General features: G+C 36.3%; 9 protein-coding genes across 12 annotated transcripts; 6 read left to right on the top strand and 3 right to left on the bottom strand.

The window, feature by feature from the left end:
- Window positions 1-2,891: 2,891 nt before the first annotated feature.
- On the top strand, window positions 2,892-4,504 carry LOC113491649 (ubiquitin-related modifier 1). Its single transcript, XM_026868723.1, has 3 exons — window positions 2,892-3,026; window positions 3,645-3,852; window positions 4,360-4,504. Exons 2-3 carry the CDS (start codon window positions 3,652-3,654, stop codon window positions 4,486-4,488), a joined length of 330 nt encoding a protein of 109 aa, XP_026724524.1. The 5' UTR covers window positions 2,892-3,026; window positions 3,645-3,651; the 3' UTR covers window positions 4,489-4,504.
- Window positions 4,505-11,222: 6,718 nt separating this feature from the next.
- Window positions 11,223-120,192, top strand: LOC113491651 (igLON family member 5). Of its 4 annotated transcripts, none has more exons than XM_026868727.1 (13): window positions 11,223-11,569; window positions 59,506-59,530; window positions 85,836-85,881; window positions 105,197-105,303; window positions 110,471-110,560; window positions 111,246-111,373; window positions 114,164-114,358; window positions 114,827-114,986; window positions 115,289-115,386; window positions 116,305-116,426; window positions 116,906-117,086; window positions 117,751-117,918; window positions 118,255-120,192. In XM_026868727.1, exons 4-13 carry the CDS (start codon window positions 105,240-105,242, stop codon window positions 118,405-118,407), a joined length of 1,359 nt encoding a protein of 452 aa, XP_026724528.1. In that variant the 5' UTR covers window positions 11,223-11,569; window positions 59,506-59,530; window positions 85,836-85,881; window positions 105,197-105,239; the 3' UTR covers window positions 118,408-120,192. The 4 variants fall into 4 exon arrangements, with proteins under 4 accessions (XP_026724528.1, XP_026724531.1, XP_026724530.1 ...); XM_026868730.1 differs by having other exon boundaries at window positions 114,845-114,986; XM_026868729.1 differs by lacking the exon at window positions 59,506-59,530.
- Window positions 61,390-62,558, top strand: LOC113508684 (uncharacterized PE-PGRS family protein PE_PGRS24-like; the record flags this gene model as incomplete). The annotated part of the gene is made up of 1 exon (XM_026891766.1): window positions 61,390-62,558. A coding segment is annotated over one exon (1,005 nt), but the record flags the coding sequence as incomplete, so codon positions are not given.
- LOC113508685 (leucine-rich repeat extensin-like protein 3) lies at window positions 64,090-65,890 on the bottom strand (the record flags this gene model as incomplete). The annotated part of the gene is made up of 3 exons (XM_026891767.1): window positions 64,090-64,383; window positions 64,907-65,187; window positions 65,692-65,890. Coding segments are annotated over 3 exons (774 nt in total), but the record flags the coding sequence as incomplete, so codon positions are not given.
- On the bottom strand, window positions 72,579-75,804 carry LOC113508686 (leucine-rich repeat extensin-like protein 3). The gene is made up of 3 exons (XM_026891768.1): window positions 75,776-75,804; window positions 73,632-73,769; window positions 72,579-73,335 (listed from the first exon to the last, which is right to left on the bottom strand). The coding sequence occupies exons 1-3, from the start codon at window positions 75,802-75,804 to the stop codon at window positions 72,579-72,581; spliced, it is 924 nt and encodes a 307-aa protein (XP_026747569.1).
- Window positions 77,544-79,903, top strand: LOC113508687 (late cornified envelope-like proline-rich protein 1). The gene is made up of 3 exons (XM_026891769.1): window positions 77,544-77,571; window positions 78,202-78,516; window positions 79,884-79,903. The coding sequence occupies exons 1-3, from the start codon at window positions 77,544-77,546 to the stop codon at window positions 79,901-79,903; spliced, it is 363 nt and encodes a 120-aa protein (XP_026747570.1).
- Window positions 91,593-95,720, bottom strand: LOC113491650. Its single transcript, XM_026868726.1, has 2 exons — window positions 95,059-95,720; window positions 91,593-94,591 (listed from the first exon to the last, which is right to left on the bottom strand). The coding sequence occupies exon 2, from the start codon at window positions 94,584-94,586 to the stop codon at window positions 92,073-92,075; it is 2,514 nt and encodes an 837-aa protein (XP_026724527.1). The 5' UTR covers window positions 94,587-94,591; window positions 95,059-95,720; the 3' UTR covers window positions 91,593-92,072.
- A 2,474-nt stretch (window positions 120,193-122,666) lies between the features above and the next one.
- On the top strand, window positions 122,667-131,019 carry LOC113491653 (zinc finger protein 181-like). The gene is made up of 8 exons (XM_026868733.1): window positions 122,667-123,262; window positions 124,351-124,485; window positions 126,277-126,681; window positions 127,452-127,579; window positions 128,829-128,903; window positions 129,484-129,613; window positions 130,203-130,396; window positions 130,891-131,019. Exons 1-7 carry the CDS (start codon window positions 123,113-123,115, stop codon window positions 130,341-130,343), a joined length of 1,164 nt encoding a protein of 387 aa, XP_026724534.1. The 5' UTR covers window positions 122,667-123,112; the 3' UTR covers window positions 130,344-130,396; window positions 130,891-131,019.
- Window positions 130,419-137,751, top strand: LOC113508688 (zinc finger protein 585B-like). The gene is made up of 6 exons (XM_026891771.1): window positions 130,419-130,439; window positions 130,891-131,019; window positions 131,450-131,551; window positions 133,256-133,291; window positions 137,280-137,517; window positions 137,624-137,751. Exons 1-6 carry the CDS (start codon window positions 130,419-130,421, stop codon window positions 137,749-137,751), a joined length of 654 nt encoding a protein of 217 aa, XP_026747572.1.
- Window positions 137,752-138,005: the final 254 nt, after the last annotated feature.

Raw genomic sequence — 138,005 nt, forward strand, 5'->3', positions numbered from 1 at the left:
AACTTGTTTTTTGAAATAGACAGAAAAAAGGGCTTATAAATATTATTTAATAGAATGAAATATGGGTACAACGGATGGGTATTTTGATTTTATATTTTACCCCGGCATTCCCTTGGAAACGGAAACCACCACGTTCTGCAACCTAAAGTCCACGCGGGCGGAGTCGCGGGCAATAGCTAGTAGTTTTAAATAAATCATGTTGTAAACGATAATTACTGGTCTATAAACATAAATAAGATGGAATTGAAGGAATTAGTATCGCCTCCTATCGTACAGTTGATGTACCCCCTGGTGTCAGAGTGTACCCCGCCCGTAGTCCTCTGTCGTGACTTATTTTTAAATCTTCACGAACAACCCACTGGAACGAGTATTAAATAATATACACACAATATATTAACTTATCGACTAATTGTAAGGTTAAACACATCCACATACACATCCTGTCATCCACTCGTTCCAAACATACTTCTTCGCGGTATACAATGAGTTGTACGCAAGAATGACGTAGCAGTTCTGTTGGGCCCCAATTCTGTTATTTACAATGGCCGATGAATGAATAGAAATTGGATTAAATTGACACTATTCGTATTATTCTAAGCAATTTTCCAACACCATGGAAATTCAGTAAGGATTGTTGGTTAAATGTACTACTAGCTGTTGCCCGCGACTTCGTCCCCGTGGGTAGAAGATATAAGTTATGATTTAGGTATACCTGCCCGGTTTTTTTTTACATTTTCCATTATATCTTAGCTCCCATTAGTCGCAGCGTGATGGTTTATAGCCTAAAGCCTTCCTCGATGAATGGTCTATTCATCACAAAAGAATTTTTCAATTTGGACCAGTAGTTCCTGAGATTAGCGCGTTCAAACAAACAAACAAACTCTTCAGCTTTATATATTAGTATAGATAGATAGATATAGATTATATATAAGGCTATTTGTTACAGCTTCCTCCCTCCTAAGATATTTGCTGTGCCCGACAGGGTCCATAATGGTTCTGTATTATTAGATTTTAAGACCTTGGTGTAAATTATGGAACGCAATAAATAATTGAGTATTGAGTATTGGAATAGTTTCAAATTTAGTTCAAATGCCATTCATTTATCAGCCATTGCAATTGTTAATAGCAGAGTCGGGGCCCAGCTTGTGGCAAGAGTGAAAATACAGAGAGTTTGTTTAAAGGCCCATTTTGAAAAGTACAAGTATTTATAATTATGGAGTTTAAAGTGTAAAAAAAATACTTTTTTTATAATTTACGGCTTTTTTTCAGGTGTAGAAAACGTCACCCCGATGATTTATTACAAAAACATAAATGATTTTTTGGTTACACAATGTCAATTATTGGTTTTGATATCTGATTATATTCATGTATAATTATACATAATATATACTGTTTTCAAATTCAATTCCTTAGTGCTGGAGGGGAGCCCCTTCTTTCTAAAAAAATGTGTTTATTTATCAATACAACAAACTACATGTATTTATTGTGATTATAACGAGAATGTCATTAATAATTCAGTGCGATTATTGTAAATATCATTCGGTATATTTATATACAAAATTAATTGTGTTTGTAATATGTGCTGTGCACATTTCTCTCATCAATAAATATTACGATTCGGTAAATTGTTGTTTTATTTTAATTTTAACAGTATATCCCTTAGGTGTTCCGCTCATGGAGTAACTAATGCTGAAACTAGCAAGTATACTTCATTTAATAGGGATGACGACAATTTTTTTTTGCAGTGTCCGTCTTGTAGTTTTTTGTATAATAATGGATACGTATTTTTTCATTTGTCCCGCATCCATAAATTGACCAAATTACAGTGAATGAAACTAACGCGTGACGTCACGATTGAGTATAAATTTTACTCTATCGTTACGTCACAAGCCCACTCCTAAACTTTAAAGCAGTTAATCTTTGTCAATTCTAGTTTTTCTGAAAAGGAAAAAATACGTGTCTCATACTTTTCAATTATCTAACTGAGGGACTAATGAGATTTTTTCTTTTTATACCCAGTCATCATCCCTATTAGGTACTAAAAAGATTAGATGTGATTTTTTATACTAAACATGAAATAAATAAACATTATTTGATTTATTTTTGTATTACCTATACGTTATATTTTAATTTTATTCGTTTTTTTTTCAAATACACACTAAAAGTTATGTTTTTTTAAAGTATAATAAGTTGCCCTCAACTTAGGGTTCTACAAGTACAAAGCTTGAAAGTACAAGAACAAGCATTACTTTGACTGGCCTGTTGGTTTAGTGGTTAGTGACCCTGACTGCTATACCGGAGGTTCGATTCCCACCCAGGACAAATGTTTGTGTGATGAGCACGATCGTTTGTTCCGTGTCTGGGTGTAATTTATGTATGTGTTTGGAAATATATAAGTATGTTTATCAGTTGTCTAGTACTCATAATACAAGCTATGCTTAGTTTGAGAATAGATGGTATCATGTGAAAGTTGGAAAACACAAATAGTGGATCTCCAAAATGTTAGTCCTATAGGGAGATCTTTAGAAACACATCCCTCGCTAGGCAGTCTTAAGCTTAATATCGATTGGAACCACTGAAGATACTAGCAGTACGGGCCTCTAGTGTATGACTGCCCTCACTGGTCTCCAGATGATTGGTAGAAACAGGTTTTTGTCCACTGTGATGTCTGATGTCCGATGTCTTCTAGAAAAGTCTGCACACATTAGATTGAGACCCCTGTGGGCTACTTTACCACGGGGAATACTTTGTGAGGAAATTGTTTATTAAGAAAGCATAACATTGCTTTATTTAAAGATTATAATGTCTACCATGTTTTTCTACAAGACGGATCAACATTGCGCTTGTGTAGCTGATGAAGCTATCTTCGTAAACTGTGGACATGATAGTTTTGATTTGACAGTGACATTACCAAAATATAACCTCTACGCTGATTAATTTTTGTGTATTATTGTGAATAAGTAATTTAAAAACTAGATTTTATAGCATTGTAATCTTTTTGAATAAGCATCTTAATAGTATATAAGGTAATTCAATTCAGTTATTTTAAATTAATTTACTTTTTCTGTAATTTTTAGAACTCGAAGAGTCTTTAACTTCTGGACATTGTTTTGAAATCTCTTGACCATGTATTTGTTTTTATTTATCTATTTCCTTTCACTTTTAATATCAGATTATGCTTTAGCTACTATCAAAGCATATGATACTTTTGTTTTCAATCGATTTCCCTATCATACAATGAAATTTAGAATTTATCAAAACTCGGTGCAAATGAACTCAAATATTAATTATTCATTGTTATTAAATACGATTTCACGTCAAGTATACCCCTAAAATAGGAGGAGATGGAAGAAGATTGGAAAATGTTTTACTCCACAGTAATTCACACAAGAATTGCAAAAAAAGTGTATAGTTTATTTTTATAAATTTATTTATGGGTCTCCATTATTTATTTAACACACATAGCAGACTAAAAATTATACACATACATAGAGTATTTATCCTGCATACGCATTTAAGTACAGAAGATCTGCATACAAACATTATGTTCGCAATAAAACACAATACTATTTTGTTAATATTCTAAGCCAATATGAATAATATGTTACTATGCCTAACTTACAAGTATTTTGATATAATTACAGCTCAAAAATGGCTGAACCATTAAATCTAAGCATACATTTTGGAGGCGGCGCAGAATTACTTTTTGACAAAATCAAGAAAAGGGAAGTAGAGTTGCCAGCTCTGAAAAAATATATGCCAGATTGCCAACACGAAAAATGGACTATCAGAGAATTATTACAGTGGATTAAAGATAATTTATTAAAGGAAAGATTGGAATTATTTATGCAGGTAATATACATATTTTTAGTTAATTTTTATTGTTGTCATCACAAAGGTGTAGTTATGGGTATCTGTCAAACCTGACCATGTAATTACTGACCCATGCCACAATTTTTGTGTTTTCTGCCCCAGTAACATTCTCATGTTCCAGGTTTTCTATTTTTCCCACATTTTTATACACTTACTTTCTTGTTTGTACATTTTCTAACTCAATATGATTTTTGTAACTCTATTTTGAGGCACTTCACGATAAGCTAGCAGGCTGAAATTTTCAGGGTAGCTTCAAACCCGATGACAATGCAATTTACAGCTATAAAAATGGGTGGGCAGATTTTGATAAAATTTGAAGACATTTCCACATTTAAAAATGTGGGATTTTAGATTTTACAATTCTGTTTTTATAAATAAACTTAAAGTTAACATACTCTATTGTAGAACCTGTTTTCTGGCCAAAAATAATGTTTTTATTTTATTCCTATTTTAAAGATATATGACAAAACTTTTTCTTTATTCCAGGGTGATTCAGTTAGACCAGGGATCTTGGTTCTAATCAATGATGCAGATTGGGAATTATACGGCGAATTAGATTATGAAATACAGAATAATGATACAATACTATTTATATCTACTTTACATGGCGGATAAAATGATGTGAAATTAAGTTGTTGTTTTATTTCTCTTATTATAAAATTATACCAAGCTGAGTCTGACAGCCAGTCTAAGTAAGGGGTATCGTGTTGCCTAGGTAACTGGGTTGAGGAGGTCAGATAGGCAGTCGCTCCTTGTAAACACTGGTACTTAGATGAAACCAGTTAGACTGGAAGCCGACTCCAACATAGTTGGGAAAAGGCTAGGATGAAAAAAGAATATGTAAGCGTGTTTAGACACGCACACATTTTTGTACACACGAAAGTAGAGAAACTTCTTTTAGGCCTTATTTTTCGACATTTTTTTACATATGGCAAGTAAATATTTTTTTCTTAATTCGCAAATCTACAGATATTGGTAAAATAGGTAAAGTATTCAATTATTCATTGACATGATAAGAATCAAGAAAAAGATGGCGCCTAACAGAAAAATGGCGGTAATTTTTTTCCAACGTCAATAGAGAAGTTTCACTCCAAGAAATTACGAAAAATAAAACAAAAAATCACTTTGATCGATAAATATTACAGTGCACTATCCTTCGAAGCTTATAATATATTAAGCGCTAGTACTGAACGTCTATGATAACATAATTGTACACATAATTGGCTTACCGAATCACTTTGTTGGGAATCATGTCAAAAAACTAAGGGGACAGGGACGGACTTGCTATAAAATATCGTGAGTAATTTGATTCTGAAAGGGAAAGAAATGATGGGGAAAAAATGTCGTGATGGTATTGTTTTTTGTGCTATGTATGGATTTCTTTGCAAGATAAATAAATAAATAAATGCGGACAACATCACATACATTGTTCTGAACCCAAAGTAAGTTGCTAAAGCACTTGTGTTATGGAATTCAGACACAACGAAGGTACCACAAACACCCAGACCCGAGACAATGTAGAAATGTGAATTTTTACATTGACCCGACCGGGGATGGAACCCGGGAACCTCAGAGGAAACCGGTGCGTACGCCACTCGACCACGGAGGTCGTCAAATAAGTGCAACGCAAGAAGTGTTGCAGTGGGTTTGATACTAACTCAGGTAAGGACGAATGTGACTTTTTCAAAGAAAATCAGCTGCAGTGAGCTAGCGTAGTGCTCGATGCTTAAGCTTTTAGTCAATAGTTACTTGTATGTGAAAAGGCCTATGCCCTAGCTATGGGATAAATAAAAAAATATTAGACTATAGTTTGCTTGAACTATGGAACTTATTAAAATTGTTTACATAATCGTCTTTTATATTTTTATTATGAGAGAAAATAACATATAATTAATTAAGGAACGATGGTCATTTTAATTTTTATCAGTAGAAATATAATTATCGCACGAAATAACAGAAATTGAAACTAATTGATACAAACACTTTTTCTCATCAATGAATACAACATCAAAGTATTTACAGAAATATTAATATTGTCTGTCATTATAGTAAGTCAAATCCACACCTGTAGTGTGTCACTCAATTAAAAATAAAGGGGCAACCCCAACTCTTCGCGCCCTTGTTTATAGGGGCGTGAGTACAGTCGTCTACAGAAGTGTTACACCATAAATTAAAAAAAATGTTTGACAAAGCTACGAGACGATTTTTTATTATTATTGTTGTACTGTTTTAATAACGCAACTGCGTACAACGAATCGTACGACCAACGGAAGTCAAATGCCTTAGAAAAAATCTTCTCGCAGATTTGTTCAAAGTTAAACTGCAATTCAAAGTTACCCAAAATGAGCGTATTTAATACAGTTTTCCCGACCACGAAATGTATTTACATGTCTCATGAACGTAATATTATAAACTTCGGCTAGAAATTCGATGAGATATAGCTGAAATGTCAAAAGATTATTTTTTTAACGGACAGAGTATAATTCTTTATCGTTTTTTTTATTAGCGTTCGATTTTAAAATAGAGCTTTTAGACATAAATACGCGACAAGATTGTTTACTTTTCCAATTATATTACATTTTGAAGACGTTCTAGTTTTAATGAGAGTTATTAAATCTTCCAAACAAGATGAATTTAAATTAAAAATGTTTTCGATCCACCTTTTTTTTACTTTTAGAAATACACAAATCGTTTCTTTTAACAAATGATTTACTTCTGAACTTTATACGTCAAAAACTATCCAAAAAACCTTTCAAAATTATTATTTTTCTGCAGTGGAACGCCCAATGCATCAGGCCAAAGCCAGTAATTCAAAAATATTGTACAAACCATCAAGGTGACATTTTCTAAACAGAAAAAACCCCGTAAATAATTAAAGATATAAAAATCTTTCCCAAACACTTTTCCCTTCACCATCACATTAAATACGCGTACCCTACAAATGAGTCCCACCAGAGATTGCATTTTAATCTGAATAATATCATTACGGAATATTAAAGGGCGGGAAACCGGGACAACAAGACAACACGACGGGACATTGGAAAACGTGACTCATACATCAAGTGTATTAAATGTTGAGATTACATCAGAAAAGGGACGGAATTTTAATTGTTTTTTTTTGGGGTTTAATTTTTTTTTTTACACGAAAAAAAATGTTTCTTATTTTGCCGTTGCTTTAATGTCACAATGGTTAAAAAAAAATAACAAAAATGCATTTTAGAAGTCTTAATATTAAATTAATTAAATTCATATTAAAATTCTTTCATTGTAAAACACATACACACTTACAACACGTTAGTTTGAAACATGCAATTTACAATATTATGACAACAAATATTATAATAAAAAAAACAGTGGAATTGACAACTCCCACTTTTTTTATAACGTCCGAAAATCTTGGTACTTTGTTAGACTGATTTTTTATGTACATTAATATTCCGAAATTACATCATATAAATGTTTTTTACGTATAGATTTTATGAAAAATAATTCAAACAATTTTGCTCGAAATCTCGAGTACCTAGTAATCCTAAAACTAATTTTAACGGGAACCAAAGTCTGACCAAGTTAGTAAAATTAATTATTCAGGTTATATTTCAGACTATTTTAATATAATCTATGTGGAATCTGAAGTTCCATGATATATATGCAAGTTAGCATGAAATATGGCGCCATGCGTGACCTACGCCAATGTGGGGAGAGTAGTGTGGAACGGTAACCGACATGACTTGATACTTGACACAATAAAAAATTTATGAACAAATTAAGAAATATTTATTTAAGTAACTGCAAAGTAGCACTTTTTGAACGTCAAACATGGTTCATATGATATAGATGACACCCCGTATCGACCACAACATGCCGCTTGCTAAGAGCTAGCTGTGAAGGAAAAACGGCGAAACAAACTCCACAGATGCTGTCACTTTTTACAAAGATAATTCCAAATGGAGAAAGAAAAGCTTTCTTTATTTATGAGTGAGCACCATAAAAAATTAAAAACAAAGTGCTATAGATAATCCTGGAAATCTAGGTATGTAATTCAAACAAACACACAAACAGAACGTCTTTTTTTTTAACACGACTCCCTCAGCAAGGTTTTAAATCCTTGGATCCTCCTAAGGGGGTTTCACCCAGACTCAGGACAAGCATTCGTGGATCACACAAATGCTTGTCCTACGCGGGGATCGAACTCACAACAAGTCACGCACAGTGGTTAACCTATATAAATAATCTTACGAATACACCATAGAAACGTAAAAACCCTATTTTATTATTGTCACGTAAAAATAAAACAAAACAAAAAAAAATCATTACAAGTATCAAAATTCTAAATCGCCTACAAATCGATCTTCACACGAATTGAGCCGAAGTTGTCCGAACTTTCCCGAGCAGATACGAAAGGTTTCCTTCTGACATTTTTCTGTCTAATCAAATACCTATAGTATCTATTTATAATAACTGTTGTCAATGACAATAATCTTGCTGTGTCATTGCTAATTATGTAATAGGGATAATGTCAATGCAGTTAAAATAATAATATATGAGTAAGTTCTCAACAAGGCCTCTACATGTTTCACGCCTTTGAAAAGGACCGGGTCTCTTCACATGAAATTAACCCGTGAATGAAAAGAAATAGATAAGTGTGTTTTATTTTTTTGCAATTTCTCTTTGTAACGCATTTTATTAGCTTCATCCTCAGGTATGCTTGTTTGTTTGTTTGTAACCGACTCTTTTGGACTTGGATTTTACCCACTTTAAACGGCCTGACTTATTGAAGCCCAATGATAATAAAACAATTTCAACTAAATATGGAATATAAATAATAGTTTAAAGAACTTAAAATAACATGCAATAATACGAACTAAACGGTAGAAAATTATTTATCTAACATTTTGGAATAAAGAAATCCAAATTATGGATAACAGTGATTAAAAAAAAATGATGTCACAAAAATTACGACATCCTATCGTCTACGCAGAATGACGTAGCATATTGCTACGTGTTCTACGGTGTAGCACTGTTGCCTCTTGAAGCTATAAACTCCTTGCTGTTTCATTAAGGGCCGATTTTTTAATCGCCAGATTACTGTTATCTGAGGAATATGTTTGACAGGTTTTGTACAGAAAACATGACAAGCGGCCATATTTATTCCTCGGCCGTTAAAGTAACCATCACTTATCAATTAAAAGTGACTGCTAAAAATACAATTGGGTCGATTTCTTATTTAATTTTCTTACCATGGCTAATTTCTGAATACAGCCAAATAACGTAAAGGAAAATTAAGAGTGCCTAACAGCTAAATCGTAGTTATTAAAAAATATGTATTTTGTTGCCTCTACAATAACGAATACTAAATTTAAAGTTTGAAGTTAAGCAACAGTTGGTACGGTCATAAACCTGATGGGTGACCAACATTTTATATAGCTGTTATGACTCGCTGTCGCTTTAACATAAAATAAGTGGAGGTTAAGCACAGGAAGATACGGTCACAAAAAAAAGTGACAATTGATATTTTTTTAAATCATTTTTCTTCTGCCTAATTGTAGTTTGTACGGAACCCTCACCATCGAAACAATGACTCACGCTTGCCCAGGCACTCGTGTTCGTATTACACATCTTAATACAACTTAAATTAATCTTCCGCATAACCTTATACCAACCAAAAATGTCAGAAACCTGTCTCACCTGTCAACTAATAATATAAAATAATGTTTGTCCATCTGAACGTCACAACCAACTTTATAGATAACACAGTATCTTACAGAAATATAATAATATGTTATAATAATAATAATAAAACAAAAACAATTGGGATCTCGCGCCGATTTTGTCTCGCTCGCACGTCTCCTGTCTCTTTCCACCGGGGTAGTTTACAAGGACGGTTGAGATTCGGATGCGGTATTTGATATTGTAGGACGTTTAATTTGGAACAATCATGTTTTGATTTTTTCTATGTTTTTTTGATGTAGTTCTTAATATTGTATTTGTAAAGTGAATTAAGAAAGGAGGTGGTTTTTAATTTTTATGTATCTTGATTTTTTTTAAAAGTTTTTTAACTCAGAACTTCGGACTGGATGGACCGATTTTGAATATATTTTCATTTAATGTGAAATAGCTGTCTTTTGGTCTCAGAAAAAGCAACAACTTTGGCTAAGTAGTTTTTTATTTGAACTTGGTTGTATTTGTTGCTGTTAAAACAATATTATTGTCAATCAAGTTTTAATTAAGTTCTTAATAATGACAAAATATACGACAGGATCAATAATAGCCTAATAGTATGGTCGTTGAACTGAAAACTCAAAGGTCCATAGGTTCATTTCCACGCACCAAAGTCTTTCAGATTAATGTGCGTATTATAAAAGTAATAATCACTTGCTTTGATACCACGGATAGCTGATAGTTGAGGTCACCACGCCAAACCCACTGTGCGCGAAGTGTCACACGTTCGTTCACCGCGTGGGACAAGCTTTTGTGTGATCTATGCATGCATGATCCGAGTAGGGTGTGTTTTTGCAACTGATTTGATTGTTTGTGAGAGCCCCGAGGCATAAGGATTAAATTCCTTAGAGCGGAAGGGGTTTTTGTATAAAAAATAACACGTTGAAGGAGAGTATTGTGAGGAAGAATAATATATATTTATATGCTTGGAATATGGTTCCAATATAGTTGAAAATCTTTGTACAGGTAAAGACACAGCTGAGAATGTTTCAAGTGTGTATTGCGTCACGTCAGAGGACTACGGGCGGGGTACACTCTGACACCAGGGGGTACATCAACTGTATGATAAGAAGAAGAATTGGAAACGGAATCATAAATAGGTTTTAATAGGATTTTAAATATCCTCTGTTTGTCCAGTATTAGTAGATCGGTTTTGTTTTTATAAAGGACTTCTTTTCAATGGTTTGACAACAATAGGTCAGACCAAAAACAAAAGTGAAATATAATTGAATGAACTATAGAAGATTAGATAATTCGAAAAAACAATAGCCGTTCATAAAAAATATATACCATCAATACTTAAAAAAAAATTAAAACGATCGCCATTTGCCTTTCAAATGAAATATTGTTTTGTTATAGAACGTTCCTTATGACGGATAGACAGAAATCATATATAAATAAGAAATAAGTGTAATTTATAATAACCTTAATTAACTCACACAAATAAAAACAACAAAATCGAAGAAAAAACTTAAAAGATATTTTTTTGACCATCAGCTTATAATTAAAAAAATCCAGTTACCTCCAAAACGAATCTTGCAATCTTAATTACAACACAAACTAAACCGTTACTAAATAAATAATTACGAAACCGCCTCCCGAAACTTACACTACGACTTAAATCACACACCTTAAAAATGCCTCATCCAAAAATACGTCAAGCTATCATCCGTGTCTCAAAATATTGAACCCGGTTAGTTCGCGCTGGTCTGTGGAGGGAGATTGCCGCGCGCGTTTACTTCCAAAATTCCCTGAAAAAATACACCTTGAATGTACTAAAATACTTTAAAAATATACTAAAACGTTCAATTTATTTATAACTGTGTGTGTTACAGTTAATTTAATAGTGGTTTTTCGTATATGTTTAAGTGAAAGTTAAAATGCCTATGAAAACCAAGATGGCTGAATTACGGTGAAGGTTTTCGTTTCGTTGGATTTTCAGTAGTTTTCAGAAGATTTTAGCTGGTTTTTTGATCTGGTGAGTGTTCTAGAAATGTTTTATAATTGATTTTTTATGTTTTTGAGTGTAATTTTCAAGTTGTTGAACGTTTTTTGATGATTGGAAAATGTAGGATAGGTTTCTGAAATTCATTGCTTTTTATCTTACATAATTACGTTTTGATACTAATTTATATTAAATAGGATATGAAATTGCATATTATGAATATTGTTTAATATATAAATAGTAATATGTCGTGTTAAATGATATTTTTATCTGTTTCCTATAGAAACACACCTTTTAAAATCACGTCTTTTCTCAAGTATTCTTCTATATTATGGATACCACAATGCTTGTATATTATAAATTAGCATTTGGCTCAAAAAGATAAAACGCCGTTCATATTCTTGCCAACACCTATACGCGCAAGCTATTCGATCTATATATTATACTAAATATGCATATATACACAAACTCATATATTATTAAATACTTTTTTAAGTAATATGTTAATATATACAACTTTTAAATCCTAGTTTGGAAGCTAAAAGATATTCTGATCATGCTTCCATGCCCCACGTTGGGCGCCAATAGCCAAATTTCACACCTAAGACTATTTGGATAGTTCAATCTTTACATATATGATTCTACTGTTGGTGTGTATGTTAATGAATTCCTCGCAAACGGCTGAAACATTCATGATTTTTTATTTGTGTGCGTTTTGATTCTGATCTAGATGGTTTATATTCACAACTATGTTAGGCAAAACGAAATTCTGTATATCAGCCAGTATTAGTATTGTAACACAAACAACTGATGGTCATTGAGGCACATTAGAAGGCTAACGAACATGAAAAAACAGCGTAAAATAGCATGCTAGTATCAAATAGCAAAGTGGTAAAATTTAAAATAAAATCAGACATCCAATCATCGAAAAGAAAAACGTTACAATGGAGTAAATTTTACTGAGGTTTACACTGCTAATACATGTACAAAGCATATTCCAATTAAAAAAAAACAATAATAATTCAATGAAAATTTACATACACTTAATATAATTCTAGTCCTAATTAAACTGATGACTGTACTTAGCAGCCACTGCTTTTGAAGAATCGAAGCTTAGCTACATTCATCTATAGCCAAGTTACACGTCTCCTCGCTAACGCTGACGAATCCCTCAAATGTATTGAACTGACAAGTCAAAGTCACGTCACTTGTCGAAGAGGAATGTCATTCATATACATTTAATTGAAGTTTTCTGTTCTAATGCTATGTAATATTGTGTAGGCGTGTGGTATTTAATCACTTATATGACATGGTATTATGAGTAAAGGTCAAAGGTTTAACCCTACTTCTTAAATATTATAACATTGCCCGCGAATTTCTTCCGTGTTTCGGAACGCACGTTAAATCGTGGGTCCCGGCTGTTATTCCTACATCTTTGACAGTCGTTACAGGTAGTCTGAAGCTTGGAAGTCTGACAACCAGTCTAACTAAGGGGTATCGTGTTGTCTGTAACTGGGTTGCGGAGGTCAGATAGGCAGTCGCTCCTTGTAAAATACTGGTACTTAGCTGAATCCGGTTAGACTGGAAGCCGACCCCAACATAGTTGGGAAATGCAGTATTAAAGTGGTGTGCCATAAAGAATAGTCTATCTATCTAACTATGTGCACCAACCAATTTTTAAGCTTATTTGTACGCAACTCGGAGTCACTATACGACTCGCCGTGTTCATATTTTTTGAGTAGCTATGCAAAAAAATGTCTGTATGCAATCTATACCTTCGCTTAAACAATTCACTTTTATAAAAGAGTCACCGTATTATAGATTTATTTTATTATACTTGTGTCACCCTCCTTTTGCTTTGATAGGACTATAATAATATTAGTTTTGAATCGCTGTGTTTTCACCTTACGTGTATGCATAAGCGGATAGTTCTAAAGTTTTTTTCTTATATTTTAAGAATCAACGAAATCTGTATCTATCCTAGTACTATTATAAAGGCGAAAGTTTGTAAGTATGGATGTATGGATGTTTGTTACTCTTTCACGTAAAAACTACTGAATGGATTTGAATGAAACTTTACCACAATATAGCTTATACATCAGAATAACACATAGGCTACAATTTTTGAGGTTTCTAATGTGAGGTCGTAAAAAAACTCATTTTTTGCGCTTACATTGCAAACGCTGACTGAATCCTACAAGATAGATAGAAGGCAGATAGATAGATAGAAGGCGGGTATAAATTATAACTTATATCTTCTAACCACGCGGACGAAGTCGCGGGCAACAGCTAGTACTAATATATAAAGCTGAAGAGTTTGTTTGTTTGTTTGAACGCGCTAATCTCAGAAACTACTGGTCCGAATTGAAAAATTCTTTTTGTATTGAATAGACCATTCATCAAGGAAGGCTTTAGGCTATAAACCATCACGCTGCGACTAATAGGAGCGAAGATACAATGGGAAATGTGAAAAAAACAGGGCCGGTATAAATCATAACTTATATCTTCTACCCACGGGGACGAAGTCGCGGGCAACAGCTAGTGTGGAATACAAGTCTCCTCACGATGTTTTCCTTCACCGTTTGTCAGTGGTGTCTTAGAATTAAATAAGTACTGTATATGACTTTGATAAACACACATTAGTTCTATGCCAGGTCACAAAATCCCTCGGCTGAGGAAATGGGTAGTGTCAGACTCTTACTGACTAAACCTGAACCGGCGTGCTACGTCATCCGCGTTTTTGTGTCGGTGTATGGCAATGCGTTGCAATCCTTCATACACCGATCGCGGGACATTATTTCTATGCCTGCGTTTGAAAAAAAGTGAAAAAAAGTATTTGATACTTACCTCTGTTAGGATCGAACCTGCACCAAGTGCATAGAAATCCATAGACTGAACCGCAAGACCACAATGACGTCGGTTAATTAAATTCGTAAAACGTCTTATATTAAAAATATTAATAGATAAAAAAAATCTAAATACCCTCGTTTTTAAATGTCAAATTTTATCAAATTGTGTCAGTTTTTATAGATGTAAATTGCATTGAAAATACCCTGAAACTTTCAGCCTGCTAGCTTATCGGGAAGTGCCTAAAAATTGAGTTGCAAAAATCCAACCGGAACGACAAACAAGAAAGTGAGTTTATAAAAACGTAGGGATATATTCAATTTTGAGGCTGGGTGGGAATCGAACCCACGACCTCCGATATAGCAGTCAGGGCCTCTAACCACTAGACCAACAGGCCAGTCTATAAGTATAGATTCATATAGATATCCTCCGCCCGTTCATCACGCTTTAATATCATATTATGACGAAAAACGCCTATTTAATAAATTCAAACCTTTCAGAATTCTCATAAACATTTTGGTTATCATTAAAAAGCAATTAAATAATAATTATTGATCGCTTAATCCTGAAGACATGCTAATGGGATGGGGATTAACGGGTTCATAACTCTAAATATCTAAATTAATATTATAAACGCGACAGCTTGTATGTATGTACGTTTATTCGACTTTCACTCAAAAACTGCTGAACGGATTTAGACGAAACTTGGTATACATATCTATATCTATACTAATATAAAAAGCTGAAGAGTTTGTTTGTCTGAACGCGCTAATCTCAGGAATCAGGAATATTTTTGTGTTGAACAGACCATTCCTCGAGAAAGGTTTTAGGCTATGTACCATCATGCTGTGACTAATAGGAGCGAAGATACAATGGAAAATGTGAAAAAAACAGGGCAGCTATAAATCCTAACTTATATCTTCTACCCACGGGGACGAAGTCGCGGGCAACAGCTAGTAGTTTATAACCAGGATTAAATTTAAATATATTATTTCAAATAGAATATAATTAATACAATTTATAATTAGAAATTTAGTGTACTTAGGCCTAAACCTAAGAAAATATTTGCATGCCTATGTTATGGCGGAATGTGCTGAACCATTTATTAATATTACCACCAATATTGTAAACCATGTTTCACGCAAATAAAGATTCTTATTCTTATTCTTAAAAACACATAGGATAGTTTTCAAGAACAATGTATTTCTGTTGTTTCTATTATGATGACAAAATATAATACAATATTTAAGGCAAGCAACGATTGGTACGGTCATAAAGATGGGTGACCAAGATTTGTTTCAAATCTGTTTTCCTGTGGCTTATTTATACGGAATCCTTAACAGCATGACTATAACTCACACTTAGACACTTGTTTCCTTTCATTAATACAAGAAAAAACTATTGTTTTTTTTTTTTTGAAATTTTCTGCATTTTTCTTACAACAACTTGTAGAGCTTTTGCCAAATTTCATGTTAAATGGATTCTATTCCTCCTTTATACGCACGGACCCCTAATATTGCAATCTCAAGAGTGCATAAACTAATCGTTTTAAAACTAAAAGCCACCTTGTGACAGACAGACACACCCTATAATGACATTTGATGTTACCCCATACATTTTAAAAGCAAATCATAGCAAAAATCTTTTATTAAATCACTATACTCAATTTGTGACAACCCTAAATTGCATCACAATTGAATTTAAACTTTAAAGTTATGTGAGTAAGGAAGAAATTCGCTTGAATTAAATTTGGTATTGAGGGATTAAATTTGTAAGTGATTTTGAAGCTTATGTGTGACGGAATAAGAGTCATAGTTGTTTGTTTATTTCTTTTGAAGGGATATAGTTTTTTTGGAGTTGATTTTTGATGTACTGAATTATTGTTTCACGTGGAGATGGTAGAAAGGAAATTTCAAATGTAATATTAAAAACCGGTCAATTGCAAATGAGTAGAATTCCGTATAAATTTTAAAGAAGAAGTATAATATAACATCGGACATCGGAGGAGCTCGTGGCTAAGTTAGAACCGCAGAAGTGATTCGATCACAGGTTAAGCTGTGCTTGACGCGGTTGGTCCATAGATGGGTGACCATCCTTGTCATAAGGAGTTCCTCCGTGTTTCGGATGGCACGTTGTATTGTGGGTCCCGGCTGTTATTCTTACATCTTTGACACTTTTGACAGTCGTTACAGGTAGTCAGAAACTTGAAAAGTCTGACAACCAGTCTAACCAAGGGGTGTCGTGTTGCCCAGGTAACTGGGTTGTGGAGGTCAGATAGGCAGTCGCTCCTTATAAAACACTGGTACTTAGCTATATTCGGTTAGACTGGTAGCCGACCCCAACATAGTTGGGAAAAGGCTGGGATGATGATGAAGTATAATATAACAAACTTGCAGAAATATGCAAAGCAGTGGACCACGATAGGCTGAATTGATTGTGATAACACTGATTGGCTGACTGATAGCAGTGATAGCTAAAGATCAAATTTTCGTAACGACCTCTGTGGTCGAGTGGCGTACGCACCGGTTTCAAGGTGTCGCTAGCTCTGAGGTCCCGGATTCGATCCCCGGTCGGGTCAATGTAAAAAATCACATTTCTACATTGTCTCGGGTCTGGGTGTTTGTGATACCTTCGTTGTATCTGAATTCCATAACACAAGTGCTTTAGCAACTTACTTTGGGTTCAGAACAATGTATGTGATGTTGTCCGCATTTATTTATTATTTATTTGTAACATAGCATTGTTAAAAAATTTTGAAAGTTTGACAGACGCACAGACTGAAAGTGACCCTTTAATAATGTTACTTAAGCTCCTTTTATATCCTTTACGTACAAAAACCCCTGAAAAGTAATAATTTCAGAAAACAAATTTGAATTCATAAAAATGTGATAGATCACAAGTCATTCCATACACAATCGAAAAATTTCTTACTCCATGTTTTTCGCTGTCCTATATTTTTTACCTCAACCACATTTCCCATTTGACAGGGGTCGCTCCCGGGGGGCTTGCACTACCCAATTAGTGTGTATTTGCCTGCATAAGGATTTCCCTGTTTCCCTAGGGCCCTCTGATTGATGCCGACAGGGTTTTTTTTTAACTAATTCTAGATAGTTTTGGCTTGATAAAAAGTTGGTTAGTCAGCTATTAATAGAGTCGCCAAATGCAAGTTAAATATTAGAGTTATTTGTATGCAATTGTTTGATGTTGCTATGTCTTGAATATAATAATTCTTGTACCTATATTTTTTCCCACGTTTTTATACACTCACTTTTTTGATTGTTTGTCGTTCCGGTTGGATTTTTGCAACTGAATTTTGAGGCACTTCCCGATACGCTAGCAGGCTGAAATTTTCAGGGTAGCTTTAAAAAAGATGACAATACAATTACTAACTATAAATACGGCTGGACCGATTTTGATAAATTTTGAGTAAATTGACATAGTTATTAAAATTTTTTAAATCTATTAATTTTTATTTATTCACGAGATAAAATTAAAAATACTTGGTCTATTATTTTTGGTAACTTGTGTGACGGACTAATCAGTATTTTTGTTAAATACTTTATTGGACACCTACTTTATCATTTTGAAATTTAATTTTCTACCTTCTTTCACAAAATACTCATACAATTTACTGAATAAGCGATATTTCTTTGGCATTTCAAATTTCATTATTTTGACATTTGCCAGTGGCGCCTCTGGCGAGTATATTTCGCATTATTACTTCATTGACATTTTGTCAAGCAATTTTAAAGGTTGGGCGGTTTAAAATAATGCTTAAGAATGTTATTATTATGTTTATATATTAAAAAGGGAGACCATTCAATGTAGTATAGATCTTTTTAGGATAACGTTTAAGATTCAATATATTTTTACTTCTTACGCCCGTTTTTGTAACATATGTCATTACTGCTTTGCTTCTAATGATTATAATTTGTCCTATAACCTTCCTCAGAAAATAGACAACCTAATACGAAAAGATTTTTTCAAAAATATAAAGTTATACAATGTGTCTAAGTGTAAGTGTACATTCAAACAGTCCATTTGTCTACACTCATGACAAAACTAAGATAGCCACAGCATGACAGTTAAAGACATTTTAACTGTCGTTTTAAAATAGGGATGATGACTGGGTATAAAAAGAAAAAATCTCATTAGTCCCTCAGTTAGATAATTGAAAAGTACGAGACACGTATTTTTTCCTTTTTCAGAAAAACTAGAATTGACAAAGATTAACTGCTTTAAAATTTAGGAGAGGGGGCTTGTGACGTAACGATAGAGTAAAATTTATACTCAATTGTGACGTCACGCGTAAGTTTCATTCACTGTAATTTGATCAATTTTTTATTTGCTCGACAAATAAAAAAATACGTATTAAATATTATACAAAAACCTACAAAACGGACACTGGAAAAAAAAATTGTCATCATCCCTATTCTTCTGCTAAAATAACAGCGAGCAGCCGTAGATAGATCTTGATGGGGTGCAATTGAAGAGGCCTATGTCCAGCAGTGGGCGAATATGGGCTGATGATGATGACGATGTTAAAATAACTAAAAAACACCACATAGTAACATTGTTTTTAGTGAGTACTAAATTGAATCTAAGTTTTTAGTAACACCAGTATGAGCGAAGCTTTTTACAATTAACTTAATTGTGGAGCGTAATGAACGTGGTTTGTGTAGGGTTGGCACTAACGGAAAAATAAATGTGATATTAAATGGAGTATGATTATCGATTTATTTTAAAAGGAATAATTAATTTTTGACATAGGAAGCGGTGGAAGACGACCTTAACGCTTACCAACCAGGCTGGTTCCATGCGGCCCAGAATAGAGAGTCGTGGTAGGATTTGGGGGAGGCCTTTGCCCAGCTGTGGGATACAGTGGGCTAGAGAAAAAAAAATCGATTTTGAAAGTGTTTTTATATTGAATGGTTTTTTGTATAGTCTTAATCGAAATTATTTTGGTTTTTGATAATTATAATAAATTAAATGTTTTTTACGTTTCTTGTCTGCTGGTTTGTTTCTGTGACTGATGTGGGTTTTACAGCGTTTTTCGTTAAAACTGGAAGAGGAGTTTTTTTTGTTTTAAATTACCCCTTTTCTAAGCAATTTGATTCTTATATAGCGGAGTATTCCCAAACATACAAGTCACATGCACAAAGACACCCAGACCCAGAAAAAGAATTCGTGGATCACACAAATGCTTGAACTCAGCGGGGATCGAACATACGTCACTCCAGGTTTATCGTTGTGACCTAAACCGAGGCTTTTCGTACAATCATGCCATATTGTAATCGAAGAGAAAACTAAATAGAAAACTTCAAATGTATATGAATGACATTCCTCTTCGACAAGTGACGTGACTTTGACTTGTCAGTTCAATACATTTGAGGGATTCGTCAGCGTTAGCGAGGAGATGTGTAACTTGACTACATGCCTGTCGTCAACAAATACTATTAAACAATAAAAAAAATAAAACTCCTCAACATTACAAACTTTTAAATGGTTCAAATGAATTTTATTCATCATATTATCTAAGAACACTCACACATAATTCAACTTTGATACAAAACAAACAACAATTCGTTTTTGTACTATGATACTACAGACAGACAGACACCTAAACTTACACAACTTACCCCTCTTTTTACATAGGTAAAACAAAAAAAAAACAAAAATAATTTACGACGCTTAAACTTACCATATATTCAAATCCAATATAATTACCCCGTAACTGGCAACCCTACGCATTATCCAGAGGCTCGCGTGACCAATTATAATACATAATGTGGCAATACAGAGCTTTGACAGAGTCGGAATGAAAACCAGGAGTATTTATAACACGGACGAACGGACAGACATGTTTATGTGGTAGATTGGACGTCTGATTAGACAGATATATGTGGTAAATAGTCGATTGTGGTCACTGTAATGTGTTAACGTCCATTGGAATAAATTAACTGATAGAGTTAACTAAATTGAACTAAATTCGTAAAGGTAGAATAGAATCGATTTTTAACCAACTTGACAGTAACTGTAGGACCGATAACCCATGGAGTAAACGAGTTCTTTAGTGGAGACCGCGACTCGGCAAACGTAGTGTAGGACGCTCATTGGCCAGGTGGGATGACGACTTGCGAAAGACTGCAGGCGGATGCTGGATGCGGCAAGCCGAAGACAGGGCGCTATGGCGCACATCGGGGGAGGCCTATGTCCAGCAGTGGACCACTAAAGGCTGATGATGATGACGACAGTAACTAAATAGGATATCTTGATATTTCAGTTTAGATTTCGAAAAAAATATTGGATACGTATTTTTTCTTTTCTCTCGTTAGCAAAAAATGAAGAGACAGTGATTTAAAATGTCGTGTGACGTCACTTACCAGTACGCTTTTTACTAGCAAGTGATGTTTTTAGACAACTTTTTATTTTCTTTACTTTTTAACGATGTGATAAAATGAATAATATGTATTAAATATTTTTGGAAAATCTATCTGATATATATTTATTTTGATATAAATATATTATTAGGGTTAGTCAAATACTCTAATAAACAAAATTCGTTTAGGTTAAATGGACTCGATTTTCTAACATCATAATAGAGGAGGTTTTCAATTAGTAGTTTTTAAGGTTCTGAAACTAAAGGCTGAAAGTCTGATCTTATAACTTAGGCTTGCTGTATGTCCGTGTGTCACTACGCTACTATCATCATCATCCCAGCCTTTTCCCAACTATGTTGTGGTCGGCTTCCAGTCTAACCGTTCAGCTAAGTAGCAGTGTTTTACAAGGAGCGACTGCCTATCTGACCTCCTCAACCCAGTTACCTGGGCAACACGATACCCCTTGGTTAACTCCGTTCGTATATAATTACCTTGTTGACAAGTCAAGTTTTTATCATATTGCATGTTAATAATAATAGCTTAGGCTTGGTTTTTCCGCGCACAAAGTTTCTGAAAGCAATTTTAAAATTGAAATTAGTTAAATCACTTGTCAAACAGTTTAAAACCGTTTTTGCTGTTGTTTACTTGACTATGTTTGTAATACTAGTATTATAATTGTGAAAGTACGTGAGTGTGTGTGTTTGCATGTTGTTATGGCAAATGGAAAACGACTGGCCAGCGACCCCGGTCGAAGTCGTAGTAACGTACCTAGTTTATTGGTAAAACGCCTGGCCTGTTGGTCTAGTGGTTAGTAACCCTGACTGCTATACCAGAGGTCGTGGGTTCGATTCCCACCCAGGACAAATGTTTGTGTGATGAGCACGATCATTTGTTCTGTGTATGGGTGATTGCTGTAATTTATCTATAATATGTATGTATTTAGAACTATATAAGTATGTTTATCAGTGGTCTAGTACTCATAACACAAGTTCTGCTTAGTTTGAGACTAGATGGCTTTGTGTGAATGTTGTCCAATATTATTATTATATATTTAGCTATGTGTTTTGAACTCAACGGAGAAGTGTGAACGACTTCGGTTGGATCCGAAACTAGTCGGGCAATCCCGATAAATACGCTTGAGTAAACCGTTGTAAGTCAAAGTGTGAATTATGCCCACGACAGTTTGCCGGCGGCTTCGTTCGCTTCAAATAAACAATGGTCTTTTTTATCCATTTTGTAAACTATCAGTGTACCAAATTCTGTCCTAATCCGTTCAGTGGTTTTTGCGTGAAAGGCTAACAAACATCCATACTCACAAACTTTCGCGTTTATAATATAAGAAGGATTGTCTCGTGCCTAACAGAACATTTGCTACCCCCAGCCAAAGCTAAAGGGTTCAACTTTTCACTCATTCATAAGTAAAATTAGAAAATTCTTGCGGCCAACCCTTTTTGAACGAGACGCTTCGTCCCTTCGACCCTGAGTGGGGTCAGATTAAATGGAGTTGTGTGCGAGTGAATTACTGTTAAATAATGATTTGGTCAGTAAAAACGAATTATTTTATCCATTGTAAAATAGAAGTTGAAAATTAGGAATTTAAGAAATCATTTAGATGACAAAAACATCTTTCTAGTAAGTCTTGTAGTAGATGGTAAGTACTTGGTGTCAGATGGTAAGCACTTAGTGTCAGATAGTAAGTACTTGGTGTCAGATGGCAAGTACGTGTGGTCAGATGGTAAGTACTTGGTGTCAGATAGTAAGTACTTGGTGTCAGATGGCAAGTACGTGTGGTCAGATGGTAAGTACTTGGTGTCAGATGTTAAGTACTTGGAGTCAGATGGTAAGTACTTGGTGTCAGATGGTAAGTACTTGGTGTCAGATAGTAAGTACTTGTTGTCAGATGGCAAGTACGTGTGGTCAGATGGTAAGTACTTGGTGTCAGATGTTAAGTACTTGGAGTCAGATGGTAAGTACTTGGTGTCAGATGGTAAGTACTTGGTGTCAGATGGTAAGTACTTGGTGTCAGATGGTAAGTACTTGGTGTCAGATGGTAAGTACTTGGTGTCAGATGGTAAGTACTTGGTGTCAGATGGTAAGTACTTGGTGTCAGATGGTAAGTACTTGGTGTCAGATGGTAAGTACTTGGTGTCAGATGGTAAGTACTTGGTGTCAGATGGTAAGTACTTGGTGTCAGATGGTAAGTACTTGGTGTCAGATGGTAAGTACTTGGTGTCAGATGGTAAGTACTTGGAGTCAGATGGTAAGTACTTGGTGTCAGATGGTAAGTACTTACTTTTATTTAGTACTTACACAAGTACTTGGTGTCAGACTTCACACAAGTGTTACAACTTTGACGCACATAGTAGGTTTGGTTTCAGTCGTACCAACCTCACCACACCCCCCCACCCCTTTTTAGGTCTTGTCTGTGCCTTGTGGGTACCTTAATCGGCGTGTAAGTTAAGCTTGATACAGTCGGGGAATAGGGGATTATGGGTCACAGCTGTTATTCATACATCGTTGACAGTTGTTGCGAGTAGACAAAAGCTAGAAAGTACAACAACAAGTCTGACTTGGGGGTGATGCCCAGGTGACTGGGTTGAGGAGGTCAGATAGGCAGTCGCTCCTTGTGAAACACTGGTAGCCGGACTGGAAGCCGACCCCAACATAGTTGGGAAAAGGCTAGGCTAGATAAATGTAGGTAATTATAAATATGTATTCTCAATTTAAATAAAACAAAAAAACACATTTATCATTTATTGTTTATCATTCAGTCTTTATCCACATTTTACAACTTAAAATTATACTTATTAATTCTAGATACATTTTAAAATTATTTCTAAAACTTCTCAAATATTTTTATGTGCAAGAAACAAAAGACAAAATTACGAAAGTGACAAATCTATAATCCATTTTTATAAATACTTGAATAGGTAAACAATCTCGCTGTATCTTTCTATACAAACACATATTAAATAAATAAACGACTGATATATTTGATTCGGTAATTTTTATTTTCGTTTTAAATTTGGTTTTTGTCGCTTTTCATTTAAAACTGTTTTTTTACTGGCTAAAAGACTCACCAAGATTGTTTATCTTGATTTATATCAACAAATATTCCAAACATGAATTCAAGATGGTCGTAAAACAAAATGGCGTTGTTTGCTGTCAAACTGTGATCTCTGATTGTCGAAATTAATGTAAAGGACAATTGATAATTTAGACATTTATTTAGTTAAATATGTTTCTTGCATACAGCGTAGGTTTTGTTTCCTATCAAAAATAATATCTTCTTCACACATTCCAGCCAATCGAGCAAGATAAAAATGTCATAATTATTCATTTTTTATACTCAACAATTTTATTTCTAGTATTCCACAGTGCGTTGTGCTGTGGAACTTATTGCGCTGTTTCTTTTTCACAATTAAAAACATACTCAGGAAGCGGTAGACCTCAAAAATATGGTCATGACATTGCGTTTCTATAAGTCGCGTGACCTTGACCTGTCATTTCCATACATTTGACATTTCCGTTAACGGTGGTTACAAGTTCACTCGGGTAAGGGACGTGGGCCTAAAGTCTGCTATTTACAATGGCCGATGAATGAATGAAAATTGGCCTCAAATGACACTTTTTGTATTCTCTTAATCATTTTTCTTACACAATAATTGGAAATGCAGTACGGAGCGGTACACTCAAGGTCAATACTTCCTTTTATTATGTTGGCAAAATGCCTAAGGGAACAAGAATAATTTCAAATTTAATCCAATTGCCATTCATTCATCGGCCATTGTAAATAGCAGAATTGGGGCCCTGTAGTCAAGTTACACACCTCCGCGCTGACGCTGACGAGTCCCTCAAATGTATTGAACTGACAAGTCATTATTGGATTAAGGCCCGATTTTTTAATCGTCAGATAACTTTTATCTGAGGAATAAATATGGCGGTTTGACATATTTTCTATACAAAAGCAGTCAAAACGTCGAATATATTCATCGAATAAAAGTAATCTGGCGATTGAAAAATCGGCCCTTAGTGAAATACCCTGCCAATAAATTGATAAAATTTAATTCGAAACTCATTTAACTAGCTTCTGTCAAGCATTAACACTTTTAGCGGGCCAGAGTAAATTATATTTACCATATCTAAGATCTTTATCTATTTCCTTTATAACTTTATATTCATTATTATGATAGTAAGGTTCATTCACATCATGATGTTCCCCATATTTCTCATTAATATAATCTTTGACAATATTCCTAATTTCTTCAACATCATTATCATTAAAATTATTAACTATTGGCATGAAATTTGTCACTGAGAGATCTTTGAATTTTAATCGGATTTCTGCCTCAACTACTTTTACATTCGACCGCCATACTTTGATACCGAGCGATCTATTTTTGTTTTTAATTGTGTGTTGTGTGCAAGGCAATGGGTTTACTATAGCAAACTGTCTAATAGGTATAGTTATTTCTTTACTATTAGCTATTTTGTCATTCGGTTGTTTTAAGTATTTAATAAGACTTGATTTGATTTCATTGTCAATAGATACAGGTCTATCTTCAATCAAATTTGTATTCTCTTGCCAATTATTAACGTCTAAATTGACTTGGGTTGGTACATTTTGATTTTGTATTTTATATTCTGCGATATTACTAATAGGTGCAGCTGTGTATTCAATTGGATTTTGGCAGTCTACAATATTACTTGGTACACTTCTAAAATCATTTATAATGGGAACTTCTTCATAAGGTTTTGAATTGAAACCCGGTAACTGATATGTTTTATAACCGGAATACTTTAAGTTACCAAACTGTGTCGGTTTAGTAACAACGGATGGTGAAACTTCAATATAATCTTTTATATTAATGGCATCTGGTCTTAACGTTGATAATTGACCATTTATAACTGTAAATGGTTTTAATACTTGTGAATAAGTATTTTTAAGATTGCTAGGAGAAAATTGTGAATAATATTGAACTTGATTTGGCGGAGATTCAATAAATTCATTGCTTATTTCTGTAGGTTTTGCATTACGATATAATTCTATTGGAATAGGTTTAAAAGTATTCCTTAAATGATTAATTGCGTGTGGTTCATAATTAATATTGCTTTCATGATAATTGGCTAGATTAAGTGCATCTAGATTTGTAGGTTTTTGTTTTCCATTGTTATTATTAATATAATTTACAGCATTTATTGGATAGGCAGAACTATAGATCGCTTCTTCGTATGGTATTTTATGTAATTCATTATATTGACTATTTGTATAACCAGGTGCAGTATTACTTTTTTTAGTCTTAACGGGATTTATCGTTAGATAATTAAGAACGTTTTGATAATTATCAAACTTTCTATTAAGGATATGTGTAGGAAGTTTCACGTGTTCCATTGTACCATTTTCAGAACTATATTCTTCTGCATCTAAGTTGTCTATATTAAGAGCTGATATATAATCTTCAGGCACGTTATTGCCGAATGGTGCTGAAATTTGTTGTTGTTTAAATGTATATTTAATCTCTGCGTTTGGACCTTGAATGTTATTTAAGTTTTCAATCGGATAGAAATCAATTTCTGTAGTTATCTCATGGATATCATTTGAAGTATCATTAATATTCTCAAATTCAGCGTCACCATATTTAAAACTGACGCTAGGATTAGATTTATCATTTTCCATATTTTTATAACTATTATCAGCTTCAATAAGATTATATGGGATTTCTGTATAATTAGCATTAATTTCATTTTTCTTTTCTTTCATTATTTCTGTAATTGTTGGTTCGTATTTTTCAAATATAACTTGGGATCCAGGTACGTTATTGTAGATCTGAGTTAAAGAGTTTGCTGTGCAGGGGCTTATAACATTCGGTGTAACACAAGGCAGTCTATTAGGTCCAATTGGATTCCACCAATTCGTATAAGGGATTGTTGGCATAGATTTTGGTATACATGGCCTTAAAGTAGAATTCTGGGTTTGGGGTAAGTATGAACTTAAGCAGGGAGTTAATTGTAGTTTCTCAAGAGGTATAAATGATAGTGATTGAGGAAGGTCTGATAATATAGGTATTTGATATTTTGCTGTACTTGGAGATTCAATATAAGTACTTGGTATAGTATTTGCAGGAATGTTCTGTTGTTGAAGATTTGACTGAACGGGAGAATATGGTATAATGGTATATTGTGTCTGTTTGTTTTGTAAAGAGTTCGGTAGAATTTTTAGATTGGATTCGTAGGGTAAGTTATTCGTTTCTGATGAGGAAATGTCGGAAACTGGTAAAGGTTTGGTTATACTTTGTACAGGTTGTATGTATTCACTTTCTATATATTTAATATCATCACAAGGTAGCTGTGTATATTTTGGTGCTTGTGTTATTTTACATTTATTAAGAGATGAAAGTATTGGAATGAAATTATTAATTTCTGTATATTGTGAACTGATAGATGGATTTAAAGTAGCAAAATTTGATAATGGTGATACATAATTAGATTCAGAGATAGAAATAGGAGTTTCAGTGTAAAATACTGGGCTTTTATAGTTTGTAGGAGAAGTCCATCTTGATTTTTGACTGTCTGATATGAACGTAGGTGATAAATATGACGAAGGTTGTAGTGGACTTTGAGAAGCATCAAGACATACATGTGCTTGTGTATTAGAAGGTGATAAAAGCTTGGCTTGTGATGTACTTAGACATGGTTGGATTGGAGTAATTGGCCTATATGAATATGGAGAAATAAATGTCAATGGTAAACCAAATTGTGGGGAAATCGGCCTTAATTTTAAAGGAACAATTTTAGTTTGAGAAGTAGGTTTGATGATGGATGATAGTGGTGAAAGTTCTTCAGCTAATGTTACAGATTCAGGTAGAATTGATGCATAAGAAGATATTGGATTGGAGGTTAATGATAAATCAGGAATATATGATTTCTTTTCTAAATATTTTTCTTCTGGAATATTTGGAGATATATATTCTTCATAGGGTGATACTGGTAACGATGATAGATAGTTTGGTTCTGATACGCTTGATTTAGCTTTAACATATTTTGTATCAGCTTGAGCAGGTAAAGCAGGAGAAATATATTCAATATTATTACTAGCTAATATATCACTATTATTATCTAGCTCCGCATTTATAACATTAGCTCCTTCTAATAATGTAGTTGTTTCTTTGACAGGATTAATTTTATTTTTATTATTTATGGGACGGCATGGCAGAGTAAACCATTTTGGGACGAATGATGGTTTGGTAGCAAATTGTATTGGCAATCTTTGAGTGTTAATTAAAGTAGGTATGTTGGTAGGTGGGAGACCAGTATATTGTGTGTATGGAGAATATTGTGACAATGAATTTGGTATTGGTTTGGATGAGGAAGAAGTACATGGAGTTAAAGGTGTTGATTCTGAAAGTGAGTGAGATTCAGATATTTCTGAAAATTCTGAAGCAGGAACTGCAAAGTCAGTGGTACTTGCTTCCGACACTAAATTGTAACTTGGTTTAGATACACTGGACGGTTTAGATGGTACTTTGAGTGCATGTGCGAAAGATGTCGGAGTACCATAAGGTAAGCTGTAAATGGTATGAGGTAGAATTGGTTTCTTAATTGCATTTTGTATGTAATTTAAATCTGCTGAAGGCAATAATTGTAGACACGGTTGGTTATTAGAAATTACTGATGATAAAGGTACAGGTAAAGATTCAGACAGAACTGTATTTGATACTAGTGTTTCCGAAATTGGTTCTAGTGAAGTCTTGTCAATCAAATTAGAGGAATATTGGATATTAGACAGTTTTGGTTTTGACATTTTCTCAAGTAATTCTTTTAATCCTTTAGGAAGATCAACTTGACGATATTTAGGTAAACATGGCTTAGATGCCGTTGAGAATATATCTTTATCTACCATTATAGGTGAAAGTGATAAAGTGCTTGGTGGACTTGGTAGAGAATCTAAATAATCTTGAGATACCAAACTTTCTGACTCTAAAGGTATAAATGATGATTCAGTTTCTTGGGAACTATCTGAAGCTGTTAACGCACATGGTGTAGGCAACATATTAAACGTTGTTTCACAAGGAATAGCTTCAATAGGTCTTGGCTGATTGGTATTAGCTGTTATAAGATTATTGTAAGAGAGTGGTGTCAAATATTGTGAGTTATAAGGCGACAAATATTGTGCTGTTTTGAAATTACTTTCTGATACTGGTGTTGCTAATGGTATTGCAAATGATGAAGAGGTATATGGACTTAATTTAGATGAGAATGCATTCATTGCTTTCAGAACGTCGGGCGGTAATGATGGACCTATCAATTGTGGAGAAAGTGGCAATTGTTTTTGACAAGGATAGAATGAGAATGGAATTTTGTCAGATGTTATTGGAGTGATGAATTTTTGATAATCGGGAGTTGATGGTCTCGGGATTTGACTTTGGCTTGGTATAGCTTCAAGATATTTTGCCGCAGAAGGTGTATAGCTCGGTGATGGTTGAACGTCTGGTTGGAAAGTTTCAAATGGTAAAGTTGTGTATTCAGAATGTATTGGTGTATTTGATGCTATAGACACGGAAGATGAGACAGCTTGCGATGGTAAATATGATGGTATTGATGGAGAAGAATAAGTCATTGGATTCAATTCTTGTGCTTGAGATGGGGCAGGTGAATAAGACGAAGAATATGTCGGTAATAAATTTGATGATAGTAAACTAGAAGGCAAAAATTCAGGGGCAAGTTCACAAGGTCTGATTTCTGTTACTAAATTTCCTTTATTTATCTGATTTTCTACATTATTTGTTTGGTGATAAGATGCAGCAGTAGTTTTTAATCTATCTTTCTGTCTAATATCTATTGGAGTCATATTATACGGATACTCCAAAAACGTAGGTATTAATTCAACATTAGATATAGGAGGACAAATATATGGAGACGATTTTGAGCTAGATGGAGTAAATAAAGGAATATTCTTAGGTACTTGTAGGTTTTGATAAGAATATGGTGAATTAACTAAAGAAGATTGAAGTTTTGGTGGTGGACATGGTTTTAACGGTTGATTGGCAAAAGGCCCTGCGTTAATAGGTGTAAAACTATTAGGTATATTCCCATTTATAATTGATTCTATATCGTCCATTATTTCAAAAGGACTTTCGCTCAATGGGGTTTTAAAGTCTTTAGCCAAACCTTTTCCAGTTTCAAGATTTCCTTGAGCAAAACTTTGAGTGACAAAATTTGATTCATGGGGTGAAACGATTTCAGGGTTGACATAATTTACTGCTGGAGCTGAAGTCATGGATTGGAGAGAGTATTTTATGAATTCGGGTTTCTGTAAAACGTTAGGTTGTAGGATTTGCGTTAAAGCTTGAATATTTGAAGTTAATGGTATATATTCAATGGACTTTTCACATGGTCTTGATATATCGCTTGGTATATATGGATGAAGTTTGTAATTCGGGCTTTGCATAAACGGATTCTTTTGTGTTGGTTTGTGTTCAGTATATACTGAGTTAATATAATCTGATGGTAAGGGCGAGTATTTTTGTGGTACTGCACTGTTTAGATAGCTTATCGGTGATAGTGGTGTTGCATAATTTGATGGAGGTCTTTTTATGCTGGTTGATGCTGGAATATAAGGAGAAAAGGTACTAGAGATCATAGGTGAGTGTTTAATAGTAGAACCACTTGGTAATGAATATGAATAAGGTTTTGATGATGAATGTATGTGAGTTGGTATTGGATTTACATATGTAATTGGATTTTTATATGCAGATGGATTCTTAATTGTGGGACATGGTATCCTATTACCATCAGGCGTCATGTGTATGTTTGGTTTAGTCACTGGTAAAGGTGTCATGTAACATGGCAGAATCGGACTAGGTTTAACTGTTAATGGTAGATTGAGAGAAGTTGATGCAAATGGAATAGCAGCATGGGGTACTAATGAACTTGCATAAGCTGGCATTATAGGACTAGATTTACCTGGAAATTGAGGTTTCGCGAAAGGAGGTGTAAATGGCAATAATGAATATTGCGATTTTTGAGCTTTTTCTGGTAAAAGTGTGGTATAACTGGGGGATATTGGACTAGTACCAATTGAAAATGGTACAGTACTGAATGTACGTAACGGTTTTAGATAGCCATGAGATATTGGCAGTTGACCTTTAGTATGACATGGTTGTATTGGAGAAGAATATGGCAATGATGGTAAATACTGTGGAATTGAAGAGGAAGTAATTGGGCGTGAATTTAATGTCGTACATGGAGCTGATATTATTGGTACTAAGCTCGGTGATAAGGATTTTGATATTGGACTCATTTGAAGAGCTTTAGAAGGTAATGCTGGTCTTATATTTGGCATTGGAGATGCATATGTTGGTCGTTGAGATATTGGTTGTAAGTTTATTGGTATAGAGGGCGCAATGGGTGAGTAACTTGGTGAAATGGGTTGGCCAATTGCATTAATGAAAAGTGGCTTAGTATAAGATGCTGGGCTTACATTAATTGGTCTAAAATCTGGTCCATTACAAGGCATGGATTGTAAATTATCTAACAATGGTATAGCATTTATCATTGGTGTGACTGGTTTGATATATTCTGGTGCTACTGACATTGGGGATGGAACAAATCTTGATGATGAATAACTTGCACTTATAGGTGCTGAATGAATATCAGTCGCTAGCTTTTGGAAATCAGGTAATGTGAGTATTGAATCTTTGATGAAATCAATAGGTGATAAAGATTGAGTCGTCGTTGAAGATGCCTGTGCATCCACATATTTGTAATTATCTAATGGATTAATTAAATGTGGTGGAGGATAGGCCAGCGTCTCAAATTTCGGAACTGATTTCGAAGGTATTGGTGATAAATATTCGGAGGAATATAAACTTTCTTGTGGTCTTATTTCTTTATATGGCGATAACGGAATAAAATTGCTTGTTGATAGAGTCGACTTTTCAATATCACAAGGTGATAAATTCGCTGGCAAGTATGTTAATGGTATTTCCTCGGCAAACATTGGACTAAGTTTTTTCACGTAAGGTGAAGATTCTGAGATTTTTTCTGGACTATTTTTGTAAACTGGTCGGATTGGTTTTAAATTAGCAAATGTATCTTGGGGATTATAATAATAAGGTTGGTCTGCCTTAGAACCTGCTTGAATATCAAGTCCACATGGCTGCATATACAGAGGTTTATATTGAGAGAAACTATTCGCAATTACATTGGAATCTGAGTATGGTAGAGAGGCAACATTTTCAGGGAGATAGCCTTTATGAGATGAATACGGTATTTTACCTAAATTGTTATCTGATAACAGAATATTTTCTGTTTCAAGAGTGTAAGGATTAAATGCATCAAATGGTCTTAACGGAACACGCATTGGTTGACTACATGGCGAGTAATTGTCAAAAGATTGTGGTACAAGACAAGATTCTAATAATTCCATATTCTGTAATAGATGTCTATCTATAGGCAAGCATGGGCTGGTTGAAAATCCCTGATGATGAAGAGGGCCTGGGAAATGATCTGTTAAATCTGATTGCAGATGAAAATCTTCAAATGACGAAGGTATATATTGATACGGTTGCCTACTGTCTTTGTGGTATTCGTGAGCCGATTTATAGGATTGTGATGAAGTTACGTATGCCATATTTCGATCTATAGATGATGTTGTATACTTAGATGCACTGGAAAGACTAGGAAGACTTTTACCATGAAGAGATGAATCTAAGATAGCTGTCTCATAGTCTTCTTGTGGTATATATTCCTTAGAAATAGATTCAAAAGCTGATGAAGAATCTTTAAGATTCGGTAAAGAAGGTTCTATAAGGGTACTTGAAAGTATTGTGCCTGTATCAAGTGGCACTTTATGGGATCTATCAAGAGTTCCATATATTGGTAGTTTTTTAGCTGATGATTGACCATAAGAAGCCTCTAATTGTGAATCTAATGGTAATCGTTCCATATATGGACCACCTATTAAGGAATTAGGGAGTACATCAAAATGTTTGTGTTTCTGAGGACTTTGGTGTGTCAATGGTTCAGTAGGAACTTCTTCATAATTAGCAGCGTCAAAATTATGACTTAGTGGCCGTAGTTTTGTTTTATATGATTCATTTGGTGAATATCTATCTGCACCCATGCCATATGTATTGTCTGTGTGTATATCATCAAATGGAAGATCAGAAAGCGATTCTCCTACTAATTCGAAATTTCTAAACGTTTCATCGTGATCCATTGATTTGTCAATATGCTGAGCTGTACTTAGCGCTTTAGAGCAACTCAGTTCAGCAGCTGATTTCCCAATCATGTCTATTAAGTTATATGGTAAATGTCCGTGACATGGACCCAAATCAGACGATTCTTTATGAGCCAGGTCATGTTTAATTGGATATCCTTTTAGATTATGTAGGTGTTTACTTTCTAAACTAGATTCAGACTCTTCTGGCGTTAATTCTTCATGTACCTGTTCATGATTGTCTGTCAATGGTACTAATTTTAGATTTTTATTACGATCGTTTTTATTAGCAAGCGTATTCTTATGTGTGTTTGATTCTGAGACTGACCATGAGTCAGATTTTGTAGCACTAGAGCTTGCAACAGCTTTTGTATCTAATGCATAATCTAGACCTGGTTTAGATAAGTGTGATGGATAAGATTCACTAGAACTGAATACGTCAATATTGCTCTGTGGTAGTAAATATTCTTTATTATTTATTTGAGAATTGTATGCTGTAGATTTTAAACCGTGTTGTGGTAAAGACGCTAACATTTTATTAGTTAATGGACCTGTTAGTGATGATTCAGATGTATCTATATAACATGGTTCTTGATAAGGTGATGGGACTAAAAAGCTTTCGGAAGAAGCGAATGATGATAGTGGTATAATATTGGAGGGTGATAAGAACTGCTGTGATGGAGTATCATATGGTGAAAGTTTATACGTAGGTGATAAACCAGGAATAAATTGTGATGAGGTTGCAGAAGCTTGTGAAAAATATGGTGATATTTCTTGACATGGTAGAGGGGATAACGCACCGAGATTAGATGAAGTAGGAATCAATGGCTTGTTGAACAATAATTTAGGAGATAGTGGTATTCCTTGTGAGTTCATTAAAGATTCAGGCCTATAAGTTATGTAATCGCTTGGGACAATTGACAAATCATCTGTTGGTGAAGTAAATGGTGATAGATCTGAGTAACCTTGTATATTGTTTGGTAATATTCCTTCTTGCCAAGAAGCAGCTGGCGTTATAAAATTGGAAGGTCTTAAGCTTGGTGGTAAATTACCACATGGATATGAAGATGGTAAGCATGGCAATGGTCTCAATGACGGACCAACTAAAGATGATGGTAATTGAAAATTCGGTTGAGAAGGTAGAGGATAAGAGTGAGGTGAAAACGATTCTGAGCTTAATGCAAATTCTGGACAAATAGAAGGAGAGAACGATGGTAATATTTGATGATCGACTAGTGAATAATCTGGTCTAGCCAAGTTCATTCCTGAAGTGAGATATGGGGAAGTATTTACATTTAAATCTGAAGAGAGACTTGACATGACTGAATGTAGTTCATTCGTTTGTAATTTATTCGGTGTAAAAGAATTAGGGGATGATGAAAATAAAGATGGTGTATTATAATGTGCTAATTCAGGTCTTAGTGAAAATTCGTCACAGATATTTAAAGGAGATATTTGCTGGGGACATGGTGATGGTCCTTTATTAATTTCTTGATTTTCCAAAAATGTGAATGAGTGTTTATTTGTCTCTTCTATAGGTGTGTTATTTACTTCTTCATTTACTACCTCTGTAGCTTCTATAATTTCTTGTGTGTCTTGGTTATTTTTTTGTGTATTATGCCTTGGTCTAATGGGTCTTGATTCCTGGTTTATATATTCCGCCAATCCAATATCGAGATCTGTTAGGTATTGGAGTGCATTTTGCATTGGATTTATCGGTTGAAATTCCGAATTAAGACACGGATTTAACATAGTATGTGGTAAAACAGAATTATCGAAATAATTTTGTAAGTTTCCTTCATTGTATTTTGGTATTTGTTGTTTCTTGAAAGAATCAACTAGTTGAGCAATTTCACTTTCGCTAGCATATTGAAGTGCGTTTTGCATATTTGATAAAGATTTATCAGGACTGAAACATGGCGGTGAAAAAGCTGATGGTATTAGATTATTGTCTAAATAATTTTGATGTGAAAGTTCTTGATAATTTCCTATATTAATACCGTTTTGATATAAACTTTGTTTATTTGGTATTGTCTTAAAATCAGACGGTAAGTATGGAGATTGACTAATAGGTATTAATGAGCTGTCGAGATGCATTTGAGGTGGGATTGGTCCTTCCATATATTGTAAAGGTCGAGTATATGGACCTGGTTTTGGATATAACGGTGGCTTTTTAAAATCAGGTAAATCAGATATTTCAGAGTTAATGCAAGGTGTAAATAAGCTTGGAGGCAATAATGAACTGTCCAAATATTCTGAATTAGTGCCATAGTTTGAGGATTTAACTGAAGAAGATGATATTGGTCTTAGGTTTATTGGTGATTGTTGTTTAAGATAATTAATGGGTTCAGATTGACCGTAGCTGACATATGGTGGAAGATTTTGATCTGAATGTATTTGGAATTCGGGGCTATGACATGGAGAAAGGCTGTTTGTAGAGAATGGGGAGTTAGGAGTAAAGCTTGATGTTGCAAACGAACTCTCTGAATAACTTTGAGGAATAACTTGTTTAAAGTGTGCCATATTAGATGGAGCTAATCCCATTGGTTTTAGATTTAAAGGTTGACCGCTAATATGATCATTAAATTCAATTAATTCACTGGGAATTGTAAACTGCGGTTTATTATTTACAGCTGGTTGGCATGGTGATAGAGTATGGGGCAATGGAGAGATGTCCAAATTTTGAAGAGATGCTATTTTGGATGGATTAAAGAACATTTGATTAGGTAGTAACGGCGATAATTGCTTGGCAAAGTTAGGTAAGCCAGCTTGGGAGTAAGGAGATATGCTATGAATGTGTGGTATAGTTTTAGCTGAACTCGCGCATGGGGTAGGAGACACTAACGATTCTAAATGATCAAGAGAAGCTTTATAGTTTGCTAATGCAGGAAAATGTGTCATCGATCCTAAACCTAAGGTTGAAAGTTGTTTGTTCAAGTAGTCGCTACCAAATTGAGGTATATTTTGCAGTGACGGGAGTGCATTATTAAAACATGGCAGACTTGGAGATAGTAAAGAGTGGTCTAAAATGTTATCAATAGGTTGCAATTTTTGGACTTGTTTAGGTGAGTGTAAAGTTGTTGGTAAGGATTGTAGATGAATTTTTTCAAACGCATTAGGTGATAGTATGTGATTATCATACGGAGATATGCCTTGATAAGGTCGAGACAATTCTGAGTTGAAACATGGGAATGAATTGCTTGACAACAAAGAGTCATCTAAATAATCTTGTGATTGCAAATAAGGCATTGTTGGTCTGAGATTTTGTGTTTGCTTGATATTACCACTATTTGCTGTGGCATAGCTTTCACTGGCATATTGCATGGGTGGTATAGATTTAATAACATTGTCAAGACTTGGTGGTAATAGTGAAGCATCTAGGTAATTCGGATGAGGTATATAGTCCTTAGGATTAGAAGCCATGGCATTTGCCGTTGCATAAGCAATATGGGAATCATCTTTTATTTTCGCTTTACCAGAAGATTGAGAAATCGAATGCGTTTTATCTTGTTCATGTGATATTTCATTGGCATGTGAATGTGTATTAGTTTGGGCATTTACTGCAATCAATTCATTCGGTACTTTGTTAAGATGAGTTAATTTTTGATGTACGTTTTCTCCTTCAATTGGTAAGATGTAACTGGGAGAATAATTAGATTCAGTAAATTGGGGTCTTGGTTTCCAAAATTCGCCTGTGAATGGTGAAATTTGAGATGGACTTATAAAACATGGTTTTGGACCCATTCCGTCGAATATTGAACCAGAATTTAAGGATGCTTCGAGAAAATCTTGTGGGATTAGAGATTCTGTTAAAAGGTTAGGTGATGAGATGAATTGATTTTGTAACTGATGGGGGGAAAAACCTTGTGGATGTAATAATGGATTTTTAGATGGTAATGGATTGTCTGGGCATATGTATTGGTGGGGATTATTCCATAACGAATTCGGTGGCTGTTGAAAAATGGGCTGTATTTCTTGCGCAGAAAAACTTAAATTAGGATTCACTTCTTCATATCCTAACGGATAGGAAGATGTTGGAAATTGTTGAGTATTCGGTAAAAGATTTCCCGAGTACGGATGAACGAATTTTGGATTTAAAACGTATGGATTATTCTGTATATCATCTAACGCATTTTGAATATAAACGTCTTTAGGTATACCATTAATAGGTATCTTCATAAAATCTAATGGTCCTTGTTCACAAGGCATATTTATAGAAGTACCTTTGCCTAAATATTGTCTATCAAAAGTATGTGTGTCGGGCAAAATATATTGCTGTGAATTTAAAAAGTCCGGACTTAAATTATGAGGCACCAGTTTTTGATTATTTATAAAAGGATATTCGTTTATACCAAAAAGTGAGTCCAATTTATTTGATATTAATTCTAATTGAGACGTTTTATAACAGGGAGATCTCTGGTCATTATCAACAATTATCTTATTTGATGCACTAGGTAATAAATCGGAGTGCTCTAAATAGTCAGTATTTATACCTAATTTAGGCTTTAATTTAAAACTAGGTTTATTATGAGAATATGAAGGGGCACTGTCGTAGTCATATTGGTCTGGTATTTCTGAACTTGGTTCTAAGTGCTTTAGTTTTTCAATTGGATAATCTTTTGAACGTAATAGGTGTGACGGAATATTAGACGATGATAATTGGTCATCAGAATCTAAATCTGCCGGAGATCTTTCATTAAAAAAATCTTTAAGATATTTTGGACTGAGTTTTTCAGAACCATCTCTATCTAAATTAATAGTTCTTGAGAATTCACTCGAATCTAGATATCTATTTGGTTGCATTAATAAATTCCTTTCTGGATGTACAAGAGCCGTGTCATGGTCGTGTTGACCGTCTAAATCCAACTTATTATCAATGTTCAAAGGAAGGTGATGACCTGAAAATACTTTCGGAAGTTTAAAAACATAAGGAGCAGAATCATGATACCCATCTCTCCTTGACGTAGGTATTTTGAAAACTGGTTCATTATAATGGACATGCTCTTCTTTGTCATGAAGTGCGATCTCATGGGAATCGTCGAAATCATGTGGATTATAAATGTATGGGTTTTCATAATTTATCTGTACTGTTTTTGGAGCAACATGTTCTTCAAACAAATTGTCGTGAGGGTTGTAAGTGTTTTCTTTTGGATCGTGATGTAGAACTTCGGATATGTGATCTTTGTCTTCTTGTTTTGGTAATCTTGAATCTAATGTAGTATTATCATTGTCAGTGTTATCGGTATCTATTGGTTTTGCTTTTGAACTTAAAAGATTTGCGTTACCTTCATCGCTTTGTGGAGAATCAACATTATTTGGAATATTTTTAAGTTCATGAGGTTTCTCTATTTTTAAACTATTGTTGTTATTAACATTACTATTAAATGGGTTACCGGTTTTCGAATCACCGTACCGACTGTCAGGATTATCATTTACATTATCAACAGATTCAGTAGTATTTACTTGTGGTTTTTCCTGATTTCTCTCGCTTGAATCTTCATCGGTAATTGGTTCAATTCTCCTATCTGTGCTATCATTTGGTACATTTGCTTTTGAATTTTTATGAATAGCCAAAACATCATTGTCTTCTTCGTAGAATTTAGAACCAGGATTAAAGACGTCTGGTTTTTGTTTTCCTTTAAGTCTTGGATCATTTCTATAGTTATCTATGTCCACGTTAATAGTTCTTTCTTTGCCTTTAAACCTGTCTTCCGGTAAGAATACTTCAAATGATTTATCATTATCGACATAATTAGGTTTAAGTTTTAAATAATCTCCATATTTATCTCTACTTCCTGGTATCGGATTAATATTGTTTTCTTTTATCGATCCATTTATTGGTTCAGCACGTTTAGGAGTTGGTATTTCAATATCATTACTATCATCACCCGAACTATAACCTCTACGATTAAGACCAGCTAGTTTAACATGGTCTCCATTTCTAGGTATTTCACTAGCATTCTTAGCTCTAGCATGTAAAACCTCAATAATATGATCAGGTAGATTTGAAACTGGATCTTTCACTCTAATTTGCTCACCAGTAATAAGCCAATGGTCATATTTCATGAGTATGTTATCGAAGAGTTCCTTATCAACGTTTATTTCTCCAATGTGATAGTATTTTTGGTTGTAATAAAAGAAGAATTTGACGTGAAAGTCGTTACCTTCAGCATGTTGTTTTGCTTCGTTCAGAATGTCGAAGATGTTGATGTCTGCTGACACGCAGGAAACTTCTTGTAAGTGTGATGATTTGTTTTCCGGGAACTGGAGAGGAGAATATAATATTTTACAACAATCACACAACGCCATCTAGTCTCAAACTAAGCAAAGCTTGTATTATGAGTACTAGATAACTGATAAACATATAGACGGCTTTCGACTTCACCCTGGTTACTGGTGCTTTCTGGTAAACTTTAACTAAGACCCAGTCTAACTAAACCCTTCTTAAACCAAGTCGGATAAAAGAAGCTTATTTGTTTTTTCAAGTTGACAGTTACCTCTGCCACCAAATTTCATCAATACCAGTTTCCCCTTTTGTGCGTGGGAGGTAGCAAACATACATACAGACACACTCTATACTTTCTCATTTATAAGCTAGCACTCGCCCACTGCACAATCATTATCCTGTTTCTTTGTCAAGTATGTATGCAAATATATGCAATAGGCTTTTAAAAGAGATCTTTCGACGTCACTATAATCGCCTATATTAAAATTAGTAATTGGGTCTAATCTAGTGGAAACAATACCTACAACACACAAGAGGAAGCAAAGCAAGTAATTAGAGATAGAGAAAAATGAATCCTATTGTCTTGATATAAGAATGAAACTCGCTTACCCGGAAATTCGGTGGCAATCCAGATAGGAAAGACCGCTGATGCCCATGCTCCGGTGGTACGTGACTTCGATGCCCCGGGGATGCATTTGTGACTGCTAAAATATAACCTGGAATACACAAGAATATTGATAATATTTGAAGTTAAAAGACGAGATCTTTGCCCAGCAGTGGGGCACTAATATTCTTCTTTCTTCTTTTTTTTATTTATAAAAATGAATTGCTGTTCGTAAGATTCGCTAAAACTCGAGAACTGCTAAACCGTTTTGGCTCCTTATAAGTCTTGAAATATTCGTAGCAGTCCAGGGATGGTTTAAAAAAAAAGACGAAAGCTGTAAAATAACTACGAGATCAGTAGTAAATAAAAATACGACTCCGATTTCAAACCGAGATCTTTAGCTCAGCTGCTGTATTAAAGCTACAAGATAGTAAATAAGTTGAGAGGAGGAGCTCGTGGCTAAGCTATAACCGCACAAGTGATTCGATCACAGGTTAAGCTATGCTTGACGCGGTGGTCCGTAGATGGGTGACCATCTTTGTCATAGCGAGTTCCTCCGTGTTTCGGAAGGCACGTAAAATTGTGGGTCCCGGCTGTTATTCCTACATCTTTGACAGTCATTACAGGTAGTCAGAAGCTTGAAAAAGTCTGACAACCAGTCTAACCAAGGGGTGTCGTGTTGCCCAGGTAACTGGGTTGAGGAGGTCAGATAGGCAGTCGCTCCTTGTAAAACACTGGTACTTAGCTGAAACCTGTTAGACTGGTAGCCGACCTTAACATAGTTGGGAAAAGGTTAGGAGGATGATACTAAATAAGTTGGTCGGGAAGCAGAATTTGTTGTAACTAACCCTCAAATTTCTGACGGTTACAAACTTGCTTAACCTCGATCTTAAGTTTTATTTGTTATCATAGCGACAACATACATCATCTATCTACCTATCACGGTTGATAAGAGCTCAGTGACGGACGGGCAGACAGACAGACAGAACGACGGAAATCCGCTGTCTGTCCGATTACAGACAGCGGATTTATAATAATAAGGTACCGTTTTAACTGTTTGCGTACTCATCGATGTTACTCAAATAGTAAATTTGATAAACAAATCACATAAATCTATTTAAAAAATACAAGTAACTAATATATTAAATAAACTTTCTCTTTGACAATCGGTTAAAAGTAAAACTTCTAAATTCGATCACGATTCATACGAAACAAGAAAATTAAATCAGAGCTTTATCGAAAGAAACAAAAGAGACTACACAAAGAAGTATTTTGAAAAATATATCGAACCACTTCAGAATTCTTGATGAGTCGGCCTGGCCCTTAAGGCGAGTGACATAATAATATCTACAATCTATACTAATATATAAAGCTGAAGAGTTTGTTTGTTTGTTTGTTTGAACGCGCTAATCTCAGGAAATACTGGTTCAAATTGAGAAAATCTTTTTGCGTTCAATACCATTAATCGAGCAAGGTTTTAGGCTATAAACATCACGCTGCAACTTATAGGAGCGAAGATACAACGGAAAATGTGGCAAAAACGGGGAAAAATATTAATCTTTGAGGGCTTTCGTTCAAAAATTCCTAACTTATATCTTCTAACCACGCGGACGAAGTCGCGGGCAACAGTTAGTTAATATATAAAGCTGAAGAGTTTGTTTGTTTTTTAGCGCTAATCTCAGGAACTACTAGTCCAAATTGAAAAAATCTTTTTGTGTTGAATAGACCATTCATCGAGGAAGGCTTTAGGCTATAAACCATCACGCTGCGACTAATAGGAGCGAAGATACAATGGAAAATGTGGAAAAAACAGGGCAGGTATAAATCATAACTTATATTATTATCTTCTAACCACGCGGACGAAGTCGCGGGCAATAGCTAGTATGATATATGACTAAATCTTAAGACATAAATCTGTTTAGTCGGTCAGACAGATTTTCAAACAATTTTAAATACATTTCATTTTATCACATCATTAAAATGTATCAAGGATTTAAATCACTTAAGTTTAGTAGTAGGGACTGAAGACGTCACTGGCTAGTAAAAAGCGTACTGGTAAGTGACGTCACACGAGATTTAAAGCTACTACTATATCCCCTTAATTTTTTGTTTACGAGATAAAAGAAAATCTACCTATCCTTTATTTTTTATAAATCTATCTTATGGACTTAATAGATTTAATTTGGGTCTTGTCATGTCAAATACCATATCGTAACAGGCTTTACTGACTGGCTAATTAGTCTAGTCGTTAGTAGCCCTTACTGCTATAAAGGAGGTCGTGGGTTTGATTTCCAGCCAGGACAAATGTTTATTATGTGATAAGCATGGTAATTTTGACAAGCGTTTGTGTGATCCACGAATGCTCGTCCTGAGTCTGGGTGTCTTTGTGCATGTGACTTGAATGTTTGTGAAAACCAAGACACAAGGATTGAATTTCTTAGTGCGGGAGTTGTTTTGAAAAACAATTATTGTATTATAGTGGTTTCTTAGGTTTACGCGGATGAAAGATATTGAAATGAAACTACTTTCACGGATATTTATCGGGGTAGCCCGACTAGTTTCGGACCCAACCGGAGTACTTAATCATGAGCAGACGCGTCTGCGTAAACCGTTACATCATTAAATAATTAATCATTCTCACGATAGTTATTATCTAAATACTTTCCCGAATTTAGCGCGGTTTTATTTTAGATTTTAGTTCCCGACGTTTCGACTATCTTAAATTAAACCGCGATAAAATCCGTTAAAGTAGTTTCATTTCAATTGGTGTATTAATTTGAATCCGATGCCAACAGAATCCGATCTCGACAGCTTATGAAAAGCTTAACAGGAGAATAAGGCTTACTTAAATAAACTTTAGTTTAATGAAATACAAATAATTTTATAACGCACCTGAGTTTATTTAGCAACTAATGATATACAATGAAAATTTAAGAATTAAGATTAATCTCAAGAACGCTTTAGCATTTAGGTTAAATTTCAAATCTTTTCTTTTATGTAGGATTTCGTGCCTAAGGAAACGCGGGTTTGATGCCCGCTTGGTACAAACATTTGTGTGATCCGCGAATGCTTGTCCTGAGGCAAGGTATCTTGTGCAAGTGACATGAATGTTTGTGAAACCCACGACACAAGGATTAAATTCCTTACTTCAAGAGTCTTTTATTAGCTTCACATAATAGGGATGATGACAATTTTTTTTGCAGTGTCCGTCTTGTAGTTTTCTGTATAATAATGGATACGTATTTTTTTTATTGGTCCCGCAAACAAAAATTGACCAAATTACAGTGAATGAAACTTACGCGTGACGTCACGATTGTTTATAAATTTTACCATATCGTTACGTCACAAGCCCCCTCTCCTAAACTTTAAAGCAGTTAATCTTTGTCAATTCTAGTTTTTCTGAAAAAGGAAAAAATACGTATCTCATACTTTTCAATTATCTAACTGAGGGACTAATTAGATTTTTTCCTTTTATACCCAGTCGTCATCCCTATTAAGAAAATTTTAAAATCTAAAGGGTCTCACAGAAGTTATAATATAATACTTACAAATCAATGTCCAGGCCCCGGTCGTGTTGAATGTTTTCATATCGTGCTCTGCATTTAACGAACATTTAGATTTTTACCTTAAACAAAACAAAAATATAATGATTGAGTGAATAGCAGAGTGGTATAGGGAGAGGACCCCAATTCTGCTATTTTACAATGGCCGATGAATTAATGGAAATTGGATTAAATTTGAAATTATTCCTATTTTGTGTACATATGTGTGTGATGACCTCCGTGGTCGAGTGGCGTACGCACCGGTTTCAAGGTGTCGCTATCTCTGAGGTCCCGGGTTCGATCCCCGGTCGGGTCAATGTAAAAATTCACATTTCTACATTGTCTCGGGTCTGGGTGTTTCTGGTACCTTCGTTGTATATGAATTTCATAACACAAGTGCTTTAGCAACTTACTTTGGGTTCAGAACAATGTATGTGATGTTGACCGCATTTATTTAGGTATTATATTTATTCTCTTAAACATTTTGCCAATACAATAAGTGGAAGTTAATTGTATTGACCGTGAGTGTTCCGTCCCGTACTGAATTTCCAATTATTTTGCAGGAAAAAATACAAAAAATATATTTTTAAGCCAATTTTCATTTATTCATCCGCCACTGTAAATAGCAGAATTGGGGCCTAGGGCGTATCGCTTGATGTCCTATGACAAATATTTGTGTGATCCAACAAACATTCGTAAATAACACAAATATTAGAAAAATATTTTATATCGACTGCAAGTACTGGGCTAAACTTAATGATCTTTTCTTTGGTCGAATGACAGCTTTAAGCTAAACTCGATTAAATTTTTATTGTAGGTACTAAATAACGGCTATTTCAAAATAAACGTCTTTTTCGTTTATTCATCAACAAAATCGATTAATCTAGTCCGAAGTTCTGAGGTCATCATCATTCAGCTAAGTACCAGTGTTTTACAAGGAGCGACTGCCTATCTGACCTCCTCAACCCATTTAACTGGATAACAATATACCCCTTTGTTGGACTTTCTAGCCTCTGACTATCTGTAAAGACTATCAAAGATGTAGGAATAACAGCCGGGACCCGCAATTTAACGTGCGGCGAAACACGGCGGAACTCGTTATGACAAAGATGGTCACCCATCTACGGACCAACCGCGTCAAGCGTAGCTTAACCTGTCATCGATTGACATCGATTGAGTCCGAAGTTCTGAAGTATCAAACATAAAAAATAAACACATTTTTTCACATACATTGTTCTGAACCCAAAGTAAGTTGCTAAAGCACTTGTGTTATATAATTAATATACAACGAAGGTACCACAAACACCCAGACCCGAGACAATGTAGAAATGTGAATTTTTACATTGACCCAACCGGGTTCGAACCCGGGACCTCAGAGCTAGCGACACCTTGACACCGGTGCGTACGCCACTCGACCACGGAGGTCGTCAAATTGAGTTAGCTGTTGAGAATATGCTCCACTTTAATGTCGGTTGAAAAATTTCACATTATCCTTAAACCCAAAATTCACACATATAAATAACGAAACTATACTAAAATATACAAAAACATACCTAACGAAAACAACTCCAAAACTTTTCAAATCACATGAATTTGACATAAAATTAAGAAAGTCACAAAAAGCAGTCTAAATCAAGGAAATTAATTAAGAACCATTCAAGGCGTGTAGCATTCTGTGAAAAACTAAACATTTGACTTCGTTTGTAACTAATTCTGTTAACACTTAATTAAAATCTAGACTAGATTTATGCCGCGGCGTGGTCTGAATAATATCTAGAAATTAGATACAAAATTACCGCTGCATCTTATATTGTAGATTCGATTATGTTCAAATGCTCAGAAACTCAATTAAAATTTAATACACCACTCTGAAACTTGTGTCTCAAACTAAGCAAAGCTTGTATTATGAGTGCTAGGCAACTGATAAATATACTTATATATAATTTAAAAAAACTCGGTATGGTTTAGGTAGCTCTCATATTAATCAGATCGGTGTTAGCTAGTTGTAATATTATCGATATAATATTATTGTTGACATATTATTGATAGTTAAAAGTCAAATATTAAAAGTTACTTCTGCAAATTAGTTTTCACAATATTGTTCGCTAATTAGCTCTAAAAAACTACAATCACAACTAAAAGGTTTACTACAAAGTGACTTTTAAAAAGTGTCTGTTTGTCTCTACACTCCACTTGAAAATTACGGAGATATAATGATACAAAAAATCATTCAAAACTATTATGTCTAGGGACATTATTTTTCTTGCTTTTTTTCAAACAACATTTAATTAAATGGGATTCTTTTTGTTAAGTTATATCTGAATAAACAAATTAAGATGATAATGTGGCATAAATAATACGTAATTTGACAATACCTTCGCATAATCACCGGTTTTACCGCCAAATGTAATAAAAGTGAATTTTGACAGATGACACAAGATGGCCGACTTTCGAACTGCCTTATATACACTAATATTGTTCCTATCTTAACGAAAATCGAATAAAAACTGTTTCAAATTACATATTTAAAATGAAAAGAAGCCAATTATTAAATTGTTTTGCAAAAAAAATACTAATATTTTCAATAAGTTGTTGAGTTTAAACAAAATAATATGTATTGCGTAATAATTTTATCGGAATGTTTTAGAGAAAAAAAATTACGAATTTGTACGGATTTTCAATGTTTTAAAAACAATTCTAGTTTATTTTGAAATATTTCGTTTCGGTGTGAATTCAAACGTTTTTCAAATTACGTCAATCGGGGAATGGGTTTCGGACGAATTTAAAAAAAAAACAAAGTCATCGGTCATTTTGCAACGTTTTTGCAAATATATCTTGACGTCTTTTAACTATTTTTATATTTCTTATAAAGGCCAATTCACACTGAAGTAGTACCAAGGTCATTATAGTTGAAATATAAAAAAAATATAAAAATTGATACCTGTTTCCCTTTTCGATTTCAATTTCGCTAATTCTTTTTTTTTGTTTTTATTATTGTTTAGAGGTGCTTATGATAAAAAAAAACTCAGAATGTTTAAAGAATACTTAAACACCATATTAAGTAATCCTGACTTTAGTTACGATAGTGATTTGTTGGATCTATCTCCGCCACCAATTATATAAAGGCACCGGGAACGGGACATACGTATTCACGCGGGTGAAACCGTGGGCCACAACTAATCTTTACTAATATATAAAGCTGAAGAGTTTGTTTGTTTGTTTGAACGCGCTAATCTCAGAAACTACTGGTTCAAATTGAAAAATTCTTTTTGTATTAAATAGACCATTTACCGAGGAAGACTATAGGCTATATAACATCACGCTGCGACTAATAGGAGCGAAGCAATTTGAACCAGTAGTTTCTGAGATTAGCGCGTTCAAACAAACTCTTCAGCTTTATATATTAGTAAAGATTAGTTGTGGCCCGCGGTTTCACCCGCGTGAATACCGTTCCCGGTGCCTTTATATTATTGGGGGCGGAGATAGATCCAACAAATCACTATCGTAACTAAAGTCAGGATTACTTAATATGGTGATGAAGTGATGAGGTATTCTTTAAACATTCTGAGTTTTTTTTTTATCATAAGCACCTTATCGGAGCGACTGCCTATCTGACCTCCTCAACCCAGTTACCTGGGCAACACGATACCCCTTTGTTGGACTTTCTAGCCTCTGACTATCTGTAAAGACTATCAAAGATATAGGAATAACAGCCGGGACCCACAATTTAACGTGCCTTCCGAAACACGGAGGAACTCGTTATGACAAAGATAGTCACCCATCTACGGACCAACCGCGTCAAGCGTGGCTTAACCTGTGATCGACTCGCTTATGCGGTTATAGCTTAGCAACAGAAATATATTATCTGTGAAAATTTAAACTGTCTAGCAATCACGGCTTTTTGATATAGAATAAAACTCAAATTGTAATAATTAACGGAAAAAAGTTGGGTCATTCAAACTTTTAACAATTGTATCTCTCATTTATAAAAGTTTATAATAATATGAAATTTTACGAATCAGTACATTTTTATTCGTTTTTGACTTTTTGTTTTTAATAAAAGTCCTGTCACTTACCAATGCCACTGAGCGTCACGTGTCGCGGTATCGATCCCCGCGTAGGACAAGCGTTTGTGTGATCCACGAATGCTTGTCCTGAGTCTGGGTGTCTTGAGATTATGACTTTCATCTAGACACAAGGGTTTTTTAGGAAATTATATATGATTCCCGCAGTATTTAGTTTTCATCTTGAATCGCGGTGGGCTTCACAAACATTCAAGTCACATGCACAAATACACCCAGACTCAGGACCAGCATTCGTGGATTCATACTAGAGGGGCAATATCTATAGAGTAAATAATACACTTTTTTGTTTATAATCTTTATTGGTGCTCGAATACTATATAATATTATAGTGGTTTCTTAGGTTTACGCGAATGTTAGACATTGAAATGAAACTACTTTTACGGATTTTATCGCGGTTTAATTTTAGATTTTAGTACCCGACGTTTCGACACCTTTGCAGGTATCATGGTCAGTCTGCCCGAGACCTGCTCGCGATAGAATCCGTAAAAGTAGTTTCATTTCATTATATATGATGTTTAATGTGTAGTTTTGTATTACAAAACTAAATGTTACAATAATTTGCATTCTCTGTCATAAAATGGTATCATATTGGGACGCATTCATGGTCGTGGTTATTTTTGACGTTTCTAATGTCATGTTGTAAATAATTGCATTTTTCCGGTAACATTGCAAAATCTAAAAAGTCCGCGGTATATTTTTATCTTTTAAGGTTGACTCACTATTATAACCATTTTTACGCTTATTTCGAAGTTGTTTTTGTTAAAATGGGATGAATCATTATCAAAATAAAGAAATTCTGTATTGTATATTAGCAACCTGAGCGAAGCCGGGGCATATCGCTAGTTATTTCCACGTTTTTATTTTTCTTTGTCTGTCGTTCCGGTTGGATAATTGCAAATCAATTTTGAGGCACTTCCAGATGAGCTAGCAGGCTGAAATTTTCAGGGTAGCTTCAAACCCGATGACAATGCAATTTACAACTATGAAAACGTCTCCACCGATTTCGTTGGAATCAAATGGAGTGACGTTTAAAAACGTAGGTTTTTAGACTTTTTTATCTATTAATTTTATTTATATTATGATTGAGAAACATTTTCGTGTGTTTTATTAGTTACCATAATATTGGATACTCCCTATTTAAACCACCCTTTTAACTACATATTTTGGCATTTTGACAAACCTTTACCGCATTTATTTAAATACTTAAAAAAAGTAAACAATCTTATAGAGTCTAAATCTTGGTGTGTCTAATTATGCAAACACATATTAAATATATAAACGACTGATATATTTGATTTGGTAATATTTATTGTTTTTGTATTATAGTTTTAAGATAAAAAGACACACCAATATACATAGTTTACCTATTTTTAAGTAACAAAATAAATTGAGTATGCGATTATTGATATATTTTCTTCAAGCGTAAACAGAGACCAAATCATCTAAATGAATAAAACTGACAATTTCAAATCACATCAGTCATAACAGGACTGTAATTTTCATACATTAAGTCGTCGTAAAACTTCAAATGTATGTGAATGACATTCCTCTTCGACAAGTGACGTGACTTTGACTTGTCAGTTCAATACATTTGAGGGATTCGTCAGCGTTAGCGAGGAGATGTGTAATTTTATCTACAGATTTTTTAAATTATATATTTGCTTTTATAAAACTATTTCCCCGTTGAAAACAGTGTCGACAACTGCCCCTGGTATTGAAAACAGGCTGGTGAAGAATCTTCTGGTTGGTGGCGTGGGGTTAGCTTTCTTCTTGTCCGGTTCCTCATCCTCCGGTTTTGTTTTCGTCTTGTTCTTCGATGCTGGTGGGGTTGGGGGTGGGGATTCTTTTGAGGAGTCGTCTGTGCCTCCTTGTCGTGGTTTCACGCTGGGGCCACTGCCACCGTTTCCGCTGTTGTTGCCGCCGCCGCCGCCGCCTCCAGAAGCACCTCCTTCTTCATCGTAATCTGTTGAAGAATAGTGTTAAAGTCTTTGTGCATGTGACTTGAATGTTTAATGTCACACAAAGATTAAATATATTAAAGTGAGAGTCGTTTTTTTGTTTTATATAGAGTTCTTTTTTCTTGGAAAATCAATCTTTTTTTTTAAAGGGCGCACGACTCTGTTTTTTCTATACTCCAGTGGATGGGTGACTATGTATATCATTACGTATTCCTCCATGATTTTAATGGCACAATAAATTGTGTTTCCCGGCTGTTAATGACTAAACTTTGACAGTCGTTACAGGTAGTCAGAAGCAAGAAAGTCTGACAACCAGTCGAACTAAGGGGTATCGTGTTGCCCAGGTAACTGGGTTGAGGAGGTCAGATAGGCAGCCGCTCTACAAAACACTGGTACTTAGCTGAACCCGGTTAGTCTGAAAGCCGACCAAAGCTAATCTGATGACTTCTTATATTTAATAAATATGTATTATCAACCTTGAATAACCGATTGTTACATCTCCCTACCTGTACCCCATTCTTCTCATGTATCGTGACCTCCGTATTCTTGACTAGTTATATTATTTTGATGGAGTTTCTTGCCGGTTCTTCTCCATAAGAATGACACTTTGGAACGGCAAAACTAGAGTCATCATTGTAACGTTTTGAAAGTGCCTGGAAAACGGCCTATTTGACATAAAACCTTTTGATTGTGATATCTTACCTCCAAAACCTCCTCTACTATATATATTCGGTCGTGGCGGTAAGGAGGCGTACTGCCACGGCGAGGCTGCCGGACACATGAATGGGCACGGCAGGGAGCAGTACCCCGTGTACGGGCAGCCCCATACTGTCAGCAGTTCTGTAAAAACAAATAACCATTAGGAATCAAGGATCGCCATTCCCCTTAATTATTTAAGGTCGGCGCAACATGTCTTCTTCTTCCATACCTTTCTATCTGTCGACATCTCACAAGAAACACTCTTTGCAGTCATATCGTCTTTCACACAATCCATTCATCGTTTTTTTTGTCGTCCTCTTCCCCTATATCCATCCACATCCATACTCAACACCTTCCTCACCACATGACTCTCATTCCTCCGCAAAACACGCCCATACCATGACAGCCGGTTGCCAAGTAGTTTCTCTGTAACCGGTGCCACTTTAAGAAACAAGGATGTCATTGAATAATAACCGGTGAAATGCTAGTCGAGCTCGTGACACTGAGAGTTTTGGTCAAATACGCAACAACAAATTAGTTGTCAAAAAGGCCTGTGAATATCCCAGTAGACTTCTCCACTTCTGGAGAGAGTTGGAAAGGCTGGACTGACAGCCTACATAAGCCACCTGACGCACAATGGGACGACTTGAAGCCTACGTGCGGAAAAGGGAGTCCACCACGAGTAACGAATGGGTTGGGTGAAAAATGAGTTTGAGGATAGAATATATTTGTCATCTAACAACTTTATTGCTGAAGCAATCGTTGATTGACGCTTTCACAATTACAATGATAATACTTTTAGACGTGGTGGAAGACAGTCATGTGGATGTAGGAAGAGATGGGTAGATGAATCAATATACTATGTGTATAAAATGAGTGTGTCAAAGGACAATGTCTTGTTTTCGGATGGGGAAACTTCAAATGACTTGTAACGCGTTGGGTGAGCGGAAGGGAGTTTCAAATTCCCATGGAGTTTCTTGCTTATTCTTCTCCATGAGAATCTACCTTCCGAACGAGCGCTAGCTTCAATAGGGGAATGACCGACAGACTGACACTTTAGATTTTAATACTGTATACATAAATTGTTTGACGTTCAAAAGTGCCATATACTGGTCTAATTGAAATAAAAAATTTGACTTTGACTCTACTGGCTACAACCCACTCATGTTCCTTCCTTTACCCTTGTATGTTTGGGGAAAGACTTTGGGGTAAAATCACTGTAAAGGACAATACCTGTGCCCAGCAGTGGGATAAACATGGTAGATAATGATGATGATGATGAGATATGATGACACTCACCAAAGACTGCAATAAATAAAACAAAAAAATGCCTCAAAAAAACCATTTTCACATCTTATTACTAAAGGAATTGGAATAAAACAAATTCACAATTAAATCAAAATCAAATTTATATGAGCGTACTAAATACTATATTTACAAGCAAGAATCATTCTTACTCCATGATATTAAAGTTTAAATTTCAATGTACATGTAAATCAAACACTGTTCCAATTGATTTGAAATTAAAAATAACTTTACATTGTTTTAAATTTCAGTTTTAAATATAATAAAAAACATATTAAAATTATGTTCCTATGTGTGTGTGTGTTTTATTATGCACACATGCGTAAACTATGTATAAAAGTAATTTTTTTGTGTAAAAATATTAATTATTTTAATAGTTGAAGGCATAACAGTTAATGCCGTTGCCTCCGACTGTCAAATGTTGATCTTCGACAGTCGTTAAGTCATTATGATTCTGACAAACCGTTTATCTTCTAGGTATATATTGAAAAAGATTTGACAGTTATTTTTTAACCGACTTAAAAATGTAAGATGTTATCAATTCGTCTGTATTTCCTTGTTTGTTACCTTAGAATTTCGGACTGAATGAACTGATAATGTTGATTCTGTTTTTTATTTGATTTCGCTTGTTTTTGTTGTCACAGCAATATTATCTATACTAATATATAAAGCTGAAGAGTTTGTTTGTTTGTTTGAACGCGCTAATCTCAGGAACTACTGGTCCACATTGAAAAATTCAGGCTTTAGGCTATAAAACATCACGCTGCGACTAATAGGAGCTAAGATGCAATGGAAAATGTGAAAAAAAAACCGGGCAGGTATACCTAAATCATAACTTATATCTTCTACCCACGGGGACGAAGTCGCGGGCAACAGCTAAAATTACAAAAGCTAAAGGCGTATGCACGAGGTGCAGGTTCGACCCCAACGCAAGCAAATACCTTGTGACTTAAAGTTATCTTAGTATACTTTATTATTCTAAGATTCGAAATATTGGAATCTGACATCACCCGCAGTGAGCTAGCGTGGTGATCAACATCATCAAATTTATACATTCAATTTTTTGGTATGCGCAATTCTATACAAAATCTTATCTTAAACATCTCCCGGACAAAGGAATTTAATCCTCGTATCGCGGTGTCTTAACAAACATTCAAGTCACATGCACAAAGACACCCAGACTAAGGACAAGCATTCGTGGATCACAGTTTCTATGGAGTGTTGAACGCAACCACTCTTCTATCTTGCAGTCAGATAGCTCCACAGAATAAAACTAGTCTTATACAATACTAGCTGTTGCCCGCGACTTCGTCCGCGTGGTTAGAAGATAGAAGTTATGATATTATACCTGCCCGGTTTTTTCCACATTTTCCATGGTATCTTCGCTCCTATTAGTCGCACCGTGATGTTATATAGCCTATAGCCTTCCTTGATAAATGGACCATTCAACAAAGAAATAATTTTTCAATTCGAAGCAGTACTTTCTGAGATTAGCGCTTTCAAACAAACAAACAAACAAACTCTTCAGCTTTATATATTAGTATTGATATAGAGTATAGATTATAGATTATTATCAAAGATGTAGAATGGTACAGTTGTAAAGTTATTAAACATCTCTGAATTACACGTGTATGTGTTTCGTCGTTATTATAAAAGAAATGTGATGAAAATATAACATTTTATTTTCGTCTTCTTATCGTACAGTTGATGTACCCCCTGGTGTCGGAGTGTACCCCGCCCGTAGTCCTCTGACGTGACGCAACTCACGCAACACACACTTGAAACATTCTCAACTGTGTCGCGGGAGGAAGGAAGGGATAATTACTTTGTAATACGCACATGAATTCAAAAGATATTTTACCTTTGAATTGGCAGTTTTAATTTATTTATTTATTATCATAAACACACACTATATTTACATGTTGACCCAATACAATATAGTTTGCAAACACACAAGATTTTTTATTAAATAACTTACGAGATACGACTAATACTATTAAAATGCACTTCAAAACTAACTTAAAAGACTCAATTATGACAAACGCGAAAGTTTGTATGTATGTATGTTTGTTCCTCTTTCACTCAAAAACCACTGAACGGATTCAGACGAAACTTGGTACAGAGATAGTTTATAATCAGGATTAAGACATAGGATAGTTTTCACTTTTGATTTGTAGCAAATAGGCAACAGCTAGTTTTAAAGAACGGAAACCGATTATAATATGCTGAATCGATTATGATTTATAACATGTCAGTTCTTTCTCCTTATCAGTGAAGTAATTTCTTTTTTGTTTTTTTGAATGCGGACAACATCACATACTTTGTTCTGAACCCAAAGTAAGTTGCTAAAGCACTTGTGTTATGGAATTCAGATACAACGAAGGTACCACACACACCCAGACCCGAGACAATGTAGAAATGTTAATTTTTACATTGACCCGACCGGCGATCGAAACTGGGACCTCAGAGCTAGCGACACCTTGAAACCGTTGCGTACGCCACTCGACCACGGAGGTCGTCAATTCTATAGGTACTGTAGACGGCTGACGTTTACTGTCAAGTAGTTCTTTCAGGACTCCCTACGGATCTAAGTCTGTCAGTGCCAATATGTCTATTAAAACAGGATTGAGATTTCTTACAGCAGTCTTCTTTTCAGTCGAAAACATTCATTTAATTTTATATTTTTGTTACTTCTCAACTTCGGACAGGATAGACTGATTTTATTAATTTCTTTTCTTAATGAAAGTGAAATACCTATTGTTTCGTTCCATAATAGGGATGATGACTGGGTATCAAAAGAAAACATCTCATTAGTCCCTCAGTTAGATAATTGAAAAGTATGAGACATGTGTTTTTTCCCTTTTCCGAAAAACTAGAATTGACAAAGATTAACTGCTTTAAAGTTTAGGAGAGGGGGCTTGTGACGTAACGATAGAGTAAAATTTATACTCAAGTGTGACGTCACGCGTAAGCTTCATTCACTGTAATTTGGTCAATTTATGTTTGCGGGACAAATTAAAAAATACGTATCCATTATTATACAAAAAACTACAAGACGGACACTGCAAAAAAAATTGTCATCATCCCTATTGACACATATCATCCCATAATGAATACAGAAGTTAGAAGTGCGTTGTTTCTGTTTTTTAAAATATATTATAAAGAAAATATATCGACGCTATCACTAAGCAATCTAATGATCCCGTTTTAGCACCATTGATATTTGAACTGCAGAAAGCAAAGATGAAACTGGGACACCTATAGGATTTTTTCAAACAACGCCATCTAGTATCAAACTAAGCATCATTTTTGATCGTCCTAGCCTTTTCCCAAATACTATGTTGTGGTCGGCTACCAGTCTAACCGGTTTCAGCTAAGTACCAGTGTTTTACAAGGAGCGACTGCCTATCTGACCTCCTCAACCCAGTTACCTGGGCAACACGATACCCCTTGGTTAGACTGGTTGTCAGACTTTTTCAAGCTTTTGACTACCTGTAACGACTGTCAAAGATGTAGGAATAACAGCCGGGACCCACAATTTAACGTGCCTTCCGAAACACGGAGGATCTTGTTATGACAAAGATGGTCACCCATCTACGGACCAACCGCGTCAAGCATAGCTTGACCTGTGATCGATTCACTTATGTGGTTATAGCTTAGCCACGAGCTCCTCAAATCAAACTAAGCAAAGCTTGCATTTTGAGTACTAAACAACTGATAAACATACTTATATGTTTCTAAATGCATACATAATATAGATAAATTACACTCAGACACTAATTATTGTGCTCATCACACAAATATTTGCATAGAATCACATTACTTGAAAAATTCAATTTCTAATCATCTGAGTTACTTACAATAAAATTTAATACGTGTGGTGTGATTAATTGATGCAACCTGTCAATGAGAAACATATAATTTTCCAAAAAAGTTAAAATTTCCTAGTTTGTTGATTAATTTCAAATCTTTGACGACCTCCGTGGTCGAGTGGCGTACGCACCGGTTTCAAGGTGTCGCTAGCTCTGTGGTCCCGGGTTGGATCGCCGGTCGGGACAATGTAAAAATTCACATTTCTACATTGTCTCGGGTCTGGGTGTTTGTATTGCCTTCGTTGTATCTGAATTCCATAACACAAGTGCTTTAGCAACTTACTTTGGGTTCAGAACAATGTATGTGATGTTGTCCGCATTTATTTATTATTATTATAGAAAAAAAGAAGGAAAAATCTGGGAAGAGGCCTGTGCCTAATAGTGGGACGCATTATTTATTAATTAAACGTTAAACGTTATTATTATTTATAGATAAAATAATAAAACTACAAAAAATATCATTTATTTTTATCATAACACTAGCTGTTGCCCGCGACTTCGTCCCCGTGGATAGAAGATATAAGTTATGACTTATACCTGCCCTGTTTTTTTCACATTTTCCATTGTTTCTTCGCTCCTATAAGTCGCAGCGTGATGGTTTATAGCCTAAAGCCTTCCTCGATGAATGGTCTATTCAACACAAAAAGAATTCTTCAATTTGGACCAGTAATTCCTGAGATTAGCGCGTTCAAACAAACTAACAAACTCTTCAGTTTTATATATTAGTATAGATTTACATTGGTAAAAAGTTTTAAATTATTTATTAAGTTCACTGTTGGGTACAGTCTCCATTTTTATTTACATCAATATGACTAATTTTAAACTAAAATTTAACTTAAATATTAATATTTAATTTAAGTAATAGTAAAGAAAAATTTATCTTAATTACACCAGCATTCAAGTTACACATCTCCTCGCTAACGCTGGCGAACCCCTTAAATGTATTGAACTGACAAGACAAAGTCACGTCACTTGTCGAAGAGGAATGTCATTCATATACAATAGGGATGACGATTGGGTATAAAAAGAAAAAATCTCATTAGTCCCTCAGTTAGATAATTGAAAAGTATGAGACACGTATTTTTTCCTTTTTCAGAAAAACTAGAATTGACAAAGATTAACTGCTTTAAAGTTTAGGAGAGGGGGCTTGTGACGTAACGATAGAGTAAAATTTATACTCAATCGTGACGTCACGCGTAAGTTTCATTCTCTGTAATTTGGTCAATTTACGTTTGCGGGACAAATTAAAAAATACGTATCCATTATTATACAAAAAACTACAAGACGGAAAAAAAATTGTCATCATCCCTATTGTAATTTTCTATTATAAGTTGTAATAACATTGTTTATTTAATCTGTATTCTATTGACAGCCGATATCACCAAGATGGCGTCAACTGATGTGTTCAACATGGTTTAATATTATAATTGAATAATCATAAAAGGTTTTCATTATAAATAAATAACAATATAGTCCCTAATTTTAATGAAAATCAACAAAAAATATTAACATTTAATGCTATTTGTTCAAAATTGTTATAAATTTTATATCAGCCCGCAGTTAGTTACGGGCTGGTGTTATTAACAGCTTCGGTAATGGCGCCCCACCGTGGGGCAGCTCACAAGCGCGGTGATCAATGTTCGTTCTCTGTATGAGAGGCCTGCAGTGGGACAGTTACAGGCTGGTGTTATTAACAGCTTCGGTAATGGCGCCCCACCGTGGGGCAGCTCACAAGCGCGGTGATCAATGTTCGTTCTCTGTATGAGAGGCCTGCAGTGGGACAGTTACAGGCTGGTGTTATTAACAGCTTCGGTAATGGCGCCCCACCGTGGGGCAGCTCACAAGCGCGGTGATCAATGTTCGTTCTCTGTATGAGAGGCCTGCAGTGGGACAGTTACAGGCTGGTGTTATTAACAGCTTCGGTGATAGCCCCTGTCATCGGTATACAGTTATTGTAGGAAAGTCAGTGAAACAGGGTATCCTTGGATAGAAATTGTAACGAAATATAAATTGTCTCTTGTCCGTATCTATGCCAAATCCAAAACCGGGGCTGGTAGCCACTGGTGCTAATAACAGTCCTGCAAACAGAATAAAAATGGTTTTAGACAGACTGATACTCCCTCCCACTCAACCCAAAGTGGAGGTAGTCATTTTATGATTTCCCAACCGAAAAAAAAAACGTTTTTACGAAGGCTGTATGTGATATGGTTTTCAACCATTTTAAAAAAGGAGGGAGACCTCAATCATTTGTATTTTTTCTATGTGTTTTACAACAGAACTTAGTACTGGATGAATTTGTTGATTCTGTTTCATTTAACGTGAAATAACTGTCATTTGGTCCCATAATAATTTTCATGAAGTTGACATAATATTTTTCAATTGAAATCGGTTGTACGTGTTTGTAATTAAAACAATAATTTTGTTTACTAGCTTGAACTACAAACCGAAAATTATACCACGGGAAGATACAATCGGGATAAAAACTACCCTATGAGCTAATCCTGTTTATAAACTATCTGTGTACCAAGTTTCGTCTAAATCCGTTCAGTGGTTTTTGTGTGAAAGAGGAACAAACATCCATACATACAGACTTTCGCGTTTTTAATATTACTAGCTGTTGCCCGCGACTCCGTCTGCGTGGACTTCAGTTTGCAGCGTTCGGTGGTCCCCGTTTCCATGGAAATACATCCCATTAGTGATCTTATAGCTTTTACACACATTTTCTATTTTACTTCAAAAACAATTTCAAAAATACTGATGAAAGGTAGCCTATATTCTTTCCATGTCAATGGCTATATGCATGCCAAATTTCGTCTAAATCCGTTCAGCCATTTTTGCGTGATTGAGTAACAAACATCCAAACATCCACACTTTCACATTTATAATATGAGTGAGGATGAGAATGAGGATAATAGGATGGTATATTTATTGAAAATACATACCGACGATGATAAAAATGGCTACTCTCATTGCGTTAAACTAAACTGTAGGAGGTTAATCTAGAATATTATATACGAGAGATTTTTTAAAACATGTTTCTCTAAATGCATTTGAATTTAAACTTTAACTCGTCTGTATAAGGTTTAATTTAATGTATTAGTCACGCTTACATTGTAATTTGAAGTATGCAAAATTTTTAATGATTCATTGGTTTGGTATTTAATAAAAGATAACCTATATTTTTGATTAAGTTTTATCGACCAAATCATTAATTAAAAATATTTTACTGGCCTCTTGGTCCAGTGGTTAGTGGTACTGATTCGTAATCTGTAGGATGGGAGTTCGATTCCCAGCCGCATTTTTTTTTATTTGTGTAATTTATTTATAACTAGCTGTTGCTTGCGACTTTGCCCGCCTGGATGTCGATTTTACCTGCAAAAACATTACTCTCCTTTAAATATAGGTTAGAGGTAGAATATGTTCAGTTTATCCAAGTTGTCAGCTACTTAAATACCAAATTTCGTCGAAATTGGTCCAGCCGTTTGAGATCTAAGAGGTGACACACATACACATACGAACCTACATGCTTTTTCATTTATAACTCAATGTCATATTATTTATAATTCAGTGAGATACGCATCTATTTAGAAATACATAAGTATGTTTATCAGTTGTCTAGTACTCATAATACAAGCTATGTGTAGTTTGTCACTAGATGGCGTTGTGTCAAAGTTGTTTAATTTGATTTTAAGTCACAGGGTAACTTTAAGTAAATAACCCAGTTCTTTGAAAAGCCCAGCACGGGGACAAAGGTCCAACATGGAAAGGCCTTGTTGAGAACTATAATGTAAAATGTGATGGGGTATCTACCAGGGGCCATCCACCCCTGCTCTATAAAGAACAGACAAGAACCATCCAAATTAGATGCAGAAGGACTTAATATTTTAGACTAGCTGTTGCCCGCGACTTCGTCCCCGTGGGTAGAAGATATAAGTTATGATTTATACCTGCCCTATTTTTTCACATTTTCCATTCTATCTTCGCTCCCATTAGTCGCAGCGTGATGGTTTATAGCCTAAAGCCTTCCTCGATGAATGGTCTATTCAACACAAAAATAATTTTTCAATTTGGACCAGTAGTTCCTGAGATTAGCGCGTTCAAACAAACAAACAAACTCTTCAGCTTTATATATTAGTATAGATTTTAATTGCTACTTAACCGTATTAAATATAATTTGGTTTATGTTTTAAAGAAAATTATATACTAATACGTTACGTTTATTTGATTGCAGGTACGGACAACTGAATTTAATATCGGTAAGTTACTTGCATAACATTTAAAAGAAAGTATTATTATGACAAAAGTTTATTTATTCAATATAATAGATGCGTCTCGCTTGACGCTGCAAATCGAAAATGATCCAAATGAAACATAAAATTAAAATAAAACTAACCTATATGTTAAACTTGGTTATAAACTATCTGTGTAAAAAGATTCGTCTATATTCGTTCAGTGTTGTTTCCGACATCCATAAATACTAACTTTTTCGTTTATAATATTACTAGCTGTTGCCCGCGACTTCGTCCACGTGGTTAGAATTTTCCCCGTCTTTTCCAGATTTTCCATTATATCTTCGCTCCTATTAGTCGCAGCGTGATGTTATATAGCCTATAGCCTTCCTTGATAAATGGTCTATTCAACACAAAAATAATTTTTCAAATCGAACCAGTAGTTCCTGAGATTAGCGCGTTCAAACAAACAAACAAACTTGTTCTTCAGCTTTATATATTAGTATAGATTAACGCGTTTATATATTAGTAGGATGTATTTTTTGGTCGGTGACAGACAGATAGACAGCTCAGAGTCTCATTTATACGGTTTCGTTTTTACCTCTTTGGGTACGGAATGATTGCAGGGTGACGTTTAAAGCAAAGTTGAATATTATAATTAAATTAGTTAGGCGATTTGACAGCTTTAGCGATCGGAGAAATTTAAATCAATACATTATCATCATCATCATCATCTCAGCCTATAGCTGTCCACTGCTGGACATGGGCCTCTCCATAAGTTCTCCAGCGCGACCGGTTCATTGCCACCTGCATCCAACGGGATCCAGATGACCTATATTAAATTAATACATGCCTAATTTATTCATTTTCCATGTCATCATCGTCATAACCCTGGCTAACAAAGTTGGGGTCGGCTTCCAGTCTAACCGGATTCAGCTAAGAACCAGTGTTTTACAAGGAGCGACTGATTATTTGACCTCCTCAACCCAGTTACCTAGGCAACACGATACCCCTTGGTTAGACTGGTTGTCAGACTTTCTAGCTTCTGACTACCTGTAACGACTGTCAAAGATGTATAAGCAACAGCCGGGACCCACAATTAAACGTGCCTTTCGAAAAAAAAACGGAGGAATTCGTTATGAAATAGATGGTCACCCATCCACGGACCGACAGTATCAAGTGTAGCTTAACCTGTGATCGATCAACTTGTACAGTTACAGCTTAGCCTACTTTATAATACCAAAAAAATCTTTAAGATCCTTCAATTACTTCGCCGCGATAATATTTTGAAAACATATTTTAATTAAAAAAGTAATTTTAATTCTATATTGACGTATTTCATGAACCATAGCAGATAAATCTCATAATAAAGTAAATTAGTTTTTTTGGTATAAATACTAGAATTTCGAAAGGTTTTGGCACAGACTGTCAGGAGTTCAAAATGGCAACCAAAGCAATTGTACTTTCCGGTAAGTTTAACTTTATTATAACTACAATGATTTATAGAAATAAATTTAAAAATTTTACCCATTTAGCGGTGAAAGAAAATATTGTGAGGAAAATATTTAAAATGAAAATCCAAGAAAATGTTTTTATTTCTTGTGGCCCTAAAACAGGCTATTAAGAAAAGTTATAAAAAATAACCTCTTTTTGTAAACAACTCCCTCACTGAATTTAATCCTTGTGTCGGGGTCACATGTACAAAGACACCTAGACTGAAGGCAAGCATATGTCACACAAATGATTGTCCTACGCTGGTGTTTGGCGTGGTGACCTGAACCACTCGGCTATCCGTGCAATAAAAATGTATTGGTTCTACCAATATTGGGTTCAACCCTGAAATTAATGCGTTACTTTTTTACAATTTTTTTTTGTTTTCTTTTTGATACAACCCTTTTTTGTTTCTAGCTCTACTGTGCGTTGCCCGCTGCAACCCTTTGGGGCTCGGCTCGGCAACCGTTTGCGAGTCGTCCCCCAACTTCCTAGGCGGCTTGGGAAGTACGACAGTCTGTGAATCTGGATTGGGCGGCCTCGGCTTCGGTCTCGGCGGTCTCGGTGGCATCGGCGGTCTCGGCGGTCTCGGCTACGGCCTCGGCGGACTAGGAGCGACTACCGTCTGCGAATCCTCACCGAACTTCGGCTTGGGCGGTCTAGGCTATGGACTCGGCGGTCTTGGCGGAATTGGTGGACTCGGCGGAATCGGCGGAATTGGTCTCGGTGGACTAGGATCTACCACAGTCTGCGAGTCATCACCGAATCTTGGTTTGGGCGGTTTAGGCTACGGATTGGGCGGTTTGGGCGGTTTCGGTGGTATCGGGGGCATCGGCGGACTGGGATTAGGCGGTCTGGGTGGTCTAGGACAAACCACTGTCTGCGAGTCTTCACCTAACCTAGGCTTAGGCGGAATCGGTTACGGTCTCGGCGGACTCGGTTATGGTGGATTAGGTTTGGGCGGTCTTGGTATGGGTTTAGGCGGAGTTGGTCTCGGCTTGGGTGGTCTAGGACAAACCACTGTGTGCGAATCTTCACCGAACCTAGGTTTGGGCGGTTTAGGCTATGGTTTGGGCGGTCTGGGTTACGGTTTGGGCGGTCTTGGGGGCATCGGTTTGGGCGGCTTAGGAGCGACCACTGTTTGCGAATCTGTACCCTCTCTGGGATACGGCGGTCTTGGTCTGGGCGGTCTAGGCATGGGCGGTCTCGGCGGCTGGGGTCTTGGTCTCGGTGGTCTCGGCGGTCTCGGTGGTATCGGCGGTCTAGGAGGCATTGGTCTCGGCGGATACGGTCTCGGCGGTTTGGGTGGTTCTGCGACCGTTTGCGAGTCCTCCCCTAACCTAGGTCTAGGTCTTGGTCTCGGTGGATTCGGCGGAATCCTAGGACGCCCATTCCTGTAAATGACTTTCGGCGTACTTTAACCTATACGCTATTAAATAACCGTTGAACGAATCTAGCTCGAATTATGGTATATGTATCAGCAAGTTAAAAAACCAGTCAGGCATACGCAAAAGGAATTTTTCCAGACCCTTAAATCTTCGGCGTATGAATAGGAATTGTTGCCTACCCGCAATTTTTCAAAATTATTGTTTTAGTTTCAGTTTGTTTTATTCTGGTATTGTAATAATGTTGAATGTTATAAATATTTTATATAAATCTTAAGGTTTATTTCAAAATGTAGATCTCAATGTTTTTTGTGAATTTTGTTTGCCTGATTGCTAAAAAAAAAGATTATATTCAAAATTCCCATGTACTATGTATTTATCTCATTGGCTAATAAATAATGTATGTATTTGAAGATTTTCGTTTTTTTATTGTAATAACACCAGCCTGTAACTGTCCCACTGCAGGCCTCTCATACAGAGAACGAGCATTGATCACCACGCTTGTGAGCTGCCCCACGGTGGGGCGCCATTACCGAAGCTGTTAATAATGCTGAAATATATCTTCTTTTCACTAATACTTAGAACCAGTTTATCTAAAAAACAAATGCTATTTCTCATAAATAACTAGCGCTGAATTAAATAAAGCGTATCTAAATGTGCCCCACGTTGGGTGCCATTAGAAGATATTTTAAAAGTTTTCATTTTTTGAAAAAGAACAGTTCCAGCTTCAAACATTGCTTTGCAACTGGTTTTATAAATGTTTTGGCCGTTTCGACATAAGAAAAAAATAGTGTTTTTGGGTAAAGAACCCAATAAAAAAATGATTTGTACACGCGTTTTTATACAATGTGACACATTCAAAAACAACTTACTTTTTTCTTGGGGTTCCGTATCCAAAGGATAAAAGATGAACAAACAGAACGGAATAGAACGGTCTGTATTCATCAACCCTAATAGCTACATAATAATGAATAATAATAATTAAAATGGAAGTTAAGTTACGGTATTATTGTAAAAAGAAAGATGGCTGACTATGATTTTTTTTTTTTTTTTTAAATCTATTTGTATGGAAACCTCATTATCACAAGCCACTCCACATTTAACATCTTTATTTTTTATTTAATTTAATTTTGTTAATATGACACTTATCTATACTTAATATATAAAGCTGAAGAGTTTGTTTGTTTGTTTGAACGCGTTAATCTCAGGAACTACTGGTTCAAATTGAAAAACTTTTTTTGTGTTGAATAGACCATTCATCGAGCAAGGTTTTAGGGCATCACGCTGCGACTAATAGGAGCGAAGATACAATGGAAAATGTGGAAAAAACAGGGCAGGTATAAATCCTAACTTTTATCTTCTAACGAAGTATAAATGCGAAAGTATACGAGTGTGTTTGTGTGTATGTCTGTTACCCCTGCACACCCAAACGGTTGCCCCAATTTCGATGAAATTTCGAATCTAGGTTACCAACTCCTTGGATTGGCACATAAGCTACTTTATCCGACGTCGTTAAAGGAAAGCCCATATTCGTACGCTGCTGGACATAGGCCTCCCCAATTGCACGACATCGAGATCTATCTCGCAAAAGTGATGTAAATAAAACGAAAAAAGAACTTTGCACAAATTACCCGCACTATATTTCGAACGATCAAACATTTACAAATGTATACTATGTTATATATACGTACTTATATTATATATTTATATTTAGTTGCATAAGCATGGGGGTGGTGGGCAGCCGCATGGGGGCGGCGGGGGTGGGGGGCAGGGGCAGGGGCACGGGCAGGGCGGTGGGGGGCAAGACTGACAGGGGCAGGGTGGCGGTGGAGGTGGCGCGCAGTCCTGGGCGTTGACTCTGCAAACTGTCGCAGCTCCTAAGGTTCTGAAGTTCTGGGGTGGGTTCGGGCGGAAGCAGATGGTTGGGGGCGCTGGTACCACGATCTTAGGGGGCCTTACAACTAAGGCTCCGGGTACTGGGGGTTGCACTGGTGGGGGTTGCACCTGGGAGTAATTATTTTGGTTAGACGATGGTCGAATTTTGATTGGTAACTTTAGAATCAAAAAAGTCTATCTCAAATTGTCTGAAGCGGTAGTTGAAATCACAGTTAACTTATCACAGGAACTTCATAATCATAAATAGCACTTAAACACAGAACTGAGATCTGCTCTTTTCATACATATTTCGAGTAGGAATAGAAACCACGACTACTGAGTTTGCAGTCAGGGTCACTAACCACTTCGCCAGATGACCGGCCAATTATATGTAATCTGCTTATGATACGGGAAACTGCCTAAAGATGTATTTTGTAAAATCCAAAGGCCGTACTTGTTAACCTTTTTTCATCAACCGACTGTGTTCCACTGCTGGGCAAAGACCTTCCCCAAATCCTTCCACAATTCTCTGTCCTGGACCACATGGAACTAGCCTACGCGGTAAGCGTTTAGATCTTCTACTACTTCGTAACTTGGTAACGTAGCCGGTACAAATTAATCAATTTTGGACTACAATAAGATTGAAACTCACCCTCATTGGTGGAGGTCTAGGCACGCAGACGGGTGGTGGTCTGACAATCAACGGCGGGGGCTGGGGCGGGGTCACTGGGGGCACCCTCACGTAGAACGGTGGGGGCGTCGGAGGTCGCACCGGTGGGGGCCTCACCGTGATGGGGCACGGTGTGGGGGGCTGGACTGGGGCTGGCTTCACCCAGATCGCTGGTGGCTGGGGCAATCTGATCTGACCAGGTCGTACCACTATTGGGGGTGGATTGGGGAACCTGATCTGACCGGGGCGGATGAGGATGGAACCTGTGCCAGAAAAAGGATTGAATGAAAAACTTAGTACACAATGCGCGGTCCCTACCTTTTGAGGTCTCCCACCTATAGGGTATTAGACAAAAAAAACTGGGAACTTGGTTAAGCTACGCTTGATGCGGCTGGTCCGTAGATGTGTGACAATCTTTGTCATAACGAGTTCCTCCGTGTTTCGGACGTTACACAATTAGTCGTTAAATAGCACGCTAAATAGTGGGTCCCGGCTTTTATTCACACATCTTTGACAGTCGTTACAGGTAGTTAGTAGCTTGAAAGTCTGACAACCAGTCTAACTAAGTTGTATCATGTTGTCTACTGGGTTGAGGAGGTCAGATAGTCAGTCGCTCCTTGTAAAACACTGGTACTTAGCTGAAACCGGTTAGACAGGAAGCCGACCCCAACATAGTTGGGAAAAGGCTAGGATCACGATGGTTTGTTCTGGTGCTAATGACTTCCTGGTGTTGTGAAGGCCTCCTCGCCTCTGATGAAGCTACTTACCAGCTGGAGCTTGCCCGTACACGTAGTTGACTGGAGGCTCGCATGGGTTACACGGCCCTATCTGGAGGCTCCCGTCGCAGGGTGGCGGGGGCGCCTGGCAGCCGCACGGGAACTGCGGCTCCGGCTGCGGGCACGGCTGTGCCAATGCCGTTCCCAGGAAAAGGACTGGAAACGAAGACAATAATATAATATTACAACGCCATCTAGTCTCAAACTAAGCAAAGCTTGTATGGAGTACTAGACAACTGATAAACATACTTATATATTTCTAAATACATACATAATAAAGATAAATTACACCCAGACAAATGATCGTGCTCATCACATAACCAATTGTCCTGGGTGGAATTGAAACCACGACCTCCGGTATAGCAGTCAGGTCACTAGCCACTAGATCAACAGGCCCGTCAACCTCAAATCTCTTGATCTCTCTAAGGTTTGATGTACGAGAAATCAACTCAAGGTTAAGCCCACCTTTGAACATGACCTTTCCAAGAACGAATTGTCCAAGTTAGTATTTATGTGCAATAAGGTATAAATAAATAAATTATTTTTTGAAGATCACAGTTTTCTAAATCTCCTGCCAAGCAAGCGGGATTGGCCGAAAGGGTTAACCGCGAATTGTGGTTCGGAGGAGCATGGGTGGGTAAAAATTGTCAGAAACTCCCTTCTGCTTAAAATCCAAAGTGGGAGGAGAATAGGATGGTTTATGCCGAAATATTTAATGTTAACCTTTCAAGGTTGAAGAATGTATTTTTTTTTAACTAAATGGACTAGTAGCATTTATTACTGAGAAATTACTCTTCAGATATTACTGAATTTCAAAGTGGGAGATTATTAACATTTATATTCAAATAAAAAAATACATAATCAAAGAGTTTAGTATCTTTTTTAACGCTGACATAGTCATGAAATGCTTTCAAAACAGATCAAAATTCTCCTTTTAAGTTTTTTTTAAGCATTTACTTAACACAGCAGAAATAGACAAATAAAATAAGTTTAAAAGTAAAATATTATTACCCGTTAACCATATCACTTTGCCCTTCGCCATGTTTCGATCGTCTGATGGTAAAGTCACTGAAAATATACCTTTATATACTCTCAAAGGACTAAAAATTACCTAAATCTTACTATCAAAAAAATACATTTGAAAATCAACCGTAACTATACTGTGTAAGGTGCAATTTTCAATGATTCACTTGCAGGTACTTAACTTAAGAAAATCATTTAAAAATAACATTCAGCCAACCTTTATTTAAAAACAAAGACAATTAGAAATCGACTTTATAACATACCAATAGAGATTATATTGGCTTGCATAAGTATTTGACGTTTGTTTTGACACCCACCATTGCTTTTTAAAAATGGCTGCCAATAAAAATCGTTACGTTTGAATATCAGTTTCATTTAAAAGCAATAGAGTTGAAATTTGATTGAATGTGGTGAGAAAATTATTTAGTTTTACCCGATTTAGTGTTTAAAAATGGTTTCTAATTATTATTTATAAAATCTTTAACTTTATTATGATATGCAAGATGTGAAGACGTTTCAGTTTTGAATCTAGTTTTTTAACTACCTATATTTTCAGTGTTACAATTAGTTAAGCTGATAACGACGTTTAAAAGCATTTTATTAAATACCTGTCAAAAGTACTCTGCCATTAAATACAGCAGTCCGTACCAACATCAAAAAAATTTAGACTTGACGTATAAATATAAGAAAATATATTTTTCATTATAACTTTTTGATGTTATAGATAAAAAATATATATTAAGTAAATAACTATACATAATAAGACATTTTATAATTATACTAGCTGTTGCCCGCGACTTCGTCCCCGTGGGTAGTAGATATAAGTTATGATTTATACCTGCCCTGTTTTTTTCACCTTTCTATTGTATCTTCGCTCCTATTAGTCGCAGCGTGATGGTTTATAGCTTAAAGCCTTCCTCGATGAATGGTCTATTCAACACAAAAAGATTTTTTCAATTTGAACCAGTAGTTCCTGAGATTAGCGCGTTCAAACAAACAAACTCTTCAGCTTTATATATTAGTATATAGATTAACTAAACTTATATTCCCATCCTAGCCTTTTCCGAACTATGTTGGGGTCGGCTTCCAGTCTAACCGGGTGCAGCTAAGTACCAGTGTTTTACAAGGAGCGATCGCCTATCTGACCTCCTCAGCCCAGTTACCTGGGCAACACGATACTCCATAGTTAGACTGGTTGTCATACTTTCTAGCTTCCGACTATGAAAGATGTGTGAATAATAGCCGGGACTCACAATTTAACGTGCCTTCGGAAACACATAAACTAAGACAAAATAAAATTTCTATATTATAAGCCTTTGCCACTAACCGTAATCACAAACCGAAAATGATCTCACGAAAATATAAAGTCCGGATAAAAACTATCCTATGTATTAATCCTGGTTAAAAATGATAGTGACGACCTCCGTGGTCGAGTGGCGTACGCACCCGTTTCAAGGTGAGGTCCCGGGTTCGATCCCCGGTCGGGTCAATGTAAAAATTCACATTTCTACATTGTCTCGGGTCTGGGTGTTTGTGGTACCTTCGTCGTATCTGGATTCCATAACACAAGTGCTTTAGCAACTTACTTTGGCTTCAGAACAATGTATGTGATGTTGTCCACATTTATTTATTATTTATTTATTATAATGTACCAATGTGCGTCTAAATCCGTACAGTGGTTCTTGCGTGAAAGAGGAACAAACATCCATACATCTACACATACAAACTTTTGCATTTATATCATTAGCAGGATTTACAAAGCGTTTAAAAATACATCTTCGTCCCTGTCAAAGTCGGGAAACGTGCTCAGAATTGCAAGTTTGGGTAGCCACATTGAAGGGCAATGCTATACCTTTTATTTAGTAGATGAATTTAAAACTCATAAATCCACTATAACATTAAAAATTTTATTTACAATTTTAGAGAGTTAAATATTTACAAGTTAAAAAACAAAAAAAATATTAAATTAAAGCATCAAAAAATTCATCGGCATCGCTGCCGGCTGGGAGTGTGCCCAAAAGGCTGGCAGCATTGCCACGTTGAATGGCAATGCTAATCCTCTGAGCGAGGTAAAAGCATTGTAACATTAAAAAGTATTGTAAAGGTTTATCTAGTTGTCTTTCCGCATATTACTTGCAAAAAACTTTAACCAATGAATAATCTATACTCTATACTTCTATACTCTATACTAATATATAAAGCTGAAGAGTTTGTTTGTTTGAACGCACTAATCTCAGGTACTACTGGTCCAAATTGAAAAATTCTTTTTGTGTTGAATAGACCATTCATCGAGGTAGGCTTTAGGCTATAAACCATCACGCTGCGACTAATAGGAGCGAAGATACAATGGAAAATGTGAAAAAAACAGGGCAGGTATAAATCATAACTTATATCTTCTACCTACGGGGATGAAGTCGCGGGCAACAGCTAGTATTATATATAGCACACCACATAAATATAGGATTGGATACAAATAAATAGTTATATGGTGCCACAATCCGCGGTTTTATCGCTACAAGCGATCTTTGGATGGACTAGAATCTGAATGAGCAACATTTGTGCAGGTAGTTGCATTTCCGCAGTGCACAGTTTAAAAAGCCATGTTATTAATGAGTTACATTGCTCATGTTGTAACCCAAAATACCTTTATTATCGAATAAGTCGAAAGCGCTGCGAAAAATGAAATACTTTGGAAAAATTTTATCTTCAGGCAGGCAGGCACGCAGTATGACAAGTTTTCATTACAGAATCGTTTGTCCTTCGCGAGGATCGAACCTGCAACAGGTCGCTTTCAGTGGGTTCGGCGTAGTGACCTCAGCTATTTCTTTACATGTTCACACAAAATTTCTAAATATCTGTTGATTTTGCCAAGTCTTTTCGTGAAAGATAGACCTGGCCTATACCAGCGCGCTTGCTTGCTAACGATCTATTTCTCGTTACATGCAGGCTATTAAGGTCCTTAACTATTGTCAGGGTTGAATTTTAAGAGGTGAAGGAGCGTTTGGTGTTGACATGAATTTGATTATTATGGTAATTTGTTTCTCGTGACCCTATTTCTACGGATCCCAAAGTGTTGTGAGTTCTGACTCGCGCTTGACAGGTTTTTTGTATTTAAATAATCTTCTATTTATCATTCTATTAAGAATTGTAATAGATTTAAACTGTCCTTTTAACGTGATTCGTACATCCCTAATTACAGAATAAATGATGTTATTCCATTTTAATGATTAAATACCATATCATGGAAAATAAAAAATAAAGCCAAAAAAAGAAAAAATATTTTTATTCAACAATCATTTTTCCCTCTTTGCTGGGACAACTCCCAGAATCCTCGTATTCTTCGACCTTTAAGGTCTGAAACATGGAACCTCGAGGACTTGTACTGTAATCCTCTTTTATTGACATTCGCGGCTCTGGAAACTTTTTTGGAAAAGGCGGTCTTGCTCAAAGCCCACGTTTAAGCATGAACCGTATATTACTTTACCTAAAATTCATCATCATCTCAGCCTATAGCTGTCCACTGCTGGACATAAGCTTCTCCGTTCGTTCTCCAGCGTTCGTTTCATTGCCACCAGCATCCCACGAGACCTAAACGACTTAAAAGATTTTAATCATAAAACTAAATAAATTGCGCAAATAAAATAAATAATAAATACATAAATGCGGACAACATCACATACATTGTTCTGAACCCAAAGTGAGTTGCTAAAGCACTTGTGTTATGGAATTCAGATACAACGGAGGTACCACAAACACCCAGACCCGAGACAATGTAGAATTGTGAACTTTTTACATTGACCCGACCGGGGATCGAACCCGGGACCTCGGAGTTAGCGCCACCTTGAAACCAGTGCGTACGCCACTCGACCACGGAGGTAGTCAAATAATGCTACTTCTATCTGTTAATAACTCTATCTTTTAAGTTTTTCCCGTTTTGCGAGTGAACTAGTCAAAGTGTATGGGGAGTCGAGTGGTATATATGTAGGTCACCACGCCAAGCCAACTGAGCGCGATGTGTTGTGAGTTCAAACCCCATGTACGATTCTGATTCTGAGTCTAGGTACGTGTTAAAAAGCGTTGCTATGGTATGCATTTATCTTTAGCCATTTTTTCTTTTCTACTTTAAAAAAAAAACTACTCCCGCAATAAGGAATTTGATCCTTGTGTCTAGTATAACGAACATTCAAATCACATGCACAAGACACCCAGACTCAGGACAAGCATTCGTGGATCCTTAAAAGGGGGTCCTTATCCCTTCCCTACTAATATTATAAATGCGAAAGTAACTCTGTCTGTCTGTCTGTCACGCTTTCACGTCTAAACCACTGAACCGATTTTATTGAAATTTGGTACAGAGATAGACCTTGAGAAAGAACATGGGATAGTTTTTATCCCGGACTTTTGAGGAGTTCTCTTCCAAACGCGATATAACTAACATTGACGCGGACGAAGCCGCGGGCGAAAAGCTATTTTTAAATAAATTTTAAAACATCCAAGTTGTGCTACAGGCAAGAATGAGTAATTCGTAACTAACTCAAGTGGGTGTTCATATTTTTGGTAAAGTTCAACATCCTGCCATTTAGAGCTTGTTAATTATAACCATGGAAACGTTGTGCGATTTTATGTGCTCGGGAATAGAACCATGTCTATTTTAGTCCGCCCCAGATGCCTTTATAATGATTTTGATGAATATACCAGTGTTTTTTTCTTCTTTTTTATGTCCATTGCTGGAATTCTTATGTGAAGAAAACTGATGCTCAATTAGCGCCAAAAATTAAAATAAAAGTTGGTACCAACGAATGGTCATCCTTCAAATTCTCGACCGGACCAATGGTTGCTTCAGTTCAATTTTGATGTTGAGTAGTTTTTATTGTCATAGCGGTAACAGGAAAACATCATTAAATGTTTAACTGAAACGTGTCATGAGATTCAGCCTGGTTCGAGACGCACGGACAGACGTAGGAGTCTTATTAATATCGGTTACGGTACTCTAAAATTGTAATTATTTAGTTACGGTTGATGGATTCCTATTTTCGAAAAATTAACAAATGCAAAGACTGAAATAAAGATCGATGTAGAAAACCACAATACCTAATGTTTTTCTTCAAACTGTTCAAAATCAAAAAAAAGAATTCAACTAGGCCTTTTTCCAGGCACTTTCAAAACGTTACAATGATAGCTCTAGTTGCGCAGATTCAAAATATCATTCTTATGGAGAAGAACCGCCAAGAAACGCCTCAGTTCAGCTCCGTTCGTAAAAAACCGTGATTTTCACCAGTCTTACACTTGACCAGCTAACTAGTTTCATTTTTATGCTATCGACACTAGGTAGGGGAAAACAAAGAAATGAAAAACAAAAATTAAATACACATACATGTATAATAACTGAATATCAATATATAAATACTTCAATATACATTTGCAACTGACACACATTCGAAACATTAGTACGGGTAATTACTAAACCAAGAACGATCCACGATCCCTTGACATGCCATAGTCGTCGATGTAATCCCTGAGAGATCTTTAAGTACATACTAAATTATACAATAAGACTTATTCCGAAACACACTTACGACTAAAGACCCCAAAATAACTTTGGGGGCTTTGAACTTGCCTTTTCTGCCCCCAACAATGATGTTTAACTTACAATGGTGTGTTTTGGGGGTCAAGTCAATAGCAAACCCTGCCTTACTGCTATTGAGCATACAATTTAACTGTTTACAGATATTTTAGTAAAAGTTTTTGTTAAATGCTCAGACTTTTGACCCCCAACTTACAGGGCTGAGATATTAAACAATCTAAGTAGAATAACATAAGCGTATCAAAAATAAGTCTCGGTTATAAATCGTTGTTTAGCATGGGGGTAACGGTGGCTCGCATGGACAAGGGCACGGGCATGGGCACGGGCACTGGCATGGGCATGGGGGCAGGGGCTGCTCGCAGGGGCACGGGCATCCGCAGGGGGGAGGCGCTGGGGCATCACAGGGGCACGGCGGCGGGGGGGGAGGAGCGCACGGCGAGCCACACTGCTGCTGCTGCTGAGGCTGCAGCGACGACGTCGACACGCAAATGGTCGGGGGCTGGATGTTCTGAGGCTTGGGTGGCCTTACTACGATCTGAGGGGGGTTGATGGGCTCAGGGCGGGGCTGGGTCACGCTGATCGGTGGAGGCTGGATGGGCGCGGGCTTCGGCACTCTCACTACCACTGGAGGAGGCTGAATGCATGGCAAGGGCGCGGGGCGAGCCAACACAGGTGGGGGTGTGATGGCTGGCAGAGGTGGAGGCCTGACGCAGATCGGACGCGGGGTCACTGGAGGCACCGGTGGGGGCTGTACAGTCAAGGCTGGCGGGGTGATGGGGGCCTGCTGTGGTGGGCGGACCAGGATGGGAGGTGGCTGGATGATGACGTCAGGGGACGAGCTGATGAAGAAGGTTCCGCCGGGGACTGGGATCTCCTGGAAGCCAGCCGCGCGGAGACGCTCGGGGATACAGTTCTTCTGCAGCAAGACCTTGATGGGTCCGTCACCACATTGTGCTGGGGATATAGAAAATATTATTAATGACACTGTTTTAATATTTTCTATTTTATCTATCGATAGACAATCAAGGCTTCATATTTTACTACATCTCGTAATCTGTCCCTCTACTCACCAATTTACCTCTTGGAATCAAAATCAAAATGTCTGCATTTCTAGTAAGTCTGAACAAGACGTTTAAGACACGTTATATTACTTGTGCAACTAGCAAGAAAGTCCTCAGGTTACACTCCCACTTGATCATCATCAGCCTTGCCTTTCCCTGGTTATGTTGGCTTGCAGTCTGCATAAAGCTGAACACCAGTGATAAAGGCTCGGCTAAATTATCAAGTACCCTTTTTCAGCCTCAATAGCCCCCATAATACTCACAAGGCGGGGGTGCGCAGGGGTCGCAGGGGCACGGTGGGGGCACCGGCGGGGGGCACGCTGGCGGCGCGCAGGGGCACGGCGGTGGGGGACACCCGCAAAACTGGGGCGCGGGCGCCGCTGCCGCTGTTGCTACCAATGCTAGGGGCAAAAAAGGCTAAAATTAAAAAAAATGCGGACAACATCACATACATTGTTCTGAACCCAAAGTAAGTTGCTAAAGCACTTGTGTTATGGAATTCAGATACAACGACAACCACAAACACCCAGACTCGAGACAGTGTATAAATGTGAAGTTTTACATTGACCCGACCGGGGATCTAACCCGGGACCTCGTAGTTAGCGACACCTTGAAACCGGTGCGTACGCCACTGTTGTTTAAATCAAGTTTTGATGGGTATAACAAATGGTAGCTGAATGAAAAAAAAATACTAACTGGATTAAGCAAATGCATAAAACACTTTTTAAGTTCGTTGCGAGATTTATGTATGTATTGCAACTAAATTTTAAATGGAGATAGTCTGAGTTCATTCATATTATTGGTGCCAAAAAAAAAAAAAATAGAAAAAAATATTTAATTCGTTAAAGTATTTTTGTTTAAGTTATTTTTTGCTTTAGCAGTTAAGTTAAACCGTTTTTCCTTTCGTTATTTTTTTATTAAATAAATTATATTACCTATTATACCCAATGCCGTTAAACGCCCCATGGTTGACAACCTTGTGTATAAACCACCAAAGTTACCATCCTTTTATAGTAAACCGATTTAACTGAAGTTTACCTTACTTAACTGACCGTTAAACCATGCTACGCTGGTTCCCAAACCAACATGACACATTTAAACTAATATATAGTTAAATATTTATATTTAAGTTTATTTAAAGATTACGGTTTAATTGAATAATAACATTGAATTTAATGATAGTTATAATTTAGATTTATTGCTACGATTTTTCGTAGGCCGCTACGATTTGCTACGAGGCTACGATTCGTAGCAATGTAGTTTTAAACTGTTCAAAGATTGTAATATTATACGTCACAAATCTGACTCTCATTACACTTAAAAATATGTTATTAAGCATTAAACAAGTCTTATGATCAACTTATAATTTAACCCGTAGTAGCAAACCAGCGAGTATGAAATGAATTTGACACGCAAAAGTGATGAGTTATTTATTGGTAGAAAAAAAAATACTGTACAAAAATTTTTAATTTTTATACGACCAAATGACAACTATTTCACTATAAAAGAAGAAAGAATTAAAAAAATCAATTGATTTCTTAGGTTTACGCGAATGATAGACATGGAAATGAAACTACTTTTACGGATTTTATCGCGGTTTGATTTTAGATTTTAGTTCCCGTCTTTTCGACACCTTTGCAGGTATCATGGTCACGGGCAGACGCAGCATGGTCTGCCCGTGTTCATGATAAATACCCTACCCTGCTGATCCGTAAAAGTAGTTTCATTTCAAAATCAGATGATCCAGACCGAAAATTCTGATGTCACAAACATGAAAAATAAAACAATATTCATATAATTTTAAAAACTTCTCTATTTTGAAGTCCATTTTAAAGTGCATTTAATTTAGAACACCTTGCTATAAATAACAGGCAAATTTAATCTGGACTCGTGTCATGTGAACAGTCTCACCAACCCTGTTAGCGAGGCAACCGACAACATGACGTAATTAAGGAGGCCGTATACTTTGAGCACTGAAACTGGATGCAATCTCTATGAAACTGATTTTAGACTGGCCTGTTGGTCTAGTGGTTAGTCGCCCTGACTGCTATGCTATAGGTCGTGGGTTCGATTGACACTCAGGACAAATGTTTGTGTAATGAGCAGGATCATTTGTTTTGTGTCAGGATGTAATTAATCTATATTAAGTATGTATTTAGAAATATATAAGTATGTTTATCAGTTGTCTAGTACTCATAATACAAGCTCTGCTTAGTTTGAGACTAGATGGCGTTGTGTGAAAGTTGTCGAATTTTGTTAACTTGATGGAGGGCGCTCGTAAAAATTTGCTTTTCGTCTAGCGTAGCGTACACTCTTACACTATTTATACGATTAAAAATTACTAAATTATAATCCTTATGATAACAGAAAACTTTTAACTGTCCAGTTTACCGACATACAGGCATACGGGCAGACAAAAGAATCAGCTATAGCCATCGTTATCATATCGTAATGTTAATTATCAAACGAAATCTTTATCATTATATTCTACAAGACTTGTATTTTTGGAAAAAAAGACGAAACACAACAAGTAAAACGACGTCTTGCAGACGTCTCTTAAGACATGAAACTACATTGTAGTCCAAATTATCCCACTAATATTAAGTATAAACGCGTAAGTTTGTAACTCGATGTATCGATGTTTGTTTCTCTTTCACACAAAAACCACTGAACGGATTTAGACGAAACTTTGCACACAGATAGTTCATAACCTGGATTAATATATAGGAATTTTATTCCTATTTTATGTTCCCGTGGGATCATTTTCGATTTTGTAGCGGGCCGGCCCGCGGCCTAAGCTTAAGACATCTTTTTGATATTTTGCCAAGACGTGACAATAGGATGAAGTTGTAACATGGTTGTTAATCTGTCTGGCAATATGTCTGGTGTATTATGACATTAAGAATGTCATTATTGAGAGTTATTTTGCCAAGATTTAATGTAATGAGTGCACGGATGGCCGAGTGGTTACGTCACCACGCCAAACCCACTTAGCTATCGTAGGACAAGCGTTTGTGTGATCCACGAATGCTTGTCCTGAGTCTGGGTGTCTTTGTGCATGTGACTTGAATGTTTGTGAAATACAAGACGATACAAGGATTAAATTCCTTATCCTTAGGTCGTTATGAGGTGGTCAAGTGCGTGTCGGACTTGCTCTACTAAGCCGTATAGTTAGGCTTTAGACAAACAAATATGGATCTAAAATTTGTTACCTATAAAATTTTGAACCGTGCTTAATACGTTGCTATTCCTCGATGTTTTTTGTTTGCTGTTATAAAGGCAACAGTACATACGTTATCTGTGTTGTGTGTTGCGTTCAACTGTTTAACTATTACGGTTTAAGAGACAGCCTGGTGATTAACGGATACACAGACGATCAGACTGCAGATCCTTATTAATAGACTTCTACATTTATACATACTTTGTATGCGGATTCTAAAAATTGACTCTCATTTATAACATATCTTACTAACTGTCCGTTGCTCTAATAGTAAGTGGCCCTGACTGCTATACTGGAGGTAGTGGGTTCGATTATCACCCAAGACAGATATTTCTGTGATGAGAACGATAATTAGTTCTGTATCTTGGTGTTTTTTGAGAAGATGGATGTCCATAAGAATTTCCTTCAAGGATTTCCACCGCGAAGAAGGAAGCAGGTATCATACTCTTACTGACTAAGCCTGAACCGCCATGCTATGTCATCAACATTTGATCACAGGTTAAACTACACTTGATACGGTTGGTCCGTGGATGGATGACCAACTATGTCATGACGATTTCTTTTGTGTTTCAGAAAGCATGTTAAATTGAGGATCCCGGCTGTTGTTCATACATCTTTGATAGTCGTTACAGGTAGTCAGAAGCTAGAAACTCTGAGAACCAGTCTAACTAAGGGGTATCGTATTACCCAGGTAACTAGGTTGAGGAGGTCAGATAGGCAGTCGCTACTTCTAAAACACTGGTACTTAGCTGAATCTAGTTAGACTAGAAGCCGACTCTAACATAGTTGGGAAAAGGCTAGGTTGATGATTAGCAATCGTAATTCTTCAAGCGAATGTAATTTCAACTTTGTTTGAAATATAATTTACATGGTCAATGAAGTGTGTTTCAAACTTTTATAGATAACCTTTACTATATAAAGGCTTTGTCGTTCAGTAATTATTACTGAAGGCACAATGGGTTTACAGGCACTTATGTTATTCGGTAAGTTAATTTCGTTGTTTTGTTTGTAACACTGTGTTTTAAAATTCGTTATTTTATAATAATAAAGCTAGTCTTGAAGAAAAACAGTCAAGAAGTAACATCATGTGAGATTAATTCGCGATACTTAGGGATCGATATAAATAGGCTAAAAGAAAGGAAAAATTTGGTCACTCATCAAATGTATGGCCTTACTAGGCACTTGTTAACTTAGATGCTATTTTAATTTGTTTTTATATATCGTTTATGGAATGTAGGTACATTTCATTTATTTATTTAAATAATTTATGTGTACAGAAAATTTAGTTAAAAATGGGATATGACAAAACATGTTAGAAGTTACTGCTTATTTCCATAAGAAATCTCTCCCAGCAGACCTGCGAAAGGAGAACAAAATTAGAAATTATTAATTAGAAAAAATATCTCCTGCTAGATCCTCTCTATATGGAAAGCCTATGCCCAGCGGTCGGTGCGGTCGTATGCGGTCGATATGCCCAGCGGTCGGACATTACCCAGCCGATATTATAGCTGAAAACATCATTAAACTATTCTAAATTATAGTGGTTCAAAAACACCTTTATCTACCTCCATTTTGAGAACAAACATTGATTTTTTAACCATTCGTCCACCTAGCACTGATCAGCTGCGCAGCCGCCGCTCCGTGGCGCTGCTACAGCACCTGCGACGGCAGCACAGTCTGCTTCGGCGAGGCCGGCCAGCCCTGCATCAACCCTCCAGCCATCTGCATAGGCAGACCTTCACCACCCTGCACAGGATCCGCCACAGTGTACACCCCCTGCCAGTGCCCCTGTCCCCCACCATCGCCCCCGCCCCCGTGCCCGTGCCCCTGTCAGCCCCCATGCCCAGACCCCTGCCCCCACCACCCCCCTGCCCTTGCTACTAAAATCTGTATAAACCAGAAAGTTTTGGAAGATAAATTCGGGATTGGTAATTAAAATTTTCGGTTCGATTTTCTTTTTCGATGGATTTTGAAGAAATTATGTATTTTTGGTGATTAAATTCGATTGTTTGGAATGAAAATATAGCATTCGTTTTTATTTCTATTTTTTTGGGTTTTTATTTTTAAGGGTGTCCTATAAAAATTGTTGTTGTCAGCATCCTAGCCCCAACTATGTTGGGGTCGGCTACCGGTCCAACCGGTTTCAGCTGAGTACCAGTGTTTTACAAGGAGCGACTGCCTATGTGACCTCCTCAACCCAGTTATCTGGGCAACACGATACCCCTTGGTTAGACTGGTTGTCAGACTTTCTATCTTCTGACTACCTGTAACGACTGTTAAAGACACGCTTCTCCTTGAAAGTTGATGTTTGCAAATAACTTGTACTATGTTAACTTGGAGATGAACTAATTCTATTCAGTCAGCCTCTCTTGCGAGCGTGGGAACGTCGTTAGGCTAGATAGGATAGATATTTATAGGGCATTCAAATTACATGACATGTTATTACATAAATTGGACTGGCCTGTTGGTCTGGTGGTTAGTGACCCTGACTGCTATACCGGAGGTCGTGGGTTCGATTCCCGCCCAGGATAAATGTTGTGTGATGAGCATGATCATTTGTTCTGGTGTCTGGGTGTAATTTATCTATAATATGTATTTACAGATATAAAAGTAAGTTTATCAGTTGTTTGGTTACCATAACACAAGCTCTGCTTAGCTTGGGATCAGATATATTATTATTATAAAAGACACCCAGACTCAGAACAAGCATTCGAGGATCACAGAAATGCTTGTCCTACGCGGGGTTCGATACCGCGACACGTCAGATGGTTTGGCGTGGTCACCTCAAACACTCGGCTATCCGTGCTTTGACTACGTAGTTTTTAGGGATCCGTACTGCATGGATAAAAAGAAACTCTGTTACTGAGGCTCCGCTTTCTGCGCGTCTGTCCGCGCGTCTGTCATAAGACTGTATTTCCTGAACTATGATCACAGCCTTTTTTTGCTTTTGTAAAGCGGGGAAGGAAATGGCTAGTGTCAGACTCTTACTGACTAAACCTGAACCGCCGTGCTGCGTCATCCGCATGTTTGTGTCAGTGGATGGCAATACGTTGCCATCCTTCATACACTTTGATTACAACCTGCTACAAAAATTACAATCAATGAAAATGTTATTGTTATATTATATTTGTTATTTTTTTACCAAAAATCAGACTGAGACAGTAGAGACTTGACAACTGAAGATTCTACACAACCAGTATAAAATTGCAACACTAGAATTGTATTTAACCATTTGGTTTTAGTTTTCTTACTGACTCTATAAAATGAGTTTTCTTGACAAATTTCTTGATTCTAGGTCAACGGAAAGTACCCTAGTTAGTTTATATTTAAAAGCGGAAATTCTACCATCATAATATAAAAAGGATTTTGCTCAAAGCAGTGTTGAAATTGAATTTTAAAACCTTATTTATTTTTGTTTCAATGCTTATTATTTTCGAAAATAAGGTTATGAAAGAAACCCGTTATATTTCATATTACATCCTAATAAATATGAAATAACACCAGCCTGTAACTGTCCCACTGCAGGCCTCTCATACAGAGAACGAACATTGATCACCACGCTTGTGAGCTGCCCCACGGTGGGGCGCCATTACCGAAGCTGTTTATAACACCAGCCTGTACCTATCCCACTTTAATTCCACCCACGGAAAAAACAACTTTAATATTTTAAAAACAAGGTTTTAAATAATAAAACAATATCAGTTGATTATCCTTTCATTATACTTGACAAGAGATTCATGGGAAGCTGCAAAGGTAGAGTCAGCAACGTTAACGGGTTCTGAGACTCGGTCGCATTTGCTTGCGGCACCTGTGGTTGCGGCACCTGTGGCCTGGCTGAAGCTACGGTCAGCAGAACTGAAAGAAAAAATGAAATATTTTAAAAATAATACTTATCTATAAATCTCCCTCTGCTCGGCACAAATTTCTTTATTTGGGCCAATATGGTTACAATAAATTTTACATAAAATTAGGTCCTTATATTCCGGTTTTTTTAAGTGATGTCTTAGATGAATTAAGATAAATCATATAAGTAACCTTTACGAAAGACACTTTGATATCTTTCTAAAAGAAAACAAATGGACCTCGAAATTTAATCCTGGTGTCTTGGGTTAAACAATCGTTGAAATTGCATAAGAAACCCGCACTCAGAAAAAAGCATTCGTGAATTCTTATCATCACACACGACCAGTCCCCAAACATTCCAAGGCAATAATAACCCAACAACAATTAGAAATACATTTATCGTAAAAAATATATACTTCTATACTAATATATAAAGCTGAAGTTTGTTTGTTTGTTTGTTTGTTTGAAAGCGCTAATCTCAGGAACTACTGGTTCGAATTGAAAAATTCTTTTTGTGTTGAATAGACCATTCATCGAAGAAGGCTATAAGCTATGAACTATCACGCTGCGACTAATAGGAGCGAAGATACAATGGAAAATGTGAAAAAAGCAGGGCAGGTATAAATCTTAACTTATATCTACTACCCATGGGGACGAAGTCGCGGGCAACAGCTAGCAAATAGATAAAATAACACCCAGACATAGATCAAATAATAAGGCATATCACACAAGTGTTGATCTTGGGTGGGAATCGAATCCTCTACGTCTGGTATTACAGTCACGATCAGTAACCACCATAGAAATCTAAATAACAAGGTATTATTTAGATTTCTATGGTAAACACTAATCCGAGAAACCGGTTTAATTAAATAATTTGAGTTAATTCAACTCATTCGTGCGTGCGATTGACTCTTTAATTTGTGTGACAGTGACACACAAATGACAGTTAGGTATATGCTGTGCAATAGAATTCTGTTTAGTCCGTCAGGCAGATTTCCAAAAAATATATTTCATCATTTTATCACATCATTAAACAGTAAAGAAGATTAAAAACAAAAATGATGATGATCATGATCACTTCAGATGATGAAATATAGTAAAAATAATACTGGTTAGTGACGTCACGCGAGATTTTAAATCACTTTATCCTCTTCATCTTTTATTTACGTGATAAACGAAAAATTACTTATTAAATATTTTTGGAAATCTATCTGTCGGACTAAAAATTCTTTTGTCAAATATTGAATTAGTGGCTAAGCTATAACCGCATAAGTGAATCGATCACAGGTAAAGCTATGCTTGACGCGGTTGGTCTGTAGATGGGTGACCATCTTTGTCATAACGAGTTCCTCCGTGTTTCGGAAGGCACGTTAAATTGTGGGTCCCGGCTGTTATTCCTACATCTTTGACAGTCGTTACAGGTAGTTAGAAGCTTGAAAAAAGTCTGACAACCAGTCTAACCAAGGAGTATCGTGTTGCCCAGGTAACTGGTTGAGGAGGTCAGATAGGCAGTCGCTCCTTGTAAAACACTGGCACTTAGCTGAAACCGGTTAGGCTGGTAGCCGACCCCAACATAGTTGGGAAAAGGCAAACCAATGATTGAATAGACCAAGCTGAAGAAAATAGTACTTACCAATGAGTAGAAAGACAAGTAAATATATTTTAGCGCTCATTGTCTTAATTTCAACTAATTTGTCAAAGAACCACTTTCTCACAGTATTTATATAATGGCTATCATACGCAACTGTCACGGAAAGAATCAATTTACTTTATTATGAAGTTTTTTTGTTGAATATAATGTTATTTTTTGGATTTACTTGCCTTAATTTACAATCCACGTTAGTACAATACAATATTCCACAACTTTCACACAACGCCATCTAGTTTCAAACTAAGCAATGCTTGTATTATGAGTACTAGACAACTGATAAACATACTTATATATTTCTAAATACATACATATTATAGATATACAACACCCAGGCACAGAACAAATGATCGTGCTCATCACACAAACATTTGTCCTGGATGGGAATCGAACCCACGACCTCCGGTATAGCAGTCAGTTCCACTAACCACCCGATGACAATTCAATTTACAACTATAAAAACCGGCTGGATCGCTGGACCGATTTTGATAAAATTTGAATGGATATTTAAAAACGTAGATTTTTAGATTCTTTAAATCTATTAATTATTGTATACATACAGACAACGCTACATATTATTGTATATAGAGATCGTTTAATAACATATTATTATATTTTTCATCGCTACAGTTAGTGTTTTTAGAAAATATTTCAAAATTGATTTAGTTCAGAGAAAATGCGTTTTTGTATACAACTTTTCTTCTCATTTTCGTTTTGGTACATTTTAACCAATGTGCTAAAAGAGTGTTCTGTTTTATGTTATACTAGCTGTTGCCCGCGACTTCGTTCCCGTGGTTAGAAGATATAAGTTATGATTTATACCTGCCCTGTTTTTTTTCACATTTTCCATTGTACCTATCTTCGCTCCTATTAGTTGCAGCGTGATGGTTTATAGCCCAAAGCCTTCCTCGATGAATGGTCTATTCAACACAAAAATATTTTTTCAATTTGGACCAGTAGTTCCTGAGATTAGCGCCTTCAAACAAACAAACAAACAAACTCTTCAGCTTTATATATTAGTATAGATGTAGATATATATTAAAATGCATATTTAAGTTCCTTAGGCGTTATATAAAAGACTGATTACTTATAGATTGGTACTTTTTGTGTATCTGTCTGTTTTTATATCAGTCAGGGGGTCGTGGGGTCGATCCCCACATAGCACAAGCATTTATGTGATCCACGAATGCTTGTCCTGAGTCTGGGTGTCTTGTGCATGTGACTTGAATGTTTGTGAAACCCACGACGCAAGGATTAAATTCCTTAATACAGCAGCTATTTTACAAGAAAAGATATCATGATCATCACACAAACATTTGTCCTGGATGTGAATCGAACCCACGACCTCCGTTATAGCAGTCAGGGTCACTAACCACTAGACCAACAGGTCTGTCGTTAGTAAACCATCTTGTACTAAACATTAATTAACACAAGCTTAAGTATAGTCGCAAGACAATTAACGTAATTTGTATTCATCTTAAAAGCGACGTATTATATGTAAATTACTGTTTTAAGACAATTATTTGAAATCCCAAACAAGAGTGTATGAGTTTTGAATACAAATCACATTTACTTCATCATCTTAACCCTTTCCAATCTATGGGGTCGGCTTCCAATCTAACCGGATTCAGCTAAGTACCAGTGTTCTACAAGGAGCGACTGCCTATCTGACCTCCTCAACCCAGTTACCTGGGCAACACGATACCCCTGACTGGTTGACAGACTATCTAGCTTCTAACTATCAAATATGTTTAATAAAAATCACAGCTGGGACACATAATTTAACGAAACACGTAGGAACTCGTTGTGGCAGATGGTAACCCATCAACGGACCGACCGTATCAAGCATTGCTTAACCTGTAATCGATCAACTCGTGCAATAGGGATGATGACAATTTTTTTTTCGGTGTCTTTCTTGTAGTTTTTTGTGTAATAATGGATACGTATTTTTAATTTGTCCCGCAAACATAAATTGACCAAATTACTGTGAATGAAACTTACGCGTGACGTCACGATTGAGTATAGATTTTACTCTATCATTACGTCACAAGCCCCCTCTCCTAAACTTTAAAGCAGTTCATCTTTGTCAATTCTAGTTTTTCTGAAAAAGGAAAAAATACGTGTCTCATACTTTTCAATTATCTTACTGAGGGACTAATGAGATTTTTTCTTTTTATACCCAGTCATCATCCCTGTTGTTCAGCCACAAGTTCTCCAATTAATACATAAATATTATTATTAATTATCGCCTCGTGTACAAATACCCTTAACGAAAACACAGCATTTATTTACTCCATAAACTAAACTTTTAATTAAAATAAAGATTCCATTCATTCTCTGAATAGTTCGGTTCTTTTTCATTCATTCATTCATTTGGAAGTTCTATTCAGAGAGTTTATAAATATGACATTAATTATGCCGGTTCCATGGTGTTTTTAGTTTTCATTTAGTTTTAAAAGTTTGTCATAAACTGAGGATTTTATTTTTTTGTTTGCGTTTTAAGTATTTCGTATAGAATGGATATATTTGGGACCTTATTATTCACGTGTCTGCCTGTTCGTCTATCGTTCATCTGGTCATATGTTATACTAGCTGTTGCCCGCGACTTCGTCCACGTGGTTAGAAGATATAAGTTATGGTTTATACCAGCCCTGTTATTTCCACATTTTCAATTGTACCGCTCCTATTAGTCGCAGCGTGATGGTATATAGCCTAGAACCTTCCTCGATGAATGGTCTATTCAACACAAAAATAATTTTTCAATTTGAACCAGTAGTTCCTGAGATTAGCGCGTTCAAACAAACAAACTCTTCAGCTTTATATATTAGTATAGATTGCATTTGAATGCAATATACCTATTACCTACATATACTGTCAAAATTTAGATTCAATCGGAAAACGGGAAGTGGGTAAATATCAACTTGCAAGATTTGTTTACATTGATATAATTATAGCACATTCTTCATAATCAACCTACCCTTTTCACAACTATGTTGGGGTCGGCTTCCAGTCTAACCAGATTCAGCTAAGTATCAGTGTTTTAAAAGGAGCGACTGCCTATCTGACCTCCTCAACCCAGTTACCTGGTCAACACGATACACCTTAGTCAGGCTTTCTAGCTTTTGACCTGTAACGACTGTCAAAGATGTATGAATAACAGCCGGGACCCACAATGTGCCTTCCAAATCACGAAAGAACTCATTATGTCATAGACGGTCAACCATCATCGGACTGACCTCATCAAGAGTAGCTTAACCAGTTACCTGTAGTCAATCGAATTGTGTAGTTATAGCTGAGCCACGAGCTTCTATTAACTCGACTAAAAACTTAAAAAACACAGGTTTTTTTTGTATATTAGATATCAAATGCAATTTTTCTTTTCTTTAGATACTTAATACTGCTAAAGGATATTAAAAAGCCATATTATTTCCATCAAAAATCACATTCTAAGGGTTTACGATCAATCATGTGTGTCATCATATTGGTTTCATAAATCTATTAATTTAATACAAAATGGTGACGCTTAGGAGCTGTCAAAAAATGTGTCAAGTGTGTGTCGGATTCTGGACAAAGGAGGTTACTTAAAAGAGGCTGAAAAACGAAATTGTTACAAAAAATAAAGAAAAATGCTTGTTGTATAAGATTTTTTAATTTAGTGTAAAAATCAAAAATAGAATTTTTAAAGACACTCTAATTACGCAATGATATTATCATTATTTTATGTGCTTATATAACGTTTTTTTCTAATTGTTACAGATTCTAAAGAAGACTTTCAAATAATCAAACTGGAGTCAAAAAAGAGGTAAGTAGTATCCCTATTTATCTTTTTTCATTCCTTTTATAAAACTTTTTTTCTTTTAAGTATTAGGACTCATTTCAATTAAATTTTTGGCAATTAATACGGTTAGATACTTCCAAAAAAAGTGTCTGTATGATCATTTCCACTGGGTAATGTTTTTTGTGTTTTTTTTTTTATCTAGCCCACTGTTTCCCACTGCTGGGCAAAGGCCTCCCCCAAATCCTTCCCCGATTCTCTATTCTGGCCGTCATGGAATGTTATAAAATTTAAAGTCTACAATATTATTATGGGTATTAAAACAGTCACTAATCTCAATTCCGTAAAGTATATGTTTCCGCCACTATCATCTCTGCTGACCCCACTTTATCAGAGTTATACTAATATAATAATCACTAGTTGTTGCCCGCGGGCCCGCCCGCTACGAGTCGAAAATGATCACACAGTAACATAAAATCGGGATAAAAACCTATCCTATGTGTTAATCCCGGTTATAGACTATCTGTGTACCAAGTTTCGTCTAAATCCTTTCCGTGGTTTTTGCGTGAAAGAGGAACAAACATCCATACATACAAACTTTTGCGTTTATAATATTAGTAGGATGTAGGATACAACTTTTTTGTATTAAACAAATTTTCTTTTTAATCCATTTTAAAACTCAAATAGAACTTTACTTTGAGAACAAAATTTTGACATTCTGTGGTCAATTTACTAGTAATTATTTACCCCTTACTATGACGTATTCTCTGCTTAAGTACAATCCTACAAATTTTTTAAAGAATGTAGTATTGGTGGGGTAGTTTGACTCGGGGTGCCGAGGCGAGTGGACGTCTAACGCGTTGTAATAAATTGTAAAAATCCGAACGAAAGAAGTTGTTTAAAGGGATTTTTTTGTTGTGAATGTTTAGTAAAGTTTCATAATGTGTATTCACTGACAATATTTGTGTGTTGTGGTATATAAATATTTGAAAATGCGATAGTGTATTAGAACGACAGTATACTTAAAGTGAATTAGTATTTTGAGTTTTTGTAACGGAAGAGGAATGTTTATTGTGAGAAATAAAGCATAAAGTGAATTTTGAATAGTTTTTAAAATAAATGGACTAGGAAAGAAATAAAAATAATCTTGGATTTTAATCGTAAGTATGTATTTCTTTCATCTCTTCTTACACAGTTGATGTACCCCCTGGTGTCAGAGTGTCTCCCGCCCGTAGTCCTCTGACGTGACGCAACACACACTTGAAACATTCTCACGTGTGTCACGCCTCACCATGTTTTCTGCCACCGTTTTTAGCAAGTGATATCATGAATGCGAAAAGAACTTTGTACGTGGATTCGAACCAACGACCTTTGACTTGGCAGTCCACCTACCACTACCTACTAGGGTATCTCCTTAAATTGTTATCAAAAAAAATATAAACAAATAATTATTTGAGTGCGTAGTCTGACCTTTAATCAAGAATTGTTTGCTCATCATACAAGCTTTGCTTAGTTTGAGACTAGATGCGAAAACATACTAGGTTAGGACAGTTATGTGACGGGCGACAAACATTTCTTTACAAGGAGCCTATCAAATAATAAATGCGGACAACATCACATACATTGTTCTGAACCCAAAGTAAGTTGCTAAAGCACTTGTGTTATGGAATTCAGATACAACGAAGGTACCACAAACACCCAGACCCGAGACAATGTAGAAATGTGAATTTTTACATTGACCCGACCGGGGATCGAACCCGGGACCTCAGAGCTAGCGACACCTTGAAACAGGTGCTTACGCCACTCGACGAATGATCCACTACCAGGCATATTCCTCACCCAAGTAGCTAAAATACCCAATTCTACCTTTTTAGGTTATCGGACTATCCTACGACACCCAAAAAGTAAATTTTTCAATAAACCTAAAAATGGGAGGACGTTATTTATCTCAGAAGTTAGAATGGATGACACGATGTTATTTATTTAATTATCACACTAATCTACCATTACAGGTTACTTAACCTAATGCGGTAGCTAGGACTAAACAAAGGTCTAAGTATTTATGTGAACTAGGGTTTCAAAGATCGTGTTGATTCTTTTTTTATTTAACGTGCAATAGCTGTCATTTGGTCCCATAATTATTATTTTTTTTAAAACGACTCCCGCGCTAAGGAATTTAATCCTTTTGTCGCGGGGTGTTTCACAAACATACAATTCACATGCACAAAAACACCCAGACTCAGAACAAGCATTCGTGGATCACTCAAATGCTTGTCCTACGCGGGGATCGAACCCGCGACACGTCGCGCACAGTGGGTTTGGCGTGATGACCTCAACCACTCGGCTATCCGTGCAGTCAAATCATCAGAAATCATCCAGTTTTGTTCAGTATTTCTTTATTGGAAGTTGCTTTTATCAAAATCAAAAATCATTTATCCAAATTAAGCTATTAAATACCACTTTTTGAAGGTTAGGTTACATTGGACAGCACCTAGTTGCTCCACCCGTCACCGCTCCCTAAGTGCTCTTGCTGTGAGAGAAGAAATAGAGCAACAAACTGCCTAGCAGCACGCTGTCTTCCGTATTTAAATACGTTTTATTAGTTTACTTGTAACTATGTAAGAATGTATTGGAATCTATATTTTTATGATGTTAAACTAATGTTACTATACTAATATATAAAGCTGAAGAGTTTGTTTGTTTGTTTGAACGCGCTAATCTTAGGAACTACTGGTTCGAATTGAAAAATTCTTTTTGTGATGTATAGACCATTTATCAAGGAAGGCTATATTCTATATAACATCACGCTGCGACTAATAGGAGCGAAGATACAATGGAAAATGTGGAAGAAACGGGGAAAATTCTAACCTCGTGGAGCTAGTAATTCATGAACCTTAAACTCCACAGTCAAAACCCCCACATCCTACCCATTTAACAAAAAGAATCTAATTAAAAAGATCGTAATTTCCGAAATGTATTTTAAACTTTGTCCAAACTCGTTAGTTTGAAACTTGGTGACACTTGAACATTCTTAAGACTTACGTAAAATTTACGAGAGGAAGGCGGACACAGGAATTTCATTATTAGATATCTGCCGAACATGATGTAGCACACAATTGGATGGTGGCAGGGAACCGAAGACTGGAGGAATAGGGTTTTTAATAGAAAAATAATTTATAGATTGAATAAATCTAAATACTCACGTTTTTAAAGTAAAATTTTGTCAGTTTTTATAGTTGTAAATTGCATTGTCATTTGGTTTGAGTCTACCCTGAAAATTTCAGCCTGCTAGCTTATCGGGAAGTGCCTGAAAATTTAGTTGTAAAGTCCAGCCGGAACGACATACAAACAAGAAAGTGAGTTTATTGAAACGTGGGAAAGTGGTGCGTTTACTTACGTACACGCGTGAGTATTTGTAATTCTTTGACATCATTGAAAAATTGTTTTAAATTGGATGCAAATAATAATTAATTACTATAAAGAGACTGGAAAAGGATAATCAATAAAGTTCACTTTCAAACCTAAGAGACGGATGGTGCTAGGAATTTACAATTTCAACCGCAAACTTTGACAATAGAAGACCGTAAAATAAGCGAACATACGAATGAATTCATTACTTGGACATATTGATTTTTTTTTACTTTTCATATACATACATAGAAATATACATACATAGATAGAGCTCGTGGCTAAGCTATAACCGCATAAGTGATTCGATCACAGGTTAAGCTATGCTTGACGCGGTTGGTCCGTGGATGGGTGACCATCTTTGTCATAAGGAGTTCCTCCGTGTTTCGGAAGGCACGTTAAATTGTGGGTCCCGGCTGTTATTCCTACATCTTTGACAGTCGTTACAGATAGTCAGAAGCTGAAAAATAGTCTGACAGCCAGTCTAACCAAGGGGTGTCGTGTTGCCCAGGTAACTAGGTTGAGGAGGTCAGATAGGCAGTCGCTCCTTGTATAACACAGGTACTTAGCTGCATAGTTGGGAAAAGGCTAGGCCAATGATGACATATGATGTATTGAGTTGACAGGTCTAATTTAGGCACTGAGCTTTTGTCTTGGTTTTCACGGTTCTGTACACAATGGGAAACGGGACCCAGTAACAAAAGCTCCGCAGCTGTCCTTCCGTCTGTCACCAGTCTGCATCTCGAGAACCGAATAGAATGGGACAGATTTTATTATGAATAATTAATTTGTAATTCTTTTACTGCCTAAAGTAACATTAAATAAAAATTAAATCATAGTTTAACTTTGGCAATGTACTATAACATTTGATAAATAAACATTAGGTATTAAACAAAAAATATTTTCTTTCGTCGATTTCTGCGGGACGAGCGTTTCTCAAGTCTGATTTACACTTGACCCGTATTTTATACTAATAATAGTAACCAACGAAACCGATAAAATAATCACACGTGACATAATCAATTGATCCTCAAAAAATAGACGATATTCTCACCAACTACAACCCTCTTTAACCAACAAAGATACTTTAACTATTTACGTTAAAAATTAACAGGATCATCTATAGAATACTGGTGACCCCTGGTATAGGAATAATGTGTCTCGTAACCGACGCAAGTCCGACTCGTGACCGGCGCGTGTCTGACACGCTGCCAGTTGCCGATACGCACAATTGTGTAGCACCCCTTGTAAACGCGCGTTGGCTAGTTACCCTATTGTATGTGAACGAAATGGTTTTAAACCTTCATGGTATTTTACCATGGTTGAAGTTTTGTTGTGTTTAAAAGAAGGTTTGGTTTTCGATGGGTGGTGATTTTTGTTATTTTTTCTTAAATAAATAATAAATAAATAAATAAATGCGGACAACATCACATACATTGTTCTGAACCCAAAGTAAGTTGCTAAAGCACTTGTGTTATGGAATTCAGATACAACGAAGGTACCACAAACACCCAGACCCGAGACAATGTAGAAATGTGAATTTTTTACATTGACCCGACCGGGGATCGAACCCGGGACCTCAGAGCTAGCGACACCTTGAAACCGGTGCGTGCGCCACTCGACCACGGAAGTCGTCAGTTAGTTAGTTAGTTTTTAGTGTTTTAAATTTAAATGGTAAACCCCACGTTTTTAAATGTCACTCCATTCAAATTTTATCGTATCGGTCCAGCTGTTTTTATAGTTGTAAATAGCATTGCAACCGGAACGACAAACAAACAAGAAAAGTGAGTATATAAAAACGTGGAAAAAAAATATTAAACTTGTTTAAGTTGTGTAAGGCTATGATTTCTGTCCGTCTGTCTTTAACTAAGCTATATCTCATGAACTATTATAGTTATACAGTTGTTTTTTTTTCTGATTTTATATTTTTATCTCTATAATAAAAATCGTTGGTGACCAATTTTCATTTTACCTGATTTTAGCTAAACTCTCGCAAAATGAAGTCACACATGCATAAAGACACCCAGTCTCACACAAAATCCACGGAAAGGATTTAGGCGAAACTTGGTTAAGGGTCGTTCTCAAAAATGTGGCACATTTCGACAAAAAATATAGACTTTGAGAAATTTTAGGTTTTTCCTGTAGAAATCTGTTTGAGGTATTTTTCTGGTAAGGAATAATGAAAAGGGAACTCATTATGTGCATTCCCTTATTAAAAAAAGCTAATTAAAAAATACAGTGCACAGGTTAAAGAGACATGGCACAGGATAATGAGAAAATACTGACAAGTGAAAGAGAGTCAAACAGGTTACTGAAAAAATAACAACGGATTCTTGTTAAATCAGCATTTATTTAAAAAAAAACAATCAAAACTACTCTTTCTGAGCTATAAAAAAATCTGATCTTAACACTTATCGACATAGGTGATATCAACATAAAATAATTATTCCCATAACTAAAATAGTTATATTCAAGTACTTAATTAATCAGTCTTAAGTAATCAGTCGTAAAAAACGTTTTTCTTTAGTTACCAACTTACGCTTACCTTGTGCAAATAAACAAAAAATCTTTGTGTGTAATAAACAAAATAAAAACAGCCAAGTTCGAGCCGGACACGCGTATGGAAGGTTCCGTACCATTGCCCATAAAACGGACACACAAAAGTCATTTCTGAAGTATGGGATATGGGAAATATGCCATCTCTGTGAAAATTTTAACTGTTTAACTCTCACAGTTCTTGTGATACAGCCGGGTGACAGACGGACGGACGGACACCCTTTGGGTACGGAACAATGAAAATAGAGTAAACCTTAAAATATCTCGTCATCTGAAAAATCAGCCACATTTTGACTTAAAATGTTGTCTAAGGTACTTCTTCGAAGTTCAGATGGCAATTCTATTTCGGAAAGTGCTGAAAATGGTGTAGATCTATGAAGCGTTGTAACACTTATATCATCTACAGGTACAGAAAGATCTGTTTCAGGAGCAACAAACTCGTCATTGTCATCTGAAACATCAAAGAAGTCCAGGCGAGTCTTTACATGTCGAGGAGTTTGCTTCATAGAAGATTCTTTTGTTTTTTTACGTTTTGGCTTCGGTGTCGAGACGAGAACATTATGAAAGCCAAGGTGTTTTCCATGCTTACAGTATTCAGCCTCAGTTAAGCACGTTTCTTTGGTACAACTAAGACGTCTTAAAACAACAGACGTGCTTCTAGAATTACACCATACAATTTGGTGGACTTGTTGGGTACCTTTAAATGGTTGTAACTTATCAGGGAGTAACAAATCTTTTTCAAAAATCTTATAATCGGAAACAGTTTCAGTTACAACATTTTTTAGGTTTTGCGTTAATAAACGGGAAAAACTTTCAAAATCTGGCACATCAGCTCCATGGTTAACACATGAATCAGCAGTACGCTTTATAACAGCTCCGACTCCATCTGGAGCTCCTTTGCCGTGTCCAGATTCAGAGTAGTTCCATGTTACACATTTCAGTTGAGGGTAGTTCCATCTTAGAGCTGTAATAACATAATATATCTTGTAATTTCTATATTGACTGGTTGCAGAATCCGACACTATATGAAAAGTTGTTATTTGTGGTGAATGTGCTTTTAAGTAATCTATTATGGGATCCATATGAGCCCATACAGCTGCAGTATCATGTCTGAGATTCGGACTAAACGTGGCAAAGCATTGTGTTTGTTTCTGCATATTCACGTCAAAAAAATAAAGTACACTGGTGTGAATAGTGATTTGCGGCTTACTAGCTCCAAAATGTGCCGATTGGATTTCTTTTGCATATGAGCATTTATAGTTTTCTGAATAATCAACGTGGATTACAGCTTCCTCAGGTTTCAGCTGTTCTTTTATTTCTTTTATTGCTTCTTGCTGACTCACCATTCTTCCACAGTGTTTCATATATTTATCTATCATATCTTCGAAAAGTTTTATAGCTTCTTTTGGTTTTGTCTTCATTTTTTCTTTCTTAACTAATCTTATTGTCTTATTGCAACCGTTTTGTACTATAGTTTCAGTTTTAGAGTTCCATGACCAATAGTAAAAGTCAGTAGCATCGTCATATACCAGATATTGAATAACATTATCATTACAGTTGATGCAATCTCGGAATAAACATCTAGCATTATATACATTGCAGCAAATTGTTTTCAGCAGATTAGTAGCATCCTTTGGCGCTATAATTTGGTGTTTGTGAAGTGCAGATACTATGAGTTGAAAATTTTCGTGAATCACACAAAGACACATTTCTTTTGGTCTTTTAGAAGCAGGTAAAATCCAAAATGGTCTAAATCGACAAAAAGTAGCAAAGCTCAAAATATAGGGTTGGGACGAATTGAATTTTTTATGAAGATTACCCAGAGAATCATTTAAATATCGTTTTTGTACCTTTATACCTTCCTTCTTGACGTACTCTTTTTTTCCAGCCGTGCAGCTACTATTTTCATCGTCCGACAGAAACGTTTTTACATCCTTCTTCTTTTTCAACACTGATTGTTTCTTGGGTAAATCCCTTTTTCTAAACATTGTCTTAAATTTTCTGTGTAATTTTGCAGATTTGAATTGTTGTTGAAGACTTGCTGATATTATTTGTTTAATTTTGTACGATTTCTCATTCTTATACGACTGCAACAAAGCTTCTTCCGTTGAGTCATCACGGCTAGTGCCAGGTAAAGCTGGGTCGTAAATATTTGCATTTAATGATTGAAGTCTGGATAGTTTTTTTCTAAAGGCATCATTAACTTTTTTTACTGATTGCAGTTGGAGTCTTAAGGATGCAATTTCTTTGTCTTTTTTATATCTCAGCTTTCTAACTAAACGTTGAGCACTGGGAGAGACAATTTCAGCTGAATTTACCGATGAGACATATGAACTTGCTGGACTAACATCTCTTGACCTGAGGTAGGACCTAGTGATTCTTCCACACTCAGATTTGCCCAGGCTTTCAGGGTAATTTCCGTTACTGCCTCCAATATTTTCGGGATTGATATTTTCTATATCACTGGAAGGTGGACTGTTGCACTCAAGAAAGAGTTGTATCCTTGCTTTTGCTTCTTTTTTGCGTTGATATGATTTTTTTGCGTCTTCTCTCCATTTTTTTCTTAACATTCTTTGGTCTCTCGCTGGCAATTTATCTATAGACGTAACCTTACCCTCTTTTTTACGTTTCTCGTACTTTTCTTTATTTCTTTCTTTGTATTTTGCGTAAAGATCCGGGTTGTTTTTTATTTTTTCGTACCTCTTTCTTTCAAGTTCTCTTTTCCTAGCTAAGATTTCTTCTTTTGTCTTACTCTTTCGTTTTGGCATTTTACCTTAAAAATGAAAATATAAATAAACCTCGGAACAATATGAGCCGTAATTATTGCACACATTGCACACATTGCTTCTACGACAAATTGAAAATGCAATAACTAAGTACCCAAATAAGTTTAAATGTATTGTTTTAACACATACACATACAACAAGAATAGAACCATGCATATGTTGCTTATTTGCATGAAATAGAAACTTGATTATAATTTAAAATTGAAGGAAATTAAGAAAAGTCTCTTTAACCTGGTCTGTGTGTCTTTAACCTGTGCTTTCCAAGCAGGTTAAAGACACACAGGTTAATGAGAATATGACTGTTAACATCTTATAACAGCGTAACGGTTCCAATTCAGAAGTTTATACCTATGCTATTAGGAAAGGTGCATTGAATATTATATTTAAATAAACGCAATTCAAAATCAACTTAACCATTAACAATAATATTAGAGACAGAATAAAGATAACATACCAATTACAAACTCCGACTGATGTTTTTCGATCTTCTTTTTCTAAAACTGCCAATAATCAAAACGCGTACAGTCCTGTCGGTGGTTTGCTCGATACTGGCGGGTGCGTCTGGGCGGGGAAGGGACATCGAGGACGTCACAGTATACGAGTGCCGTGCGATTGTGTGCAAGCACAGGTTATAGAGAAAATAACGTTGGACATTTGTTTTTCGTGAATAACTTTGAAATTAGGTTTATAATATAAATATGGTCTATGTTAGCTTAAAATTAATCATATACAAGACTTTAGTTTTAAACATTTTTAAATTTATTTTAAACCGAATATATTTTTATTTTACTTTAAAGTGCCACAAGTCGTGTTTGGACACGCCAGGTCACAGAGAAACAAATACATTAAATTCAATTTGTAGTTAGTATGTACTATTAAATTCCATAAAATTACATAGCCTCTGTGTAAAAAGTATCTTTAAATAAAATACTTAACAAAATTATATACATCTCTTAAGAAAAAAATAAAAATTTCTTACAAAAACTGTACGGCAGGTTACAGTGCCACTTTTTTGAGAACAAGCCGGTATACAGATAGTTTATAACCAGGATTAACACATAGGATAGTTATCATCCCAATTTTATGTCCCTATGTAATCATTTTCGATGTGTACCAATAAAGATAAATCCAAAAGAAACTCTACAAATAGACACAAAATTTGTTTTTAAATACTTTAAAATTTTAAGCAATGGTACTATTGGTACCACACTCGCCCCTAACTAGTATTGATGAATGCACGCCACGCGCCGGTACCTTTGAGAACTGGGAACTAGAGGGGTGGTTATGTCTGCCAAGGGAGTGGTATAAGTCCTAAATGGGATCATGTTCACGCCATGTTATAAGGAATGATGAGGAATGCAGAGCAATTGTAAGTTTGTTTTTTGAACGCGCTAATCTCAGAAACTATTGAGCGGTATGAAAAAAAATTTCTGTGTTAGATAGTACACTCATTGAGGACGGCAATCCCTACTAATATTATAAATGCGAAAGTAACTCTGTCTGTCAGTCTGGTACGCTTTTTAAATTGAAATGAAATTTGTTAAATAAATTGAAATTGGGTACAGAGTTAGAGTTGACCTTGAGAAAGGACATAGGATAGTTTTTTACCCGGACTTTTGAAGGGTTCTCTTGGAAACGCGATATAACCGACCTCGACGCGGGCGAAAGCTAGTAAGTAGTAGGATATACATCTGCCAAGCTATGATTTATAGGAACACAATAGTAATGAAATATCTTACAACTAGGGGCAAAAGTACCGTGGATTCAAAAAAAAATACGATTTTACAAATTTCTAATATTTATTTTCTAACGCCTTACCACGCGGACGAAGTCGCGGGCATCAGCTAGTTCTGTTTATAATTGAAAGGTCTGGTGATCTAGTGGCTAGTGTCCGACGACACGATTTTTTTAACGACAGCCGCATTAAGGATTTTAATCCTTGTGTTTCACTAAGTGTGCCTTAGGTTTCACAAACATATAAATCACATGCACAAAGACTCCCAGACTCAGGACAAGCATTCGTGGATCACACAAACGCTTGTCCTACGCGGGGATCGTGTCAACACGTCGCGCTCAGTGGGTTTGGCGTTGTGACCTCAACCATTCGGCTAAAAAACTTTCTTAACATTTGACATTTTAAATTAACCGTATTGGCATTGGTATAAATAATTATGAAACATCTAAATCATTTTGTAACCGCGACGAAGTAATAATAAATTACGGGAGCTCATTTTGGGCGGGCCCGCGAGTCAAATCAGTCTAAAATCAAAAGTATTTGAAGTATTTTGATTTTTTCATAGATACTTTTCAAACGAAACAAAAATTATAAAAAAAATCATAGTCAAAACACTTTTTATTGCAAACGTTGCTATGCCATATGAAGAAAGGGAAAGTAAAAAAAACAAATGTTCAATTCTCAGACCTACCCATGTACACAAAATTTCATGACAATCGGTCGAGCAGTTTCGGAGATGTTCAATTATGTACACTGTTACATTAGAATGTTGACAAGTATTTTTGTCTTTATCTGTACTATAAACATTGACAGAGTCAAACTCTAAAGCGAGACGTGTAAGTTAGACCCGTGACGTAACGATATCACAAAATATTCACACAGAAGTGACGTCACGTTTAAGTTCAATTCATTGTAATTAAATCAATTTAAGTATGTTCGAAAGAATTCGTGTACATTATTATTTCCAACTACCTTTTATCTTTCTTCGTCATTAAACTTACTCACATTTTAAACTCCAAAAAAATTGCCAAACGTCCATACCCAATCAGAATCCAATCCCGTATGTTTTACGTGCAACATTGAATAATGATAATTTTGCGTCGTTAGCGCCACCTGGTGTCGACAATTAGCAAGTTTCGTGCGTGCCTTATTGTACTAGCTGATGTATATCTATGTTTATTCGGTGAATAATTGAAGTATTATAATTTTTGGGGTTAAAGAAAGTTTAAAAACGGACTTGAAAATCGATATTTTTTTTTCGTTTTCGATCAAGCCATTTTTATTTTGTTTAAAATCGACTCAGTGTGAATCGGACTGAGGGTTCATTACAAACATACTCTATACCCCTCTGTCTGTCCATTGGTTTAATTTTATCTCATAATCTCGGAATTTTAACCGTCTAACAATCACAGTTCATTCAAAGAAAATAAAGAAAGAATATATTTCTGTTTCAACAGATACAGTTCAGTGCCAATCAGACGGGTAGAAAGCGGAGCTTTATAATCAACTAGCTGTTGCCCGCGACTTCGTCCCCGTGGGAAGTAGATAATAATATAAGTTATGATTTATAACCGCCCTGGTTTTTTCACATTTTCCATTGTATCTTCGCTCCTATTAGTCGCAGCGTGATGGTTTATAGCCTAAAGCCTTCCTCGATGAATGGTCTATTCAACACAAAAATAATTTTTCAATTTGGACCAGTAGTTCCTGAGATTAGCGCGTTCAAACAAACAAACAAACTCTTCAGCTTTATATAGAAGTATAGATTAGGGATCAGTTTTACCCCTTAAAATAAGTGGAAAAAAACTCACTAAGGGATTGCAAAACGTTCCTCGAGTAAAGCATTATTATTTGTAAAACATAGGTATTCATCGAATAAATTAAATAATAACACTTGATTTATATTAAAACAGCTGCAAAAAGCTGTTCAGATAGAAAGCTTATATGTAAATCCAAGGTATAAGGTAACTCCATACCAAATTTCATCGAAATCCATCCAGCCGTTTTTGCGTAAAACAGTAACAAACACGCACACTTTCGCATTTACAATATTAATTTAATACCTTTTAAATAAACCCCTGTTACACCCCTTATAAATTCACACCCTACCAACAAAACTGTAAGTGACATTTAGCTAATATTTAAAAGATTTGTCGAGTCTAATCCTTGCTTTATTCGGAATAATTAAAAAGTTCCCTGGGAAAGTATTAAGGGCTGGTTCACGACAAACAAATAAATGATTAGGGCTGGTTTTGCATAAATTAAAATAAGCTATCTGTTGAGGGGGCATGGGAAGAAATTTATTGATCTATGTTTTTCGTTGTATTTGTACCCCAAGCGCAAAAAGAGGGGTATTATCAATTTGACTGACTGAAATTTTCAGGGTAGTTTTATACTCGATGACAATGTAATTTACAACTATAAAAACAGGTGGACCGTTTTTGATAAATTTGAATGAAGTCAACGAAGGTTTTTAGATTGTTTAAAACTATTAATTTACTTTAGTTCGAAACCTCGTGGTCGAGTGGCGCACGCACCGGTTTCAAGGTGTCGCTAGCTCTGAGGTCCCGGGTTCGATCCCCGGTCGGGTCAATGTAAAAATTCACATTTCTATTTGTCTCGGGTCTGGGTGTTTATGGTACCTTCGTTGTATCTGAATTCCATAACACAAGTGCTTTAGCAACTCACTTTGGGTTCAGAACGATGTATGTGATGTTGTCCGCATTCATAAAAAAAAAACCAAAATACATGTTATAAGTTTGATACCAATGTCTGTTTTTTAATTTAAACAAACGAAAACATATCAAAAACCTCAGAAAATACTTCAACATCTTTGATGTACAATAAATATTATTTTTCTGTCATTTTTTCGACTCCCCCAAGGATCAAAGGTCACAAGAGAGGGGTCTCTAATTTGACATTAAAACCAATATTGACTGGTGAGGGGTGCGGCCCGTGGGGAGCGGGTTCGGTGCTCGGTACCGCAATAATTGATATTGTAATTTATGATGTTGTTGTATTGATGTTTGACACGCCCTTTTTTGATGTAACAAGACTATTATTCGAAATTGAGTGTTGTTATCGAGAATACTTCTAAGATATATCTATAGGCAATAGTTATATGCGGTGTTTTTCTAAGCATTAACGAACCAAAGGTTTAATATCAAACCGTATTACTGAGGTTTTGCAATCTCATTATCTGTCCGTCTGTCACTCAGCTGCATCTCATAAACCATGATAGCAAGACACTTGAAATGTTAACAGGTGATGTATTCTGGATGCTTCCAGAACAACAATAAAAACGATTACATCTGAAATCGGAAGCTAGCGTGGTGATCAATTTGGTAGTGTTAGAGTCGGCTTCCAGTCTAACCGGATTCAGCTAAGTACCAGTGTTTTACAAGGAGCGACTGTCTATCTGACCTCCTCAACCCAGTTACCTGGGCAACACGACACCCCTTAGTTAGACTAGTTGTCAGACTTTCTAGCTTCTAACTACCTGTAACGACTGTCAAATATGAAGGAATAACAGCCGGGACATACCATTTAACGTGCCTTTCGAAATACGGAGGAACTCGTTATGAAAGTTGGTCAGAAGATAATATTCCACAACTTTCACTCAGCGCAGCGCCATCTAGTCTCAAAAAAAGCAAAGCTTGTATTATGAGTACTAGACAACTGATAAACTTACTTTTATATTTCTAAATACATACATAATATAGATAAATCACAGCCAGACACAGAACAAATGATCGTGCTCATCACTGAAACTTCTGTCCTGGGTGGGAATCGAACCCACGACCTCCGGTATAGCAGTCAGGGTCACTAACCACTAGACCAACAGGCCAGTCAAAGTTGTAGCTTAGGGACTAGTATTAATTCAAAATGCATCTACTATTGTAAATATTGAGGGCAAATCGATCGTAATTTCTCGCATGATTACACATACCCTTCACGCCCCAATGTTGTGGGGTAAGCAGTAGTGCCGTATGGTCAAGTGGATTGAGCAAATTGGAAATTGGAAATCGGTTATTTGGAGTTTAATGCGATTAGTAAAATTGTGGTATGCATTTTAAAAGTATGGAGAGGCCTATGTCCAGCAGTGGACAGCTATAGGCTGAGATGATGATGATGATTTTAAAAATAACGTTTATAATGGTTATAATTTTCTAGAATTAATGTCTTAAAGCTGATCAATTGCGAGCCAGAGTCAAGACTTTGAGAGTTCCGTACAAATAAAAACTATTTCTACTACTAAATAAACCAATTGTTTTAAAAATATATATTTTCAGTTGTTGTTATAAAGGCAACAATAAAAATACATCGTCAGTGAAAATTTCAGCTGTCTAACGATCACGGTTCGTGAGATACAGCTTATAGTGAGTGAGGAAACTTGGATTAAAATACATATTGTAATCTGATATCGGCTGCAGTGAGCTAGCGTGGTGATCAATGCTCAAACCTTCCCTATACGGGGAGAGGCCTGTGCCCAACAGTGGGACGTATATACACTGGTATTTTGTTTGTTCTATTTTTAATTTACAGTTAAATCTGTTTTCTTTATATGACTGCATGGCTAGCCCAGCGGTTGACGTCACGTCACGTCACTTGTAACGTGTTTGTTCAATCCCCGCGTAGGACAAGCGTTTGTGTGATACGCGAATGCTTGTCCTGAGTCTGGGTGTCTGTGTGCATGTGACTTGAATGTTTGTGAAACTCAAGACATGAGGATTACATTCCATAGACTGGGAGTCGGTTACCCGATTCGATTCCCACTCAGAACAATCTATATCTGTATACTTATACTAATATATAAAGCTGAAGAGTTTGTTTGTTTGTTTGTACGCGCTAATCTCAGAAACTACTGGTCCAAATTAAAAAATTCTTTTTGTGTTGAATAGACCATTCATCGAGGAAGGCTTTAGGCTATAAACCATCACGCTGCGACTAATAGGTGCGAAGATACAAAGGAAAATGTGAAAAAAACAGGACAGGTATAAATCATAACTTATATATTCTACCCACGGGGACGAAGTCGCGGGCAACAGCTAGTTGTTTATATGATGAGCATGATCATTTGTTCTGTGTCTGGGTGTGTACACAAGAATAAATTCTTCATAGTTTGCGTTGTTTCGTTAACAAAATAAATATCCAATATCAATTTCAACCCATAAATTCGGAAAAACATATTTTTCTTAATAATTCATTCGTACATTACTTCCCCTTCGCATAAATAAATATATAAACGGACCCCTCAATGCACAATTGATTTTACGATGGGGTAACTTAAGGGGCAGCTAGCAATATCATGTTTTCTTGCGTGATTTCGTATGGGTTATTTCATTAATACAGATTTTTAAGCGTATTAAAAATATTTTTATTTTAAACTAGCTAGCGAAAATTGTCGCACGAGAACATAAAATCGGGATAAATACTGTCTTATTTGTTAATCCTGGTCATAAACTATCTGTGTACCAAGTTTCGTCTAAATCGGTTCAGTAGTTTTTGCGTGAAAGTGTAACAAACATGCACATACAAACTGTTGTATTTAAATTTGTCGTTTGTATTTGTTTTTGGCCGTCCCACGCTGCGCTTGGTGGTACGTGGTCTCCACTCCAGAACTTTTCTGCCCCATCAGCCGTGCGATCTTCGCGCTACGTGGCCCGCCCATTGCCACTTCAGCTTGCTAATCCTACGGGCTATATCGGCGACTTTCGTTCGTCTACGGATCTCCTCATTTATGATTATTGAAGCTTCATAATTTAAATACTACAATAGGGATGATGACTGGGTATAAAAAGAAAAAAATCTCATTAGTCCCTCAGTTAGATAATTGAAAAGTATGAGACATGTATTTTTTCCTTTTTCAGAAAAAATAGAATTGACAAAGATTAACTACTTAAAAGTTTAGGAGAGGGGGCTTGTGACGTAACGATAGAGTAAAATTTATACCATATTGTGACGGTACGCGTAAGTTTCATTCAGTGAATAATTTGGTCAATTTATGTTTGCGGGACAAATTAAAAAATACGTATCCATTATTATACAAAAAACTACAAGACGGACACTGCAAAAAAAATTTGTCATCATCCCTATTGTTATTAAGCATCAAAACCTGACGAATGAAGAAACTGAAAGAAGTATTTTTTTATTAGTAACGTTCCGTGCTTTTCTGAAACGTCTCGTTTTACGGTTATTTTTATTACTCGTTGTCATGTAGTGTATGCAAACCTGATTCAATATTACTAAGTTCTCTGATACAATAATATTGTTTTTAACAACGAAAAACATAAACCGACTTCAAATAAAAAACAACAGACCTAAATTTTATGATTTTTTTATAGGACTGAATGACAGCTATTTAACGTTAAATAAAAAATCAAAGAATGAAAAACTCCTTTTTAAAGTTACTTGAAAAGAAAAAACCTTTGATTAGGTAGAAACAAATTTTATAATTATTGAAAACTTCAAACTCCATTTTACAACAGACGAGATAACTACTTATATTAAATATAAATAAATAAATGCGGACAACATCACATACATTGTTCTGAACCCAAAGCAAGTTGCTAAAGCACTTGTGTTATGGAATTCAGATACAACGAAGGTACCACAAACATCCAGACCCGAGACAATGTAGAAATGTGAATTTTTACATTGACCCGACCGGGGATCGAACCCGGGACCTCAGAGCTAGCGACACCTTGAAACGGGTGCGTACGCCACTCGACCACGGAGGTCGTCAAATATACTATTTAAAAACATATTTTTAACTAGCCCACTGTGTCCCACAGCTGGGCAAAGGCTTCCCCCAAATCCTTCCACGACTCTCTATTCTGGGCCAAAAACAATTTATATTAAAAAAATACTTATTTCAAATTAAAATATCTTTCCCCTAGCATACCATGGCATTTGCGATAATCGTTCGAACCTACGGAGGCCCGATGCCCCTTAAGGTCATTATTTCCGAATGACTTCGTCCCCTCACAGGGGGTTACGCTAAAAAAACATGTACCTACACACATCAATTGCATTCTTGTAGAAAATCATTCGGTTTTAATCTTGGTAAAGCAAGCGAAGGTTTTAGACGTAAGTTGCAAAGCAATAGGATATATGAATAAATCTTATAATCTATCTAATACACGGTGATTTTTTAGTCGTCTTACAAAAGGAGCCCAGTTCATGTATCCGACGTAAAATACCCCTAGACGCGATTATTATTTTTTTATCATCAACTAAGATGATAAGTACGAAGAAAAATTAAACAAGAGAAATCTGAAATATACTCTTAAAAATGATAAAAACGCCGCCGCCCGCGCCCCTCACCATTGTTACAAGGCTCGGACCGCGCTCGCAACAGAGCTGTGTTTCTAAAAAACTACGAATTGCATCATAATATTGAATAAAAATTGCATTTTTTTTTATTCAAATCTCATAAATACCTATTTTTTTATCATGAACGTGTTCTAGTCATTGGATACATGAACTGGGCTGCTTTTGTAAGACGACTAAAAAATCACGGTGTATATACTTATATACTTACTAATATATAATATTTTAAAGCTGAAGAGTTTATTTGTTTGAACGCGCTAATCTCAGGAACTACTGGTTTAAATTGAAAAATTATTTTATTCTTTTTGTGTTGAATAGACCATTTATCAAGGAAGGTTTTAGGCTATATACCATCACGCTGCGACTAATAGGAGCGAAGAAAAAATCATAAGTTATATCTTCTAACCACGCGGACGAAGTCGCGGGCAACAGCTAGTATAATATAAATTTGATAGAGTGAAGCCAAAAAGCGATTAAAAAGTGTGCTTTATAAAAGACTAGCTGTTGCCCGCGACTCCGTCTGCGTGGACTTCAGTTTACAGCGTTCGGTGGTCCCCGTTTCCGTGGAAATACATCCCCTTAGCGAACTTTTAGCTTTTACACACATTTTTAATTTTCCCTCGGGATTTATTTCAAAAATCGGGATTAAAGGTAGCCTATGTTCTTTTCCAAGTCAATGGCTATGTGCAAGCTGAATTTCAGCCAAATCTGTCCAGCCGTTTTTGCGTGATTGAGTAACAAACATCCACACTTTCACATTTATAACATCTACTAGTAAGGATTATTAAAATTTTCTTTAAAACTGATATTTTAATTTAAAATTTCTAAATTAAAATGCAAGCTACATCGTGAGATAACAGTTAATTAATATTCAAACCATCTATCTTTTAGATAACAGATCTTCGACAATGACGCATCGTTGCGATTTTATAATGAAAGATAGAAATATACTGATATACTTTTTAAAGCTTTGATGCAACAATCTCACTCATATTATAAACGCGAAAGTTTGTATGTATGGATGTTTGTTCCTCTTTCACGCAAAAAGCACTGAACGGATTTAGACGAAACTTTGTACACAGATAGTTTATAACCAGGATTAACACATAGGATAGTTTTTATCCCGATTTTATTTTCCTATTTGATCATTATTTATAGGTTTGTAGCGGGTGAGCTCGCGGGCAACAGCTAGACAGTAACAGAATCAATAAGATAAATAATAAATAAATGCGGACAACATCACATACATTGTTCTGAACCCAAAGTAAGTTGCTGAAGCACTTGTGTTATGGAATTCAGATACAACGAAGGTACCACAAACACCCAGACCCGAGACAATGTAGAAAATGTGAACTTTTTACATTGACCCGACCGGGGATCGAACCCGGGACCTCAGAGCTAGCGACGCCTTGAAACCGGTGCGTACGCCACTCGACCACGGCGGTTTCTCAAAAACAGAATACTGATTAACACCTTTCTATGCGATATAATTATATTATTAATATAATATTTTTCATTGTTACAGATGAGGTATCGGGCCTGGTGGCGTGGTGGTCGCGTGTGACAACATGGACGTCGCGTGGGTGGTGCTAGCCGCCGTCTTCATAGCGGCGCACGCGCAGAACAATAGAAGTAAGTCGGGAATGGGAGCTGGGAGTGTGTATGTGTGTGTGTGTGTGTGCATGATTGTAATAAATAGGCACGTTGCGTTGCGGATGTCCATGAGGAACCTTCTAAAAAAATTACATGGAATGGCAAAGGCAATGTGCATGTGACATGAATATTTGTGAGACCTTTAGTGTAGTTAGTGTGAGAAACTTTATAAACAAGGGTTTCTTTCGAGTGCACGGAAAGCGGAGTGATAGAGGCTACTGCGACGAATTTATTGGCGGGCCTGTTGGTCTAGTGGTTAGTGACCCTGACTGCTATACCGGAGGTCGTGGGTTCGATTCCTGCCCAGGACAAATGTTGTGTGATGAGCATGATCATTTGTTCTGGTGTCTGGGTGTAATTTATCTATACAATGTATGTATTTAGAAATATATAAGTATGTTTATCAGTTTTCTGGTAACCATAACACAAGCTCTGCTTAGCTTGGGATCAGATAACCGTGTGTGAGTTGTCCCAGAATATATATTGTCACGGTGTGTCTCGGGTTCGATGGCAGTTCAGTATAAAATGTTTGTGTGATAAGCGCGATCATTTGTTCTGTGATTGGGTGCAATTTATGTATTTCTAACATATACGTGTTTTGAAGTATATGAGTAAGTTTATCAGTACTGATAGTTCAAGCTTTGTTCAGTTTGAGACTAGATGGCGTTGTGTAAAAGTCGTTGAATATTATATTATTACGTACTTACAAAAATACGTGTAACTAAGTGTATTCTCATCCACCATTTATTCAGAAAAGCATTGTTTTATTTAGCCAAGGAACTACAACAAATAAATAACCAACAACACAATAAAACAATTATAATAAGTGATTATGTTGTTCCCGCGCAAATGGAGGCGACCGTCCGTCACTTCCGGGCGCCATTTTGTTGTTTTCAAACTATATGTATACTGGCTGCCCGCGGGCCCGCTCGCTACATATAGAAAATGATCCCACGGGAACATAATATCGGGTTGTAAAATATCCCATGTGTTAATCCTGATAATAAACTATCTGTGTAACAAGTTTCGTCTCAATCCGTTCAGTGGTTTTTGCGTGAAAGAGGAACATACAAATGTTTGCGTTTATAATATTTTTACACCGTGGAATAATACATCAGTAATATACGATTTCAGAGTGTAGTTTCGATTCCATTTTCACATTAATTCGTATTAGAATGTTGGTCAGGACTTTTTAATCAATTTCATCACCTGTCAACAGGTTATTCTTAAAACGGACAGAGCATAGTTTCAAATCACAGAGCCCTGACTTGTAACATCATATTAGCGTGACGTAGATTCTTCAAATGTATGTGAATGACATTCCTCTTCGACGAGTGACGTGACTCTGACTTGTCAGTTCAATACATTTGAGGGATTCGTCAGCGTTAGCGAGGAGATGTGTAACTTGTTTACCGGCCACAAAAAGGGTATTTCTTTAATAGTTTTCGCACCATAAATAGTAAATAAGATAATATTTTTTCGGGAATAAAATACAAGGTGTTTTGTAAAGGAATTTTGGTGATCAACAATGGAATTTTGGGACACACATTTCACAAAAAATAAAAACGTCAAGAGAATTGATAACTTCCTCTTTCAAGTTGGGTTAAAATACGACGGCTATTAAAATTTTTGCAGAGAGTGACTTTTTTAGGGTAAAAACTGGACCCTGTGACTAAGACTCGGCTATCTGTGCGTTTGTTGCCAGTCTGTATCTCATAAACCGTGAGAGGTAGTAGATATTTTGCAGATAATGTAATATTATAAATGCGAAAGTAACTCTGTCTGTCTGTCTGTTACGTTTTCACGACTAAACCACTGAACTGATTTTAATGAAATTTGGTACAGAGATAGAGTTGACCATAAAGAACATAGGATAGTTTTTATCCCGGACTTTTGAAAGGTTCTCCTGGAAACGCGATATAACCGACTTCGACGCGAGCGAAGCCGCGGGCGAAAAGCTTGTAATAAATAAAACAAACATAGATGTTAAGCTGCCTTTGGTAAGGTTATAAATTTGATGGGCGATTACATGTTTGTTTTTTATTAACCTATTTCTACATTTCTACGGCGTCAGCGTTTCTCTCGTTGACAAATAGTATTTTACTTTTCATTCAAACCTTCGATATTCTCGAAATATTATTCTAGTTCTCACGATTGCCAACAGATGGCGTTACTATCAATATCAAATGACATATGACAGGAGCTGTCACTTGTCAGTCTGTGATCAAATAAGGTGTTGTTAGCTTTCAGACTGTTGTCTACCAAATGGTATGAATAAGTAAATATTGAAATTGTATTTATACAATTTGTATAGTAAGTATGTAAGTACGAATATAACAGTTTTTTTTGAATCAGTGTGTTTTTGTTTCAAATAAATACATACATGTGTAGGCGTTAAATTATTATTATTCTTACTAGCCTGGAATGTCCCACTGCTGGGCAAAGGCCTCCCCACTCTTCTTCCACTTGTCTCTCTCAAGAGCCGCGAGTGACCAGTTCGGTAAGAAGGAATCCAGGTCATCCCGCCATCTCCGCCTGGGTCTGCCTCGCTGATGTCGGTTTTGTGTCACGGACCATTCGGTGGTAATTTTTGCCCATTGGTTGTTTGGCATACGACAGACGTGACCAGCCCAATTCCACTTCAACGTAGCAGCTTTATGAGTAACGTCTAAAAGTTTGGTTGTGGCACGGATCTTAGTATTTCTTATTCTGTCCATAACTTTAATGTTAAGAAGACTCCGTTCCATTCCTCTTTGGCAGACCTCGAGTGATAAATATGAATTAAAAAAGCCTGGTCAATTGCAAGAGTCGTATTCGCAACAATGAATACTCCATACACACTAAAGAAAAAGACATTTGCAAAAATACTGGTCACCCATCAAATCTACGTCCGTAACAACCGTTATTGATCTTCGAATCCTTAATATTACTAGATACCTTGAAATTTTACAATTACTCTTTGTTGTTACTTGCAGCGACAACAAGGATTCATAGTCTGTTATATTTTCGACTATCTAGCTATGACATTCCAGTGTCAGACGGAAGAACAGACAACAGTACCTCAGCAATATAGCTATACTAGCTGTTGCCCGCGACTTTGTCCGCGTGGTTAGAAGATATAAATTAGGAATTTTTGAGCGAAAGCCCTCGAAGATTAATATTTTTCCCCGTCTTTGCCACATTTTCCATTGTATCTTTGCTCCTATTTGTTGCAGCGTGATGTTCCTTTAAAACTTCCTCAATGAATGGTCTACTGAACACAAAAAGATTTTTTCAATTTGAACCAGTTGTTCCTGAGATTGGCGCGTTCAAACAAACAAACAAACTCTTCAGCTTTACTTCTATATATATTAGTATAGATATAGATTTCTGCCCTCTGGACACAAAATCCCCAAAAAATCTTCTCAAAAACAAAACATCATCATTCCCCTGCCCTTATCCTAATTATTATTTGCGGTCGGCGCAACATGTCTTCTTCTTCCATACATTACTATCTGACGTCATCTCACAAGAAACACTCTTTGCAGCCATATCATTTTTCACACAATCCATCCATCGTTTCCTTGGTCGGTTAATCCACATCCATACTCAACACCTTCCTCACCACTTGACTCTCATTCCTCCGCATAACACGCCCATACCATGACAGCCGGTTGCTACTTTCTTAAAAACAAAATAAATGGATTAAAATCCATACTTCCATTCAATCCGAACTTATAGACAAACGCAACCATTTATCAAGATCTAGACAATTTAAAATACCATTTCGGTGTCTGCGATAAAAAATAATAAACTGCCAAACTTTCAAAGTCTTTAAACTTGGATCTGGTTAACTTTGGAAAGCGGCTAAGATGTGTGGTTTTGACAGATGAAGAGATATATAGCAAGTAAGTTCAATGAGAAATGTGACGGATGGAGTTCCGATATTTTAAGAAAGTCAATTGGTTTCTGCATAAAATATATGGACGGAAATCGAGTGGAATAAAACAGGTTTTATTTATACTTAATATATTAAGCTGAAGAGTTTGTTTGTTTGTTTGTTTGAACGCGCTAATCTCAAGGACTACTGGTCCAAATTGATTTTTTTTTGTGTTGAATAGACCATTTATCAAGGAAGGCTTTAGGCTATAAACCATCACACTGCGACTAATAGGAGCGAAGATACAATGGAAAATGTGAAAAAAACAGGGCAGGTATAAATCATAACTTATATCTTCTACCCACGGGGACGAAGTCGCGGGCAACAGCTAGTTTATTAATAAACGATTCTCGTTGTAAGGAATTTAATTGTTGCGATGAAGGGTTTTACAAAACTTTAAATCACAGCCGCGACGTGTAGCAACGAATAAACATTTATCTGATCCACGAATGCTTGTCCTGAGTCTGAGTGTCTTGTGCATGTGACTTGAATGTTTGTGGAACCCAAAAATGAGGATTATTTTATTTTTATTTTTTTGCCCAACGCCATCTAGTCTCAAACTAATCAAAGCTTGTATTATGAGTACTAGACAACTGATAAACAAACTTATATATTTCTAAATACATACATAATTTAAAACCTACACCTAGACACAGAACCAATACAGACCAGATCGTACTCAATACATAAATATTTGGATTCCTGTATATGAATTCCGATATTTCCGATATAGCAAAGTCACTTACAACTAGAACCAGTGATCTGTCGCTCCTTATAAAATACTGGTATAGTTACCGGCACGGATCTTGAGCGCTCGGCGGAAGAGCAGGGGTTCGCTTGGCGCATCGTAAAATAAAACGTCAATCAATTGAGCGTACTCGTCGTTTTGAAGTGCATGCAACTGCAGCAAAGAGCGAATTTCAACCGCGATGCGCTGCGAGACAATCACTGCACTGTAGTCCGCCCCGCGACTCACTTCATACCGCAAAAGGGACTCAAAAAATCACTTCTGCGCAGGTCAAGGTCAGCGCTCATGATCCGTGCCGGTAACTATACTTAGCTGAATCTGGTTAGACTGGAAGCCGACCCCAACATAGTTGGGAAAAGGCTAGGCCGATGGTGACTATCCACTAGAATATAGCATATTGGGCCTTCCCGAAAATTCTTGTATTATTTTACAGCCTTCAACTTTTTTTATTTGATTCCTAATATTTCTTCTTCTTCCAGATGATGGTCCAAGGTTTCTGTCGCGAGGCCATTCCTTCAGAACCGTGGTGGGAGACACACTACTATTGCCGTGTCAAGTACAGAACTTAGGTAAGTGCCAGCACCGGGGCAGCAGATTTGTCCGAAAGGGTTACCGTGGCCCCGGTACACGGAGGGCAAAGGAAGGAACATGGGTGGGTTTTAGTCAGTAGGAGTCGAACACTCTCTTCCGCTCAACCCAAAGCTTGAGTCATTTGATGATATCCAATCCGAAAATGTATGTAGCCTGATTGTCTTATAAAGGTTTTATATTAAGACAAAACAATAACAAGAATGATGACATTTTTTTTTTTTCAGTATCCCTCTTTTAGTTTAATGCATAATAATGGATACGTATGCTTTAGATTCTGACTTTCAAACATAAATTGATCAAATAACAGTGAATGGAAAGAGTGATTGTGTTTAAATTTTAAGAAATGGTTACTACGCAAGCCCTAGGAATAAATAACATTTGGTATTATAAAAAAAAAATAACTTTTGTGACACTATTCACTAAATACTCCATCAATTTCGACCGATTAACGCCCAAAAAACTTCAAACACAACACGAGACAACTTCAAACAGATTATTAGTTAACTAATCTTGGTAATATGAAAGATTATTTAACGATTTTCTGACGTGATTTCATTTAAAGTCAGATTCTCAAAATATTTCTTCGTTATTTGTCCCTTAAACTTCCATATTTTAAACTCCACCAATACCACCAAGTGTCTTCAGCTCTACCTTTCATTCCAGGGTCGCTAGTCCTGCTCTGGCGCCGAGGACCGGCCGTGCTGACAGCAGCCAGCCTCATGGTGACCAGAGACGAGAGGTTCCGCCTGGTGGACGGGTACAACTTGCAGATCACAGATGTAGGGCCACAGGTGAGAATTGAATGGACATTTTGGTATTGAAATAAAGTATTTTATGTATGTAAGTAGGGTATAATCATCACTTGTGTGAAGGATTGCAACGCATTGCCATACACCGACACAGAAACGCGGATGACGTAGCACGGTGGTTCAGGTTTAGTCAGTAAGAGTCTGACACCACCCATTCCCTCCCCCGAGGGAGTGGGTGTCCATGAGAATTTCCACGCCTTAACAAAAAAAAAGGGTTTATCATCACTTTTACGTGTATTTTCTTGGGTTGCTTTCCCAAAATAAGAAAATGGAACTCGACTATAAGTCTATGCTGTCTGACTGTCTGTCACCATTCTATATCTATAATATAATTCACATAAGTATTTGTGACCGTAGCAATTGTTGCTTTAAAATCGATCTTTATTTTTTAATATTTTTGCATCTCTGAAAATTGCACGTGTCTAGCTATCTCGGTTCATGAGATACATACTAGGTGATGGATAGACGGACAGACAGTGGTGGTAAAACGATTCCTTTTTTATATACAGAATACTAAAAACAACATAAAAAAACCTCCAATTAACATCAAAATACAAAATTTCACAAAAAAAACTCCGTTCATTTAGAAATTAACCCGAAAAAGTCAAAAAAACAAAAAGCTCCATTTCCATTTTTCTATGTCAAACAAATTCAATGCTTCATCAAAATAAAAGCAACATGGCGGACGAGAATTGCGCGGGAAATCGTACCTCAGTGTTGCAACTCGTAAAAAATAACGAGGGGTGTAAACCACAAAGGTTTTTATACTGCTATTATCATATTTCCAGAAACCAATTACCGTTTAGGGCGCTATTTAGCATTTTTGACGGGAAAAAAAATATTTAACGCTGTATTCGGGGTTGTAAAAACAATTTGGCGGGAATAAATGGGGAATTTGAATTTTAAGTCGACTGTTGGAACTATTTGCAAGGTCCCAAGGTTTTGCTGACGCGATGAAGAAGTTAGAAGGACTTGAATCAGGCAAAACGTTGGGATTTTTTGGAAAATTATATTAATTAATGCGAGAGAACGTTTTCATGTTGAGATTCTGAATACATTTTAATTTGTTAATTATGTAGAGCGCGGTTTTCTGGCTTCATCATCAGAATGACTCTAAAAAAGTATGCAAAATGTCATCCCATTTGGTTGTCAATTAATGATATTTTATTTGTTTTTGAATAATATTTGTAATTCAAACGATAATGATGATTTAATGAACTTTTATGGTGCGAAAACTATAGAAGAAATACCCTTTTCGTGACCGGTAAACAACAGTTACATATTGTCTGCTCGCTAACGCTGACGAATCACTCAAATGTATTGAACTGACAAGTCAAAGTCACTTGTTAACTTCCAGAAAATATTAGACCACGGACTTACCTTACAAATACGATTTTTACCAAATCTTAAATAACTTTTTTGAGATAAAAACGGTTTTCAAACAAATGAGTGGCTTTGACGCGAATCGTTCAGATTTAATAAAAAGATAACATTGTTTTAATGAGATTTAAAAGGGAATTTCAATGGAGAAAGATTTTAAGACTGGTACTCAATCAGAAGTATTAGGGTTCCTCAATCAAATGGTAAAACTGATCACGTGCGGTTGGGATTTACGATGGTTCCGTACAAATATGTATTGTTTTATCCTGAGTCTTTGTGCATGTGACTTGAATATTTGTGAAATCCAGGACACAATAATTCAATTCTCAAATACTTGAGAACCTTTTTAGATCAAAATAAAATAAAAGAATCTGATTAATTTTAGCGATTTCAGAAATAAATTATCTGTGAGAATTTCAATTGTCTAGCTATCATGATTCATGCGATACAATTCGTTTACAGACGGATTGAAAGATATTGTTGCCTTATTAACGAGATTCCATTTTTACTTTTTGGACGCATGGACCCTATAAAAATATTATTATAACAGGCACAGTTCTATTTCCCAAAACTGCCCCTTTTGCGCGCCATTACTTGCCGGCCATTAATTTGTTGTACCACGAAACCACTAAGGCATCACCATGTTTTGTTTCCCCTTGTAATAAAGATTTATGATGTGACAAATATTATGATGATTTTGTTCTGCCATCAGAGGGTCTAAAACCATGTCATAAAACTAATGTTATGACGGACCTGACAGGTAGCTAGGTTGAGGAGGTCAGATAGTCAGTCGCTCCTTGTATAACACTGGTACTTAGTTGAATCCGGTTAGAGTGGAAGCCGACCCAACATAGTTGGGAAAGAGGCTATTATATGATGATGATTTAATGGGACCAAGACAGCGCTACACATGGTGTGGAGTGGCATTTCCCTGTAACTATGGCTATAATACTATTATTTCGAGATATTTTTGTTTTCCTCAACGCTGGGCAAAGGTCTCCTCTATAGACTTCTACAATTGTCTAACCTGGGCCATATGGATCCAGCACAAATATTATAAATTTGATGATAGATGATAGAAAAAATTAGAGGCCTATTTATCCGAAAAGTTTTTGAAAAAATATCTAAAAATATCTGCTAAATTTCGACGATTCAGTAGATATCTGCAACAAAATTCCAAAGACGTTAGCAAAAAATATCACTAAGACGAATACTTAAGTCTAAAATCAGCTTATTTGCTAGTCCAATCAAATACTATTTCTGATATATCCGAAAACTATCAACCAGTTATCAAACGTGACCGTTTTTTTTAAATGTCTTCCTTCCAAAAAATATCCAAAAAATATCTGAAGAAAACCGAACCGTCACAACACTAATACCAACCTCTTCCAGGACGCCGGCGACTACGTCTGCCAGATATCGGACCGCGTGGCACGGGATCAAGTCCACACAGTTGAGGTCCTGGTCCCGCCCAGCGTCAGGGCGTCACCGGAGTCACGTCACGCGGCGGCGCGGCGCGGTGGGGCGGCCGTGCTGGAGTGCAGGGCGGCGGGGAACCCTGTGCCTACTGTAACGTGGCATAAGCTTGTAAGTGTAAGTGGGTGATGGGTCGGTGATGGAAAAATGATGGGTGGGTGATGACTGGGTGATGGATGGGTGATGGAAAGGTGATGGGTGGGTGATGGCTGATGGATGAGTGATGGTCAGTTGGTTGATTGGAAGAAGAAATTAATTGGCAGGTCTACAACAATTACTTCAATCGTTGATAACAAGTCAGCGATTGGCAATCCAAAAATCTTAGAATCGCTGTGAATGATCAAACACATAATAATATATTTATTGAATTATTAACTTGCCAGTAATTTTAATTTAGACAAAAATCAATTTAAGATCAACTTGCAGAACGATTAACAATCAGTTTGCAATCAATCAGCAACAAATTTGCTGTCAGTACGCGATCGACTTGTCAATTAGCAACCAATTTGCAAGCAATGAACAGAAAGCTTCATTTAAAATATTAATCGACACAGAAAGGAACATCTTTTATATTAGTAGGTGATTCCTGTTTTCCAGAATGACACCAACACGCGGCTGGGAGAAGGTCCACAACTACAGTTATCGAGACTAGAGAGGGGACACAGCGGCCGATACGCCTGCACTGTCGATAACGGTGTTGGTGCTCCTCTAGTTGCCGAGTTCCAGCTGCAAGTACTATGTAAGTAACATCCCCACGGTGGGCGCTATAACCGAAGCTGTTAATAACAACAGCCTGTAACTGTCCCACTGCAGGCCTCTCATACAGAGAACGAGCGTTGATCATCACGCTTGTGAGCTGCCCCACAGTGGGGTGCCATTACCGAAGCTGTTAATAACACCAGCCTGTAACTGTCCCACTGCAGGCCTCTCATACAGAGAACGAGCATTGATCACCACGCTTGTGAGCTGCCACCACAGTGGGGCGCCATTACCGAAGCTGCTAATAACACCAGCCTGTAACGAATGGTATATTATTTGCAGATCCCCCGGAGATTACAGTGGAGAGATCCTGGGTGCATACCGGGGAAGGATTCAGGGCTGAGCTCCTGTGCACTGTGCTAGCCGACCCTCCAGCAGAAGTAAGTTTCATGAACTACTACTACTAGTATAAAACATTTTAATAAAAATTCCCACCTTGATTTCCACCATATTATTTAAGCTTATTCAACTTTGTCTTTCATCACAAATCTATGCGTTATATATACCCTTTAAATTCCCATTTTACTCTCTCTCACTTGACTTTCAACCCTCATGAACTTCTCAACACCTTCCCCTATGTTTCATCCCCTCTCGGGTTTTAGAGCACCAACTCGATCCCTAATCTTTCCGCTATTCTCTATTCTGGGCCAATTTGACTCATCCCACGCGTTTTGAATTTAAATCATGTCACCACGGCTTCTAGACTGCCCATGGCAGCGTCGTCAATCTGCTGACTCCCATTGTGTGATGACCTTTGTTAAGCGGACACTTTCCATTCATTTGTTGTGGCCCGCCCAATTATATTTAATCCATGTGGCCTGTTTGCCGACCTTAGTACTCAAAGCGTTATTCATTGAGGAGGTCAGATAGGCAGTCGCTCCTGGTACTCAGCTGAATCTGATTAGACTGGAAGCCGACCCCAACATAGTTGGGCTAGGACGATGATGAGTTTTCGGGATTCGATTTTGTAGCTTAACACGAAGAATTCTGCTTTACATAATTTTAGTAATCTCTAAGATGGAACTTTTGAGAAAGATGGGATATTAATTTTTCTATATACAAGATAAAGTCGTGTTAGTCATACTATTTATAGTATTTATAACTCAAGAACGGCTGAATTGAGTTTAGCTGAAAATTGGACTAGAGGTAGTTTAGAACCGGGAAGGTTCGCGAGTCGAACTTGTGGTAGAAGATTTTATTGTCTGTATTTTTGCCATCGTCCGTTAATTGATATGAAGCTTGACAGGAAAGCCACTAATTGATATATTATATAATGATATATTTTTGTTGTTTTCCAGGTAACTTGGTACCAGAACTCCTTCCCGCTGAGTGCATCGGAGCGGGTGACGATGTCGGCGCGAGGCAACAACCACACTCTACTCATCGCGAACGTTCAGCCTGAGGATTTTGGGAACTACAGGTAAAGGATCTAATCACTACACAATATAAAACAAAGTCGCTTTCTTTATCCCTATATGTCTATGTGTGCAGTTTAAAACTTTAAAACTACGCAACAGATTTTGATGCGGTGTTTTTTGGTAGATAGATTGGATGTAAAGGAAGGTTTTTATGTAAAACATCTAAATAAATAGTGGAGAAATACTGTTATTTTGGAGGTGAATAATATGATGTCGTAAACAACTTACTTAACTTAGCAAACATAGGCTCAACTACGAGATCTAAATAATGTTCTACAATATTGTACACGATAAGTCTACAAAAAATACAGCAATTGTCTATCTTTTAAGGTTGACTAAAAAAAAAGTAAGCATCTTTGAGTTAACCGTTAGTGAAGAACTGGTTAAGTACGACTCAAATTACGCATAATTTTGACATTCCAAAAATCACACTTGCTTATCTTTTAAATTTGATTTTCTTCAACCACCCGTTTATCCACAGCTGTGTGGCTGACAACAGTCTGGGTAGAGCGAGACAGCACGTTGAGGTGTCAGGGCGGCCGGGGCCAGCTCGCTTCACGTCGGCTCCTCTTGCTCGCTCGCACACTCGATACATGCTCGCCTTCGCTGTGGATAGCTACCCACCGTTAGATGAGCTGAGATTGCTGTATCGGCAGCTGGCGGTGAGTACTCTTTGTTAGACTGTAGATGTTACCCGCGTCTCCAGCATAGACTTCTGTTTACAAAGAGATAGACAGACGGACTTAGTTTCGTTCGCGGCACGCTTATTTCATTGATTTTAATAAAGAATATTTGTGTCAAATTTGGCTACCCCTATGACCCCTTTAAAATGAATATACTAGAAAACCGCTTTGCACGTATTTCATTACTTTAAACTAATAATATTTATGCCAAATATGGAAGCCGGGGTCCATTCCAAAAAAAATATCATTAAACTTTTACCCCCTAAAATCCTTTTTTTAAGTTAAAAAGTAGTCTATGTCCTTTCTCAGGCTCTAGATTATCTGCGTACCAAACTTTACAATCAATATATTGATTATATTATAACTTACTAGCTGTTGCCCGCGACTTCGTCCCCGTGGGTAGAACATATAAGTTATGATTTATACCGGCACTGTTTTTTTCACATTTTCCATTGTATCTTCGCTCCTATTAGTCGCAGCGTGATGGTTTATAGCCTAAAACCTTCCTCGATGAATGATCTATTGAACACAAAGAATTTTGTAATTTGGACCAGTAGTTCCTGAGATAAGCACGTTCAAACAAACAAACAAACTCTTCAGCTTTATATATTAGTATAGATAATACATTGTCCTATCCCCGCAGATAAACGAGTCGTTCCAGCAGCCGGGTCGCTGGCACGACGTGGTGATCCCTGCGCCGGAGCCGGGCGGCGCGCTCACGCACCGCGTCACGCACGAGCTGCGCGCGCTGCAGCCCGGCGCCGTCTACGAGGCCATCGTGCAGGCCAAGAACAGATACGGCTGGAACGAGGTCAGGAACTGGGGTTGGAAGTATCCACGGTAGATGATTGAGTGATGAGTAGGATGTTATTATAGATACACATTCTGAACATATTGTCCAAGTGTGTGTTTTAAGTGCAATAAAGTATAAATAAATAAATAGAAATGGATATTTTTTTGTGGATGTATTTGCAAATTTAATAAAGGTCTCGGGTCGAGTCTGGATGAGGCTAGCACAGGACCGTAGAAATTGGCCTATGCCCAACAGTGGGAGGATAAAGGCTGTGGATGATTCGGAAATTTCTATGTATGTTTATCTTTTGTCCAAATTTTAATACATTTTATGACATAAACATTTTTGTTTCAGGTCAGCGACATATTCCAATTCCACACGCTCGGTGGATCCCACACAGCTCACGCAGACGAACTAACGCCGATGTTCTCATCAACAGAGAGGATAAAGCTCGCGAAATACGCCATCTTATCAGCATTGTACTTCGTTTTAGCGCGCGTTATTTAAATTCGACCAATCAGAACTCTCCGTTTGACAACTTTTTTAAACTGTTTATTTTTTTAATCGTGAAACGATGAGACACCAACACGTTTTAGATTTAAGCTTTTTTAAGAGTTGTGATGGCTGTTTGTAAAATACTGATGCCATTTTTTTCTAGTTTTTTTTAAAGTAAGTTCTGGTTTTTGCGCGCGGTTTTTGTATTCTCACTTTTTATGCTGAAATTAAATCAATTTGTACACAAATATACAAGCGTTAAAAAATAATGATAAAAAATGAAGAGCAAAGTTATAATACGTAAAATATTCTCGAAACATTTCAACTGACATACATTTGATATTCAGTGTCAAAAATCGCGCGCAAATCAAAAACCACAGATAATAAATTAAAATGGCTTTTAACGACGCTTATAATGTTAGTGTTGCCAATACCTCGAAAAATACTACCATTTTGTAAAAAGCGCATCAATGTTAGGTTCCTTGAAAATAATATTTTGAATGTTATTTTTGTAGATTCACGCACATTTGACTTTCTTAATAATTAAGTTAACATTTAAGCAATTTTTATCAGTTTACAAAGAGATAGGTTGTGTTTAATTAATATTATATTACTTTAAAAATTAAATTAGTAATAATGATGATTATTAAATATTGCCTAAGTTTAATCCTTTTTTAATCCACTTTAAATTAAAATAATGTCATAATAATATTCGTGTACAAAGTCCTTTCTATATTACCGTAAGAAAACATCACAAATAATCATTAATTATTAATTTAGTAAAATATTACTCGAAAGGAACCTTCAGAATCTACATCTACATAGTAAATAATAAAAAATACTTTTTAATAATTTCGCATAAAACCAGCTTTTCACATTTATTGAGGAACATAATATTTTTACTATAAAAAATCCATAATAAAGTGAATTTATTAATATATGTAGTTATAATAATATTGTAAGTAAATCCTGAAACGAGAATTGATGACAAGCCTGAGAAATGATACGTGAGTTTTTAATAAAGAGATTTTATATATACGAAGAGACAGATAAATAAAGTGTGGGAAGAGAAAAGAGAAATTAAAAATGTTGTTTGAATTCCTGAATAAATAATTTTTACTTAGAATTGCTAAAAACTGGTCAAGTGCGCGTTGGACTCGCGTGCTATGTGTGGTTTCGTAAAAATAGACTACAAAAAAAACATTCACCAGCTAATTTTTGACTAGCCAACCTTACCGGAGTAATAGGTGTCCGTCTGATTAACCTGTAAAGGTCCCTGTTTTGGTATAAAGGAAGTGTTAGCGAATATGTTTATATAGACCCGAGTTGACTGTGTTGACTTTATCGGAGTTACAATTTGTATGGATAATTTATTACAAACCGCAACTTAACATCGTGCTTGTTAAAGCAGTTTTAATGTCTTACGGGATTGATTAAAAACCTCTTTAATAAAATCTCACGTAACCTACAATAACAATTGCAACAAATATGCAAGCGAAAAACGAAAAAAAAAACATGACAAATTTACACCGTACACCAAAACGTATAATTTACTTGTCTTATGACAGTTAAAATTTCTTCTGGTTTTATTAAATAATTTAATATTTGACAAGGAAAAGCTATTTTTCTATTTTCTATTATTCCTTCGTGTGTTTGAAGGGAACTGAAGATAGGTAATGAATGTCCTGAAAGCTGCTTATTTCTATTTCTTTATAGATTTCATCTAACACATAACTTTAACATGTAACATTTGAATAAAATCCTGTACTTATGTGGTGTGCATAAAGAAGTGGCATAAAAAATTCAAACAATGCTTAGTCGAGGTAACTTTAATTATAATATACTTAAAGTGAGTATAAATATATTATGCCATTACTTTTTTTATCTAGCCCACTGTGTCCGACTGCTGGGCAAAGGCCTCCCCCAAATCCTTCCATGATTCTCTGTCCTGGGCCACATGAAACCAGCGTAACGATCTCGCCACCGCTTCCTAGGCCCGGCGACGACGCTGGCTACCATAATGTGGTGACTTTACTCATTATTTTTTCTTTTTGGTGTAAGGTGTTTTGACATCCCATTGTGAGTAGAATCATAGTTATTTGTGTTAAGTAAGCAATAAAATGAGTTAGTGATATCGCTATAGACGTATAATGTGTATTTTATTTATTTTCGAGCGTTTCATGATATTTGTGAAGACGTGTGGTAGTGGATTGGGAGACATTTTTATTATTCGATAGACTTTTGTAAAAGTAATTAGACCATGTCGTATTATGAAACATTTTTGTGACTGAAGCTAGGTTGATATATTTAGTGGGACTTGCTGCTAGCTGTATCTGTGTAAATACAGTTCTGAACCTTGAAAAAATAATTATCTCATGTGTAAAATGTTCATCAGTGATTTAGCACAAAATTGAGGCGACAATACCTGCTACGAAATCTAACGGAGCAAGCATAATTTATTCTCTAGACCATTCAAATTGTCAAAAAACTATCTCTACTTTTTAAGATTCCGTTTTTAACATAAATATAAGTACCTACTCGTCCATTTGTCTCTAAACCATCCCAATTCATTTCTACACCGTAATGATTGATGAAGGATTCGCTATTCTAGTCCTCATTGAATGTATTTATATGTATATTAGGTGCAATATTAATTTTAGCGGAAATTCGAAAGCAATACTTCAAACACATCACTAGGTTTTTGTAAGAAAAAAATGTAGCGAAATTTATGGCTCCTCTACATTTTGTCTATGATAAAAATGTTTGTTAAGATTGGTCTCTTTAAATATATCGTTTTACCTGAATAACTGCAAAATTGAAGAGCAGAAATAATATTTTTAAATTTAGCCATTGTGTAGAGGAGTTTTTAATTATATTTTTATTAATATCATGTTACTTGAATGTTCAAAGAAACTGGCATTAGAAATAAAAGTTAAAATTATTCCGATGAATTCATGAATTAACTACAATAGGAAGCAAATTGTGTCGCAAACAAATAATACCTTCCTTATCAGACTCATTCTTAATAAAAGAATATATTAGTCATTTTAGATCTATCTAGCTACTGAGCTAGCTATATCTAACATGGCTATCATAAAAAAAACAAGGGCACTTAATATTAAAAAAAATATATAATAAGTACGGCATAATCGCGGCGTTAATGATTGAATTTAACAGCTTTTAAGCCGCCGCGTCAAACTAGTCGGGCTGCCCCGATAAATACGCGTGAGCTTTTAAGATACATAAAGGGCTAAAGTTATTAATTAATGTTCAAGTGACTAAAATTTCATTACCTACAATTTCCTGTGCTATTGGCTAAATAGTTACCGTTTTTTAGAAACACTTTTCAAGTATTCGAAATCATCATCTACCATAAACCGTTTCTTTGAGCATTCGACCTCAAATCATAATTTAATAAGCCATATTTATTTCATAATATATTTACTTAACCACTGTCAATAAATTATTTTACACCATCTACTTAGATATAACATCAAAATTGATCATTTCTGTCATTAAAAAATAATTAATGTAATTAAATAATTGGCCATAACTCTTTTAATAAGAATTTAGGTGTAAAATTTTTTAGAAAAAAAAAACTCGGTACATTATATAAAATATCTATATTAATAATAATATTATAGTTTTACGTAAAATGTACATTTGATGGGCTGTAGAAAATCGCCTTTTTATTTATGAAAAATAAAATAAAAACTGAACCCTGTATGTAGCAAATAAACATGTAAGTTTATTATAAATAGTTGTTTTAATAACATCATCATCACCCTAGCCCTTTTCCCAACTATGTTGGGGTCGGCTTCCAGTCTAACCGGATTCAGCTGAGTACCAATGTTTTACAAGGAGCGACTGTCAACCCAGTTACCTGGTCAACTCGATACTTTCTAGCTTCTGACTAATCTTTTGTTGTTTTTTGTTAGGCGGGGAAACTCTGGTGGTCACTAGTAGGTACTGACCATCAGAGGGAGTTCCCTCCCACCACGGCTTGTTATAACACACGTAGGAGCATGGCGTAGCCACACTGGGGCAAGCTGGGGCGCTTGTCCCAACCTGGTATATATTTGACTTATAAGTAGCTTAACTAATAACATTCATAGTATCTGTAAGAAAGTTCCAAAAAACAAGAGATGGAAGTGGCAACTCTGATCAAAATTTCCGAACTGCAATTTTATCCCAGCTTAAAGCCGGCGCTTACTATTTTTCTTGTCCAGCCATGTCCGACTGTCCAAAAGAACGATCATCCAGCACATTACGGTGGGTCAAAACGTGACTTCGCTCAAACAGTGAAATAGTTACAGTGATTTAAAATTTCGTCTGACGTCACATACCAGTACTCTTTTCCTAGCGAGTGCTATTTTTAGCCCCCACTACTAGAGTTAAGTGCTTTTTCTCTTTCTTTCTTTTTAATAATGTGATAAAATGAAAAATACATACCCTGAAATACCCTATCATTGTTCTGAACATAAAATCGATGCCAAACTCACATTAGTAGTTTTACACAGAAGAGGCTGGCAATATTAACCCAGAAATACAGTGTGCAAAGGGCTCAAAGGGCACGATATCGAGCAATATTGATTTCAACGAACCGTCACTACCAAGAAAAAAGTACTGTCAAGTCAATAAAAAAATATTATTGACTGAGTCGAGTTGTATTGTAAGTTTTAGCACAATTTCGGCAAATAAAAATATCTGAAGTAAAATGACAACGATAAACTGCCAGTCTGAACCACAATCAAATGAAACTATCGACTTTTCAAAATGCAGAATTTGTTTCAGTAAAACTATGATTAAATATGGTATCCATCGTACGGTTTTGGCAAGAGCCTACAAGAATCTAATTGGAGTCGATGTAAGTTATTTTAACTTTTCTTATTTATAGAAAAATAACTTCCGAATGGCTAGAAAATACTCGAAAGCCTACATCACGTCTTTAAATAATATTATTCCAGTTGCGAAAGAGAAGTACCGCTGAACGCCGTATATTTTTTTTTTTTTTTTTTTGCACGTAAAAGTATCTTAATATTCTCAACGGGTACAATTAGTCCACAATACTGTTTTTACAGTTTGTCTGTGGACTCAGTTAAGTCTCATATTAGTTTCATTTATAATATTAGTAATTTATTACTTATTCATACTTAATTTAGTAGTTATTCTTTATATTTATTTTTAGTGCACTAGAAGTTGAACAACTGTAATACTATGAGTTTAGGTGGTAGAAGGCACCCTGCAATCACCTATTTTTAATGCCATTGCCCAAGTTGACCGTTGCTCCCTTAACTTAGTGAAATACAGGACTCTAAGACCCTCCTTGAGTAAAACAACTGATATATTTCGATATTACATATATTTGTTTTGGTAATTTTATATATTTATAGTTTAAATTGGCTTAGTAACTTCACAAAATGTGAACAAAGTCAAACTCTTTGTCAATGACCCATCTTAGTTGGTATTCTGGTGCCTATAGCCAGGAGTAGCAGGTTCAAATCCTGTCCGAGATATGTATTTGTTCATTTTATTATTTGTATTAAATTGCTAACACCAGTTTAGGTTCAACAACTTCTATTATACATCATCCCACTTTCATCGTATTATCTATACTAATATATAAAGCTGAAGAGTTTTTTTGTTTGTTTGTTTGAACGCGCTAATCACAGGAACTACTGGCCCAAATTGAAAAATTATTTTTATGTTGAATAGACCATTCATCGAGGAAGGCTTTAGGCTATAAACCATCACACTGCGACTAATAGGAGCTAAGATACAATGGAAAATGTGAAAAAAAACAGGACAGGTATAAATCATAATTTATATCTTCTACCCACGGGAACGAAGTCGCGGGCAACAGCTAGTATAATTATAAGTATATTCTTAAGAAATACATCCAAAAACCATGATACACCATCGCACACCTAAAATAACACCACTATTACTTTCCAGGTAGCCGAAGAAGACTCACCATGCCACTATCTATGCCTGACCTGTGCCAACCAGCTGGTCAAGTTCAACAGATTCAAGTACCAGTGCGAGCGAGCCCGGAAGTACCTCGAAGAGAGGTCTAATATCAACAGTGATGTAAGTGCAGTTATAACTGAACCGCCGGAGTAAGAAGACTGTGGCGTATGTTTATATGTGTTTTTACTCGCGTAGATTGACGCTTGAGGTGACTTGGGGTCTGGATCATGTATTTGAATTGTAAATTAATAGAAAAGTTCTCAAATATATAAAAACTTTTCTGTTTTCATGAATGAAGAGACCCGGTTCTTTTTAAAGGTGTGCTCGGGGACACAGGTCCAATATGCAGAGGTCTTGTTGAGAATTTTATTGAAAAATCTACAATGAAATTATTATTAACACACTAGCAGCTAAAAAGCTGATGTGTGTGTGTGTCATAAGCTTGAAGATATCTAAGTTTGTCTAGTCTGTTTTTGAAACAGTTCAGCGTTTGTGCCATAACAACATACTCTGGCAGTCTGTTCCAGGCCATCACAACTTTATTAGACAGGTAATGTAGATGTATGTGTAGTTGTAGTGATGCCGGCCTGATGTTTAGGTTCAAATTGACCCTATAAGATGGTCGATTGAAACTTGATTGACATTCTTGCAATGTTACATTATCACTTAAAGCACATTGATTATTATGAAGTGGCTGTTGACGCCACTCTGCCTGTGTGGAATTTAACAAAGAAATTGTCTATTTTACTCCTTATCAATCCAGCAATCTGCCAATAAAAGTCCCATCAAAATCAGTTGAGCCCTTTCAGAGGTTAGCAGGAACAGATAGAAAAATATTGAACAATAAAATGTTTTTTTCAATATTACAAAGTCACTCAGACAATTTTATGTATAGATAAATCTAAGGCTATCTAACACCAAGCTCCCTCTAGCGTCGATCTGCCATCGAGTTTTAAGTTATCGTAACTTTCATCCATATGTGTATATGTAGGTATGTAGATATAACCAAGTTTGTCGTCTCTCATGTAAACCTGTTTTTAATATATACAATATATGTATTGACTGTCCATCCGTGGTTTTACTTGCCCATCCACGTTATTTTATATATTTTAAGTTGAAATAAAATATACCCACAATCTTCACACAACGCCATCTAGTCTCAAACTAAGCGAAGCTTGTATTATGAGTACTAGACAACTGATAAACATACTTATATATATCTAAATACATATATAATATAGATGAATTACACCCACACACAGAATAAATGATCGTGCTCATCATCACAAACGTTTGTCCTGGATGGGAATCGAACCCACGTTATCGGGCAGTCAGGGTCACTAACTACTAAACCAAGATTACGATGAGTATTATAATCTACAGTGTGTCAACCTACCTGTAATAACTGAAATACCAATGAAAGAAAATTAAACAAGAAATACACAAAATATTATTCCATACAAAAATGTAGGTAGTTGATCAAAAATTGCCAAGCGATAGTGACCGCTGTGCGCGGCGTGTCGCGGGTTAGAACCCCGCGTACGAAAAGCTGGTCTGGGTTTCATTTTTTTGAAACTTAACTCAGAGAATGAATTGCTTACGGCGAATGGTTGAATTTAGAAATTGAAAAATAAATAGATTATACCTACAACGGGTTGAAAATTTAAAGAAATTTTAGTTCTCATACTAGCCGCTAGGGTTTCACAAACATTCAAGTCACACGCACAACGACACCCAGACTCAGGACAAGCATTCGTGGATCACACAAACGCTTGTCCTACGCCGGTTTAACGTGACGACCTATACCGCTCGTCTAATGAAGAATCCCCACGATTATTTCCCCTAAATCCAATTTCATCCAAAATAATCCCTTTAATTTAAAATTCCTAACCTATATTTTCTTTATTACAGCCTCCGTATTCCAACTACCTACATTTAAGCATATCAAAAACCTATATAACAAGCTCTTTCGACGCGATCCCGACAACGAATGATTTAAAAATTGAAATTCAAGAGGAATTTGACAGCAACGAAAGTCCTAGCCTACCCTCAATTGAAAACCTTGTATACACAGATGAAATAAAAATAGAAAAAGTTAAAAAACCCAATTTTGAAAGTAAAGATAGTTTGATGGAGTTTGGAAGGCAGTTTGACGTTCTAGTAACTGTTTTAAGTAAGGACGAGCAATTTCATGATGTTTTGAATAGGAAATTGAGTGGGAATTATTTAAATAGTCCTTATAAATGTGAAATGTGTTATAAGGGGTTTATGAGCGCCGAACTGCTGAAGAAACATCTTTTAAGTCAACATGATGAAGTAAGTATGGGATTATTATAATTATATGTGAATTTTAAGTTGCCCTGGGATAGGTGGAAAAGGGGAGGGGTGCCCAGCAGTGGGATAACGTGGGCTTGTTATAAATATAATAAGGCCAAGTGTCGCGGGTTCGAATCCTGTCTGAGGATTTTTACAAGTTTAGCTAAGTAGTTTTTTATTTGAAGTCTGTTGTATGTTAAATTATTCGGAGTTTCAGTATTTACCAATTTCATGAAAAAAAAATTGTTTAAAAAAATCTTAATACACAATAGTGGCAGTGCTTTTAAATAATGAAATGAAAAAATACCGTTACATTCTTAATTTTATATTCAACATTAAAATTATGAAAAAATTGCGAATTATTGCAATCATAAACTATTATCATTGATTAAGATAAAATTTGAATGGTGTGGTTGTTATGGTTGTTGTGTTGTAAGAAAAAATCTCATTAGTCCCTCAGTTAGATAATAGAAAAGTATGAGACACGTATTTTTCCTTTTTCAGAAAAACTAGAATTGACAAAGATTAGCTGCTTTAAAGTTTAGGTGAGGGGGCTTGTGACGTAACGATAGAGTAAAATTTATACTCAATTGTGACGTCACGCGTAAGTTTCATTCACTGTAATTTGGTCAATTTATGTTTGCGGGACAAATTAAAAAATACGTATCCATTATTATACAAAAAACTACAAGACGGACTCTGCAAAAAAAAAGTGTCATCATCCCTATTGCAGCAGTGATTCAGATTATTTTTAATCTATTATTTTGTAGAGTCGTGGCAACGTAGTTTGCGAGTTCTGCAGATTCCGTTACAAGGACCGTCGCGGTCTCAACCAGCACCTCAAGAGCCATCGTCTAAAGTTCTCCTGCAAGCAATGTTCCTATGTATCTAGAACTACGTGAGTAATAATTATTATTAATTCTAAATTAGCGAAAATTGGTATAAAAGATATTACAATATTGGTAAGAAAAGTTACACAGACAAACGTAGTGTGACTATTGAAATGAAACTACTTTTACGGATTTTATCGCGGTTTAATTTTAGATTTTAGTTCCCGACGTTTCGACACCTTTGCAGGTATCATGGTCACGGGCAGACTGGCTGTCCGTGACTGACTGTCCGTCGGGAACTAAAATCTAAAATTAAACCGCGAAAAAATCCGTAAAATTAGTTTCATTTCAATGTCTAACATTCGCGTAAACCTAAGAAACCACTATGTATTGTGACTAGTTATTTTTATAATATTCCACAACTTCCACACAACGCCATCTAGTCTCAAACTAAGCAAAGCTTGTATTATGAGTACTAGACAACTGATAAACATCCCTACTAATATTATAAATGCGAAAGTAACCCTGTCTCTCTGTCCGTCCGTCTGTTACGCTTTCACGTCTAAACCACTGAACTGATTTTAATGAAATTTGGTACAGAGATAGAGTTGACCTTGAGAAAGAACATAGGATAGTTTTTATCCGGGACTTTTGAAGAGTTCTCTTGGAAGCGCGATATAACCGACCTCGACGCGAGCGAAGCCGCGGGCGAAAAGCTAGTTTATTATGTTTCTAAATCCATACTCAATATCCCTGCAAGCATAGCAGAGTGGTTGAGGGCACCACGCCAAATCCATAGCGCGTAGGACAATTATATACCGGAGGTCGTGGGTTCGATTCCCACCCAAGACATATGTTTGTGTGATGTGCACGATCATTTGTCTATGTCTGGGTGTAATTTATCTATATTATGTATGTATTTAGAAATACATAAGTATGTATATCAGTTGTCTAGTACTCATAATACAAGCTTTGCTTAGTTTGACACTAGATGGCGTTGTGTGGAAGTTGTGGAATATTATAATAACTAGCTGTTGCCCGCGACTTCGCCCCCGTGGGTAGAAGATATAAGTCATGATTTATACCTGCCCTGTTTTTTTCACATTTTCCATTGTATCTTCGCTCCTATTAGTCGCAGCGTGATGGTTTATAGCCTAAAGCCTTCCTTGATGAATGGTCTATTCAACACAGAATTATTCAATTTGGGCCAGTAGTTCCTGAGATTAGCGCGTTCAAACAAACAAACAAACTCTTCAGCTTTATATATTAGTATAGATAACTATAAAGTTTAATATATAAATGTTTTATTTATGACAGTTTCAATGCTAAGGAACACTTTAAGATGCACGGAGGACAGCTTCACGAGTGCAGGCACTGCGGCAAGTCTTACGAGTGAGTGTATTGTGTGATAATAACCTCCTTTTCTTGAAAGTCGGTTAATGTGCGAAAATAAATGTACGATTATAGGTGTATAGGGAAATGATTTTTTGATGTTTCGTCTTTTAACGAATCATTTTAATGGACAGTGTTTTAGTATAAAATGTTATAACCCCCTGTAAAGATTGTTTCTTGTGAGATGACGGCCGATAGGAAGGTATGGAAGAAGATGACATGTTGCGCCGACCCCAAATAAAATAATTGGGATAAGGACAGGGGAATGATGATGTTATAACCCCCTTCCACTACAGTTCAGTTTTTTTTTAATTACTCCATTTTTTTTTATTATTATGTCATTTTTTAAAGAAGCTTTCGTGATGATTATTAACAACCGTTGCATCATTTATTAATACCAATAATATATTATTAAGTGACAGTCTGCCTTATCAAAGGTTAAGATGTTTTTGCCGAAGCACCTTACCTTGTAAACTAGTAGCTATTGGCGCCCAACGTGGGGCTATTTTTTTTTTTTAGCTAATTTTGAATATACCATCACATACATTTATCTATCAACACTCTCGTATCTCGTAAACAGGAAGCTCTCATCACACCTGACGCACCTCCGCATCCAGCATCCGTCGGAGTTCATCTGGTGTGACGTGTGCGGCGAGGCCTTCATCGGGGACTTCGGATTGAATGCGCATAAGAAACGTGCGCACAAACATGTGAGTATTATAGTGACTGGCGCGTTGGTCTAGTGGTTAGTCGCTGTTACTGCTATAGAAGAGGACGTGAGTTCGATTTCCAACCAGGATAAGGTTTGTGTGTCTCTCAACTAGCTCAACTGTCAACTGTAAACGGAATGACAGTGTGCTGCTGGGCAGTTTGTTGCTCTGTTTCTTCTCTCACAGCAAGAGCACTTAGGAAGCGGTGAAGGGTGAGAGCAACTAGGTGCTGTCCAATGTAATCTGACCTTCAAAAAGTGCTACTTAGTAGCCTAATTTTGATTTTGACTCATCAATCACATTATCAAATCTCACACATGAGAGTCACACCGCCCCCTGACTCTACTTGACGACCTCCGTGGTCGAGTGGTGTACGCACCGGTGTCAAGGTGACGCTAGCTCTGAGGTCCCGGGTTCGATCCCCGGTCGGGTCAATGTAAAAATTCTCATTTCTACATTGTCTCGGGTCTGCGTGGTACTATCGTTGTATCTGAATTCCATAACACAAGTGCTTTCGCAACTTACTTTGGGTTCAGAACAATGTATGTGATGTTGTCTGCATTTATTTATTTATTTTATCTTATTCCAGCTATCACTACCCTCAAAATGCTCATCCTGTGACAAGCATTTCTTGGACACGTCTGCACTAAATCGTCATTTATCAACAAACACCTGTAGCGAGCAGGCGTGTGTTCACTGCGGAGAGGGATTTAGCAAGCCTTACATTTGAGAGACCATTTACTGCATAAACATAGGATTTGTAAGACGTATACTTGTGAAAAGGTGAGTTCTGCTTAACTTTGAGATGTGTATAAGTTTTTGTTGGGTATAGTGACTGGCCTGTTGGCCTAGGGTTAATAGCCCTGCATACTATACCGGAGGTCGTGGTTCGATTCCCACCCAGGACAAATGTTTGTGTGATGAGCACAATTATTTGTTCCGTGTCTTGGTATATTTAGAAATAAAAAAGTATGTTTATCATTTCATTCATAAGGGTTCCTCCGTGTTTCGGAAGGCACGTTAAATTGTGGGCCCCGGCTGTTATTCCCACATCTTTGACAGTCGTTACAGGTAGTCTGAAATTGGAAAGTCTGACAACCAGTCTAACTAACGGGTATCGTGTTGCCCAGGTAACTGGGTTGAGGAGGTCAGATAGGCAGTCGCTCCTTGTAAAACACTGGTACTTAGCTGAATCCGGTTAGACTGGAAGCCGACCCCAACATAGTTGGGAAAATGCTAGGTTTATGATAATCATCTTCTATTCTCTTCTTTTCTAGTGCGACAAAACATTTTCCCGCCAATCTCTATACAGCGCTCACTATAGACGTATTCATGTGACGTCAGAGGAGAGAGCGAGACGGCACGATAGGCCGTGGGTGTGCGAAGTATGCGGCAAAACGTTACCGGTGAGATTGTTGGACTATTGCACTGTTCTAGATCTCGCTGTTGGGCATAAGCTGTCTCTAGAGCCTGAGAAAAAATGATTTTATTACTAGCCTGTGTCCCACTGCTGGGCAAAGACCATCCCCACTCTTCATCCATTTGTTTAAGCATCATGTTGTTTGTTAAAAACAAATTCATTCCCGTTTCTATACACTCACTTTGAGGCATTTCCCGATAAGCTAGCAGGCTGAAATGTTCAGGGTAGCTTCTAACTCGATGACAATGCAATTAACAACTATAAAAACTGCTGGACCGATTTAGATATAATTTGAAAAGAGTGACATTTATAAACTTGGCTTATTACATTTTATTTATCTATTAATTATTTTACGAACACACTATTCGTCTCCAACACTGTCAAGTTGAATTGAACATTTCTATCCCCTGTTCCAGAATAAGTGCATGCTACTCTATCACCAGCGTAACCACACTGGGGAGAAACCGTATGCCTGTACACAGTGCCCGAAAACCTTCACTATGAAGAAATTGTTGCAAGTATGTGTGTATATATATGTTACTAGCTGTTGCCCGCGACTTCGTCCACGTGGTTAGAAGATAAGTTATGATTTATACCTGCCCTGTTTTTTCCACATTTTCCATTGTATCTTCGCTCCTATTAGTCGCAGCGTGACGTTATATAGCCTAAGACCTTCCTCGATGAATGGTCTATTCAACACAAAGAGGATTTTTCAATTTGGACCAGCAGTTCCTGAGATAAGCGCGTTCAAACAAACTAACTTCAGTTTTACATATTAGTATAGATATAGATATATGTTACTAGCTGTTGCCCGCGACTCCGACCCAAGACACAAGGATTAAAGGCCATATGCTTAAGTATTTTGATAAAATCATAGACATATTTATGGATAGCCAAGTGATTGAGGTCACGACGCCAAAGCCACTGAGCGTGACGTGTCGCGGGTTCGATCCTCGTAGGACAAGCGTTTGTGTGATCCACGAATGCTTGTCCTGAGTCTGGGTGTCTTTGTGCATGTGACTTGAAGGATTGTGATATACTAGACACAAGGAACTGATTCTTTACTGAGGGGAGTGGTTTTTTTTTATAGCATTAATTTCATCTCGTACTTTATCTAACCAGAACGTATTTCATATTAAAATTTAACCAACCGACTTGAAAAAAGAGCAGGTTCTCAATAAGTCTATATTTTTTAGAACTTCGGACTAGATGGACCGATTTATTGATTCTTTTTTCCATTTAAAATGAAATATTTTCATTATTTTGCACCCATAAAAATTACATCAACCTTATCTAACTAGCAATTATTGAAAGTCATTTGCAATTTCTTGTTGTTGAACTATTATATTTATATTGTAGTCTCACCTTCGAGTCCACTCGAACGACCGGCCTTACTCCTGCACACTCTGCCCGAAGACCTTCAAAGGATTATCAGCGCTGAGGGCACATGAAAAAGTACGTCATTTTTAGAAAAAACTAGCTGTTGCCCGCGGTCCCGCCTGCTACACATCGAAAATGATCCCACGGGAACATTAAATCGGGATAAATAATCCTATGCGTTAATCCCTACTAATATTATTAATGCGAAAGTGAAAGTAACTCTGCCTGTTTGTCTGTCTGTCTGTTACGCTTTCACGTCTAAACCACTGAACTGATTTTAATGAAATTTGGTACAGAGATAGAGTTGACTTTGAGAAAGAACATAGGATAGTTTTTAACTCCGGACTTTTGAAGAGTTCTCTTGGAAACGCGATATAACCGACATCGACGCGAGCGAAGCCGCGGCCCAAAAGCTAGTTCAGGTTATAAACTATCTGTGTACCAAGTTTCGTCTAAATCTGATAGTTTTTGCGTGAAAGAGGAACAAACATCCATACATACAAACTTTTGCATTTATAATTACTTAAAGCACATAGTTACATAACTATTCTCCTAAAAATGAAAGTGGTTTAATGGTTAGTGTCCCTGACTGCTATACCGGAGGTCGTGGGTTCGATTCCCAGCCAGGACAAATGTTTGTGTGATGAGCACGATGATTTGTTCTTTGTCTGGGTGTAATTTATCTATATTATGTATGTATTTAGAAATATATAAGTATGTTTATCAGTTGTCTAGTACACATAATAGATTTTCTTAGATTGACAGTAGATGGCGTTGTGTGAAAGTGCAATATTATATGTATAAAAAATTGAATATTTAAATTTTCTCTATTTATGTTACAGACGCATATTGGAGGACAAGAAAAAATATCAAGAAATGTTACAATTTAGTGTAATAAACATATTTACATGAAAACTGGCTTTTTCATTTGTTAAATCATAAATTAAAATCTGTACTTATAAAAGAATTGTAGGAAAGAGAAGGCAAAGATCTTTTTAACAATTTGTGTCAGTTTGTCCGTGCGTTTGTGGCGATAAGCTCTGCAACGACTTATCCAATTCAATTGCGGTTTGAAACGCAATTAGTTAATATAATGTTAACGATGATGTGTATTACAATATTTCTTAAACTCTCATGAGATTTTAATCACGTATATTGAACTACTTTCAAAATAACAAATTAATTTAAGTTTTAATATTACCTTTGGCGCCCGAACTGGGACCTATTTTTATTACAGAAAAATAAGTTAACACTTCAGAAGCACCAGAAATAATGCCTTTCTAATTTTATACCGACTCAAACCGAAACTTCAGAACTTCGGATACTTTTTTCAATATACATCATTTTTTCATTATAATCATCATCATCCCCTGCCCTTATCCCAATTTTTATTTGTGTTCCGCGCAACATGTCTTCTTCCATACCTTTCTATCTGACGTCATCTCACAAGAAACAGTTTGCGGCCATATAGTTTTTCATATTACGCAAAAAAAAATATGATGGTAATTTTCTAATAAAAAACAAAACAACCAACATCTTTAAATAATATTTATTTCTAACTTACACAAAGTTTCAACAGAAATATGGACTTATAGACTTCCTTTACACAAACATACCATTTATAATAATATTATGTATACCAAGAAGACAACTTAATGATTTCACAATCCCATAACAAAGCCTTATTTGAAAATCCCATACAAGTTTGAAAAAAATTCATAATAACTTTACATAATTTAAAATTTGTATGAAACAAAAATTCATATATATATGTAGGCATACAATAAAGCTTGCAAAGTCTGACAACCAGTCTAACTAAGGTGTATCGTGTTGCCCAGGTAACTGGGTTGAGGAGATAAGATAGGCAGTCGCTCCTTGTTAAACACTGGTACTTAGCTGAAACCGGTTGGACTGGTAGCCGACCCCAACATAGTTGGGAAAAGGCTAGGCTAATGATGTAGGTATACAATATTTTTTGGAAATATGACAGACTTAACACATTTCTTTTGTCAAGTACCTTAATAGACAAATTATATTGTTTCAAAATGTATTATTACAAGAACGATACTTGAAAATGACAAATAGAATATGGGAGACATTTCGCTCTTGAATACGGCTGTCACGTGACAGATCTATTGTCACTGTTCACATTGTCAGGAATTTCACTAATGCAGTTTACTTAAATGAATTTTCTTTATTATACTAAGGTCTCACTAAAATATGTGTAACATAACATTATATACAATTTATGCAAATAAATAAACAATATATTGAATTGAAAGAACGCTGAATCACTTTTTAAATTCAAGAGATATTTGAATGGATATAAAGTCCCTCAAAATGATTTTAGCAACGGTTTAATAACGCGTATGTATCACCCGACTAGTTTCGGACCCAACCGAAGTCCTCAACCATCAGGTGACGCGGCAACGGGGAGGCAAGACTTATTTTTAAAACGACTCCTGCATTAAGGAATTTTATTCTTGTATCTTGTATTTCACAAACATTCAAGTCACATGCACAAAGACACCCAGACTCGGGACAAGCATTCGTGGATCACACAAATGCAGCGTGGATGACACGCTGTCTCAGTGAGTTTGGCTTGACCTCAACCACGTGGCTATCCGTGCAATGTATAACATTATTTATGCTTGTAAACGACGGGCAGTCCATATAGTTACTAGCCACAATTTCGTTTTATTCAAATATTTGACTATTCAAGATTGACCACTCCGGTTGGGTCCGAAACTAGTCAGACGATCCCGATACAAACAATATAATTTAATTCTTCGGACTTCAGTAAATTTTTAGACATTCAAACCACGAGCAAATGTTTTTCCATAAACTTTTAGATATCCAAAGACCAATCCATTTCTAAACCATAGACACTAGACGTAACCGTTGTATCATTCAATTGCGAGTGCCTTTTATATAATTTTTTTGACGTTCAGACATTGAAACCGTTTGCGCCCATAGGCTATTAAAGTGACCGGCACGGATGTTGAGCGCTGACCTTGACCTGCGCAGAAGTGATTGTGTCCCTTTAGCGGTATGAAGTGAGGCGCGGGGCGGACTACAGCAGGGAGTGTGTCGCAAGCATCGCGTCATAGCCGACATGAGGGATTGGTTGAAATTCATTATTGCTGCAGTTGCTTCCACCTGAAGAGTTTTATTTTATGACTAGCTGTTGCCCCCAACTCCGTCCACGTGGTTAGAAAAACGTAGGTAACGTAAGGAATTTTTAAACGGAAGCCCTCGAAGATGAATATTTTTCCCCGGTTTTGCCACAACTTCCATTGTATCTTCGCTCATATTAGTCGCAGCGCGATGTTATGTAGCCTAAAACCTTCCTCGATGAATGGTCTAGTTTTTTCAATTCGAACCACTAGTGCCTGAGATTACCGCGTTCAAACAAACACACTCTTCAGTTTTATATATTAGAATACTAGTATATAGATCCTCAAATCGATCCCCACTCTTCCGCCGAGCGCTCAAGATCCGTGCCGGTAACCATACCTTTATAAAACCATAGTTGAATCCATTTCCTGTACACCTCGTACGTCCTCGTATACTACTCCTCGTAGACAACCTCGTACGTTATCTCCCTGGAGTCAACATCCTCGTATAGGACCTGGGATTCCTCCACTTCCTGCTGATGGTAGTCCACTTCGGACTTGACGTAGTGCAGTTCCGAGGTTTCGATGGTTTCCGATTGGCTTATAGTTTCAACTGAAATGTAATGGAAGGGATGTTTTAATTTAATATACTAAAAGGTGACGGTTTTTTGTATAGATTTCATATTTTTTCTAGCATTTCGGTTAATAATTTGTATTTAATATAGCGATGGGTAGACAGTTTTTTTAGTTTCAGATACTATTGTATGTATAACGACCTTCGTAATGCAATAATACTCTAAGGCCCAATTTTTAAATCGTCAGTTAATTTCTATCTGAGGAATAAATATGGCCGTTTGACATATTTTCTATACAAAAGCTGTCAAAACGTCAAACATATTCGTCGAATAAAAGTTATCTGGCGATTGGCAAATCGGCCCTAAATATTACAAACTTTTAAGTATTATCAAATTAACTTGTTAGTATGTATCAAAATAGGTTTTAATGTCTTGTAGCTATGTAATCTATGTTTGTCTCTGTTATGTTGATTGTCAATATAGTTCATGGAAAATATCCAACGTGTTTTAATAGGTTATGGCTCAGTTGGGCATTTATCAGTTATTTTGTTGTTAAAATAGATAATTTGCGCTTGTTGACTGGCGAAACCATGAACTCGAATATAGCTAGTGTACCAAAACTAAAGGGCATGGAAAACTATGATAAATGTGGTGCCCGTTATGAAAGAAAATGGCGGATAAATGCGTTTTCAATGTTTTTTATAAACGGAAGGTTTAGTTAGAAGGGTTGGTACACAGATAGCGGTGCCAGTGCACATATGACTGTTAACAAGGACGGGATTGCAAACATGAAACTATCACCGTGTTTTAATGGGTTGATTGTTCAGGAGATGTGGAGATCATGTCAGACTTGCAATGTCATATAACTGTGAAAAATGTGCTATGCGTGCCTGTTTTGACTACAAACTTGTAATCAGTTAGCGAGCTTATCAGGAATGGTAACCAGGTTATAATTGAAGAAAAGCATTGTTATGTATTTATGACGGAAGAGATGCTTTGGTTGCGATAGCTGACTTAACTGATGGGGTTTACAAGTTGAGGTTACAATCTTCAAGTTACATGTTGGCAGCTCCTGCAATTACAGGAAGATTGTGGCACAGAAGTGGCTTGCACATATAAATAGCCAAGATATGGAATGAATGTGAAAGGATAGAGATTGTGTAATCCTTCAAAAGATACTGTTATCACCAGCAGATGTTATTTTGATAGAAAGCGAGACAGGTGATAATGCAAACAGCCAGGAGGCAATATTGGTTCCAGATGACGAGAGTAATGTGCAAACACCAGAGATCAGCGTGGAGAAGGAGAACAGAGATTCAGTGGGGGCATCCTGTGTTCCAGTATTTGATTATCATAGTGATAGCTCTTCAGATTCTTCAGTATACACTGATGGTGAAGAAACACACATTACATGTATATCTTAGTCAGGAGCCAGAGCCTTATGAAAGACAGAAGACGCAAGGAAAGCAGCCTGATCGGTATGGTTTCAGCAACTTGTGTGTATCCAGTACTGTTCCAGTTTCTCAGGAGATTTCAATCTCACAGGCTCTGAAAAGGCCTGAGAAGGAGCAGTGGAGACGTGCTTTGGCTCAGAAGTTGCAATCATTTGAAGATAATGATGCCTGTGAGCTTGTTAAAAAACCCTAGTGATGTATTTGTAGTATGGGAATGAGTATAACTCTACTGTTTTTCTAAATGGTGTACTAATGACATGTAAAGCATTTTTAGTTTATTTATAGAGTGGGTGTTGTACTATGTCTTGTAATGTTTTGATTATTTTGATAAGTGGGGGTGTTAGTATGTATCAAAATAGGTTTTAATGTCTTGTAGCTATGTAATCTATGTTTGTCTCTGTTATGTTGATTGTCAAATATAGTTCATGGAAAATATCCAACGTGTTT

Source organism: Trichoplusia ni, chromosome 3, assembly GCF_003590095.1.
Source record: "Trichoplusia ni isolate ovarian cell line Hi5 chromosome 3, tn1, whole genome shotgun sequence".
In the NCBI taxonomy this organism is placed as follows: domain Eukaryota; kingdom Metazoa; phylum Arthropoda; class Insecta; order Lepidoptera; family Noctuidae; genus Trichoplusia; species Trichoplusia ni.

Excerpts from the sequence above, each read along its gene's own strand:
- LOC113491649 (XM_026868723.1), top strand. The coding sequence starts at position 3,652 with ATGGCTGAACCATTAAATCTAAGCATACATTTTGGAGGCGGCGCAGAA. Across the intron at positions 3,853-4,359 it reads GATTGGAATTATTTATGCAG|GGTGATTCAGTTAGACCAGG; the intron begins GTAATATACATA and ends TCTTTATTCCAG.
- LOC113508686 (XM_026891768.1), bottom strand. The coding sequence starts at position 75,804 with ATGGCTATAGCTGATTCTTTTGTCTGCCC. Across the intron at positions 73,770-75,775 it reads GCTGATTCTTTTGTCTGCCC|CATTGGTAGCAACAGCGGCA; the intron begins GTATGCCTGTAT and ends TTTTGCCCCTAG. Across the intron at positions 73,336-73,631 it reads CCCCTGCGCACCCCCGCCTT|CCTTGATTGTCTATCGATAG; the intron begins GTGAGTATTATG and ends TAAAATATGAAG.
- LOC113508687 (XM_026891769.1), top strand. The coding sequence starts at position 77,544 with ATGGGTTTACAGGCACTTATGTTATTCG. Across the intron at positions 77,572-78,201 it reads ACAGGCACTTATGTTATTCG|CACTGATCAGCTGCGCAGCC; the intron begins GTAAGTTAATTT and ends TCGTCCACCTAG. Across the intron at positions 78,517-79,883 it reads GGAAGATAAATTCGGGATTG|GTCAACGGAAAGTACCCTAG; the intron begins GTAATTAAAATT and ends TCTTGATTCTAG.
- LOC113491650 (XM_026868726.1), bottom strand. The coding sequence starts at position 94,586 with ATGCCAAAACGAAAGAGTAAGACAAAAGAAGAAATCTTAGCTAGGAAA.
- LOC113491651 (XM_026868727.1), top strand. The coding sequence starts at position 105,240 with ATGGACGTCGCGTGGGTGGTGCTAGCCGCCGTCTTCATAGCGGCGCAC. Across the intron at positions 116,427-116,905 it reads GAGGATTTTGGGAACTACAG|CTGTGTGGCTGACAACAGTC; the intron begins GTAAAGGATCTA and ends GTTTATCCACAG. Across the intron at positions 117,087-117,750 it reads TGCTGTATCGGCAGCTGGCG|ATAAACGAGTCGTTCCAGCA; the intron begins GTGAGTACTCTT and ends CTATCCCCGCAG.
- LOC113491653 (XM_026868733.1), top strand. The coding sequence starts at position 123,113 with ATGACAACGATAAACTGCCAGTCTGAACCACAATCAAATGAAACTATC. Across the intron at positions 126,682-127,451 it reads TTTTAAGTCAACATGATGAA|AGTCGTGGCAACGTAGTTTG; the intron begins GTAAGTATGGGA and ends ATTATTTTGTAG. Across the intron at positions 129,614-130,202 it reads AGAAACGTGCGCACAAACAT|CTATCACTACCCTCAAAATG; the intron begins GTGAGTATTATA and ends ATCTTATTCCAG.
- LOC113508688 (XM_026891771.1), top strand. The coding sequence starts at position 130,419 with ATGTGTATAAGTTTTTGTTGG. Across the intron at positions 130,440-130,890 it reads TGTGTATAAGTTTTTGTTGG|TGCGACAAAACATTTTCCCG; the intron begins GTATAGTGACTG and ends CTTCTTTTCTAG. Across the intron at positions 131,020-131,449 it reads TATGCGGCAAAACGTTACCG|AATAAGTGCATGCTACTCTA; the intron begins GTGAGATTGTTG and ends CCCCTGTTCCAG.